General features: G+C 40.3%; 5 protein-coding genes and 2 pseudogenes across 11 annotated transcripts; 2 read left to right on the forward strand and 5 right to left on the reverse strand.

Moving 5' to 3' along the window:
• Positions 1–9,474: 9,474 nt before the first annotated feature.
• Positions 9,475–27,698, reverse strand: LOC102273840 (tripartite motif-containing protein 5). Its single transcript, XM_070366738.1, is given in 8 exon segments — positions 9,475–9,953; positions 10,234–10,330; positions 11,818–11,844; positions 20,881–21,021; positions 21,023–21,112; positions 21,659–21,754; positions 22,493–22,973; positions 27,527–27,698. Coding segments are annotated over 7 exon segments (984 nt in total). The 5' UTR covers positions 22,913–22,973; positions 27,527–27,698; the 3' UTR covers positions 9,475–9,840.
• A 943-nt stretch (positions 27,699–28,641) lies between these two features.
• LOC102273555 (small ubiquitin-related modifier 2-like) lies at positions 28,642–31,243 on the forward strand (annotated as a pseudogene).
• Positions 31,244–32,923: 1,680 nt separating this feature from the next.
• TRIM34 (tripartite motif containing 34) lies at positions 32,924–47,539 on the reverse strand. Of its 5 annotated transcripts, XM_070366740.1 has the most exons (9): positions 47,424–47,448; positions 43,013–43,067; positions 39,579–40,055; positions 38,856–38,951; positions 37,754–37,984; positions 36,625–36,647; positions 35,073–35,173; positions 34,760–34,786; positions 33,196–34,496 (listed from the first exon to the last, which is right to left on the reverse strand). In XM_070366740.1, exons 3-9 carry the CDS (start codon positions 39,993–39,995, stop codon positions 33,925–33,927), a joined length of 1,467 nt encoding a protein of 488 aa, XP_070222841.1. In that variant the 5' UTR covers positions 39,996–40,055; positions 43,013–43,067; positions 47,424–47,448; the 3' UTR covers positions 33,196–33,924. The 5 variants fall into 5 exon arrangements, with proteins under 5 accessions (XP_070222843.1, XP_070222841.1, XP_070222840.1 ...); XM_070366739.1 differs by lacking the exon at positions 43,013–43,067 and having other exon boundaries at positions 47,424–47,539; XM_005906879.3 differs by lacking the exon at positions 43,013–43,067 and having other exon boundaries at positions 47,349–47,462.
• Positions 47,540–52,916: 5,377 nt separating this feature from the next.
• On the reverse strand, positions 52,917–53,879 carry LOC102276959 (olfactory receptor 52B4-like). Its single transcript, XM_005906888.2, has one exon. It carries the CDS (start codon positions 53,877–53,879, stop codon positions 52,917–52,919), a length of 963 nt encoding a protein of 320 aa, XP_005906950.1.
• A 7,280-nt stretch (positions 53,880–61,159) lies between these two features.
• On the reverse strand, positions 61,160–79,939 carry TRIM6 (tripartite motif containing 6). Of its 3 annotated transcripts, none has more exons than XM_070366745.1 (8): positions 79,772–79,906; positions 70,418–70,907; positions 69,833–69,928; positions 68,926–69,156; positions 64,772–64,794; positions 62,569–62,669; positions 62,281–62,307; positions 61,161–62,079 (listed from the first exon to the last, which is right to left on the reverse strand). In XM_070366745.1, the coding sequence occupies exons 2-8, from the start codon at positions 70,838–70,840 to the stop codon at positions 61,517–61,519; spliced, it is 1,464 nt and encodes a 487-aa protein (XP_070222846.1). In that variant the 5' UTR covers positions 70,841–70,907; positions 79,772–79,906; the 3' UTR covers positions 61,161–61,516. The 3 variants fall into 3 exon arrangements, with proteins under 3 accessions (XP_070222847.1, XP_070222846.1, XP_070222845.1); XM_070366744.1 differs by having other exon boundaries at positions 61,162–62,079; positions 79,846–79,939; XM_070366746.1 differs by lacking the exon at positions 62,281–62,307 and having other exon boundaries at positions 61,160–62,079; positions 79,846–79,939.
• Positions 79,940–91,051: 11,112 nt separating this feature from the next.
• On the reverse strand, positions 91,052–92,061 carry OR52B6 (olfactory receptor family 52 subfamily B member 6). Its single transcript, XM_005906876.2, is given in 2 exon segments — positions 91,052–91,266; positions 91,269–92,061. Coding segments are annotated over 2 exon segments (1,008 nt in total).
• An 11,434-nt stretch (positions 92,062–103,495) lies between these two features.
• Positions 103,496–104,416, forward strand: LOC102276689 (olfactory receptor 52H1-like; annotated as a pseudogene).
• Positions 104,417–129,359: the final 24,943 nt, after the last annotated feature.

The raw sequence follows: 129,359 nt of genomic DNA on the forward strand, positions 1-129,359 counted from the left end.
AGTTCTTGATTCATATCGTATCAAATTCCATCCTTATCTGTACAGTGATTCTTGCTATTTAAATTTTACCAAAGGAAAGTTGCCTGGATACTTTTTCTACTAAGATACTTGTATGATGCACCATCCGTCCTGCTTTTTCTTTCCAGTGCCCAGGAAGCATTCTTAATATCAAAAGACTGAAACCACTTAAAGCCATTGGGCTTTTATATCCACTCTTCTCTCAGCACCGGATACTGCCACTGACATCCATATGACTCTGTCTTATAGTTCAGTAAACTGTCTTCTGACAGTCTCTGATCATAAAGACCTGCTCTATCTAAATTATTTACAGTGTAACCATGCCATCATTTGCTATGCACTGACAATGATTTCCCATATCATCATGACCTAATATATGACAATGTGTTTGTATGTATAAGAACAAACCCTTCATCTGATGTGTAAATGGAGACAATGACTTACAAAGATCATGTGTATTCAATACACAGAATGAGGTTGAACTTAATATGTTAGGGGAACTCCTTCAGAGACCTGTCTCCTATCCCACTGAGTGAAATGAAAGAAAAGAAACTTCATGGACCCAGTTAATTGCTCAGAGCAAACAGTGAACTCTGCTAGGTTTTGTCTATATAAATAGTGATTTCACCTTGGCCTAAAAAAATTCATTGAATTAAACAAGTCTGATATTTAAAAGCATATAAACTTAGATGAAATGAATATCAGTCTTGAGAAAAAACATCTCAAAATATTAGTCCAGGTCATTAAACTAATTATCATTGATGAATTATGTGCTGGTAGTAGGGCTAATATCTGTATGAAGTAAGATTAGTGTAAAAGGAGGACTTAAATCCAAGATGACAGAGGAATAGGTGGAGGTGAAGCACATCTCTCTCCATGGATACATCAGGAATACACCTCTAGACACAGAAGATCTTGCAGAACACCAGCTAAGAATGGACAGGAATACCTGACCACCAGAAAAGAATATATAAAACCATGCAAAACTCGATAGTACAAAGCAAGAAGGGTGAAAAAGAGGAGAGTAGGACTGGATTTACCTCTGGAGGGTGGAGGAACTGAAGCAGGGGTCAGATCCACACATTGGGACAACTGTTTTGGGTAGAGGTGAAGCAGTTTGGATTGAGGCTGTTGGAGAGTGAAGCAGCTGATCTGTGGCAGTCTGAATGGAATAATAATCACATAGACAACCCTTGCTGCAGCCATATATACTCCGGACAGGGACACAAGTCCCCAGGAAGTGCAGCAGCTGGGAGCTGGAGCATAGAGATTGGAGAGCAATCCCAGGGCAAGGTTTGCTGTTGACTGCAGGGAGACAGCCCAAGGGGACTGGTGGGAGGAGAAGCCATGGGAAATGTTTGTGAAGGAAAGCCAAGCAAACATGGAGTCAGGGTGATACTGCTGAGTCACACACAGGAGATAGAGCCATGTCCATAGCCGGTCTCTCTCCACACATCATCACTGGACAGTGGGGACCTGTCCAGAGAGAGACAAAAACAGAAAGACCCCAGAGAGAGTGGCCCTTTAAGTGCCTGATGCACCAAGCAGCAGAGAAGGACCCCAGTCAGGGTGGCCCTTTAAGTGCTTGATGTGCTGAGAAACAGAAAAGGCCTCCAAAGTGGGGAGGGTCCTCCAAGTGCCTGAGGTACCAAGAAACAGAGAAGAACCCCAACTGGAGCTGGGGGAGTCCTGTAAATGCCTGAATGGGTCAAGCAAGAGAGAAGGCCTAGCCAAAGAGGCCCTCTAATTGCCAGCTGCCAGAGGCTTCCCTGGTGACTCAGACGGTAGTGTCTGCCTGCAATGTGGGAGATCTGGGTGCGATCCCTGGGTCAGGAAGATCCCCTGGAGAAGGAAATGCCAACCCACTGCAGTACCCTTGCCTGGAAAATCCCATGGATGGAGGAACCTGATAGGCTACGGTCCTTAGAGTCGCAAAGAGCAGGACATGACTGAGCGACTTCTCTAGGAGGCTAGGAGAAGACTCTAATAGGACTGTAGCTCTTGTGGCTGAAGCAGTTGGTGTCCCTGCGCACTTGACAACACCAGAGTTCCCACGATCCAAGTAGCTGTGTCGCCTCCATGCTCAATCCTCACCAGGGCGGAGCTGCCAGAACCAAGTTGTGGGCCTCCTTGGTGGCTCAGACAGTAAAGAATCTGCCTGTATTGCAGGAAACATGGGTTTGATCCCTGGTTCAGGAAGATCCCCTGGAGAAGGGAATGGCAATTCACTCCAGTATTCTTGCCTGAAGAACTCCGTGGAGAGAGGAACCCAGCAAAACCCTAATAGCACCATATCTTCTGTGACACTTGCCACTGGCACCTCTATGTATCCAGCATCGCCATGGGTCCAAGCTCCTGTGCCACCCCCTCGAATGATCCCCACTTGGACAGAGCAGCCAGAGGCTAGGAAAAACCCTAAGGGCCCCTTATTCCCTGTTGTCCTAGCCGCTGGTTCCTCTTAGTACCTGGGACTGCCAGGGGCCCTGCGATCCAAGCAGTTGCACTGCCTCCATACCAAGTCCTCCCTGGGGCAAACCCAAGTCCTCCAGAGCAGCCTCAGGAGCAAAGCCCTATAGACCACTCACATGCAGAGGTGCAGATAAAACCACCGTTGAAATCCAGGGGTAGTGTGGCTAAGGAAGAGAACCCAAAACCTTCCCACCAGTGGTACAAGCTGCAGATTAAATTCACATGGTCAACTAGGCAGACTTTGTGTCTATGGAATATATATAAGGACAGTGAGAGGTCCTGCAAAAGAAAACGCACTAGCACAGGCCGATGCAGACATTAGAGGCAAGAAAATGCAGGAGTAGGGCCAGATTAGAATCAGGTCTAGAGACTAACCCAGTATTGGAGGGCATCCTAGGGAGGTGAGGTGGACTATGACTCATAGCGAGGGAAAAGACACTGACAGGTGATATCCAAGAAAAGCATTTATTATTCTTATATTTTAACTTGTTCTATCATTGTTTCTGAATTTTTTTCTCTTCTCCTTTTTTTCCCTCTGTTGCTATAGTTGTTGATTTTATTAATGCTAATAAATCTATTTACACCTTTTGAGAATTTTTGTTGTTGTTGTTAATCAGACTTCTTATTTCCTTTAAATATGTCTGCCTCTACAATGGCAACCCACTCCAGTACTCTTGCCTAGAAAATCCCATGGATGGAGGAGCTTGGTAGGCTGCAGTCCATGGGGTCACCAAGTGTCGGACGCGACTGAGTGACTTTATTGTCACTTTTCACTTTCATGCATTGGAGAAGGAAATGGCAACCCACTCCAGTATTCTTGCCTGGAGAATCCCAGGGACGGGGGAGCCCGGTGGGCTGCTGTCTATGGGGTCGCACAGAATCGGACACGACTGAAGCGACTTAGCAGCAGCAGCAGCCTCTACATTGGCCTTTTGCTGTTGTGAAGGTTTTTCCTCCCATTTTTTTAATTAAAAAAATGTATTATTATTATTTTTCTACATATATTTTTTGTTTGCTTTTCTTATTTTCCTGTTGTAGTTATTCTTTGTAGTATATTAATCTCCTTTTTGCTAAGTCACCAGTCCTGTTGAACATCAGCCCACCAGGCTCCCCTGTCCCTGGGATTCTCCAGGCAAGAATACTGGAGTGTCTTGCCATTGCCTTCTTCATTAATCTCCTTTACCTACTTCTATTTAAGTTTTAAGTTTTCTTTTCTTTTCTTCTTTCTTTTCTCTCTTTTTCTCACCATGTTTATTAGTCTGTTTTGCTTTCATTGCTTTATTCCCCAGCTGGCATATTGCTTAATTTTGTTTTCCAGATTATGTTTTTGTTTTGTTTTTAACTGGTTGATATCATTTTTTGCTTTCCTTTGCTCACCAGATCCAATCTTTTCTTCTTCTTCTTTTTTTTTTTTTTTTGACTGTTTTGGTTTTTGCTTATGTGTGTATGTAAATAAGTGTACACATATAAAGTTCAAACAGGAAATTTATAGACAGAATTTTCTTCTTTTGTGACTGCAGTAAAACTGTTTCTGCTAAGTACGATAAAACCACAAATTATGGATATTGTATAGAAAGAGTCTTTCTTCTTAAATAGAACTGTAAAGTGAAATTGTGCTTTGTTTATTTCCAAGGTAGTCATCTACTATTATTTAATATAAATTCCTTGCAATGCTAGTAAAATAAAACCTGAAACAGTAAACTAACAAATCGTTTCTAAGACCCTATAGTAACTGGCCTGACAGAGGTGAAGTGTATGAGCTCAGAAGACAAGGGTCTAAAACCGACTATGGCAGAGAGGGAACAAGGAATACATAGCAGAGAGGAGAATCTCCAAAGTCAGCCTTGATGAAGAAAGATTTAGTTAGAAAGGGGAAACTCCTGGTGAGGAAAGAGATTTGACTTGTGTCTGTATTTGAGTCACTGAGTCTGGAAGATCCCTTGAGAAGGGAATGGCAACACACTCTAGTATTCTTGCCTGAAGAATTCCATGGACAGAGGAGCCTGGTGGGCTCCAGTCCATAGAATCACAAAGAACTGGACTTGACTAAGTGACTGACACTTTCCAATTTCACATTCTGTGCCTGAGTACAGTGGGTACAGCTGGACATTCTATAAGGAGGAAGGGAAATAAATGTGGAGGCTGTTCTAACTTATTTCCATTTTGGGTCTAATGATGTGGATATAATAATAGTTCTCTGACATCTTTTTATATCATGAACACCAATCAAGTAAGAAGATTTTAAAAGTGAAAGTTAGATGTCACTGTTACTAGAAGTTAGATGCTTCCAGATGTCACTTTTAGAAATTTTTCCCAGGTGCTCATCTTGCTCCTGATCTCTCAGCTGAGCTGGTTCTGAATGGCAAACCCAGCTCATAGAGAAGCTTGAGCAGGATAGGGATGTAAGGAAGTGCAGTAGTTCCATGTCTGGACCAGTGAATACCACAGAGGAGAGCCTACCAGTTGTCACATCATCAGGCTCCTGAGCATGGACAAGCCTATGGAATGAGAATTTATTGATATGGTCATGCAGAAATACTAACAGTGATACCCTGATAGAGATTAAAATAACAGGACTCAAGACCCCTTGGCCTTTGTTCTTGTTGATAGAAGGGATTTTCTATCTCTTGAAAAATCAGGGATCCTGACTGACCTCAGCAAGGTGCAATTGAAACTTAACAGAATGGGAAGTAGTTGTGGGTAGATTTTAGTCTTGAGAAATAAATAGACCCTCCAAGGAACAAACCAAGCCTTTCTCTTCTTCCAACCCCCCTTCTCCTAAGACTTCCCCTCCCCCAGACTGCTCTTCAGTCAGCACTCTCAGCAGGAAGCCTGCAGGCTAGGCCATTTCCCCTTTTAGAACAGCTTCCAGACATCTAATTAAACTCACTCAAGCAGATTTCATGTTTTTCTTCTGTGTCTCTCAGACTCTGCCCTCTAGAAACCACTCGGCCAGCCTCACATCCCAATGGAGAAGTTGTGATTCCTTGGAGAGGGGTGAAGACAGGCCCTGGGCAGGTGTGTTCAGGATTCACTCACCTCACCAGAGGCCTGACCTCCACTATGATGATCCGAAGTAGAAGATGAGGGGAAATGAAAATTAAATTCCAGGAGGTGGAGTTTGGACAGGAAAGGAGGAGAGAAATTATAGACCAATAAGAGGTGTCCACATAGAGCTTTTGGGAAGTGACAAGGCTTTTGTGCCTGAGTTTGCTGGGTCAGTGAGTGCATTTTATTCCTATCTCAGCTCTTCTCCTGGAAGCTGTTCTCTTGTTTCTTCAAACTAACCCATCCTTTGGAAAACTAGGCTTCCTGAGCAATGTAATTTTACAGACCCACCTTACCTCATTTCCTTACAAATGTGCTATCAAGAGGAGGGAGTAAAGTACCCCCTTTTCCCCAGTGAGGACCCACACTGAGGGCTCCCTTGAGGCAGCAACACTGGCATGCTCTCCCTGGCCTGTGTCCACCAGCTGAAGTAAGTGAATGTGGACAGTCTGTCCTATTAGGTCATGTTAGAGGAAATGGCTCAACAAATCTGAAATCACGGAGGTGGTCAGTCAGAGGGGTGATCACAGAATGGTAGTTCACTGATGCTGACTTTCAGAAGTTGGGTGTGATATGGCCAAAATGACACTTTTCTAATAGACTAAGAAGATGAAAGTATGTGAAGTATCATTTATTGCATAGTCATCTAATACTATATAGATGACATATAGTAGATGACATATAATTCCTAATTAGAAAATTAGTGAGATGGTTAATTTATGTGTCAACTTGACTGGTCACTAGGTGACCAGATTAGGCATTCTTTCTGGGTGTGTCTGTGTGGGTTTTGTCTCCAGATGAGATTAGAATTGGATGTGTTCTTGGTAAAGTAGTTTGTTTTTCCCAATGTGGGTGGACATTATCCAATCTGTTGTGGGCCTGCAAAGAACAAAGATCTTCCCTGTAGCTCAGATGGTAAAGAATCTGCCTACAAAGCAGGACACTTGGGTTTGATCCCTGGGTCAGGAAGATCTTCTGGAGAAGGGAATGGCAATCCACTCCAGTGTTCTTGCCTGGAGAATCCCATAGACAGAGGTGGGCTATAGTTCGTAAGGTCTCAAAGAGCTGAACACTACTGAGCGACTAACACTGCTACTACTACTGCAAAGAACAAAAATTTTGTGTGAGATAATGTTTAATTCTCATTTTCTCACATGTAACTGTCCTATTTTCTCAGCACCAATTACTGAAGAGGTTCTGGGACACCTACTTTGTCCTTTCTCTGAGAAGAGAATATCTGACTGGAAGCTACTTATCAATGTTATATACTTTCAGCAGAGGGCTTTATTTCTGGGGCCAGGAGCCACTACTAGAAAGTGAATGCTCCTCAGGGTGCAGATCTTTTCTTTTTAAATACAAAAATTCAGGTCTCCATTTTCTTTTAACTAATTGCTTCATCCTGAACTGGCTTCCAGTAAATGAAAAGTTATCAAGGACCCTGGAGAGTCATTTGTCAATAATTAAAGAGTACAGATTTTTCCTAGTGTATCAGAGCATCAGTCATTGTAGCAATGGGATGTAAGGAAGGCAAAGGATAAATTTAAAAGACCAGTTTCCCCCTCTTTCCAAGGATGAGTGTTAAGATGTGGATGTGTGCATACACACCAGAGAGACAGAAACTGAAAAAAAAAAATTATCCTTAGACTCCCTTGTGAATTCAAAGATTGCCCAAAGGTAAAGAAGCTGGGAATTTGGGGGAACTAGCAGAGATGAGAGCAGGTACCCTTGATCCACTTTGGCATTTGTTTTTAAACTTTAACTCCATTGGAGGCTGAATTGGGATTAAAAATTCTAAAGACTTGGGGATCCCATCAAACCCTGAATGAACATCCCCTGCAGAAATAATTCACCTCTCATCTCACTAAAGGAAGATAACAGACTTTTCCTCATTCCTGACAACTTCACCAGGGCTCAGAAAACATTTATCTACACCACTGTTAAGAGATCCCATGACTATACTTTAGAGTATTAATGTATCACTGGGAATGTAATCACTGTGAATTTTTTAAAGCTGGACAGACAGACCATGGGTTTCTCTGGTGGCTCAGACAGAAAAGAATCAGCCTACAATGCAGGAGACCTGGGTTCAATCCCTGAGTCAAGAAGATCCCCTGGAGAAGGGAATGGCTACCCACTCCAGTATTCTGGCCTGAAGTATTCCATGGTCAGAGGAGCCTGGCAGGCTATAGTCCATGGGGTCGCAAAGAGTTACACATAACCGAGTGACTTGCACTTTCAAACAGACCACAAAGTAAAATTCAACTTCAATGAAATAGAATTACTACAGAAAATGTTTAAAATGTGAGATAATGTGGCTATCCAAAAACATTTATTTAGCAATTAGGTAAGACTGAGAAAAAATTGCAATTCTTCAATCAATTTATTCTGTTTCTAAAAACAAAGAAATAATGTTGAAAATAAAGTAATATGCATTCTGAAAATGATTTATTTCAATCACAGTGAGAAGGAAACAAAAAGGAATAGACATTTATACTGGCCTTCCCTTTATGGGCTTGAAATTACAGAAGTTATTGCAAATGTTGTATTGTTTAATTTTCACAATATTAATCAGGTGATTTTTTAAATGAGAAACTGAACTCCATAGAGTTTAGTTTACTTGATAAGAGCTATTATGTAGAAACATAAGAATTATAATAAAATTCTGTGATCACACACACACACACACTTTTCTATGGCAGGAAGAGCTAGAGTAGTCTTGACGCAGCACAAAGGAATCTAGGATCTGAAAAATGAGACTTCAGTGAAAAGAACCATAGTATTCCTGAAGGAACAAATCTGTTTAATGAGACACTGATATAGGTTATTTGTTTAGTAATTAATAGATAAAATATTTATTATTGAGACAGTTATATGCTTTACACTGAGTTGCATTTATTTTTTCACAATGATCTTGTGTATGGTACAATTTTATAACAAGATTATTTTAAGAAAATAAACATATCACTTAAATATGCTATTTAAGTTTACACTTCTAAAATGTAGAGACAGGGCTTGAACTTAGACACTCTGAACACAAAACTTTCATTCTTAGTACATATCATGTATGATATTTTTTCCTCAATTTCTTAATGAACATGGGCATCATGGATAAACTGAGACACAGCTCAGCACTCACTCTTTAGTGAAGGACTCCTATACTAGGTCTAATATACAAATGTTTTTGAAAAGCTTTCTTTCATTTTCTCAGTCAGTGGCAGAGTAAATGAGATTGTAAAATTTGGCAAAGGTGTTACATCAATACTGCTCTTTCTTTATGGGGCATCCATCATTTTACCATGGAGTATGGAAAATTAATTAAGATTTTCTAACACATACATGATATTGGGGAAAATATGACACAAGGAAAATTGTTCACCCTCCTAATGAATGAAGGATGTTCAAATGGAAAAAAAAAAAAAAAGAGAGGTAGCAAGGAAAAAAGATAAGAATGTTGCAGGTAAACACAGGTGTGTCAGATGCACCTACAGTAAGAGGCACTATAGACGAGTTAGTGTGAATGTAAGAAGACTCAACAGCTTGGTGAGCACAGAGTCATGGGGACACCACAGTTCATAGGATTGAAATATGGAACTATGTTCTGAGGAAAGGAACATGAAGAGAATTGACAAATGGGAAACCCATGGTTGGTGACATTGAGAAATAAGACAGTGTGAGCCTCATAGTCTAGGAAAACCCCAACACGATGGAGAGAAACACTCAAGGAGAGGGGTAAAATCACAGGATCTGAGAAGGAAGATGCATCAAAGGCATTATATACAGAACCATGCTTTAACCCTATGACCCAATAGCCATTTTTAGGTTGATATCTTGAATAAACATTTTGAGAATTTCCACAATTTCTATTTTTAGGTTGATATACTGAAAAAACATTTGAATAATTTCCATTTCCAAAATTTCCAAATTTTGATGGTTCTATCATGATATTTTTTTTTCACCACATACCCCCAGGATCCAGGCACGTTTTTTTGACACGTCTACCTCCCAGTAATGTCTCCCTGATGTGATAACTGGGGAGCCCAGGACACCAAAATCTTCATAAATTATCATTCCAATACGCATTATAGCATTGGTCATTGGATGCATATCTCACTTGTCTCTGATCCGGAGAAATGACAACATTTTTTGCACTCTTGGGAGAATTCAGGGTCACCTGAACTGTTGAAAAATATAGGCTTGGGTTAGGGTAATGATGTAGTTTTCTTATGACATTTTGAAAGGGATCTTTAGAATGACTTGACTGGAAAAGTAATATGTTTGTGTGTGTTGGGAGGGAAAACATGGGTCTTAAAACATGAGACCTACTAGAAAATGAAAAATTCTAAAAGATGATGAGAACAGGGTGGCTTGATTATACTGTGATGTCTCCTTACCCCAGTAGCGTTGCACATCTGTCAGCTCTGAAATGAGAAAAAAAATCCACAATATTAAATATAAGCAATAGAGTCAGCCCTGAAATCTATTTTCTTCCAGATGAGGGGAATGGCCATGATGAGGTAGTGAACTGGGGAAAGACAGGATGAACCAAGCCCCCGGTCACCCCCCATAAATATGACCACATCATTAGCACATAGTGTCTGGGCTTTGCTGTCTCCATCCACACATAGAAACTGGAGCCCCCTACCCATTTTCCCTCCATCAAAGAGGCCCTCCTACACCCACTTGGGTAGCATTCCTCACCATTAAACACATGCAGTATCTCTCTCAGATCAGGAGCTCGAAACACTCTCCTCTGTTCTTTGGGAAAGATTTTGGTTTCTTCAGAGCCAAGGTTTCACTCCTAGGGAAGACAAATTTGATGCTCACAAATGTGATTTTTTTTTCCCTTTAAACCACTGGTTTGCTATATGTTCACCCTGTTTATGGGCTTGAATTGTCTTTCCTGGAGACCTTGGGAAAGAAGAGAGTGGATGCCTGATCTTGGAGCAAGAAAGAACGTGTTCATGTCTACCTTCCCAGGTACCCTCTGTGTGACCTGGATGGTCTTAAAATGTCAGAAGGGGAGTTTCTTCCTTCTATAATGAAATCATTAACCCACCACACTCCACCTCCTAGGGATCATATGAAATTATATGAAGCAATGGATTTAACAAAACAAAACTTTGGTATCTAAAAAAATAGTTTGTGGAACATTCCTGCACAGATATGTGTTTCCAGGAAGGAGTCAGAAAGTGAGGTTGCAGAATCTGGCTCCTGGGTATTTGAGACATACCAGGTATGAGAACAATCTCTAAAGTCCCAAGATCTTCAAAGAGTGCTGTCCAATAGAGAGGCTCTCAGAATACCCTGAGATTTCATAATCACTAGGAATAATTACAAACCCTTGGAAAAGAAGACATTATGAATAATAAAGTAGTCTGACTTTCATGTGTTTGCAAAGATCTTGATGCTGCCATGTAGGTGTGCAAATGCAGACACAATGATGTTAAACTTTTCTGTTCTGGTTTCTAAAGATGTGACCAAGATTGATCAATAGTTTGGTCCAGGGCCAAAATATCCCTTGAGATTCAAATCTGTTTTTGGAAACCTAAGCCGAAAAACATACAAGGACTTTGTCTCTTCTGGGAGCAGAAATTAAAATATAAAGGAGTTGTCTCTAATTCTAAGTGTTTGGCAGGAAAAGAAGACTTAACCTTCATATGACAAGTCAAGCACCTACTAAATATGGGAACCTGAGTTGCACATTGACACACAGTGTGAATTAATTTTATGAAGTTGTGGGGATCTGATACTGTATTGCCTTATTCTTAATACTGGTACTGACCCAAACTCTGCAACTTCCCACAATCAATATTCTTTAATATAGAATCCAGTCCATTATCAATGTTTATAAAACAATCTAGCCCTGATGTATGAATAGAAATTTAAAATAAGACTATCCTCCATTTTTCTGCCTTGAGCATTGTTTTATCCTAATTGGCTATCAGACAACTGTAAGGGGTTTATTTTATTTTCACAGCATAAATGGACTATCTCTGGTTTCCCACACATACCTTTTTATGATAACATTCACATCCTAGTGAGAAAAGAGAAAACATGCGTCAAAAAGTAATAAGTCTCCCCACTTCCCAAGCTTATTCACATCCCCATCAGCCATCGATTGTGGGAATAAAAATGGTCTCAATGTGAGAGCCAAAAAGTAAAGACAAGAGTGAAGCCAGTCATTCCAGAAGACACACGCGATGTTGTCAGATTTCCCAAAAGGTAAAAGGCTTTGACCCTTGTAGAAGCATGAAGGAGACTTCTAGTGTCTGGAGATGAGACATATTTTTTAGTGATCTCTTCTATTCCCTAAATTCAGCATCCATATATGTGCAGTTGATTTCCAACTCTTTCTTTTTTACTCAACTTTGTCTCTTATATTAATTTATTCAGTAGTAAATAAGCCACAGGAATCAATAATGTAGGATGTCTAATATATAACTTATTATTCACCAACTAAATTGTCTCATCTCTTGTACACCATTTTCATAATGCTACCAATACACACTTACTGTACAAGTACTCGTGCATTTATCTGCACTTTAGTCTCTGCTGAGTCTGTTCAATCCAGTCCTTAACAGTTTTTACCATCTAATTGTATTAATCATCATGTTTACTGTTTTATTTGTTTGAACAGGTATCTGTTACTTTATTTGATCTCTTTTACTAAAGATTTACTTCCATGTCACCAAAAACTAGAACAGCTGAGTTTCAAAAAAAAAAAAAAAAACTCTTTGTATTAGGGCTCTTTTGTGTATATGACAAAGAAATCAAATAAAACTAGAATAAGAAGAGAAAGAATAAGGAATTAGGGTGGCAGTTGCAACTTTAATCATAGTTTAATTCTGAAGCTCGAACATTATTCTCAGAATCTGGCCAGAATCTTTCTTTAATTCTATTTATTCAGCCCCTAATGACTCTTTTTCCAAGTTTATGAAGGAAACATAAACCTCCTGATATAAACTCCAGAAGAAAAGAGAGTTTCTTCTCCCAGTTATAATAATGCTTGTATGCCTACAGGCATTCAGACAACTGAATACAGGTAACTGCATAGGATTAGTTACCCACATTAAAGAGCAAATATTTTTGTGTTGTTGCTGAAGGTAATGAAACAGTTTCTAGTTTTACTGAAACTAGGTTAGTATCAGTCTGAAATAGATTATATAAGGCAGGAAACATATTGTATATATTACACCAACCATTAGGACAAAAACTAAAAAAATACAGTCAGACCTAAAATTTTATACTAGAAATATCTGTTTAACACAAAACAAACTAGCTAAAGAGAAAGAAAAGAATGAAACTTACAATATCCATATAGTAATAGAAAGCAATAGATGGAAACAGTGGAAACAGTGTCAGATTTTATTTTGGGGGGCTCCAAAATCACTGCAGATGGTGATTGCAGCCATGAAATTAAAAGGCACTTACTCCTTGGAAGGAAAGTTATGACCAACCTAGATAGCATATTCAAAAGCAGAGATATTACTTTGCCAATAAAGGTCCATCTAGTCAAGGCTATGGTTTTTCCAGTGGTCATGTATGGATGTGAGAGTTGGACTGTGAAGAAAGCTGAGTGCCAAAGAATTGATGCTTCAATTGATGAAGAATTGATGAACTGTGGTGTTGGAGAAGACTCTTGAGAGTCCCTTGGACTGCAAGGAGATCCAATCAGTCCATTCTAAAGGAGGTCAGTCCTGGGTGTTCATTGGAAGGACTGATGCTGAAGCTGAAACTCCAATACTTTGGCCACCTCATGCAAAGAGTTGACTCATTGGAAAAGACCCTGATGCTGGGAGGGATTGGGGGCAGAAGGAGAAGGACAGAGGATGAGATGGCTGAATGGCATCATCGACTCGATGGACATGAGTTTGAGTGAACTCTGGGAGTTGGTGATGGACAGGGAGGCCTGGCGTGCTGTGATTCATGGGGTCGCAAAGAGTCGGACATGACTGAGTGACTGAACTGAACTGAGCTGAATAGAAAGCAAATGGCAAAAGAGCAAATTTAAATATAAGTGTATTAGTAAATGCTTTAAATTTCATGTATTAATGAAGCAATTGAAATCAGAGATTGTTGACCTGTATAAAAAGCAAAATTCACCTATTGTTATTTGCATGAGACATAGTCAAGGCACAAAAAGGGAAAATGTAAAAAGATAGAAAAATATATATCATGCAAGCAGTAATAAAAAAAAGGTCAAATATTTATGCTAATATTAAAGAAAACATACTTTAAGATATATATTATGAAAAGACATAAGGGCAATTTTATAATTATAAAAGGTTCAGTTCATCAAAAATATACAACAATTATAAATGTGTATGTGCCTAACAGCAGAGCTTCAAAATACTCAAAGCAAAAACAAAAATTTTGCTTTGAAAAAACAATTCAATAATTGTTTATTGAAAAACACACAATTCAATAATAGCAGTTGCAGATGTTAATAACTCTCTCACTAATGAGAGAACAGCTTATATGAAAACATTCAAATTTACAGAAGACATGGACAATGCTACCAACCAACTAGACCTAACTAATGTCTATAGCCCATTTTACCATATAAATGAGAAACATATAATCTTTTAAAATTCATAATAAAAATTTTTCTAGATATACAATATTTTAGGCCATAAAAAGTAACAATAAACATAAAAGTTTAAAATAATAAAGATGTGTGTTCTTTGATTTTGACAAGATTAACTTTGAAATCCTCAAGAGAGTGAAACTTGGAAATCAGTAAGCATTTTCTCATTTACAACACACTTTAAAATACCCTAGATTTAACACAGAATCAAAATTTTAAAAAGAAAATTAAAAAAAGAACTGAAAAGGAAATTTGAGAATAAGTCAAAGTGAATGGAAACAAAAATAAAACAATCAAAATGTGTGAAATACAATTAGTTAATTAAATGTACTTTGCCATTAAATACTGTATCAAAAGAGCTTGTTTCAAATCAGTGGTCTAAATTTTCACTTCAAAAAATTAAGAAAGGAATAGTAAATTAAATCAACAGCTCCCCCTGCACACATGTGCACAAATATATACACACATACAAATAAAGAAAACCATATATGGGCCTAAGAAACTGTTTCTAGGGGATTGGTCTCAAGATGGTGGAGTAGAAGGGTGTGTACTCACCCTATTCTTGAGAGACCACCAAAATCGCAACTACTCAATAGCCACTGACAAAAAAAATGCTGGAACCTACCAAAAAAGATACTGTATATTCAAAGATAAAAGAGAAAACACAGTGAGATGGGAGGAGGCGTGCTATTGCAATGAAATAAAATCTGATACACAACAGGTGGGCAAACCACAAACTGGGGGAAAAAAAAAAACTACAGAAGTTATCCTACAGGAATGAAAATTCTGAGCCCAGGTCAGGCTTCCCAGCCTTGGGGTCCAGCAATGGAGGAGTCACCAGAGAATCTGACTTTGAAAGCCAAAGGAGTCTCATCACAGAAATTTCACAGGACTGAGGAAAACAGAAATTCCACCCTTGGAGTGTATGCACAAAATCTTGTATGCACCAGGACTAAAGGGAGAAAAAGCAGTGACCCCATAAGAGATTGGGTGAGATCTACTTGCTAGGCCTCCTGCAGAAGCACAGGATGGCTTTTCATTGTGGCAAAGACACTGGCACTCATTGGAGTGAGCTCTCCTGGAAGCCACCAGTATCCCTAGCCCTGTCCACAAGAGGGATAAGACTCAGTTCCACCCACCACCAGTCTCTCCCATAAGGAAGCTTGCACAAAGCACTTAGATAACTTCATCCACCAGAAGACAGACAGCAAAAGCAAGAACTACAATCCATCAGCCTATAGAATGGAAACAACAATCAGAGAAAGTTAGAAAAAAAATAAAACAACAGAAGAATATGTCCCAGCTGAAGGAACAAACCCCAGAGAAAGAGCTAAGTGACATGGAGATAGGCAACCTCCAGAAAAAGAATTCGGAATAATGATAGTGAAGATGATCCAGGATCTTGGAAAAAGAATGGAAGCAAGGATCAAGAAGATGGAAGAAATGTTCAACAAAAACCTAGAAGAACTAAAAAACAAATAAGGGTGAAGAATACAATATCTGAAATGAAGTCTGTACTGGAAGGAATCAATAGCAGAATAACTGAGGCAGAAGAATGAATAAGCAACCTGGAAGACAGGGTGAGGGAAATCACTGCTGCAGAACAGAATAAAGAAAAACAGCAACAACAAAAAATTATGAGTGTTTAAGAAACCTTTGGGACAACATTAAATGCACAACTGTTCTCATTTTAAGGGTCCCAGATAGAAAAGAAAGAAAGAAAGGATTTGAGAAAATATTTGAAGAGATAACTGCTGAAAATTTCCCTAACCTGGGAAAGGAAACTGCAACCTAAGTCCAGGAAGCAAAGAGAGTCCCAGGCGGGATAAACACAAGGAGGAACATGCCAAGGCAAATAGTAATCAAAGTGACAAAAATTAAAAGCTAGAAAAAATATTAAAAGCAACAATAGAAAAATGACAAATAGCATATGAGGCAATTCCCATAATGTTATCAGATGATTTTTCAACAGAAACTCTGCAGGCTAGTAGGAAGTAGCACAATATATTTAAAGGACTTGCAACCAAAACACTCTACCCAGCAAGGATCTCATTCAGATTTGCCAGAGATATAAAGAGCTTCACAGAAAAGCAGAAGCTAAGGGAATTTAGCATCCACCAGACCAGCTTTGCGACAAATGCTAAAGGAACTTGTCTAGGCAGGAAAGAGATCAGCAGTCTGAAAAGCCTTGTAAGTATATATACTGCTGTATGAAAACGTCTCAAGAACAGCAAATACCAAAACTATGATAGATACATACACAAAAAAGAAAAAGCAAGCCAAACACAACACTAAAGTGTTCATCAAGCCACAGAAGAGAATAAGAGAGAAAGGGAAGAAAAAAGACCTACAAAAACAAAACCAATTAAGAAAATGACAATGGGAACTAGCATATCAATAATTACCTTAAATGTAAATGGATTGAACTCTCCAAACAAAAGGCATAACCTGGCTGAATGGACACAAAACAAGACCCATATGTATGCTGTCTACAAGAAACTCACTTTAGATCTAGGGACACATACAGACTGAAAGTGAGGGGATGGAAAAAGATTGTTGTTGATATTCAGTTGCTAAATGATGTCTGACTCTTTGGGACCCCATGGACTACAGCACGCCAAGCTCCTCTGTCCTCCACAATTTCCCGGAGTTTGCTTAAATTCTTGTCCACCAAGTCAATGTTGTTACCTAACCAGCTCATCCTCTGCCACTCCCCTTCTCACTTTGCCTTCAATCTTTCCCAGCATCAGGGTCTTTCCCAATGAGTTGGCTGGTTGTATCAGGTGGCCAAAATATTGGAGCTTCAGCTTCAGCATCAGTCCTTCCAATGAATAATCAGGGTTGATTTCCTGTATGACTGACTGGTTTGATCTCCTTGCAATCAGAGGGACTCTCAAGAGTCTTCTCCAGCACCACAATTCAAAAGCATCAATTCCTCAGCACTCAGTCTTCTTTATGGTCCAACTCTCACATCTGTACATGACTACTGGAAAAACCATACCTTTGACCCTATGGACCTTTGTTGGCAAAGTGGTGTCTCTGTTTTTTAATACACTGCCTAAGTTTGTCATAGCTTTTTTCCCAAGGAATAAATGTCTTTTAATTTCATGACTGAAGTCACTGTCCACAATGATTTTGGAGCCTATGAAAATACAATCTGTTACTGCTTCCATTTTTTTTCTGCTTTTATTTGCCATGAAGTGATGATGAGGTGGATGTGATGATCTTAGTTTTTTGAATGTTGAGTTTCAAGCCAACTTTTTCACTCTCCTCTTTCACCTTCATCAAGAGGATCTTTAGTTCCTCTTCACTTTCTGCTTTAGAGTGGTATTATCTGCAAATCTGAGATTGTTGATATTTCTCTCAGCAATCTTGATTTCTAGCTTGTGAGTGATACAGTCCAGCATTTTGCATGATGTACTCTGCATGTAAGTTGAATAAGCAGGATGATAATTACTGCCTTGATGTACTCCGTTCCGATTTTTGAACCAGTCTGTTTTTCCATGCCTGGTCCTAACTACTGCTTCTTGACTTGCATACATGTTTCTCAGGAGGCAGGTAAGGTGGTCTTGTATTCCATATCATTAAAGATTTCTCCAAAATTTGTTGTGATCCACAGAGTCAAAGCCTTTAGCACAGTCAATGAAGCAGAAGTAAATGTTTTTCTAGAATTCTGTAATTTTCTCTATAATCCAATTAATGTTTGCAATTTGATTTCTGGTTTCTCTGGCTTTTCTAAACCCAGCTACTACATCTGGAACTTCTCAGTTTGTGGAAAAAGGTATTCCATGGAAATGGAAATTAAAAAAAAAAGCTGTAGTAGTAATAGTCATGTAAGACAAAATAGATGTTAAAATAAATATTGTTATAAGAGATAAAGGAAGACACTACATAATGATCAAGGGATCAATCCAAAAAGTTGATATTACAATTTTAAAAATATATTGACCCAACATAGGAACACCTCAATATATAAGGCAAATACTAATAGCCAAAAAGGGAGAAACTGACAGTTAATACAATAATAGCAGGGGAATTTAACACCCCTCTTTCACCAATGGACAGATTATTCAGGCAGAAAATCAACAAGGAAACACAGGTTTTAAATCACACATTAGGCCAGATGGACTTATTGATATTATAGAGCATTCCATCCAAAGCAGCAAAATACACATTCTTCTCAAGTGCACATGAAACATTCTTCAGGATTGATCACATACTGTGCCACAAAGTGAGCCTCAGTAAATTCAAGAAAATTAAAATCATATAAAGCATCTTTTCCAACCACAATGCTATGAGATTAGAAATAAACTATAAGAAAAAAAAAAAAAACACAAAAACCAAAAATCTGTGGAGGTTAAGCAATATGCTACTAAACAACCAATGGGACCACTGAAGAAATCAAAGAGGAAATAAAAAAGTACCCAGAGACTAATGAAAATAAAAGGACAATAATATCCAAAACTACAGGATTCAGCAAAAGAAGTTCTAAGAAAGAAGTTTATAGCAATACAATCGTACATCAGGAAACAAGAAAATTCTCAAATGTACAACCTAACCTTATGCTTAAAGGAACTAGAGAAAGAAGAACAAACAAAACCTAAAGTTAGTAGAAGGAAAGAAATCATAAAGGTCAGAGCAGAAATAAATGAAGTAGAGGCAAAGAAAACAATAGCAAAGATCAATAAAACTAAAAGCTGATTCTTTTTGAAAAGATAAACAAAATTGATAAACCTTTAGCCAGACACATCAAGAAAAAAAGGGAAAGGACTCAAATCAATAAAATTAGAAATAAAAAAGGAGAAGTTACAACTGAAAGTGAAAGTGAAGTCACTCAGTCATGTCCGACTCTTTGCAACCCCATGGACTGTAGCCTACCACGCTCCTCTGTCCGTGGGATTTTCCAGGCAAGAGTACTGGAGTGGGTTGTCATTTCCTTCTTCAGAGAATCTTCCCGACCCAGGGATTGAACCTGGGTCTCCCACATTGTAGGCAGATGCTTTACCGTTTGAGCCACCAAGGAAGTTACAACTGATACCATAGAAATACAAAGAATCATGAGATTACTACAAGGAACTGTATGCCAATAGAATGGACCACCTCAAAGAAATGGACGAGTTCTTAGAAAGGTATCTCCCAAGACTTAACCAGAAAGAAATAGAAAAGACAAGCAGACCAGTCACAAGTATTGAAATTGAAGCTGTGACTGAAAAAATCCAACGCACAAAGTCCAGGACCAGATGTGCTGACATGTGAATGGGGAAAAGTTATTGACAATCCTGAAGCTGTTCCAAAAAATTGCAGAGGAAGGGAAACCACCAAACTGGGAAAACTGGAAAACTACATGTAAAAATGAAATTAAAACACTTCTTAACACCACACACAAAAATAAACTCAAAATATATTAAGAATGTATATATGAAGTGAAACACTATAAAACACTTAAAGGAAAACATCAGCAGAACACTCTCTGGCAAAAATCACAGCAATATGTTTTTTGGATCTATCTCCCAGAGTACTGGAAATAAAACAAAAATAAACAAATGGAACCTAATCAAATTCAACAGTTTTAAATAAAATGAAAAGACAAGCCATAGATTGGAAGAAAATATTTGCAAATGATGTGACTTATAAGGGATTTGTCTCCAAATTTACAGAGTTCATGTGGCTTAATATCATCAAAACAAATAACCAAATCAAAAAACAGGCAGAAGACCTAAATAGACATTTCTCCAAAGAAGACATACAGATAGCCAAGAGGTATTTGAAAAGATTTTCAACATCACTAATTATTAGAGAAATGCAAATCAAAATTATTAGAGAAACGCAAATCACCTCACACCAGTTAGAATGGCCAGTATCTAAAAACCCACAAACAATAAATGTTGGAGACTGAGTGGAGAGAAGGGAACCCTTCTACACAGTTGATGGGATTGTAAATAGGTGAGGCCAATAAAGGTTCCTTAAGAAACTGAAAATAGAGCTACCGTATGATCCAAGGCTCCCCACTCCAGTACTCTTGCCTGGAAAATCCCATGGATGGAGGAGCCTGGTAGGCTGCAGTCCATGGGGTCGCTAAGAGTCGGACACAACTGAACGACTTCACTTTCACTTTTCACTTTCATACATTGGAGAAGAAAATGGCAACCCACTCCAGTGTTCTTGCCTGGAGAATCCCAGGGACGGCGGAGCCTGGTGGGCTGCCGTCTATGAGGTCACACAGAGTAGGACACAACTGAAGCAACTTAGCACCAGCAGCAGCATGATCCTGCGAGGCCACTCCTAGGGATATGCCTGGAGAAAAATATGATCTGAAAGGATACATAGCCCAGTGTTCACTGCAGTGCTATTTACAATAGTCAAGACATGGAAACAACTTAAATGTCCATTAACCAAGGAATGAATAAAGATGTGATACATATGTACAATGGAATATTAGCCATTAAAAAGAATGAAACAATGCCATTTGCAGCAACATGGATAGAACTAGAGATGGTCATATGAGTGAAATCAGACATATAATATAGCGTATATTATAGGCTAACATTTACATGCAGAATCTTTTCAAAAAGATACAAATGAACTATTTACACAACAGAAGCAGACTCACAGACTTAGAGAACAAACTTATGGTTACAAGGAGTGAAGGATGCGGGTGAGTGACAGCACCAGAAGGAGCACAGCAACTTGAAAGCGATGGAAACTTTGCCTTCATTTTTCTTGTGTCTTAGATGCTAGGGCTTCTTCCCAACTCTTACCTGCAGCATCTGCATTGTTGACCCCTGCAAACGATGCTCTATATCTGAGATGAGATTTCTCACCAACTGGCTCTGCTGGACCAGCTCGTTCTCAGAGTTTGCCATGGTACACAGAATAGCTGTCTCCTCAGCCTTCAGCTTTTTGTAGTTCCTTCCTCTCCTCACTGTCCAGGATTTCTCTCAGTTTTTTAAACTCTGCCTGGACATTTTGTCTCTCATGTTGTGTTTGATTCTTCAGTAATGAGAGAGAGAGAGGAAGAAAACAATTTTTAGAGAAGCTGACTTTGGTTTGTTTTTTTTTTTCTCTCTATCACATTTCAAAATAATGCCTCCAAGTCTGCATTGTTAAGGACAACCAAGAGCCAAAAGGATTCCAGCCTTCACACATCTACTCAGAATTCTCATGCCTCCCTGCATTGCTTCTGACCCCCACCAACCAACCTCTGCCAAAAAGGCAAACACTGAGGATAGAACCGTTAGCCATTGTCAGATGTCTTTTTCAGAAGAGTCAAAGGCTAATGAATATGTCAAGAATGGAACATGAAATTCCCTAGTCATCCCCACCAGAGAGTTCCTCTAAAAGAATACCTCCTTTCCAATATCTATGTTCATTTGCTTTATGTTCACTTTTCAGCACCCACTCTTATCAGGGAAGCAGTGAAGAAAAGGACTAGTCAAATGACTTAACTGTCTGGGAACAAATAGGAAGGTAGCTCCTTGTGATCAACCTAAGGTCCTGCCCAGATATCTAACTCCTTCAGGAAGTGTCTCCTCCTACCTTCCAGGCAGCAATCTCTTCTCTGAAGTCAGACTCCAACTCCTCAGCTTCCTGCTGCTCCTGCTTCAGCCTCTCCAGAGCTGCCTGGAGTTTCTTCTGTTGAGAAAAGAATCACATCACAGTCAAGCTATGGATTTTCCTAACATCACTGTAGAGGATAAATGGAGGAGAAATGAGCCTGATTTCCAAAGAGAATATGCTTTACAGAAACTGAGAACAGCAATTAGACTCTATTACTTGTTCCTGGGTTGGGAAGATCCCCTGGAGAAGGAAATGGCAACCCACTCCAGTATTGTTGCCTGGAGAATCCCATGGATGGAGGAGCTTGGTGGGCTATAGTCCATGGGTCGCAAAGAGTCAGACACAACTGAGTGACTTCACTTTCACTTGGAAGAAGACCTGAGGTGGGGAATGTGTTCTACAAGACTGAAGAGATAAAAGTCACCATCCTCTCACCTAGAGAAGACTGGTTGTTTAAGAAGAAACCTGATCCTGCAACAAGGAAATAGCTTACATTTCAATCCACCCGGTGTCCTAGTTACCTCTCCTGTTCAAAGAGTTAAGGAAAGCTTCCCTTGGGCACCAATCTCTACGTATTAGCACAAGGTACATGGATGTATACTTCTAGGCTAAGAGTCTGTGTATAGGGTTATTACTTTGTAATTGTAAAAATGTACATTTATGTCCTCAGACATCAGAAGGTGAGCACAGGAAGAAAAAAAAATCACAGGCCCCAGGTTCATGGTGATTAGGTAATTAAAGTCCAATGTAAAGTAGACAGTTCTAATCAACTACAATTTTCTACCCTGTTTTTTCTCCGTTGTGGTCTCTTACCTGGTACTCCTGGGCGACCTCTTCCATGAGAAATGTAGGGTGACCATGGTGCTCCTGGGACCGCTCACAAAGCCAGCAAATGACCTTCCCATCCTCCTCACAGAAGAGCAGGAGTTTCTCTCCATGGTGAGCACAGAGATGTTTCTCTTGCTCCTCCAGGCTCAGTTTGACCTCCCTGACCCTCTGCACTATGTTGGCCAGGTGCCAATTAGGCCGTAGTTTTCCAGATTTATAATTGATTCTGCACACAGGGCACTTTCTCGCCCTTTCTTGGCCAGTCAGGGACTCATTGCTGTTTGCAGTGATGCAGATTTGGCAGAAACTGTGGCCACAGTCAAGGCTCAGGGGTTCTGTTAGAAGTTCCAGGCAAATTGGGCAGGTCACCTCATCCTGTAGGCTCACCAATTTTTCCGAAGCCATAGCACCTGCTCACCTTCTCCTACCTGTCCTGACTTCTGTGGGTTCTCTTGCTCACAGATTGCTACAGGATTGGGAAGGATAAAAGGGAACAGAGTAAGAAAGGTAGAAAAACATGGTACCAATTGCTTATAAATCAAATACAGGCCAAGATCAAATTATTGAAGGACAGAAAACATGGAGAAACAAGGAAAGGATCTTGGCTACCAAGTCAAAAGGACATTTCATAATTTAATGCTTTACTATCAGCTCAGTAAATTTAATGATTCTTATTATATAATGTTACTTAACAAAAGTATAGGAGAAGGCAATGGCACCCCACTCCAGTACTCTTGCCTGGAAAATCCCACGGACGGAGGAGCCTGGTAGGCTGCAGTCCATGGGGTCGCTAAGAGTCAGACATGACTGAGTGACTTCACTTTTTACTTTCATGCATTGGAGAAGGAAATGGCAACCCACTCCAGTGTTCTTGCTTGGAGAATCTCAGGGACAGGGGAGCCTGGTGGGCTGCCGTCTACGGGGTCACACAGAGTCAGACATGACTGAAGCGACTTAGCAGCAGCAGCAGCAACAGAAGTATGACCTGAAGCCTTTTTTACTAAGATACTTGTATGACACACCATCCATCCTGATTTTTCTTTCCCATGCCCAAGTGTCTGCAGTATCAAAAGGCTAAAATCACTTAATGTCTTTGGGATTTTATATCCACTCTTCTCTCAATATGAAACGCTTCCCCTGATATCAGTATGACTCTCTCTTATGCTTTGGTAAACTCTTTCCTGATGTTCTTTCATCACAAAGAACTGCTCTAACTAAACAATTTATGTGTAACCACTGGCAACCCACTCCAGTGTTCTTGCCTGGAGAATCCCAGGGACGGGGGAGCCTGGTGGGCTGCCGTCTATGGGGTCGCATAGAGTCGGACACGACTGAAGCGACTTAGCAGCAGCAGCAGCAGTAGCAACTGCCATTAACTGCTGGACATTTGCAATGATCTCCCATATTATTATGACATAGTATATTATAATGTGTTTATACATGTGATAAGAGCAAATCCTTCATCAGATGAGTAAATACAGCCAGTGACTTACAAAGATCATGCATCTTTAATACACTGAATGGGTTGAACCTAATATATTGATGGCACCCTTTCAGAGGCCTGTCTTCTACCCCACTGAGTTAATCTGAGACAAACAGAAGTTACTTCATGGACCCAATTAATATTCAGAGCAATGTGAAGGGGTGTGTGGAAATGAAGAAATCCAAACCAGCTGGATAGTTCTACAAAGTTTTGAGTGTGTACATATTGATTTCCCTTTGGCCCAGAAATATTCCTAGGAGCATTGATAGGAGTCTAAAAGAAGTATGTGTATGATGGTGAGGAGGGAGTTAGTATAAACAGACTCATAGAATAACAGAAGTTAGATATATAAAAATATATAAACGTAGATGAAATGAATGTCAGTCTTGAGAAGAAAAATCTCAAAATATTAGGTCATATTATTCATCTAATTATTGTTGATGAAGAATTATGTGCTGGCAACTGGATTAATATCCATACACAGTAAGATGAGTTCAAAAAGATGATTTAGACCATTGTAAACTTGATACTCACCTGGAAAGTAGTAGTAAATAAAAATTCAGTCTTATATATGCAAAAGATCAGATATAAAGATACCACTATAGAGACATATATGTTTATCAGAGATCAAATAATAGGGGTAAAAAAAGGGGGGGGGAGTTATCCAAGAATTCCAACTTGAAAACATAAAGGCTGAACTCAAGGAAGATGAAGGAAACATGGAAGTAAAGAGAGTATAAACATTTTAGGTGTAGGAAATGACCTGTTCCTTGAAGACACAACCTCTTATATAGGTTTCAAAAGGCCAGTGTGACAGGAGCACAGAAAAGTGCCAGGCCCTTGATATCACAAGAGGCTGCAGTGACATTAACTATGACACTTCCTAGCATTTGTAACATTTGCAGACCCACCTCCAAGAGTCAGGAGAAGTTATCAATGTTTTCCCGTCAGAGAAGAGTAGGGGCATGACCAGTTGGGACCTTGGGCTGTTAAGTGTTGGATGGACCCAGTGTGGAATTAGGAAGATCAGGTAGGATGCAGCTGCTCAGGAGAGAGATGATGATAGTTTGAGAACAGGGTGATGAGGGGAATGCAGGGCAGCATATGAGAGTGAGAGATAAAAAGGCAGGATTCTGTTTTAGATTAGATATGTAGTAACAACGGTTAACATCAGGTCTGGGCTCTTTCTTCCTATAAAGATAATACTGGCTACAATTCTCCTGAGTCTGTGTGAGTGTGTGTGTGTGTGTTGTTTTCTGGGAAACCTATTGGATTACAACTGAGTAGAAGTTCTGCAGCCTTTCAAGAATACATTATGGATAACACAATTAGTCTGATATAAACTGCATTTGGGACTAGGAAGGCATTATATAGTTCTTAAATAAACACAATTGGTTAGAATATACCTCATTTTTCACAAGGAGATTGTGACTATCATCATCAAATATGTTTCTTTTAGGGACCTGAAAACTGGTGCTCGTGGTCTTTTTACAAGGTAATCAATTCTCTAGGCTTATCTCACCTGTGGTGGGTTCACACACATCCATCTAGTGTGGTTCCTTACACAGCTGAGATGATGGGGATAATGCACCTCCTGTAAGGATCATCTCTGAGAGCTCACCTGAGGCACTTATGCCCAGTGTTGTGTCTCCTGTCCTGACACCTCCAGCTAAGCTTAGTAAATCTGGTGGTGAGAGTATTAATAGCCTTGATAGGGAGGCCAGAGGTCCTCAAGTGGCAGGAGGAAATAAAACTTCAATGGCAGGCTATTTCTCTTCCATCCAACCAGTTTTGAGATGCACCAAAAGCATATAGAGACAGGAGATACAGAGCAAGCATTCAGCCATGAGGCTGCAGAATTTATATTCCTTTCAGGGCTCCAAAGAGCTAATACGTCAAAGTTGATGCAGCACAACTGACATGGAAGGAACTAGTCTCTATACATGAAGGCTGAACCCACCCCTCGACTTCTCCCTAAGCAGTGGCCCAAGGGCTCCAATGCAATCAGAGAGATAGATGTAGGAACATGACAGCATTTGCCTCATAAAACTTTAGGCCACTTGGCTGCCATGGTGTCAGGTGGCTGAATCTTACAGGTTGCTTTTCTCACATCTGAGCACAGAGATAAAATTCCTCAGAGGAAATAACTATAGATAAACAAAAAGGACATAAAAAGAAAATAGTTATGCAAAGTTCCTAGAAGTAAATTTATATATAGAACTTTCTTCTTTTGTGATTCCAGTAAAACTGTTTCTCTAAGGATAAAGCCACGGATTATGGATGTTATATGAAAAGGGGTCACTTTTCCTAAGTAGACTTGGAAAATGGAATTTTGCTTTGTTTTATTTCCCAGGCAGTCATCTATTATTATACACCATAAATTCCTTGTGATGCTAGCAAAATAAAACCTGAAACAGTAAACTAACAAATCAATTCTAAAATTCTGTAGTTTTTGGCCTGACAGGTGAACTGTGTGAGCTCAGGAGACAAGATTCTAAAACTGACTATAGCTGAGAGAGCAACAAGTAATATGTAGTAGAGATGATAATTTCCAAAGTCAACACTGAAGAAATAAGATTTGGTCAGAAGCTGGAAAGTCATGGTGAGAAAAGAGACTTGTCTTGTGTCCCATGTCTGGGAAATGGGGATTAAGATGGAACTTCTGTAAGAAGGAGGAGGGGAGGAACTACAAAGACTTCTCTAACTGACTTTCCTCATGGTCTTATGATACTTCTCAGACATCTTTTTAATATCATTAACACCAATCAAGTGCATTAAATCAACTTTTTAACATTTAAAGTTAGATGTCATTGTTACTAAAAGTTGGATATTTCCTGATGCCACTTCTGGAAATTATTCCCACATGTTCCTCTTGCCCCTGATCTCTCAGCTGAGCTAGTTCTGGGTGGCAGATCCTCCTCAAGGAGAAGGAGGGGCAGGTTAGTGACATAAGGAACTGCAGCAGTTCCCTGTGTCTGGATGAATGAATACATAACAGACTGCAGGGCCAACCAGCTGGCACACCATCAGACGCCTGAGCACAGGCAGACCAAAGTGATGAAGAAATGTTCTACACAGCCATGCCGAAATATTGCATTTTTACAGTTAGAAATTAAAACATCAGAACTGAAAGACCACCTTGGTCTTTGACCTGTTGTTGAAGGAGGTCTTTCTACCTCTGAAAAATCAAAGATTCTGGCTGTTCTCTGCACGTGCGATTCAAACTTACAAAATAGGAAGGTGATATGGGTGGATTCTTTTCCATGGGGATGGTCTTGATCCCTGTCTCCTATACAGTGTCACAAAGAGTCGGCCACGACTGAGCGACTGAACTGAACTGAACTGATGGGTAGATTCAGCCTAGAGAAATACAGTCCCTTTGAGGGACAAACAAAGCCGATTTCTTCTTCCAACCTCCCTTATTGTATGACTCTACCTCCCACAGACTGATCTTTAGCCAGCACTCTAACCAGGAAGCCTGCAGGCTGGGCCATTTCCTCTTTTAGAACGGCTTCTAGACAGCAAATGAAACTCACCCAAGCAGATTTCGTTTTTTCTGTGTCTTTCAAACTCTTCCCTCCACAAACCACTCAGCAATCCTCACATCCTAATGCAGAAATTGTGAAGACAGGCAGATGTGTTCAGGATTCACTCAAAACACCAGCGCCTGACCTCCACTAAGATCTCTAATAGATGACAAGTGAAAATGAAAGCTAAATTCTAGAGGGTGGAGTATGTGCGAGAAAGGAGAGAAGCTATAGACCAGTAAGAGGTGTCTAACTAGGACACTGTGAGGAAACAAGGCTTTTACTCCTGAGCCTGGTGGGTCAGTGAGTACATTTTATTCTTTTCTCAGCTCTTCTCCTAGAAGCTGTTCTTAAGTCTCTTCAAAATAATAAATCCTTTGGAAAATCAGGCTTCATAAGCAATGCAGTTTCAGACACTCACCGTGTCTTGTTGCATATTAAGGAGCTGTCAGGAGGAGGGAGTAAAGTACCCCCTTTTCCCCAGTGAAGACCCACACTGAGAGCTCCCCTGAGGCAATAACACTGGCATGCTCTCCCCTGGCCTGTGTCCACCAGCTTAAGTAAGTGAATATGGACAGTCTGCCTTATTAGGTCATGTTGGAGGAAATGGCTCAACAAATCTGAAATCACTCAGGTTGTCAGTCAGAGGGGTGATCACAGAGTGGTAGTTCATTGACACTGACATTCAGAAGCTGGATGCTATATGGCTAAAATGAGACTTTTCCTAAATAGGTTGAAAAAGAGGAAACTGTAGGAGGGTTATTTGTTGGACAATGTCATCTAATGCTGTTTATCATATAATCCTTAGAGTCTTACAAAATGAAGCAGGAAAATTAGTTTTATGGCTAATTTTGTGTGTTAACACTGACTGGTCATTTGTGTCAGACATGGTTTCTGGGTGTGTCTGTGTCGGTGTCATTTCCAGATGAGAACAGAATTAGATGTGTGGACTCAGCAAGCTACCTTCCCCCATACAAATAGTTTCATTTACATAGATTAGGGGAACTATATCTGAGTATAGCAAACTGGTTTGTCCTGCAGGTTCTGAGCCAAGAAGCAGAACCGACTTGAAGACCGAGTTTGGGGGTAAATGCATAGTACATTAGCATAGCTTAAGACAAACATTTCCATAAGAAAAAGGCATTGGTTATCTCTAGGTTTGAGAATAGTTAACTTCAGGTGAAACCAGGTGTCCTTATGGCAACACAGTATTTGAAGAGAAACCTCCTTTTAAATTTGTATAGAGAAGGAAAAAATATCACTAGTTTGTTTCCTCCTGCCGCTTAAGAGAGATAAAAATGTCTGACACTTGCAGGCTATTTCCTCCATTTGGAGATCCCTGTCCTTCCTGCCTGTTACCCTCTCAGTTGGACTGTGAAGAAAGCTGAGCGCCAAAGAATTGATGCTTTTGAACTGTGGTGTTGGAGAAGACTCTTGAGAGTCCCTTGGACTGCAAGGAGATCCAACCAGTCCATCCTAAAGGAGATCAGTCCTGGTTGTTCATTGGAAGGACTGATGTTGAAGCTGAAACTCCAATACTTTGGCCACCTGATGCCAAGAGCTGACTCATTGGAAAAGACCCTGATGCTGGGAAAGATTGAGGGCAGGAGGAGAAGGGAATGACAGAGGATAAGATGGTTGGATGGCATCACTGACTCAGTGACATGGGTTTGGGTAGACTCTGGGAGTTGGTGATGGACAGGGAGGCCTGGTGTGCTGCAGTTCATGGGATCACAAAGAGTCGGACATGACTTAGTGACTGAACTGAACTGAACCACCATAAAAGAGCCCATGTGATTGACAGCAGAGTATTAAGTAGTAGAATCAAATAGGATGTTTACAGAAAATAAATAACAATATAGAATTGTAAATTCAGAAAACTATCTTTAAAGTAAAAGTATTTAAAGATTTAAGAAAAAGTAAATATACAAAATGATTTGTGATTCCTTAATCAAGTTATTCTTTTTAATGTGAATTTGTGTATCTGACTGCATCAGGTCTTAGCTGTGGCATGTGGGATCTTCCCCGAGGCATGAGGGCTCTTTTGTTGCAGCACGTGGCTTCTCTCTAGTGTGGTGCATGGGCTCCAGAGCACACAGGCTTAATAGTTGCTGTGCCAGGCTTAGTTGCCCCATGGCATGTGGGATCTTAGTTCCCCGACCAGGCATAGAACCCTTGTACCCTGCATTGGAAGGTGGATTCTTAACCACTGGACTACCGGTAAAGTCCCAAATCAAGTTATTCCTTATCAAAGCAAAGTAAAGTTACTAATGTTTAAAGTAGATTATCGTTTCTTCTTCCACTTCTGGTGCTGCTTGTGTGCTCATTGAGTTTGGACCTCGTACCTTTTTTGTGAAGCGGAAGCTGAGGAGACAGCAGTCCTCGACATGGTAGACAAAAAGCCCAAGGAAGATGTCAAGACTGAGAACATCAATCATATTAATTTGTAGGTGGTGGGGCAGGATGGCTCTGTGGTGTGGTTTAAGAAAAGCATACATACACTGAAAGATACACGGCTCAAAAAGACTGAGAACATCAATCATATTAATTTGTAGGTGGTGGGGCAGGATGGCTCTGTGGTGTGGTTTAAGATTAAGAGGCATACATACACTGAAGGAGAGTTACACGGCTCAAAAGACTGAGAACATCAATCATATTAATTTGTAGGTGGTGGGGCAGGATGGCTCTGTGGTGTGGTTTAAGATTAAGAGGCATACATACACTGAAGGAGAGTTACACGGCTCAAAACAGCCAGGAGTTAAAACCCCGCTCTGGGTTCTCCCCACCACTCTTTGCAAAACAAAGAACTCTCTCACCTGAAGAAAACATGGACCTTAAGGTAGATTACGCCCAGCTCCCAGCTAGTCCCTGCCTCTGGCCAATCTCCAGAATACCTTGCCCCAGCCATTTAAGAGATAACTAATCCGAACAACCTTGGAGAAAACAGGCCCCCTTAAGACAGTTGATTTCCACATATATGCCTATATATACTTACTCTTTTCTTGAGTTAGTGCATTAGCTCACTAATCGGACTGCTGCCCCTTCTCGTCTCATTAAAGGTGATCTGTTCCTATAAAGTACCGGTCTCATTCTTTTTCTGAACTTCACCTTCTCTAACTCCCTTACCCTATATACACCGCGTAGTAAACTAATAAAAGCCTATTGTGAATGACAAGATTTATCAATGGGGCAGATCAGATTCCAATTTGATGGGCAGCTAATCAATGAAACAAACACACCTGCATAGTCGGAGATGGAAGATGAAGATACTATTGACATATTCCAGCAGCAGGAAGGAAGTGTCTACTAAAAAGGGAACCTGCTACTTTACTCCAGAATTCTGTTCCTCCAGACCAAGAAGACATTGTCAGTTAGAAAACGACAGTTTTCTCCCACCACATCCTGACTACTACAGTATAGTTTCTCCATTCTTTAGTTTCCCTCGTACCCATTCCTTTATTGTACTTGAAGTAACTGGTGTGTGTGCACAAGCATGTTGCATTTTTTTAAACTGAATGGCCAATGGTATGTTTTGCTCAGCATCAAATGGAGACGGGATAGGGAAAAATACTGATTCTCTGAAAATACCCCCTTTTCTCCGTTAGTGGCAGGCCCATCACCTCTTATCTTTGTATTCCAGTAAGTTATTTTGCTCTCACTGTTTAACAACAACAACAAAAAAGAAGAACATAAAAATTCTTGTATACTTTGTTTCATTGGAGAATTTTAATGTTTTTCATTTATCACTGTAAAACCATGAACAATTTTATAACTTTTTGTACATAGCTGTTACATGTAGAGCGATCTGTCTTTAAGCAGAGATAAATTACTCTAAAAGAAATGAATCCTGGATCGTTTTCTCTACTAGTCAAGCATCTTGTTGTTTAAATAAACGTGTTTAAAAATGAAAAAAAAAAAAAAAAGTAAGCTCCTATTCATTCTTAACATGCATTTCTAGTCACAAAGAAAATTAATTAGTGTTAGTCACTCAGTCGTGCCCGACTCTTTGCGACCCCATGGACTGCAGTCCACCAGGCTCCTCTGTCCATGAGATTTTCCAGGCAAGGATACTGGAGTGGGTTGCCATTACCTTCTCCAGGAGATCTTCCCAACCCAGGGATTGAACCCGGGTCTCCTGCACTGCAGGCAGATTCTTTACCAACTGAGCTACAAGGGAAGCCCACAAAGAAAATTAATTGATATCAGTTTAGATCAGTGCTTATATGCTGGGAGATTAAGTTATTACAAATATTCTATTATTTAATTCCCACAATAGGCCTATAAGGTAAGTCTTAGTACTTTTATTTCTTATGGAAAACTGAATCTATTTAATTTTAATAAGGGCTGGGCTGCTGTCTATGGGGTCACACAGAGTCGGACACAACTGAAGTAACTTAGCAGCAGCAGTATGATAATAAAATTTTGTTATTTCAAAGCCCAAGCTCTTAACTGTCCACAGTGTTCCCCAACTATAATATGTGACCTGTAAGAGGACCCTGCTATGAAATAGCTCAACTTAGTTTTAGCCATTACCATGACCTGCTCTTGCTTCATTAATGGCTCTCCCTCGTACTCCACATCCTAGGGAATCTGACTTCTACCTTTTCTTGGGGAGTATTCTACTGAAAGAGCACCCGTGCTGGAGAAACGCAGTCCTAGGGCTAATCATCCTGTCTTCTGCACTGTTAGCCATGAAATATTGGATGTACCTCATAAGTTTATGTATTCCTTTCATGACCTGATAGGAACTTGTTCTTCATGTGAAATTTTTGAAGATTTACTGGGATAAAGATACTCTATGTATATATGTATATTTATACACATAATTATATGTATGTGTACACATGTACATGTGTGTATGAGTGTGTATATATATACCATTCCCAGTTTATATGCTTTGTCATTCCACCAGGACAAGGTACTACCCTTCTATAATTTGATGTAGACGCTGTATAGTAGTCTGCTCTAATTTATAACATATACTTCTCAGAGAAAAGCTTGCTCCTTTGCTATCCTAGGTCAATTTCTCATCATGAATTTGAAACTAGTTACCAAAAAAAAAGAACAGAAAAGAAAAGTACATGGTATGGCATATACTGTAGAATGTGTGGGTGAGTGTGTGAGTGTGTGTGTGTGTGTGTGTGTGCGCGCGCGTGCGCGCGCACGCATGCATGCTCAGTCTTGTCTGACTCTTTTTGACTCCATGGACTGTAGCCCACCAGGCTCCTCTGTCTGTGTAAATTTTAAAGCAAGAATACTGGATTGAGTTGCCATTTCCTCCTCCAGGGGATCTTCCCAACCCAGAAATCGAACGAGCATTCGATCTTTAGGTGGATCAAAAGGGTGGATTCTTTACCACTGTGCCAACTGGGAAGCCCTGTACTGTGTTTTACCATAACAGAAAGGCCTGAAAATCAAAAGGCTATCCTTAATAAGAACAGCTATCCCTAAACATGGCTTCCTCTGCTAGATAGGTTTCAGAAACTCATACTTTTATACTTTTCTGACCCATTTCCAGTAAAGGAGGTTAAAAATGGTCCCATATAGAGCAGCCTCAGTATAAAAAAGTTCTGTAAAACAAGATGGGAACTGGAGTGGTCTTGCCAGCCAAGTCTGGGAACTTGAAAAATGAGACTTGATAGGTCCATTATTGTTCATCTGAAGGGCACAAATATGTACACAGAACATTGACACAGCTTATACTTTTCCGTAATCATAGAGTAAATCTTTATTAAATTGTGCAGGACACTTAAATAGTTGTTTTACACTGACATTTAGTTTTACACAATGATCTTAAGAGTTAGGCACAGTTTTAAACCCTAGTTTGTACTTAAGGAAAAAGAAGCTCAGAAATTTTTCATCATTACACACCTTGTAAAGTCAAGACAGGATTAGAACTCCAACACTCTGAACATAAAATTATTATTCTGTGTACAGATATTGCTTGTGTTTTCCTTTCCATGACCCTTTGATAAACTGAGTGTGTCCTGGGCAACAGACATTCGCTCAAATACTTAGTTGATGGTAGTGGGTGGGGAGTGATTGTAGATTGTCCTGGATATCATAGATGGAGGCAGACAGGCTTTGCCATGTTTCTTTAGGTTGGTGGTCAAAAAAGAAATTTATGGAGGATTATGAGGGCAAAGACGTTATACCATTACTGTTTTTTTATTTAGAAGGGATTAGAGGTCTCTCTTTGAGAATACAAAAGAGAGTCAATGGGTAATTAAGCATGTCTGCTAACTCAAAGCAGATGCACTCTGCATCCCAAAGATGAGCACAAGTTCTAAAGTAGAGATGGGAGACTGGAAGGAAGAGATGGTGTGAATGGCACAGATCGGCTCAGGTATAGAAGATGAAATCCAAGGCAAGGGTCACTATAAGAAGTGGGAGCGGGAACAAAAGTTTCACGAACTTGGAGGGCACAGTGTCATGGGAGCCGGACAGTCCCAAGGATTGAAATATGGATAGGCATTCCGAGAAAAGTTGCACTTAGAGAACTTATAGATGAGTGACCCATGGTTTGTGACATTGAAAAATGAGACAGTGCCTGCTTCATAGTCTAGAAAAACACCAACATGACGGGGAGGAACAGTCATGGAAAGAGTTAAGACTCTTGAGTCAGGATGAGTGCTGGAAGAGTCCTCAAAGGCTTCATATCTAAATTTATCCTTTAACCCTATAACCCAGTAACCAAATTGAGGTCTGTATATGGAGTAAGCATTTTCATAACTCGTGCTTTGTTGAACAGCAAACTTTATATTACAGGAGCGTATTCGACAGTATACCCCTAGGATCCAGGCATTCTTCTTGGATACATCTATTTCCCAGTAGTGTTTCCCTGAGGAGAAATATTGGCAGCTCAAGATACCATAATTATAATACTTAACAGGCCATATTGGCACAGATAGCACTTGTCTCTGATCTTCTGAAAGGACAAGATTCAAATTTAGGTTGAATGGATTCAATGTGATGTCCACTGCAGAGGAAAAAAAAAAATCAAAACATATAACAAATATAGGGTAAGCTTATCCAGTGACATTGTGAAGAGGGAACTTGGCAATTGACTGTGAAGAACTTGTGTTGATGGACTGGGGAAAGGGGTTCAAACATTAGAGTGACATATTATATGCATGTATCAGGAGGTGAACACATGGGGCTATGACCAAATCTAATTGAAACTGCAAACTTCGGAAATGGGGTCAGAACACAGTAATTTGAAGACCCGATAAATCTTCTTACCCCAGTGGCACTGGACGCGTGTTAGGTCTGAAATGATAAAAGATTCAATGATGTTGATTGATGCAAGTGACTAAGCACTGATACCTACTTCTTTTCTAGGGTGGGGTAAGGGGTAGGACCACTGTGAAGCTATGAAGTGGTGAATGAGAGGATGAACCAGAAACCTAGCCATTCTCCCTTTTATATAACCACATCCTCTTCAGCAATACCCCTTCTCTGAACACCCTCCTTCTTTCAACCCCAACTTGTGCCAAAATTTAGTCCCTGGCACCACAAGAATCCCATATCCACACTCCTGCCCTGGCTTCCACACCTTTAAACGTGTGCAGCATTCCACGCAGATCTGGAACACGGAATACATTCTTCAGTTTCTTGGAAACCGTTTTTGGCTTCTTCAGTGTCCAGATCTCACTCCTGGAGATGACATAAATGTTGACCCTACATCTCTTACATTCCATCCTTTTAATACCACTGCCTTCCTCTCCTTCCATGCACTGATGCACTTAAACCTTCCTCCCTGAGAAACCCAAGGAGGGGAGAAGTGAATGCTCTGACACTGCAGCCAAAAGAAATGTGCTCATGTCTACCTGCCCACTTAGGAAGAACACCTTCACTTAAAAAAGTAAAATAAAAAGCTGTCTCCTTCTAGAAATGGAATATATTAACCCTTCTTTTGATACTTCATGGAATGAATATGAAACTAGGTGAAATACTGTTTAGGAAAGGCTTTTGCTACCTCTGTGTTGTGCTGTGCTGTGCTGTGCTGTGCTTAGTTGCTCAGTCATGTCCGAATCTTTGCGACCCCATTGACTGTAGCCCATCAGGCTCTTCTGTCCATGGGGATTCTCCAGGCAAGAATACTGGAGTGAGTATTCCTCCATGCTTTCCTCCAGAGTCTTCCCAACCCAGGTCTCCTGCATTGCAGATGGATTCTTTTACTGTCTGAATCACCAGGGAAACCCTTTGCTACCTCTAAAATGGTACTAATATGGAAAAGTCATCATACACCATTAATGGGTCTCCCAGATGGACATTCCCAAGCAGATCAGTAGGGAGGCTACAGATCCTGACTGTGGTATGGGTCTATTTTTGGAAAGCTGATAAGCCCGTGCCCTGGTTCAAAGCTTTACTTCCAGGGGTGTGGCCCACAAACAACACTGGAGATTTTTAGGAGTTCTGGGAAAAAGTTAAAAACTTCTGGCAAAGGAGAAGTTACGACTACTGAACTGAAAATGGTTAGAACTTCATGTGTTTGTAAAGAATTTGGTGCTGCTAGATGGATCAGCAAACTTTAGACACAAAGACTACACTTTCCTGTGTAAGTTTTTAAAATGTGTGACTTGGAAAAGATTAATTATTGCCACCAGAGTCAAAACCAATAACCTCAAGGCTCAGGTCTGCTTGTGGAATGATGTAGTCCCACTCTACTTCTATGTAGGCAAAATTTAAAACAAAACAAAACATTTTTTTTTCCTCTTTAAAGCTGACCCGCATAACTATTTTAGGGCTTGACAAGGCCCATGTGCTAACACAAGCACCAGTGAAATAAAGAAACCAAAGAAGAACAGAGGGTGAAATAAATGAGTGAAGTCACAGGAGTCTAACAGTAAAATCCTTTATCCTCTTTACCCTTATAGACCCTAACTCTGTGAATTCCAACTACCGGATTCATTAACATAGAATCTGGATCATTCTCAAAAAATATAGAACACTAAAATCCTCATCTATGACCACAATTTAAAATAATACTACATCAAAATTTCATTGTTTGGGGAGATTTTTCATTCTGATTGACCAGATAACTCTTATGGCTACCAACCTTTCTTCATACCACATGAGCATGACTCCTGATCACCCATACGCACCATTTCATGATTCCACTCATGTCCTAGGAGGAAGAGAGAAAACACAAGTCAAGGAGAAGAAATAAAACAGCAGGATTAAGGAAACAAAGAATAGGAAAACTATAGAGAAAAACAGAGCAGTCAAAGTTATTTGAAATTATTTGAAAAAATCAATAAAATAGATAACTCTTTAGCTAGATATCTCAAGAAAAAAATACATAGAAGGCAAATTACTAAAACAAGAATTAGAGAAGAGACGGTACTACTGAATTAACAGAAATTAAAAGATTATAAAGGCTATGAAAAATTATAGACCAACAAATTAGATAGTGCAAATTAAATGGACAAATTCCTTCAAACACAGAAACTATCCACACTGATTCAGAGAGAAATAGAAAAACTGAATAGACCTAAAACATGTAGAGATTGGACTGGAAACCAAAAACTTCCTGTAAAGGAAAGTCCAGTTCTAGATGGCTTCACTGGTGAATTCTGATAGTTTTAAAGACAAAATAGTACAAATACTTCACAAATTCTTCCAAAAAACAGAAGATAAGGAAACACTTCCCAACTCATTCCATGAGGCCAATACTATTCTGATACTAAAATGAGACAAAGACATTACAAGAAAAGTAAACTACAGGCTAATATCCCTTATGAATATAGACATGAAACTTTTTCAATGAAACACTAGAAAATTTAATCCAGCAAAATATATAATCTTTTATATTTTATATACATCATGCGCCCATGCATACTAAGTCGATTCAGTCATATCTGACTCTTTCCGACTCTATGGACTGTAGCCTCCCAGGCTCCTCTGTCCATGGGATTCTCCAGGCAAGAATATTGGAGTAGGTTGCCATTCCCAAGATCAAACCCAGATCTATTATGTCTCCTGCATTGGCAGGCAGGTTCTTTACCACTAGTGCCACCTGGGAAGCCCATTATACATCATAGTTAACTTGAATTTATCCCAGAAATGCCATGTTGCTTTAACATTAGAAAAGCCATCAATATGAGTGAAAATAAGCTTGATAAATATTTCAAAAGAGCCTCTTAGTGACAACAACAGGATTAGAACTCAAGGACACAGATGAGAAGGTAACTGACACGGGTTCAGAACCGCAGGTTGGATGGCCCTCCTCACCTGCAGCAGCTCCACAGTTGACCATTCACTGCGGCGCTCCAGATCTGAGATGAGTTCCTTCAGCAGCTCGCCCTGCTGAACCAGCTCAGCCTCAGCCACAGCCAAGCTATCCAGGGTCTTCTTCTCCTCTTCCTCCAATTTCTGCAATTCTCTTCGCTCCTCACTGTCTAGGATGCTTCTAAGCTGATTAAACTCTGTTTGTATCCTTTGTCTCTCAGTCTGAATCTGATACTGTAAGGTTAGACAAGGGGGAGAGGGAATGAATTTGTCAGCTGGGGAGTCTACTGTGTAAGGGATTAAGAGCCAGGAAAATATTTTTCAGGGGCTTCTTACCAGGAGGGGAGTTAAAGTAGGCAAGCAATTTTGGGGAAAGCTCAGTTTTTTTTTTTTCTATTATTTTCCCTCAGTACAAATCAAAAAGGTCTCAGACAATCTTATCTGCCAACCCTGGGCCAAAATGTAAAGTCTGAGTGAGGTCTGAGTTCTGGATAGCTGTCCTAGACATTCATGCCTCCCTGTATTACTACAGTCCCTAAGTTTGAACCTTGAGAAAAAGCTCAGTCTTTTGCCATTGTCTTCCATTGAAGGTGTCAGAGGCTTGCAGGTGGAATGGAAGACAGAATTCTCCAGGCTTCTTCACCATAGAGGGCTTCCCTGGTGGCTCAGTGGCAAAGAACATGTGTGCAATGCAGGAGACTTGGGTTCAGTCCCTGAGATAGGAAAATCCCCTGTGAAGGGAATGGCAACCCATTCCAGTATTCTTGCCTGGAGAATCTCATGAACAGAGGAGCCTGGCAGGCTACAGTCCATAGGGTTGCAAAGAGTCAGACACGACTAAAGCAACTGAGCACAACAACACAGACTCACCATAAAGTCAGTCTTCATGTTGAATTCCAAAACTCTGTGTATGTTTGAAACATATCCACTCTCTAGACCCTACTTCCCACAGGGAAAGGACAAAGGAGAGAACAAATAAAATGGCACCTGGACTCATTTAATGCCAGGCGATAAGAGGAAGGGGCTTCCTAATGATTAGGACAGGAGGAGAGACAGTTGTGCTGACTCCTAACTCAGAAATGCATTGGGAAGAGTCTCCTCCCACCTTCCAGGAAGTTCTCTCTTCTCTGATGTCAGCTTCCAACTTCTCAGCCTTCTGCTGCTCCTTCCTCAGCCTCGTCAGAGCTGCCTGGAGCATCTCCTATAAGGGAGGAACTACATCAGCATCAAACTTTGGGCTTTTTCAGGACCTGGACAGAGAATAAACAGGGAAGAAACCATGCTGATCTCAGAAGAGACCAGTTTATGGAAACCAATTTGAATCTCATCATTAAAATTGATGACATGAGACAGAAGAAAATCTGAAATGGTAAATGCATTGTTTATTCCTAAGTGGTGAAAGTCACTATCCTTGCCAATTCTCTCTCTCTCTTTTTTTTTTAGAGTAATTATTGATTCTGCTCTTGCAAGGAATGTCCTTTTTTCTTATTGACACTCTTTCTATATCCAATCCACAATCTTCAACAGCACCCATTCTGCTGAGAGCTAATCTCAGCAACTAGAGCTAATCTGGTGAAGGAATTGCCAATCAATACAACGAAAGAGACAAAAGAAGAAAACCTCTCACTTTCAGCCAAGAGTCTATACTTTTGGCTCCTCCTTTATGTAACTAAAGAAAAACACAGAAATGTCCTTCAGACATTGGAAGTTGAGCATACCATTAAGAGACATACATCAGAGATTATAGAGCTCACTACTATGGTGCCAAACAGAGAAAATGAAAAGGTGAGATTTTCCACCAAGTACTAATTTCCATCCTGGGTCCTACCTGACTTTCCTTGACTGCCTCTTCCATGAGGAATGTGTGGTGACCATGGTGCTCCTGAGATCGTTCACAAAGACGACAAATGACTTTTCTGTCTTCCTTACAGAAGAGTAGGAGTTTCTCTTCATGGTACACACAGAGACCTGTCTTCTGCCCCTCCTCTGGGCTCAGCTTGACCTTTCTGAGTCTCTCCACTATGTTGGCCAGGTGCAGATTAGGCCACAGGTTTCCAAGTGAGTACCGCGTACCACACACAGGACAGCTGCTGTCCCCTCCTAGGCTGATGTCTGTCTCCTTGTTAGTGATGCAAGTCTGGCAGAAGCTGTGACCACAGCCTAGACTTAGGGGTTCTGTTAAAAGCTCCCTGCAGATGGGACAGGATACCTCTTCCTGTAGGTTCATCACAGTATTTAAAGCCATAGCAGCTGCTCCCTGGCTTCCTCCTATCCAAACTTCTGGAGCTCTTCTTGCTTAAGGATTCTGGGATGGATGGGCAGATTGAAAAGAGATATGTAAGACTGGCATAGATAAAAAAGATTTCAATCATGCAGATATTAAAAACTGGTTAAGACTGAAATACAGAAGAACAAGAAAGAACAAATGGAATTAATGGCCTGAGAAATCCACTAATGCCTCAGGGCTTTTGCAGTTTGTTTTTGCATGACTTGATATTTGCATGACTTCCTGTTATGCTTCATCTGACTCCCTCCTTACATGGCCTCTCCTTTGCAGGGCCTTATGTGATTAACTCATCTACAGCACAAGCATCAATACATCACTTGGTATGCACTTACCATCTTTTTCTTATTATCACTGTATAATATATGATACCTTTCTTGAAGTATCCTACTCCAAAAATGCAATCTGTGTAGATTAGGCACTTGTTTTTATTCACTGCTGTATCCCTAATGCCTAGCACAGGGAACATGATGTTTGCTGAATACATAAAGGATCTTCTCACTTCTCCAGAGGAAATTAGACCTTTAAAAAAAAAAAATCAGCATTTCCTCTTTTCTTTCCATTAATTAGCTGTTCTCCTATAGGTGAGCTTTAGGAGCACAGATAGTTTTCCAGTAAAGATTTATCTATGGATCAATCAATCAATTTTCCCATCTGTCTCTCCCAATATACCTTTCCATAAGGAGTCCTCCCACATACTTACACTCACTCCCCAGAGACACACACAGACAGAGTAAACATTATAAAAGGAAAGTAATTTTATGACTAAAAATTGTCTCAGTTCAGTTCAGTTGCTTAGTTGGATCTGACTATTTGTGACTCCAGGGACTGCAGCACACCAGGCCTCCCTGTCCATAACCAACTGCTGGAGTCTACTCAAACTCATGCCCATTGAGTCGGTGATGCCATCCAACCATCTCATCCTCTGTCGTCCCCATTCTTCTTCCACCTTCAATCTTTCCCAGCATCAGAGTCTTTTCCAAGGAGTGAGTTCTTTGCATCAGGTAGCCAAAGTATTGGAGTTTCAACTTCAGCATCAGTCCTTCCAATGAATGTTCGGGACTGATTTCCTTTAGGATGGACAAGTGAGATCTGCTTGCAGTCGAAGGGACTCTCAAGAGTCTTCTCCAACACCACAGTTCAAAAGCATCAATTCTTTGGTGCTCAGCTTTCTTTATAGTCCAACTCTCACATCCATACATGACTACTTGAAAAACCATAGCTTTGACTAGATGGACCTTTGTTGGCAAAGTAATGTCTCTGCTTTTTAATATGCTGTCTAGGCTGGTTATAACTTATCTTCCTAGAAGTAAGTGTCCTTTAATTTCATGGCTGCAGTCACCATCTGCAATGATTTTGGAGCCCCAGAAATAAAGCCTCTCACTGTTTCCATTGTTTCTGCATCTATTGGCCATGAAGTGATGGGACCAGATGCCATGGTCTTAATTCAGTTTTCTGAATGTTGAGCTTTAAGCCAACTTTTTCACTCTCCTCTTTCACTTTCATCAAGAGGCTGTTTAGTTCTTCACTTTCTGCCATAAGAGTGGTGTCATCTGCATATCTGACGTTATTGATATTTCTCCCAGCAATCTTGATTCCAGCTTGTGCTTCATCCAGCCCAGCATTTCTCATGATGTACTTGCATATAAGTAAAATAAGCAGGGTGACAACATACAGCCTTGATATACTCCTTTCCCGATTTGGAACCAGTCTGTTGTTCCATGTCCAGTTCTAACTGTTGCTTCCTGACCTGCATACAGATTTCTCAAGAGGCAGGTCAGGTGGTCTTGTATTAGCATATCTTTAAGAATTTTCCAGAGTTTGTTGTGATCCACACAGTCAAAGGCTTTGGCATAGTCAATAAAACAGAAGTAGATGTTCTTCTGGAACTCTCTTGCTTTTTCCATGATCCAACGGATGTTGCCAATTTGATCTCTGGTTCCTCTGCCTTTTCTAACTCCAACTTGAACATCTGGAAGGTCACGGTTTACATACTGTTGAAGCCTAGCTTGGAGAATTTTGAGCATTATTTTACTAGTATGTGAGATGAGTGCAATTGTGGGGTAGTTTGAGCATTCTTTGGCATTGCCTTTCTTTGGGATTGGAATGAAAATTGACCTTTTCCAGTCCTGTGGCCACTGCTGAGTTTTCCAAATTTGCTGGCATATTGAGTGCAGCATTTTCATAGCATCATCCTTTAGGATTTGGAATAGCTCAATTGGAATTCCATCACCTCCACTAGCTTTGTTCGTAGTGATGCTTTCTAAGGCCCACTTGACTTCACATTCCAGGATGTCTGGCTCTAGGTCACTGATCACACCATCGTGATTATCTGGGTCATGAAGATCTTTTTTGTATAGTTCTTCTGGGTATTCTTGTCACTTCTTCTTAATATCTTCTGCTTCTGTTAAGTCCATACCATTTTTGTCCTTTATTGAGCCCATCTTTGCATGAAATGTTCCTTCGGTATCTCTGATTTTCTTGAAGAGATCTCTAGTCTTTCCCATTCTATTGTTTTCCTCTATTTCTTTGCACTGATCTAGGAGGAAGGCTTTCTTATCTCTCCTTGCTATTCTTTGGAAGTCTGCATTCAAATGGGTATATCTTTCCTTTTCTCCTTTGCCTTTTACTTCTCTTCTTTTCACAGCTATTTGTAACAATTGTCTAGCCAGTTAGAATTTATAAGTCACTTCAACCTATTTATTTTGCATACAAAAATCCTTGTGAAATGAGTATTCCTTTTATTCAGATGCATAAATAGAATCAAGTGACTTACAAAGATCATTGAAATCAATAAGTTGAATTGGGGTGACTTCCCTGGTGGCTCAGACAGTAAAGTGAATACGGGAGACCCAAGTTCAATCCCTGGGGTGGGAAGATCTCCTGGAGAAGGAAATGGCAACCCACTCCAGTATTCTTGCCTGGAGGAGCCTGATGGGGTCCCAAGGAGTCAGACACAACTGAGCGACTTCACTCACTTCACTCATAGTGTCTTCAGGGTCTTCTTTCAGAGGCCTGGTGGGTGTGATAAACCTAGAGGTACATAGTTTTGAGAAATCAAATAATTTTCCAAATAGGAGAATATCGAAGATATTGCTGCTGAATAAGTAAGATTTTAATCGAAAGTTGAATGATGAGAAGGGAATATGAAATGAGAGGAAAAAAATATTTTAGAGAAAAGGAGTCACCTATGTGAATGTCCTGTTAGTGAAAGGCACGGCATCTTTGACCTGCTTTAAAATGTCAGCCTGACTGGTATACAGAGAGCTGCTAGGCTTTCAGAATGGCAAGAACCCAGAAGGGACCAGAAATTTTACAATTCCTACATGATGTGAAGTCTCCTTCCAAAGAGCAGAGGTTCAGTGATGGAAGTTTGTAGGGCAAGTTGATGGAAACAATGGAGAGAAGCAGAAGAGAGTGAGAGATGAGAAAAAATGAGAGGCTTGGGAGTTAGAGATTGTGTACATGGGAATGAAGGATTATCATCAGGCTTAAGTCTTTACTTCCTGTAAGAAGGAAGACATTGGCATTACCTTCTCCTGTTCTTTATTTTTGTTATTTTTAGTAAACAGAGACCTCAGCTTCGTCAAAGAAGTTGTGACTCTTATAGGGTCACCTATAGGATCCTGTAAGCTATGCTTCTGGTTCTTACAAGGTAATCAATCTGCTGGCATAAAACTTACTTAAACTACGTTAGTTTCATACATATCCACCTGATCTTGTTCTCTTGCAAATGACCTGAAGAGAGAGACGATGTACCTACTATATTACAATATGGCCCCTCATGCAGAGCCCACCAGAGGCGGCCATACTGACTTCTGGGTCTCTTCTCCTCTGTGCCCCTGCTAGGCTAAGTGAACCTGGTTGGCTTCTGCCCTGCTAAGATACGTGAGTGGGAATGGCAAACCAACCCTGAAACTAGTGCTAGTGGTCATCAGAGGTCCTGTCACAGAGTGGTAGCATGGCGATGCGAGTGGTAGCATGGCGATGCTGACTCTCAGAACCTGGACTCAGTACAAGGAACTATGAAGCAAAAAATTACAGAAATAAAAATAAAGGAATATCTCAGTAGATATTAATATCTTGGAACTTGCTATGATGGGTTTTTTTGTCTCCTATGCAGATACATTCACTTGCTTGAATGTGAGCTTATTTGAAAACAAGGTCTTTGCAGATGTAATCAAGTTGAGATGAGATTATACTGATACAAAGTGGGCTATAAACACAATGACCAATATCCTTTAAGAAGACGAGAGGGCACACAGACATGCTGGAAAGAAGGCCATGTGGCGATGGTGGCAGAGATTGGAGTAGTGCAGCCACGAGGCAAGAAATGACTAGGATTTCTGAAAGCCACCAGAAACAGGAGGTGAACATGCAATGGATTCCTCCTTGGAGCCTACAGAAAAGAAACAAGTCTACCACCACTTTGATTTTGGACTTCTAGCCTCCTGAACTATGAGAAAATAAATTTCTATTCCTTGAACAACCCAATTTGTGATCCATTTTTCGTTGTGACAGTCCTAGGAAATGAATACAGTTGCAAAGGTTTGATATTGAAACAAAGATCTGAGGGATTCATAAGCTATAAACTTACTCTTTCTCTAAAGAATCGGGGAGAGGGGCATAATGAAAGCTGCATGGAGATAAATTTAGGTCTAGAAATCTGTCCACTTCACCAATCATCCATGAAGTGAACCTGGTGAGAAGTAAAGCTGGTGGGTATAATCTAGCCAATGGTAGAGATACTGAAAATTGTCTAAAGGCCATATGTTGTTAACTCCTGGCTGCAGTGACTATGTGTCAGATCAGGCTCTGATAACTGGCAAGACCAGAGGTTTACATAATATGGCACTGTACAACTGAAGCTATGAGCCAACATTGGCATGATATGTTTTCATTCTATTGAGAATCCACTCAATACTGAGAAACACTAAGAGTCTACAGAGGAGGGAAGAGTAGAACATGCATTCTACTGTGGGGCTTTGGATCTCCTGTTTAGAGTTTGGCTGCAAGGAACTGATGTCAAAGTGGATGCCACCATAAATGGCTGCAAAAGGAGAAAGATGCAGAGGAGCCAGAGCCCCCAAACATGAGCAGTGACCCAACCAAGACCCAAGAATGACCCCAAGAGCCCAGCAGCCATTTTTCAGGGACATGGAGAAGGGAATACAAGAAGTATCTACCTGATAGAATTCCCAGGTCAGAGAGTTGTAATGGTGTCAAATGAATGCCTCCTACACTTGAGTCTTCTCCTAATATCTGGATTCATGATATTGTAAACTCTATGCTTCTCTGCAGATTAGACAGTAAAATGAAAGTGTGTCTAGAAAGTGGAGTGCAGGGAAGGATGGCCCTAGGAGCTTCTGGACAACATCCCAGACACTTCTCTGGGTTTCCTGAGTCAGGAACTGCCAATGAGAAAAGCAGGCCTTTAAGTCTCTCACATTCGTAAGATTGTGCTCAATTTTCTTTTCACAATGAGACCTTTGGGACTTCACTATTGGTCCAGTGGTTGACTCCACCTTCCAATGCAAGAGATGCAAGTTCGATCTCTGGTTGGGGAACCTAGGTCCTACATGCCACAGGGTGTGACCAAAATTTGTAAAAAATAAATCAATGAGGCTTTAAGAGCACTACTTAAAATTGCAAGACCTTTACTGGGTCTTTGCAGATCCCTCAGCCTGAGTCAACATTTAAAAAATGTTCCTCCATAATATTAATCATCTTCTTATATACTACATTTAGTTTGTTTGTTTACAATCTCTTCCCAGCTCTAATGTAAGCTACTATATGTATTTAACATTTATTGTATGTTGAATGGATATTCATTGTACTTTTAAAACCAGCAGCCTACTTTAGTTCCTATGAACTACATCTTAAAAATAAATGAATAATTCTATTTTCCTTCTATTTATTGCACCTTATTTTTGACCCTGAGAAGACAGTTGTTATCTGGGGAGAAGTGGATCCTATTCAAGAGTAAGGCATAGACTCACAGAAAGGCAGTAACAATGACTTCTGAAAAGTAGGCACACAGAACAGAGAGGCCATGTATCAGAATGTAAGTAAGATATCAATCCTTGTGTATATGTAGCACAGCTTCTTTATCCATTCTTCTATAAATGGACATTAAGGTCCCACTCTATGGCACAGGGAACTATACTCAATATCCTATGATAAACCTAATGGAAAAGCATATAAAAAATAATATATATGTATAACTGGATCACTTTTCTGCCTAGCAGAAATTAACACAACATTGTAAATCAACTACACTTCAATAAAATAAATTTTAAAATTAAAAAAATAAGATAGGATAATAACAATAAAGAAAGATATCAATCACTGTGAAATGCGAGCTTAAGATGGGACATCCTTAGTGTAAATCGATAAGAGCAAACTTCTTGGCAAGACCACTGAGTCTTTGGGCTCCTTCTGAGCAATAATCAACTCCTTATTAATTAGTGGTCTATTGTAAATAATAAGTAATTGAGGGAACAATCACTGCAAAGGTGTGCCTAAGCGGAAGAAGAAGGAAGAAAAGCTCCAAGGCAGCAGAGACTACTGAAGAGAGAGTAGCAGGTCTATTCAGGGAAGTGCAAGCAGATTCCTGAGACTGGACCTCAGCGGGACACATGATAAGTGGAAGCCACAGAGGTGGGCAATTGTCATAACATCCAACCTGCCATCCTCAGGCAGGACAGAAGCTGAGGGGATGTCAGGACGGCTACAGACAGCCCCTCAGTGGTGCTAGGAGGAGGGCGAAAGGATCAACTTCAACATTGCCCCTGGCCATGTTCCCAAGGCTCCGTTCTGTCTCATGCTCCATACAAGAAGCTGGGGCTTCACACAGTTGGAAAACAAGGACCTCCTTCACCAGGTTTTCTTCTGAGGAGGTGGAGGTGAGTAGATTTTCTGTTCATCTCTTTATGAGAGAGAGACACACACACACACACAGAAAGATAAACACACAGAGAGACACACAGAGAGAGGATTCTATTTCCTCTCAGGAAGGTAGACAATCAAAGCTATGGTGTAGGAAAGAGATGCGGATGGACTCAGCCTGGAGAAATAAGTGCTCCTCCAGGAAGCAAGCAAGGCCCTCTGCCTCTTTCACACTCACTTCTTTCCAGGCGGTTCCTTCTCTAGACTCAGAGCTGCCATCTGTCTGCACTCAGCAGGAAGCCTGCAAGTTGGCTTTTTTGACCTTCAGTGCAAGCCTGGGCCACAATCTAAACTCATCCAATTAAGCCTAGTACTTTCCTTCCAGAGTCTCCCGCCCTCTGTGCCTCCACAAACCTCCCCACACACCTTCAGCTTCCAGAGAAGACTCTTGGTTTCAGTGGTGAAGAAAAGCAGGGGCAATCAAGGTCAGAATTCACTCACCAAATAGGGCTCAGTCTGCATGAAGCAGTTTCTTATGAGGAGCTGGCAGAGAAACGAAAGTGAAATCTTGGCCTGGCAGGAAGAGGAAGAGGGGAGGAACTCTGGGCCAAGTTGGCAGCTGTCCCTTAGGGCCACTGGGGAGAGAGTAATGCTTTAACCCAGAGGTTCTCAAGAGGGGAGGGGCCTTTGGCCTCTGTGACAAATTTGGTTGTGGGGGATGCTTCTGCCATCTAGTGGACAGAGACCAGGGATACAGCCAACCATTCTATAATGCACAGGATCACTCCCACAACAGTGTTCTGTCCAAAATGCCGAGGTTGAGAAATTCTGTTTAGCCATCTCTGTTTCCTAGACCAGCTAGAAGTGGAGGGTCTCCACCACTTTCATAATTGTGCACAGGCCCTCAATCATTCTACCATTTAAAACAAATATTTATTTGGCTGTGATATATCTTAGTTGTGGCATGTGGGATCTTCAATCTTCATTGTGGTACGCAGTATCTAGTCCCCTGACCAGGGATCGAACCTGGGCCACCTGCTTTGGGAGTACAGAGTCTTAACCACTGGACTACCAGGAAAGTCCCCCAATCAACCAATTTGAATCAACCCTTCCTGTCCAGTGTTCGACTTGCTCCCCAAAAGCATTACACCATCTCCTAGGAGATGGGAGTTGAAACCACACCTGGTGGGAACAACCTTGAGCAGAGAAGTCCCTATCAAAAGTCTCCCACCTTCTTGGGCACAGGATAATCCTAGAACACTATGTCTCCATGAAAATTTTTATTTATTTATCTATTTATTTAGCTTTATTGAGGAAATACAATTAAAGGACTAATTTTTTTTAATCCCTTTTTAAAATTTATTTATTTTATTTTTGGTTACACTGGATCTTTGTGTTGTGTGGGGCTTCTTCTAGTTGCAGTGAGTGGGGGCTACTCTTCATTTTAGTGCACAGGCTTTTGTGGTAGCTCTTCTTGCAGAGCACAGGTTCTAGGTGCATGGGCTTCAGTAGTTACAGTATGCGGACTCAGCAGTTGTGACTCATGGGCTCTAGAGCATGGACTCAATAGTTGTGGCACATGGGCTTAGTTGCTCTGCAGCATGTGGAACCTTACTGGACCGGGGATCGAAACTGTGTCCCCTGCATTGGCAGGCAGATTCTTATCCACTGCACCACAAGAGAAGTCCCTAGGCTAATTTTTTGTGCTGTATTCATTGAGGAAGTCCTGGGTTCTCCTGTACTCTTGGAAAACACATTACATAAGAAAAAATGCGACCTTTGGAAACTGCTTTCCAAGGTGTAATATCCCTTCTGCCCTTTCCCATCTTCTGACTCATACTTAGAGACGAAGGACAAATCCAACGCAGAGAGAGAGTCCCCCAAATTGTTGAAATTTTAACAACTTTCTTGCAAAAATTTCTGTATCCATTATAAGTGGACCTATCCTTTGACTACTTTTAAAAAATTGATTATTCCTTTTTCATTTAGATAACGAAAACTAGAATAAAATCAATAGACAACAAGTTATAGAGTTAGATAAATAGATTAGTAGTTATGACCTCTGTTTCACGCTGACATATGCTGTTTTTTACATCCAAATAACACTTGGAGCAAAAGAAAAAAGTACATAGGTATAAAGTTAGAAAACTATGGATAGGATATGTATGCTGAAAATTAGGAAGTGCTGATAAAAAATAAAAGGAAGCATATAAATGGAGAGGCATAACAGACTTATGAATTTGAAGACTCAAAATAAGGGAGATCAGGTATCAATTTTTACAGAATATATATACATATTTAATAAAATTCTATCAAAATCTCAGCAAGAATTTTTGTAGATATAGATACACATATTCCAAAATTTATAAGGAAAGAAATAAAAAAAATACTTAAAATATTTAAAACAATTAAAGAAAAACTGTCACTGTACTTCATGTTAAAGTTTAATATTTGGCTACATTAACCAAGAAGCAATGAACATCCAAAGGAAAAAAATAAATAAATGAGTCTTGACCCAAATTTAACCCCTTATAAAAAAATTAATTCAAAGTTGGTCAATGACTTAAATATAAAATAAATATTCATAAAACATTTAGAAAAATTTTGTAAGAAAGAAAATCCCTAGAAACTAGAACTAGGTAAAGAGTTTTCAGGTGACACCAAAAGCCGAACTCAGAAAAGCAAAAATTAATAAATTAGACTTATCAACTTAAAAAAATTTAAGAAGTTTTAAAAATTAGAAACATTTACTCTGAAAAAGTCTCTGTTAAGATGAAAAGACAAGCTGCAGGCTGGGAAAATCTATCTGCAAACCACACATGTGACAAATGCCTTTTATTTAAATTATATTAAAAAAAAAAACAAAACACTCCCTAAACTTAACAGTTAAAAAGAAAAAAAGAATCCAGTTAAAAAACAGGCAATGGGACTTCCCTGATGGTCCAGTGGCTAAGACTCCATGCTCCCAAGGCAGGGGGCCCAGGTTTAATCCCTGACCAGGGCAGTAGATCCCATATGCTGCAACTAAGAATTTTCGTGCTGCAACCAAAGATACTACATGCTGCAATGGAGATCGAATATCCCATGTGCCACAGCTAAGACCTGGGAGAGCCCTAAATAAATAAATAAAAATTAAAAAAAAACAACAACAGGCAAAACACATGAACTGACATCTCACTAAAGAGGAGCATTCAGATGACAAACAAGAGCATGAAAAATGTACATCATCAACATTTAGAAATATGCAAATTAAAACTACAATGAAAAACAAACTAACTGAAGTAAAAAATAGTGATGACACCAAATGTTGATGAGGAAACGGAAGATCTGAATCATTCATACACGGCTGGTGGGGATATATTAAAATGGAGCCACTCAGGAAAACAGTCTGGTGTCTTCTTATAAAAATAAACACAAACTTATCCTACAACACAGAATTGTGTGCTTGAGCATTTACTCTAGAAAAATAAAATCTTACATTTAATTATTTATTAATGATAATTAATCTAAAATTACTTCAGAATAAAAACCTTTTTTAAAAAATTGCTGAATGTGAAATAAAGATATCTAAAGACAAACAAAAATATAATAATTATTATTATACATCAAATGCATATAACACTATATGCCTGACACCATTCTAGACACTTTACATATATTAGCCTATTTAATCTTCATATGAACTTCATAATTTTGATTAAATAATCCTAATTTAAGGATGAGGAGGTGAAAGTAGACAGATGTGAATAATACTCAAAGGCTCAAAGCTTTCAAGCTTAAGGAGAATTTCCTGTGAGTAACCAATAAAAAAAAGAAACAAGAGAAAAGGCTTACACACAGCTATTAATATTTAAAAGTTTATAAAAATATTAACAATAAACTAAAAAGAGGCAAATACTCAAAATGTGACAGTGAAAACACAGAGTATTATGTTATTTGTAAAAAATAATAAAGAGCAATAAGGACAACATAGAGTTTTCAAGACTTCAATGGGCAAAAGCAGAAACAATCAGAACCATTTCAGAGATTTGACAAAAGAAGAAGATTTGTTCCTGCCTTTGCCATTTCCCTAGTAGACTTCCATTTCCTCATCTGTAATACTGTTTTAAGGGGTCCAAATGAAGACAATGTGAGGTAATGTCCAACATGCTTAGCATGGAGCTGTAACACAGTCATCAACAAATGGTAGCTATCATTACTTCATAAGATGAAGTATGACTCTCCAACAGAGGTTTAATCTCAATAGCAATTAAAAAGAAATTAAAATTATAGTACAATATCTTTTTTATTCTTTTGTTCTTACTCAGCCTCATTATTAGTGCAGAAAGATACATTATGAATCTTTTCTGGGAGTAATTTTATAGGATTCATTAAAAATCCAATCCACAACAGCATTTCTGAGACTTTATTCCTAAAATAAAAATTGAAAGATCAGAGCAAGCTTAGATATGTTCAGAGAAGTCTTGTATATACAGTTAAAAATGGAAAGCTCTAAATATCCAATAATATTGAAAATGTATGAATTACATATCCATGGAACAAAGAATGTAAGGTGGGATAACATAAAGAAAAGCTATCATTGGTTCTCTCCAGACTAGGAATTTTTAAAAACATTTTTGCTGTTTCCCAACTGTCTTACATTGAGCATTTGCATTTTATATTAAAAGACAATACTTAAAATAATTTAGAACACACCTGGACTGTGTACTTAAATAACAAATTGAATGAGACTTAAATTTGTGAATATATAGTCAAAATACCAGATAAAAGGATTTAAAAAGGGAATGCTTGGTTAAATAAGTTATTGTAAAACCCTGCAATGAAATACTATATAAAGATAGTAATGAATTTATAAATTCATAAACCTTGCAAATTAATAGGACATCAAAGACCACTGTTAACATGAGGATTGAAAACCCCCATACCAGATGTTCACTCAAATGTCATTACAAGCATACTTGGCCAAGCCAATATGTTCACAATAGGAGTGTGGAATGACATTATTTTGGCAAAAAGTCAAGCTTTTTGTTGACTTTTTTTCCCAGTATCAGCAATGTTCTGCCAGAAAAAAAGATAAGTTATAGACCATGTATATAGTATCATACATAATCTATACATCTATACATGTATCATAATATTTCCTTATAGCACAAGGATGGATAAAACTAAAAATAGATTCAGAAGGAAATAAAGTACAGACACAGATTAAGATATAGATTTAGATATAGATGGAGACAGACATAGATATATAAATATATAGATACAGATGTACAACTTTGGAAAAAATTTTAATGATAAAATTGCTTGAGGGCTGTTTAGTTTATGAGTCCATGAGTTTCATTTCATGTTTTTCTTTTTTCTAACATTTTCTACAAAAACTATAGATTTTAGTCAAATATGTATTAAAATAGAACTATGTACAATATGCTATTTTTCTCAGATCATTCTCAATCTCCTCAGTCTCCTCAAGAGTTGTTCTACAAAATATGAAACACACATATCTTTACATCCTCTTATTATAGACATGCATGTCGATAGGATATAAATTATGATATAATAGGAATAACTGTAAAATCCTGGAATCACTGATTCTAAGAATGTTATGAATGAGAGACACTGAGGCACAGAGGTTTGTATGTAAAAGAGGTTTGTTTCAGAGCGGGAGAAACTCAGTTAGGTGTAGCTGAGCAAAATCCCAAGCTAGAGCACTATTCTCCCTTCATCTAATTCTGAAGATTATACTATAGTGTTATTAATTATAGATGACTTCTGAAAATCAATCCGTCCTGTTTCAGGGTCTTTGAAGGAGGTTGCTTACTTAGTCAAACATGGCTTCACTCTGCCAGGTTGTTTTGACAACAGTAAACTAAATTCTGCAATCTCGGGGTGAATTTGTTCTCAGACAGGACTCACTGAGCTATTTCCTAGTGTTTCAGCTGATCCCTCCCACCACTTCCATAGACTTCTTCACAGATAGCTAGAGATTCTGAAAACTCACATCTTGTGCCAAAGTTTTTTCTGCTTTATAAACAACACATGGGCTACCTGCTCCCAGATTTGCTTGGTCTTGATCCCATAAATGATGGGGTTCAGCATAGGTGGAGCAAGCATGCAGACATTAGCCAACAAGATGTGGATATGAGGTGGAATGTGGCGGCCAAACCTCTGAGTAAGGATTGTGAAGATTCCAGGCCCATAAAAGAGAATGATGATGCAGACATGGGAGCCACACGTGTTGAGAGCCTTGTGACGAGCATCTTGGGAAGGGATGTGGAAGACAGCATGGAGAATCAGAATGTAAGAAACAAAAATTAATAGGACATCTAAGACCACTGTTAACATGAGGATAGAAAACCCATACCAGATGTTCACTCGAATGTCATTACAAGCATATTTGGCCAAGCCAATATGTTCACAATAGGTGTGTGGAATGACATTATTTTGGCAAAAAGTCAACCTTTTCAAAAGAAATATTATGGGGAAAATTGTACAATAACTTCTCAGAAAGGCAATCACACCGATTTTCCCAATTAGTGTGTGTGTAAGAATAGTGGTGTATCTCAGAGGGTAGCATATGGCAATGTAGCGGTCAAATGCCATCATTAGCAAGATCCCTGACTCAGAGATGAAGGTGGAATGGATGAAGAAAAGTTGAGTGATGCAGCGATCCAGGGAGATCTCCTTCATATTGAACCAGAAAATGGCCAAGGCCTGAGGGACTGTGCATGTGGAGAGGACAAGGTCTGCTCCAGCCAGCATGCAGAGGAAGAGGTACATGGGTTCATGGAGACTCCGTTCCATGAAGATAATGAAGATGAGCAGGCTGTTCCCAAGCAGGGCGATGACATAGGAAATGAAGAACGGGATGGAGATCCACATGTGCTGGTCCTCAAGGCCAGGGATGCCCAGCAAGTGGAAGACTGTGTGGCTAACACTGCTGTGGTTAGAAGCAGTCATACCTGGAGCAGATGACATGGGACTACACTTCTTATTCACAGAGATCGAGGAAAATATATATTCTTTAATATATTTATTAAGAGGGATCATACAAACACTTTCCAGTATTGTTGCCTGGAGAATTCCATTGACAGAGGAGTCCGGCAGGCTACAGTCCAAGGAGTCGCAAGAGTCAGACACGACTTAGCAACTAAACAACCACCACCATACAAACACACTTTGTGACAAATATACCAGGAGCTTTTGGCCTATCTCACACTCTCCATCTTTTTTGAACATGCAAATCATAGGAAATAGGCAAGGGTGAAAGAATATGGTCTGCACGCCATTGAGTGATAGCCAACTACACTTACCTCCAACTAAATAAAGAGATGCTATTATATGTATTTCTCTTTCAAAGAGAAAATTTAAGTACAAGGAAGAAATCAGTATTTATGTCTGATAAACCCGTGAACATATTGACACTTGAACTTGACCTTGAAATGATGAGCTTATCATAAATTATGAATGAGAAGTGAGACATATGATAGCACAACACAAGGTAAATATACAGATTACTGCAATAAAGGAAGCTCCTGGAACACTTCCAGCACATAGTAACAGGCACTTAAGATTTTCATAGGGGGTTGTACAGGCAGATATCCATGATTGTTAAAGGCCTTGATCACAACTTACACTTAGACTCCATCTTTTACATGGGGAGTAGCCATTAGATGTCTTGAAGCAAGGAGTTTACGATTATACTAGTTTAGAATGATTACCCGTGAAAGTTTATTAGTATTTGACTGAAGAGTCTGGTGCTAAAAGGTTATTCATATTCCAGAAGTAGAATGGATCTAAATATAATAAAGCCACAAAAAGTCACTGATATTTATTAAGCATTGTTTTATACCAGGGATTGTAGTATGCAGGTTAATGTTATGTATTCTTTATGTAGGGAGTAGAAATCCACTCTAGAAGTGGATGTTATCTCTGTTTCACACCTAAGAAAAGTGAGACTCAGAGACTATGAATCACCTGTCAAATTTCACAATCAACAATTGATAGAAATGAATTTAGATCTTCTAACTTCACTATCTACAGTTTGCTTACTTGTGAAGGGAGTCATGAAAGTTTTAAAGGGTTACATAGACAGGGTTTCCATGGCAGAGATGAGGCACCCCTGATGTTCCCACTTTAAAGGGCTAAACTTAGAAATAAATGAAATTGGAAAAAGAAAGAATTTATTGCTGGAGGGCAGGGGGTTGCAGTAGTTGGTACGTGGAATATTCTTCAGTTGATAGAAATGAATATATGATTTCATCAATTACTTCCTACTAAACACTTTTCTTCATCCATGAGCTTAATCATTCAACAAGTACATTTTGAGCAGTGACTATATTTCAGGCATCATACCAGGTGCCTGAGTCCTATTTAGACAGATGATTTGAGAGAATGTGGATATGTAAGTAGATGAATTTTGTAAAATGTTCCAGGTGTAATGGACCCAGATGATACTTCTGAGAAGACAGCCATGGCAATCTACCTTTCACAGAATGAAGAGAAATGGAGCCAAACAATGAATACCCTCTTCTTGGGGTTTCTGAGAATATTTAAGGGATATCTTAAAATATCTGTCTCAGTGGCTAAGGTATATTTTATGCTCATTATTTCTTCGACTCCAGCTCCTCCTCTTAGTGACCCTGATTTATCATTCTGGGGAGGAAAATTGGCTCCTAGTTCTCATATCTTTCAAGATTCCCTGACTGTTTCCTCAAAGCTCCTTAAAATGTCTGGTACAGGGTAGGTGACCACAGTCTCCTGCCATTCTCAGGGCTCCTTTCATAGTTTTCCAAGAGGAGACTATAGTCTAAGTAAATATGTTTTCTGTTTTCTCATCTCTCATCTAATTATTAGGATACTTGTCATTTATTGAATTGTTTCTCATTATTTACCACACTTCAGGATCCTTCATCTAGCCCCTACATGCTCTCAACATCCCTTTCCAGATTCCATTCCCCACATCTGCTATAACCAATCAGATCTGCACCTCTGGTCTTTACCATTCCTTGTCCACATATATCAATAGTCTCCAAGAGTCCTGTCCCTGCTGGCCTGTCTGGGACATGACACTGGCCCAGTCCTTATCTGGGTCTTTCCTGGTGGCTCAAATGGTAAAGAATCTGCTGCAATGCAGGCGACGTGTTTAATCCCCAAGTTGGGAAGATCTCCCAGAGAAGGGAATGGCAACCCTCTCCATTATTCTTGCCTGAAGAATTTCATGGACAGAGGAGCCTAGCGCGAGCTAGTCCATGGGGTCTCAGAGTTGGACACGATAGAGCAAGTAACACACACACACAGTCCTTCCTTGATTCTGGAACAACCCACTCAACAGATATTGAATTCACTCACCAGCTTTCAGCTGAGATTATAGTATCAGACAGACAGGAGATCTGTTATGTGATGGTCAGGAGTAGGGCTGTTTATCTTCCTTTGTGGAGCCCTTGAGGGAAGCACATCAGGACTCCAGGGACAGAGCTGTCTCTACCAGCCTCACCCTCTTCCCACGTGGGCTAAATCACTATGACCATTGCCTATCTGCCACTCTTTCTTCTACTTCTCTTCATTTTTGCTTTTCTCAAGTTTTTCTGATATAAAAGCCTTTTCTACCTAATCTAGCCTTGCTACAGGCTCATTTTAATTAATATGAAATCTATTTTCAACAGGAATATAATAGTTGTAATTTGAAGGCACCAATGATTTTTCAAGTTTTGCTAGTCATGAAAAGGATTACACTGAAGTTATACAATATTCATCCCCTGAGTTTTTATAAGTTTCAAATTTGAGTCATGAATTATGTTTAACTATTACCTGAGGCAATATAAAAATGCATGCTTAACAATTCATAGAAGAGTCGTGAGTCTTTATTAACTTGGACATTTGTATTTCTCTTCCCTGCCTCCTTTAACTGCATTGAGTATTTTCAATTTATGTTAATTTTTGATTGTGATGTATCTAGATGTAGCGTTCCTTGTTTTTTATACCATGAAGTTTTTCAAGAGTTTTGAACATCTAAATTTTTTATTTTTACCTAAGCTGTCAGATTTCAGTCTTTCTCTCTTTTCACTTTGGGATCCCAACTACATGTGATCTTGTGATATGGTTGCATTATTATCAAAGAATCTTTTCATTTTTTCTTTCTTCTTTAGTTGGTTAATTCTATTAATAAATCTTAAGGTTAATTACTAGAAACACAATTACCTTGGTCAAACAATAACTGCATTTGTATACTAGTTTTACTAGATATTGGAAATTCCCTCATAGTGATTGCACCGTTTTTGATTGTTACTAGCAATGTATAGGGGCTTCCCTAATGGCTCAGGGATAAAAGAATCTGCTTGCAATGAGGAAGATGTGGGTTCAATCTGAGTCAGGAAGAGCCCTTGCAGAAGAAAATGGCAACCTACTCCAGTAAGAGTGTCTTTTTTCTCTTAATCTTTCCAGCAGAGTGTATTGTCAGGTTTTTGAACATTATCAACCTGCTACTTAACCAAATGTGGTTGACCATGTACAAAAATGGCTGTCAATCATTGTTCCATCTGCTGTGCACACACGCCACTCCCCTATACATGAGCAGTAGCCTACTCTTCAACCCTCTGAATTAGAGATGGCCTTGTGAGTTGCTTTGATCAACAGAATAAGTTTGAAGTGATGTGTGAATTCCAGGGCATATGGACCTTGCAGCTTTCATTTGCCTTCTTGGAACCCAGTAGCCATTCAGAAAGCTTAGGATAGATGAATAAAAGACCATGTGGACAGAGATCATAATGAGGTCAATCAAGGCACAACAGCACATGTGACTTCAAAAGATATAGAATAGTGAAAGCAAATTTGGAAAAGAATAAAAGATAGAAAACTTAATACTAACTTATTTCAAGATATATTATGAAACCACAATAACCAATACATACAATACTGATATCCAGATAGATAAGTAGATAAATGGGAAAGGACAGAATCCAGAAAAAGATTCACATATATATGACCAACTGAGACATGATGAAGCTACAAAGCAATTTCAATAGAAAAGGATGTCTTTTCCACAAATAGTGCTTGGAATGATTGGATCCATATACAAAGACACGGATTTTGACACATACCTTGCACTATTTCTTTTTTAAATCTCAAAGCAGTTCATGGACTTAGTATAAAATCTAAACTTCTAGAAAACTAAAGAAAAATTCTTTGCGACCTTTTGTTAGGAATGTTCTTAGATAAAACATCAAAATCAAGATCCATAAAAGAAAAACTTGCTAATTTGGACATTATTAAAATTAAGAACTCATCCTCTTTGAAAGACTCTTAATAAATAAATAAATAGAAAAGACAAATATTAGAAGATATATGCAAAGCATATATATAATGAGAAACATATCAAGAATGTATAAAAAACAACTCAAAACTCAGTAATGAGAAAATAAGCAACAATTTAAAAAAAATGATCAAAGACTTGAAAAGACACTTCATCAAAAAAAAAAAAAAAATACACAGTTGACAATAAGAAAGAAAAATAAGATATTCAGCATCCCTAGGCATCAGAGAAATTCAGATTCAAGTCACAATGAGATATTTCACTTGTGCATCTATTAAAACACTTAAACAAAATCAAGTTATAGCAAGGATGTAGAATAACTTCTACAATGATAAAACAGATGTTAAATGGTATAATTACTTTGGAAAATAGTTTGGCAGTTAAAAAAAAAAAATTAACCATTTACTACCTACCATACAACTGAGCCAGACATCCTGGAATGTGAAGTCAAGTGGGCCTTAGAAAGCATCACTACGAACAAAGCTAGTGGAGGTGATAGAATTCCAGTTGAGCTATTCCAAATCCTGAAAGATGATGCTGTCAAAGTGCTGCACTCAATATGCCAGCATATTTGGAAAACTCAGCAGTGGCCACAGGACTGGAAAAGGTCAGTTTTCATTCCAATCCCAAAGAAAGGCAATGCCAAAGAATGCTCAAACTACCACACAATTGCACTCATCTCACATGCTAGTAAAGTAACGTTCAAAATTCTCCAAGCCAGGCTTCAGCAGTATGTGAACCGTGAATTTCCTGATGTTCAAGCTGGTTTTAGAAAAGGCAGAGGAACCAGAGATCAAATTGCCAACATCCGCTGGATCATGGAAAAAGCAAGAGAGTTCCAGAAAAGCATCTATTTCTGTTTTATTGACTATGCCAAAGCCTTTGACTGTGTGGATCACAATAAACTGTGGAAAATTCTGAAAGAGATGGGAATACCAGACCACCTGACCTGCCTCTTGAGAAATCTGTATGCAGGTCAGGAAGCAACAGTTAGAACTGGACATGGAACAACAGACTGGTTCCAAATAGGAAAAGGAGTACGTCAAGGCTGTATACTGTCACCCTGTTTATTTAACCTATATGCAGAGTACATCATGAGAAATGCTGGACTGGAAGAAACACAAGCTGGAATCAAGATTGCCGGGAGAAATATCAATAACCTCAGATATGCAGATGACACCACCTTTATGGCAGAAAGTGAAGAGGAACTAAAAAGCCTCTTGATGAAAGTGAAAAGTGGAGAGTGAAAAAGTTGGCTTAAAGCTCAGCATTCAGAAAACAAAGATCATGGCATCTGGTCCCATCACTTCATGGGAAATAGATGGGGAAACAGTGGAAACAGTGTCAGACTTTATTTTTCTGGGCTCCAAAATCACTGCAGATGGTGACTGCAGCCATGAAATTAAAAGACGTTTACTCCTTGGAAGGAAAGTTATGACCAACCTAGATAGCATATTCAAAAGCAGAGACATTACTTTGCCAACAACGGTCCGTCTAGTCAAGGCTATGGTTTTTCCTGTGGTCATGTATGGATGTGAGAGTTGGACTGTGAAGAAGGCTGAGCGCCGAAGAATTGATGTTTTTGAACTGTGGTGTTGGAGAAGACTCTTGAGAGTCGCTTGGACTGCAAGGAGATCCAACCAGTCCATTCTGAAGATCAGCCCTGGGATTTCTTTGGAAGGAAGATGCTAAAGCTGAAACTCCAGTACTTTGGCCACCTCATGCGAAGAGTTCACTCATTGGAAAAGACTTGGATGCTGGGAGGGATTGGGGGCAAGAGGAGAAGGGGATGACAGAAGATGAGATGGCTGGATGGCATCACTGACTCGATGGACGTTGAGTCTGAGTGAACTCCGGGAGTTGGTGATGGACAGGGAAGCCTGGTGTGCTGCGATTCATGGGGTCGCAAAGAGTTGGACATGACTGAGCGACTGATCTGATCTGATCTGATCCAACTGAACTATTTCACTACTGTGAATGAGTGTGTGGGTATTAAGTCGCTTCAGACATGTCTGACTCTGCGACCCCATGGACGGTATAGCCAGCCAGACTCCTCTGTCCACGGGATTCTCCAGGTAAGAATATTAAGAGTGGCTAGCCATTCCCTTCTCCAGGGAATCTTCCTGACCAAGAGATCAAAGCCAGGTCATCTGCATGGCGGGCAGATTCTTCACCTCTTGAGCCACTTGGGAAGCCCATTATCATTGCTATCTATAATGTGAAAGATACTAAGATATTTAACATTATTTTTTGGAACTGTCTTCAAAATCTTAGTGTACAATTTATATGTATGATACATCTCAATTCAGACAAGTGTTCAAGAGCCACCAGAACCTCTTGGCTACCATAATGGACAGCCAAGCTCTTGATATTCAACTCCTTGATATTTGTTTCCATCCTCACAGCCACCTCATCATAATTTTATAGTTGGCTCAAAAAGCATACATCACCTGTCTACCAAAGGCACTTATTCACAAGCTGTTCATGAACATAAAGAAAAGGAAGTATGGAGAAAGTAGAAGAAATCATTCTCTTCCTAAAAGTGCTTTATATTGATTATTTTCTCTTTACATTTTCCCCACATTCTGGCAGAAAAATCTGTATTGGTTTGGTCATTTTCTTCCTCTCCCCTGTTTTTATTTCAATCCATTTAGAATAATTTTTTTTTCAATTAGTATCTTCGATTTTTAAAATCCACGAAGTTTGTAGTGAAAACTGAAGTTAGAACCTTTCTTTAAATTGAATTTAAAACCACCAAAATTAATGTTTTAGCACTCAATCTTATATACTTACACAAAAAAACACTCAATGGATTTTAGCACTCAGTTCTATATATACTTACACAAGAAACCCAGCAATTTCTATGCTCATATATTGCATTTTATAAAAGCTGACAACAATGTTACAGGAATATAAAGTTACAGGTCAATTTATTTTATAAACAGAGATGAAAACAAAACCTAAACAACGTATGAACAAAAACAAATCCAGTATTGCTTGTGAATAATAATAGTGGTTTATTCCAGAAATTTGTGTTGGTTTTAAAAATGAAAACATATCAATATACTCAGTAACAGAATAAAAATGACATGTAATTATCTCAATAATTATAGACACAATATATGTTGAAAATTTTCCATTCAGTACATAAACTGACATCAGATAGAACTGTTATTTCCTAATACTGCATCAACAAAGAAAAATCTTTACCAAATGGTCAACAGGAAAGAAAGGATAAACTGAGATTCAGGAGAGACTTGGAGTACAGGCTATAAACTCAGAATGTTTAAGAGCTTGGGCGACGCAGAGTCATCGGGAACACACAGTTGCAAGGATTAAAATACGGACAAAGGGTTGTAGGAAAGTAATACTTAGAGAAGGTGTAGATAGGGAAGCCATGGTTGGTGACATTGTAAAAGGAGACTGTGCCAGCATCATAGTCTAAGAACACCCCAACTCGGCGAGGGGGCACTGTCATGGATAAGAGCAGGGAAGTGGATGATTCCTCGTAGGCTCTATATTCATGCTTGTGATGTAATCCAATCACCCAGTACCCACTTTGAGGCTGGTATCGGGAGTAAACATTCCGATTGTTTGCAAACTGGTTGAAAGAGAAAGCAGGTCCCATTGAATCACTGCACACCCCCAGGATCCAGTCAGTCTTCTTGGCTACATCTACCTCCCAGTAATGCTTCCCTGAGGAGAAGTGCTGAGAGCCCAGGACACCACAGCCGTAATGCTCTTCCAGATGAGATCCGGACAGCTGAGCGCCCACAAATCGCACCTGCCTCCGGTTCTTAGACAGGACAAGATTTAAGTTAGCCGTGTGTGGATTCAGGGTCACGTCCACTGTGGGAGAAAAGTACAGCATCAGCAGAGGATGGGTACATGGTCTTATGACTCTGAGAAGAGGAAACACAGATTATGAGTGGGAAGAAATGGAGCTGGGTGGTGGGGGGAATAGCGACACCTCATATCTGAGAGTGTGTGTGGCTATGAGTGGGGAGGATAAGCACACGTCAGCTTAAAGAGGCCACAGTTTCTACTTACCCCAGTAGCTCTGGACATCTGTCAGCTCTGTAACAACAAAGAGTCAATCACACCAGCATTCTCAGGTCTGCTGCCCTCCCTCACCTGGGTGAGGGGAGTGTCAGGGAATTCTCTACGATTGTGAACTGGCCACTTCATTCCCCTTTTAAGTATGAACCGCATCTTCCTCAGCATATTGTGTTGCTCCCTCTGCCACTGTTCCCAAATACCAACCATGCCCTCCATTCTTTTCATTTCCTACTACTACCATGATCCCCCATCCAAACTCTGTTTCCTGAAACTCCTCACCTCTAAACACTCGAAGCATCTTTTTCAGATCTGGAGCTCGAAACATACTCTTCAGCTTCGTGGGGAGAGCCTCTGGCTTCTTCAGGGTCCAGAACTCACTCCTAGAGAGAAAAGACATTATGAAACTCCAACACTGCTAAACTTGGGTGCCTCTAATTCCTGTGTCCCAGGCCCATTGGTGAACTTCAACATTCTTTCCTGAAGAAAATTAGCATCATTCTGCAAAGAGCTCCGGCATAGGAGCCAGAAGACCTGGACTAAAAACTAGCTTCTCACCATATGTGTACATGTTGATAAGATTTTCATGCTTTTTTTAATGACTGTGTAGTACCTATATCTGGGTTTCCCAGGTGCCACTAGTAGTAAAGAATCTGCCTGCCAATGCAGGAGATGCAACAAACACAGGTTTGATTCCTGGGTTGGGAAGATCCCCTGGAGGAGGGCATGGCAACCCGCTCCAGTATTCTTGCTTGGAGAATCCCATGGACAGAGGAGCCTGGCGGGCTACAGTCCATGGGGTTGCACAGAGTTGGACACGACTGAGCATAAAGTCACAAAAATAGTATCTCTATCTGTATCTATATCCATTTATTAATATCTACACCACATCTTTATTCAGTCAACTGTTGAGGAACACTTAGGATGCTTCCACATCTTGGCTATTGTAAACAGTGCTACAATACTGGGGTGCATGTATCTTTTGTACAGACTGGGGAATATGGCCAATATTTTCTAATAACTTTAAATGGAACAATGTATAAAAATATTGACTCACTATGTGGTATACCTTAAACTAATATAGTCTTTTGATTCAACTATAGAACAATTTTTTTTAAAGTTGATAGGATTTATCCCTCAAAGCCTCATTTTGGTTTCTTTGTTTGGTTTGTTGTTTTGTGAAACACAACAATTTTTCCTTCTTTGTCTGCATCCTAGAGACCGAATGCATGCTAAGTCACTAAGTCGTGTCCGACTCTTTGCAACCATGGACTGTAGCCTGCCAGGCTACTCTGTCCGTGGGATTCTCCAGGCAAGAATACTGGAGTGGGTTGCTATTTCTGCCTTAGAGGACCTTCCTGACCCAGGGATTGAATCCACATCTTCTGCACTGGCAGACAGATTCTTTACCTCTTGAGCCACCTGGGAAGCCCAGAGACTGTATAATATTAAATAAAATAATGGCTGGGAAATTTTTTGCTACCTCTAAAAAAGACACAAAATATTTAAAACATCAGTGACTTCTTAGAGAGTCTACAGGTATCTGTGTGGACAGGCAGAACATCAGGACCTGCTATGGGGCTTTCAGAGTTATCAGACAAGGGATTCCCTCTGAAGAGTCTGTGGTTTAGTTCTTAATGTCTTACAGATGCCTAGGGAGAAAGACCTGCAGAACAGTCCCTTAGTCTCTGGGAATGTTATCTCAGTTGGAGAAAGGAAATGTCCTCACCTCCAGACCGAGAGTGAAAACTTCCAAAGGGACAACAGGCTCCACAGGTCACATGTCTGTAGGAGCCTCAAGGTACCAGGTATGTGGGCAACTTTAGGGGTCACCTTGAAGAATGAAATTCTACAGTATGTGATACAGAATATGTTCTTGTTTCAGGGCCAAAGCCACTTTTTTTCAAGACCTCAGTCTATGTTTTTATTGTAACTGAGAAAAATGCTAGTCTGAAGAATACTTGGTAGCAAGGTATGGATTGTTCCAAAGCCAAGAGAGAAAGGGAAACTTAAGCAGAGGTCCCTAGAGCTGATTCCTGAACCCTGAAAAAAAAATGCAAATGGAAAATTTCCCTTTAATAAAGTATATGGGCAAAGAAAATCACTGTGTATTTTTAGAGAGCTATAAAGTACTGGAATCAGGGCTGGAAGCAGGTATACAGAGGTTTGTTCTATCACAAGGTACAAGGTGAGTCAGTGATACTGTAACCCTTGATTAAGGACACCACCATCCTCAATTTGTGACCTACCACAAACCAATTTCTCCTAACATAGAAACCAAGCCATTCCCTTTATTCTGGAGGACCCCAAATTCTCATGCTAAGCAATTCAAGACACCACAGTCCTAAATCTTCCCTGCCTGGTGACTTTTTCCCCTTTCTCATTGACTGTAAGATGACTCTACTACAGGAGCATTCTACCCCTCCTAACAGGGTATAGGAATCTTCTGTCAACCCAAGAGAACCACCTCATGTTCTACACATACCTTTTCGCAACGTCACTCACATCCTAGAAAAGAAAGAGAGAGGTTAAGATAAGGAGTAATAGACCTTGTCCTCTACTACAGCCACATCCATGTCTATCATCCCGCCCTTACCACCCCATGATATGTTGGGGCTAGAGATGATCCAATATGGAGGCCACAAAGCAGAGGTAAGAACTCAAGGCAGACTCTCCCTGAGGCCCTATCCAGGCATATCAGGAAATGATTCAACTCATGCCATGGTGCATTTATTTTTATAAATGTGTGTGTATGTGTGTGATGTTATATATGTGCATCATCTATGAATTGCCAGGCACTGTGCCTGGTCCTAGATGCTCTTACATGACTAAGTCCTAATTTCTGTGATCTAGATGCTTACATTCCGGTTGCTGAGGATACAAGACCTTAAATGCGGCTGGTTCTCAAATCCCACCTCCCCTAACCCTCTAGGTTGCTTTGCTGACTTTGTATTTTTCTTGATTTCAACACACATACCTGTTGATGATGCTCACATTTCTTTTATATACCCCAGTACACAAGCCACAGGCTTCCCTAGTGACTCAGTGGTAAAGAATCTACCTGCCAATGCAGGAGATGCGGGTTCAATCCCCTGGGTCAGGAAGACCCCCTGGGCAAGGAAATGGCAACCCATTCCAGTATTCCTGCCTGGGAAATCCCATGGACAGAGAAGCCTGAAAGGCTATAGTCCATGGGGTCACAAAGAGTCAGATACGACTTAGTGACTAGAACAACATAAGCTACAGGAATCACAATTTCAAGATGTCTGAAAGAAATTTTACTTTTTCTGCAACCATAAAGTCTCCTCTGTTACTTTCCATCTTTTTCAATGACATCAGCATTCAGTCACCAAAGGTAGACAAAGTACTGTCCTAAAAAACTGATATTCACCACAACATCCCATCTTAGACCAAAGTAGTCCATTTCACACCCTTAACTTTTTTTAGCCACTGCTCTTTACTATCATCACCACCACTGCCTGATTCATTTGAGTAGAATTATCTCATGGCCTCTTAATTAATCTTCCTAACTTCTGCTCTATACACTTCAATTCAGTAGAAGAAAAGGCCAATGGTTTGATCTGTGCAATACAAGAATAACTATTTTCATAGTAGTGGAGCTATTTTTGGTTGTATCTTGTAAAAACACAACTCAAACTTGCTTGAATATGTAAAGTGGCAGATGTAGATTCAGGTTTGTAACAATTTTTTTTTTTTGGCCATATCACACTGCATGTGGGATCTTAAGTTCCTTGACCAGGGATTGAACCTGCACCCCCTGCAGTGGAAGCACGGAGTCTTAACCACTGGACTAGTCAGGGGAGTCCCAAGGCTGTATTAATCTTAAGGCATACTTATAATAAGACACTCAAATGATCAAGTCAGGATGCCACTTCATGCCTTTTCCTCTTAGCTTAGCTTTATTCTCAGGGTTCACATTTTGAAAGCCGCAGGTATGTGTCCAGCTGTCAAATCTTCATGGGCAACAATGTTAAACAGATACGAAAAAGAGAAGGAGGAAGTCTGTGATGGGCAAGTTCTGCGAAAATTGACTAAGATAACACTCTCGTTAAAATGACAATTGGCTGTTCTGGGTAGAAGAGTCGAGCAGGGGCCTCAACTATTAAACAAACTGACTATCCATTTGTACTTATGAAGCAATGTTTCCGTTTTGAGGACACTTGTAAAGGGGTTAGAATAAGTGGTGTTAGAAGCAAGCATTAGGGCAACCCAACATCAAAGATGAATAAAAAAGCAAGAAGAATAAGCTAAAAACATGAAATCAGAAGCAGTGAATGAGGAAAAGCTCCAAGAGGTGGAAAATAACTACCCCATGACCCCATGACCTCAATTCGAACTACCCCATGATCCCAATACGAACAGAGGTAGTGGAGGTGATGGAATTCCAGCCGAGTTATTTCAAATCCTAAAAGATGATGCTGTGAAAGTGCTGCACTCAATATGCCAGCAAATTTGGAAAACTCAGCAGTGGCCACAGGACTGTAAAAGGCAGTTTTCATTCTAATCCCAAAGAAACGCAATGCCAAAGAATGCTCAAACTACCACACAACTGTACTCATCTCTCATGCTAGTTAAGTAATACTCAAAATTCTCCAAGCCAGGCTTCAACAGTACATGAACCATGAACTTCCAGATGTTCAAGCTGGATTTAGAATAGGCAGTGGAACCAGAGATCAAATTGCCAACATTCGTTGGATCATAGAAAAAGCAAGAGAGTTCTAGAAGAACATCTACTTCTGCTTTATTGACAATGCCAAAGCCTTTGACTGTGTGGACCACAACAAACTGTGGAAAAATCTGAAAGAGATGGGAATACCAGACCACCTGACCTGCCTCTTGAGAAATCTGTAGGCAGGTCAGGAAGCAACAGTTAGAACTGGACATGGAACAGCAGACTGGTTCCAAATAGGAAAAGGAGTACGTCAAGGCTGTATATTGTCACCCTACTTATTTAACTTACATGCAGAGTACATCATGAGAAATGCTGGGCTGGAAGAAGCACAACCTGGAATCAAGATTGCCAGGAGAAATATCAATAACCTCAGATATGCAGATGACACCGCCATTATGGCAGAAAGTGAAAAAGAACTAAAGAGCCTGTTGATGAAAGTGAAAGAGGAGAGTGAAAAAGTTGGCTTAAAGCTCAACATTCAGAAAACTAAGATCATGGCATCTGGTCCCATCACGTCATGGCAAATAGATAGGGAAACAGTGGAAACAGTGGCTGACTTTATTTTCTTGGGCTCCAAAATCACTGCAGATGGTAACTGCAGTCATGAAATTAAAAGACACTTGCTCCTTGGAAGAAAAGTTATAACCAACCTAGATAGTATATTAAAAAGCAGAGATATTACTTTGCTAACAAAGGTCTGTCTAGTCAGAGCTATGATTTTTCCAGTAGTCATGTATGGATGTGAGCGTTGGACTATAAAGAAAGCTGAGCGCCAAAGAATTGATACTTTTGAACTGTGCTGTTGGAGAAAACCTGAGTCCCTCAGACTGCAAGGAGATTCAACCAGTCCATCCTAAAGGAAATCAGTCCTGAATATTCATTGGAAGGACTGATGCTGAAGCTGAAACTCCAGTACTTTGGCCACCTGACGTGAAGAACTGATTCACTTGAAAAGATCCGGATCCCTGATGCTGGGAAAGATTGAAAGCAGGAAGAGAAGGGGACGACAGAGGATGACATGGTTGGATGGCATCACTGACTCAACGGATGTGAGTTTGAGTAAACTCTGGATGTTGGCGATGGACAGGGAGGCCTGGCGTGCTGGGGTTGCAAAGAGTCAGACACGACTGAGTGACTGTGCTTAACTGAACTGACCCCAGAACTAGGGCCCAAGAATAAGTAAAGAAATGATTACTCTACTAGGAAAGACAGCAATTGGAAAGCAAGAAACCAAACAGAAAATAAGGAATAGCCTGAAGGTTTCAGAATGTCTCAAGGTACATCCTGCTTCAACTTAACAGTCACACTATTCACTCTATGAAGAAATAGCCACTCAGATTTCCACCTCAGTTCAAATCTCTCTATCAGATTTTTGGATTTGACAGCTTGCACCCTCCTAGTCTATATATACACAGAGACCGGAGTTCTTTCTTTGTTCTTCAAAAGCTCTGTTTGAACTTTTATTATAACATTTTCAATGATTCTGTCCTACAGAAGAGAGTCACAGCAAAGAAGAGCTGGTGATTACATAAAAAAATCTCTAAAGTACTTGAGTTTGGTTGTGTATGCCTGTGACTAACCTGGGTGAAAGGAACCTGACCAATCCCAACACAGCATCAGAGGTCAGTAGTACCAAGACTGAGAATTGATGCTATAAAATATCACTCACTATACAAGATCTTTGACATAGTACTGAATTAACTTTTGGACTATCCTTTATACATAGGAAATAAAAATGAGATAATCCCTTAGCATTTGTACTTTTAATTATCCTGTGCTTTATCCATGGATAAATCTTGAACTGTCTAATAGCAAAGAGGCACTGTATGATCAAAGGAAATTTTTTTATTTCCTCCACCAGGATAGGAGTCCCACATCAGAAGGGAAGGAGAGTTATTTTCTCTTGGTCTTGACTCTCAGATCGCAGGCCCCTTTCCTACTCTTACCTGCAGGAGCTCTGTTGCTGACCCCTGACAACGGTGCTCCAGGTCTGAGATGAGCTCTCTCAGGGACTGGCTCTGCTGGACCAGCTCGACCTCAGCTTCTGCTATGATGTTCAACCCTCTCCTTTCCTCCTCCTCCAGCTTCTTCAGCTGTCGCTGTTCCTCTTTGTCCAGGATGCTCCTCAACTGATCAAACTGTTTCTGGATCCTGTGTTTCTCAGGTTCCATCTGATTCTTAAGGAACATGGAAAAGAAAGAGGCTGCTAATCTGCTGAGCTGAGGGTCTCCTGTATAAGGAGCAGAGGGGTGGGGAGGGCAGGCTCCGCACTGGTTTCCTGGAAGGTCTCACTGGGTTGGAGGAACAAATGAGGGAGTAGGCCCTGCAGAACCTGCTCTTTCCTCCTGTTCTCCTTTCAGCTCTTCTCAGACCACTGGCCCCAGGGTGCCTTATCTAGGCTTCTAAGACAGAGACTTTGATTCCTGGGGGTGGTTCAGATTCTAAACATCTTCCCTAGCCGGTCAGGATTAGGCATCAGCCTCCTTTTCCAGTTTTCAACATTGATATAAGAATGACTGGCCTGTGCCTGACCTATTTTTCAAACTTTTGAAACTATAGGACAAGGTCCAGAATCCTTAATTAAGGGCTGCCAATGACTATGGTTATTTTCCCATATGATTGTCTTCAGAAACTTAGATTCCCTTTGATATGTTCATTTCTATTCCCCTTTCTCTCCCCCTTACTCTGCACCAAGAACAATACGCTTGTTTGGAAGGCTTGCAGTGAAGAACTGGGCAAAAGGAAGCTTATCTAGCCAAACTGGGGAACAGATAAAACCAGGTCTCCTTTGCCCTCAGCTCCCATGCCCTGGCTTGATTTCTGCTCCAGGACACCTTAAGAAGAATCTCTTACCTTCCAGGATATCCTCTTCTCTCTGATAACAGCTGCTAATTTCTCGGCTTCCTGCTGCTCTTGCCTCAGCTTCTTCAGAGACTCCTGGAACTTCTCCTGGAAGAAACACATCAAGTCAAGCAGGGTCAAGTGTCAAACTGTTTCAGTGCCAAGACATGGAAAGAATGGGGGAGAGATTATGCTGACCTCAGGAGATGCCAGCCCTAGAATGAAAAACTGAGAAGGTCAAAGTTACCTTTTACAAACAAGGGATGGAAACCAGTGAGAATAGGCACTTTCTGTTTTCTGCGGGGGAACCACCTGACCATGAATCACTTTAAGTTCTTTGCTCTCACTGCCAATATATCCCCTGCACTCAACCTGTGTAGCCCCCAGCTGGCCTTCAGCAGCAGTCTCTACTCATGCAGAGCCGATCGTGGTAAGCAAGACAGAGACGGTCTCTGCTCTTGGTCAGAAGGGCTTTTTCTAGGTTCACCCTCTAGGTAAATGGGAGGACTACAAAGAAATTAGATTAGAGCATAAAGAAAAGTTAAAATCTACCCAGCAGTCTGTTCCTGCCTGTCTTCCCTCCACCTGGGCACCCACCTGGTACTCCTGGGCTATCTCCTCCATGAGGAATGTGTGGTGACCACGGTGCTCCTGAGACCGCTCGCAAAGCCAGCAAATGAGCTTCCCATCCTCCTCACAGAAAAGCTGGAGTTTCTCTCCATGGTGCGCACAAAGAATCACCTTCAGCTGCTTCCCTGAGCCCAACACCACCTCCCTGAGCCTCTCGGCTATGTTGGCCAGGTGCCGATTGGGCCGCAGGTTCCCAAGCCAGTAGCTGGTCTGGCACACAGGACACCTGCTCTGCCCCTCCTGGCCAGGCATGGACTCCTTGTTGTCTGCAGTGATGCAGGCTTGGCAGAAGCTGTGTCCACAGTCTATGCTCAGGGGTTCAGTCAGGAGCTCCAGGCAGATGGGGCAGGTCACTTCATCTTGGATGTCCACCAGGACTGCTGAAGTCATTGTAGCCACTTTCCTGGCCTCTGCCTGCCCAGCCCTGACTTCTAAGGTGCTTCTTGTGTTTGGAATCCTGGGTAGATGGGCAAACAAAAAAGGATTTGGGGTAAGAAATGAGGGAGACAAAGGGAGGCTGACTGTTCTGGATAAAGAGGTCAAGCACTGGGGTAATGGGAACTTCTCATTCTAACTTCAAACATGTTCTTTGCCCCTGCCTCACATTCGACATCAATTTGTACCCTCATTATAGCAATAAAACAATTTCCTTTTACTCACTGGATAAAGGGACAATGAGATCCTGGAGAGAAGTGGCTTTTGGGTGAGTCTGTTTAACCTTTTCTCAGCCCACAAACACACATCCTCAATGTTCCAAGCACCAGAACATGCTGCTCCCTCAGGATGTTTGTACTTGCTGTTCCTACTGCAAGGAAGCCCCTTCACCCTGGTATCCACATGACTCTCTGACTTCCTTCAACTTTCTCCCTACATGTTTCCTTACCAGAAGGGTTTCCTCTGCCAAGCCTAGCTAAGGCACAGCCACCCACACCATCACTTTCCATATACTCAATGACTTTATTTTTCTTTTTATCACCACCTAACACATTTCTTTTGGGGGGCTTCCCTTGTGGCTCAGTGATAAAGAACCTGCCTGCCAATGAAGGAGATTCAAGTTCCTGGGTCAGGAAGATCCCCTGGAGAAGGAAATGGCAACCCCCTTCAGTGTTCTTGCCTGGAAATCCCATGGACAGAGGAGTCTGGTGGGTTATAGTTCATGAGGTCACAAAGAATCAGACATGACTAAGCAACGCTTTAATTGTCTGAATCCTCCCACTGGAATATAAGCTCCATGAGATCAGAGACTGTTTTCTTATTACTGAATGAGTTCAGTGCCTGACACACAGGTCCTCAACTTTCTTTTTTTTTTTGGTCCTCAACTTTCGATGAAGAAAACCAGAACCTCCTCATCTCTCCATAGATGATTAGATCTTTCTCAGTAGCTTCTTCACCTCTCTTTGCCATCATGCTGGCATGGCTCTCCAGGATTTAATCTCCAAATTCAAAGGTTATCATTTATTGGGAAGACACAACCACCTTCTAACAGAGCTTTACATAGAGCCCTTTCATCTCTCACGGTCACTTTCCCAGAAAAACCCAAAGAAATTACAATGACCACAATAAGATGATGTCATATCTTTACAACCAACACTTTTATAACCAGCTGTGATTTCAAAACCATATTCCCCTGCTTTATACCTTATAGGAAAACTATGAATAAATTATTTTTGGCCTTTTGATAAACAGAGAACCTAAGTGACTTTATAAAAATCACACAGCTTATAAAGCACAGAGCCGGCAACACTTCTCATGTCGAGTCCTAGTTCAAAGCTCCATCCTCAATCTTGTAACTTTAACCCCAAAGAAGGTGTGTGTGTGTGTTAGCACTTAGTTATGTCCGACTCTTTGCGACCCCATGGACTGTAGCCTGCCAGGCTCTTTTGTTCATGGACTTCTCCAGGCAAGAATACTGGAGTGGATTGCCATTGCCTTCTCTAGGAAAGATGGTGTTCAGTTCAGTTTAGTCGCTCAGTCGTGTCCAACTCTTTGCGACCCCATGGACTGCAAAGATGGTCTTAAGGGTGCTCATAGTCTGGCATTGACCTGGTGCTTTTGAGAAAAGACTTTACCAGGCCTGTCCAAAACTCTAGCAGGAGGCTTATGGGGCCCATGTGAATGGGAGAGGAAGAGACAGGTGGGCAGTTGAGGTCACACATGGTTTAGGGATAGGATAATTCATTGAGAGCAGACCTAGGCAGAAGCATGCAGGTGGGGTGTTTGGGACAGAAGTCTTATAGCATTTGGGGAAAGTATTTCAGAATCACTAATAGGAGAAAAAGATAAAAATGGAGGAAAAAGAGGAATGAAGAATTGATACCTTTAATAACATGGATGAGCTGTGAAAACATGCTAAGTGAGTAAAACCAAATACAAAAGATCACATATTATAGAACTCTTTTTATAAGCAATGTCTAGGACTTCCTTGGTTGCACAGTAGATGAGAATCCACCTGACAATGCAGGAGACACAGGTTTGATCCCTGGTCCAGGAAGATTATACATGCAGCGGAGCAAAGTCCATGTGCTACAACTGCTGAGCCTGTGCCCTAGAGATCACGTGCCACAACTGAGCTTGTATGCTGCAAGTACCAAAGCCCATGCACCTAAGAGCCTGTGCTCAGCAACAAGAGAAGTCACCACAATGAGAAGCCACAATGAGAGGCACACCAAAATGAAGAGTAACCCTCACTTGCTGCAACTAGAGAAAGCCCATGCAAAAGCAATGAAGACCCAATGCAGCATAAATAAATAAAAGTTAAAAATAATCTGGAGTAGGTAAATGTACAGACACACAAAGTAGATTAGTGGCTGCCAAGAGTTGGTGGGACGGGGACTAGAGAAGGACTACTGATGCATTTGGAATCACTTCGGGGGGGTGATGAAAATATTCTGGAATTAGACAGTGGCGCTAGTGAACACCTTTGTGATTTAAAAAACAACAACAACCTTATTTGTATACCTTGAAAGGGTGAATTTTATGGTATATGAACTATATCTCAATTTAAAAAAATCATATGACAGGAAAAAAAAAGAGGGAGAGGCTATCTTGTGACTTCTGGTTCAGAGCTCTCCCAACTCCACAGCTTTTACACAAGGCAGCCATGGGAAAAGACCTGAGTCAAGCACGGTGCTGTAGCTGATATGGGGAGATAGGGATGACTGAAATAAATCCCGTACAAGGAAGTGTACCACTCAGACTGTGAGCAGGAAACATAACCTCTTTTGAACACATAGCAAAGACAATCATTATTAATGCAAGCAAGTATGTACCCATGAAGGGACAGTGGAAAACAAAAAATAATCACAGAGACCATTTTCTGATTGCTTTTTATGTGAGAGGCAATGGCTGAACTTTTTATAGGCATTATATAATCTAATCCCATAATAACTCAATCAGATAAATGTAGTAACACTTTTTTTTTTTTTTTTTACAAATGTGAAAAGTGAACTTCTTAAAAAGATAGTCAATTACCAAAGGTCTCGGAATGAATAACTGATGAAGCAAAGGTTATAATCTAGTTTTATGCAAATCCAAACCTCAGTTGTTGTCTGGTCCTTAAAAGAAGAGAATGTTTCCTTTATGCACCCCCACCCCCAAGCATTACCTGCCAAGGCACTCAGATCACAAAGCTGCTCAGCTTGTTTCTACCCACTCCTGACTGGTGCTTGTCTCATTTTTCAGCTGTACTGATTCAGCATGATAGCTCCATTCTTCTGATGTCTGAAAGCATCCTACAGCACTTCCTAAGCTATCTGCAGGCTCCTTCTCCAGCCCTGCTCTGCTTCATTCCTCACGGCACATCCCTGGGACTCCATGCTTCCCTTTCCCTGACAGTATGAGATGAGAAGAGAAGGCACTGCCAACTCGGGTAACACAGATGCAGCTCTGAATCCTGAATTTGTCTGTCTCTGGTTCTGGAACACTGGGGTAATTCCTGATCTGAGAGGTGATTTTGTGAATTGCTGATGACAAGTCCTCCCTTATAGCACACTTGTCATAAATTACCTGAGCCTGTGTAGAAGAGTCTCAGTAAAAACTGGCTGTCACTACATTTATACCACCATTGCCTGCCAATCCCTTAGTGGTCTGCCCTATTACCATGATGAAAAGAGCCTCTTTCATATTTTTACCAGGAACAGGGATACAGCAAAATCTGATGAATGGATAGCTCTATATAAAATATATATTTTTTTATATATATATATGTATTATTTTATTTATTTACTTTTTGCTGGGCCTTTTCCCCTCTTACAGTTTTATTGAAATATAATTGGAATAAAGTACTGTGTACATTAAAGACATAATGATTTGAGTGACATTATAAAATGTTTACCACAAGTTGAGTGAACATCCATCATAAAAGAATAGATGAAGGAAAAAATATTTTTTCTTTGTGATTCGTAGGATTCACTTAAGAACTTTCTTATGTAACATATAGCAGTGTTAATCACGTTAATCATGAATGCATCATTTTCTTACCCCTTTCATATCTTCCTCCTACTTTCGGACCTAGGGGGAAAAAATCCACTATCTCAAGTCATTTACAAGATTTAATAAGATGGCATTTAAGGACAAGGTGAGAAAGCTGGACCTGGCCTAGTCTTTTTTCCATGGCTCACATAAGGGTTAGTTAGGGAAGCTAGTAGCTTCTCTGATGAGACAACTCAAGATATTGAAACTGACCCTAACTTTATTTTTTGTCTGTGCTTAATTAATATAGATGTCCTCATTGAAAAATATCTTCTCATTCTTGAAAGTTTTCAGTCATTAAATTATATTAGTGTTGTCTTAAATCACATAATTTTAAAGAAATTTAAAAGTATTTATTTATAGTGTTCCAGCATTGAATCACGGAGAAGGCAATGGCAACCCACTCCAGTACTCTTGCCTGGAAAATCCCATGGATGGAGGGGCCTGGTAGGCTGCAGTCCATGGGGTCGCTAGGAGTCGGATACGACTGAAGCAACTTAGCAGCAGCAGCAGCATTGAATCACTCATTGGAAACCACATGTTCCACTTGCCTATATAGGAATGGGCCTAGGAGTCTAGTTTGGGTCACCAAAGAAGAGCCAGCTGACAAAGACACTGCCTACTTGAAGGTACACTACCTCTGATTCCAGCTGTGACCCTCATGTACAAGGTAGGCCATAGCGTGACTTGAGTGCAGATATAATTCTATGTTTCTTAACTGGCCCCCAGCAAAGGTGGATGTATACTGTGTACAACATGCTCAGTGTGGGCAAAATTTAAGAAAACAAAATCTGTTAGCTAGGCAGCAGCAGGGAACTGATGGAGTTAAACCAAGGTATGCATTGTTTTGCAGAAACCATTGCAAAAAGATGCAAAAAGTTTCAAATACCAGATGTTTCACAAAGGTTACAGTGCATTCCAATCAACAAGATAACCACAGTGTGAGCAAACCACCAAGCACCTGTTTGCTCGCCATTTTTGGCAAGCTAGAGAAACCCATACTACATGGAAGATCAAGCCTGCCATTTCATGAATAGCCATGCACCCCAGACACAAAACTTCCCTGATCCTGCTGTTCAGAAAGACAGTTTTTGAGAGCTTCTCCCTGTCTCCTTACTTGTCGCAAGTAAGAAACACTTCTACTTTAATCAGTAGTTGGTGGTTCATTGGCTATGCACCCCAACTGATGGACCCACTGAATCTGGTGACAGGTCCTGTAATTGACATCAATTTTCCCCTCTTGAGAGTGTAATAAGATTAAAAAAATATCAAGTTGCCTACCAGTAACAAGCCCTTACAGAAGTGCCTGAGAAAGTGCTCCAGACCAAGAAAACAATCTGTGAGATAAGTAAGGTGAGTACAAGGCATTGCTAGAGATCTAGTGAGCTAAAACCATGACCTCAGTGCATATTACTAGACAATAAAATGGGCGTACTGATATATACAACAAAATAAATCTCAAAAGAATTATGCAAAATGAAAGAAACTAGACAGCAAGGATAAGGTGCTGTATGATTTCATTTATATGAAATCCTAAAAACGACAAAAAAGTCTACTATTTGAGAACAGACTAGTGGATACCAGGGCCCGGGGCTGCCAGAAGGGGATAAATTACAAAGGGACACAAAAAAGTATGGAGGATGATGGAAATCCCCTATGTATATCATGACTGTGTTGTTTGGACAACTATATATGGTCAAACCTGATGGAATTGTAGGCTTATTAAAACTGCCAACTTATTAAATGTAAATGACAACTCAGTAGAGCTAACAAAAAATAGAAGAAATGCAATGAGAAAAACTGAGGCTTAATTTTCCGATCTTCTGAACACAAGTTAGAAATGTGTTGTCAAGCACGGTAGCCACATGTGGCTCCTGAGCACTTGAGATGTGGCTAATTGGAAATAAGATGTATAGCCACATCTCAAGTGCTCAGGAGCCACATGTGGCTACCATGCTTGACAATACATTTCTAACTTGTGTTCAGAAGATCGGAAAATTAGGCATCCAGTCCCACCACTTCATGGGAAATAGATGGGGAAACAGTGGGAACAGTGCCAGACTTTATTTTTCTGGGCTCCAAAATCACTGCAGATGGTGACTGCAGCCATGAAATTAAAAGATGCTTACTCCTTGGAAGGAAAGTTATGACCAACCTAGATAGCATATTCAAAAGCAGAGACATTACTTTGCCAACAAAGGTTCGTCTAGTCAAGGCTATGGTTTTTCCTGTGGTCATGTATGGATGTGAGAGTTGGACTGTGAAGAAAGCTGACCGCCGAAGAATTGATGCTTTTTTTTGAATTGATGCTTTTGAACTGTGGTGTTGGAGAAGACTCTTGAGAGTCCCTTGGACTGCAAGGGGATCCAACCAGTCCATTCTGAAGGAGATCAGCTCAGGGATTTCTTTGGAAGGAATGATGCTAAAGCTAAAACTCCAGTACTTTGGCCACCTCATGCGAAGAGTTGACTCATTGGAAAAGACTCGGATGCTGGGAGGGATTGGGGGCAGGAGGAGAAGGAGACGACAGAGGATGAGATGGCTGGATGGCATGACTGACTCGATGGACGTGAGTCTGAGTGAACTCTGGGAGTTGGTGATGGACAGGGAGGCCTGGCGTGCTGCGATTCATGGGGTTGCAAAGAGTCGGACACGACTGAGCATCTGATCTGATCTGATGTGAAGTATAAAATACACACTGAAGATATGGTAAGAAGCAAATAATCTGGTAAGAAAGATTTGGTAAGAAAAATAATCTAAAACATTTCATTAATGGATTTTAAAATATTGATTACATTGTTTAAATATATTTGGGGAGCATGAAGTTAAATATATTAAAATAGTTTCTTCTAATGTTTTAATGAATCCAATAGAAAAATTTAAATTATATATGTGGCCCTATAATTCTATATAACTTTTCCATCTAATGCTCTACTTGAGATATTCAAGGCAGAGTAAGATTCTTGAACAGAAAAGATTATGTAAGAGTTGATGTCTCTTGTTATGAAGTTGAACCTGGGGAATGGAAGAAAACAGACTCAGCTAACATTCAGTTATAAGGGTTTGCGTGAGCCCCGCCCACATCCCATTAGGCGCTTCACCAATGGCTACTGCTCAATGCAGCCCAAATGACACAAGAAAAGCCAACAGAGTCCCATGTCTCAAGAGCTGTGTGGGTGGCAGAAAAATGAGTCCCGCTGTGTGAGAGCAGATACCAGAGCCTAAGGGGAAGAGCTCTGAAGATCAAATTAGCAAATGAAAGTCCTACAGTCCGGTCCAGCTCTTTAGGACCCCATGAACTGTAGCTTGCCAGGCTCCTCTGTCCGTGAGAATTCTCCAGGCAAGAATAATGGAGTGGATTGCCATGCCCTCCACCAGGGGATTTTCCCGACCCAGGGATCGAACCTGCATCTCTTGTGTCTCTCCTGTATTGACAGGGGGTTCTTCACCACTAGCAACACCTGGGAAGCCCAAATTAGCAAATGAAAGAAGCCAAATCCAGGACTGGGTGGAACCAATTACATCAGAAGCAGCCTCCAGAAAATGGTAAAGTGGTCTGCTAACTTGCCTCACTGGAATCCAGAATTTCTGGGCCTCAGAGAGACCAATTCAGTATCTGCGTTTGTATAAGATCTCAGGCGATTCGTATGCACATTAACTCCTCAGAAGCTCTGCTTTCCTCCCAGGTAATTGCAATTTAGGGTGCAAAATAGAAAGGGGTGACGGTGGGTGGGGAATGGCAGAGAATGAACTGATACTTAGATCTGAAACATCTTTTAGAATGAAAGCTCACAACTCGATATTAAAACGGCTTTCAGAGTAAAAGTCAGTAAATCGGTATTCTTTCCAAAATTTTGATTTCATACTTTTCTAAGGTAGGCATTGAGTTTGATTAATATTTTGAGTATTTACGATTTTTTCAGGCGCTCTCCTGTTTAAACTTCTGCCTCACTTAAACCTCACCAAAACTCTAGAATGTAAATATGACGCTGTTCATTACATAGATAGAAGAAGCTGAAGCTGAAGCAACAGGTAGGAGGCACACAGGCTGGGTCTAAGTGTCCAAGACCGACGCTGAGCCCAGGCACGCTGGCCACAGCTGCTATGCTCCTAACCACACATTTTTGTCTTCATCGACAGATTAAACGCTGTCTCTAATCTCGCTGAGCTCATTCACAGTGAGGATGAGAAAGAAAGTATCTGTATCATGAGCCCCACAAGGAAGGGACCCCATTTCTTATACCGCCCTGTCACTTCAAGTGACAGTAAGTGGTCCAGCCACAGAGGGCAGATATCTCCGCGTGAAGGGCACGTAGAGGCTTCAGAGAGTCAAGGCAAACGAAAGGTTTTTAAAATAGTCTCTGAAGAACAGACTACTCTCGAAAAGGTCTTTTTTCCTGAGCTCGGTGGGGCGCCGCCCTGCCCGCTATGGGGAAATTGCACGCAGCCCGCAGGTCAGACTAAGCGCGTCCCGAAGGCTCATCCCCCAGCTCCCTCTGGGAGGAGTCAGGGCCTCAGGGGTGGAGGGGTGGGGGGTGGGGGCAGGATAAACCGTGCTCACTTCCTGGAGCAGTAAAGTTGAAGATGGGGGGATGGGCTGCTGACCTCTGGATCCAAGCCAGTCCCCAGGTCGGCCGTTATTTCCTAACGTCATTCCCTAACAGGACTTTCAGAGGTGACTCCCCGACATCCTTTAGCTTCCAGAATCAGGGTTTCATTATCACCACCTTTACACAGGCGACTCCCAGCTCCAAAGGTGTGTCTTCCTCACTCCCTTCCTGAACTTGAGTCATCTCAAAACTGCAGAGGTCTCCCTCACTCGGCCTCCACCCGCGAACACCCCCAACCAACCTGTAGGACGGGTCAAACTCTGAACACTAGTGGGGACAGCGGCGGCTGGCCAGAAAATGGACTCGCTCACCAACCTGCAATCTGTGACTTGGATCAGAGCCGAGGATTTACAGCTGCCGCCGCCGCCACCGAGGCAGAAAGGCTCAGGGGGAAAGGGGCGGGGGCGGGGCCGGGGGGAGGAGATGCTGCTGATTTGTCCAGCGCCGCGTTGGGTCCTGCGCTCCAAGGCCGCATCCAGCTTCAAGAAGGCGGTTCCGCTTACCGGTTGAACCGCAAATGGTGAGGCCTCGGCCACCCTGAAGGCCAGGGATGGTACTTGTAGATTGTCTTCAGTTTGGCTTTCCGACCTCATGTCAGGGTTAGGATACGCATACCTGTACTCCATATTAAAATATCAATTAAAATGTCTGAATAAAAGTATTTATAAAGTTATACGAATAAGGAAAGGTAACAATTTGGCATTATAATGGCATGCTTTGCAAAAAGATCATTAAAGTTTATCAATTTAAAATTACAAATATAGTTGGAACTTGTATTACAGATATAACTTTGTATCTAATTTTAATTGATATAACTGAGAGACTAAATGTTTCTTAAGTCCTCAGGAATACAAGCAAGCTTTATGAAGCTTCGGGAACTTCAACTGTAGGGGTTTGATAGCACAGCAATTCTGAGAAGAAAAAAAAGGTTAAACTTTCTGCCCCAAGGAAACTGACTTGGTCTGGGAAGGCAGTTAGGGGAAGGAGGGCCTGGACCTATGAGGGTGTCCGGATAAAAGTCAGAGCAGAGGGCTCTGTGATTCAACATAATATTTTCTAGGTTCATCCATGTTGTATCTTGTATGAGTATTTTGTTCCTTTGACGCCTGAGTAATACTCTGTTGGATGGGTTTTTCACATTTTGTTCATCAGTTTTTAGACATTTGGATTGTTTTTACTTTTTGGCTGTTCTGAATAATGTGTCTATGAATTTTCTTGTACAAATTTTTTTTTTTAAAATAAACATAGGCTTTTTATTTCTCTTGGGTATACACCTAAGAATAGAATTGCTGGATCATGTATTTACTTTTGTGAAGAAATTCTGGGCTGTTTCCCAAAGTGATTGTAATATTTTGCATTCCCACCAGCTTTGTAAGAAAGGTTTCAGTTTCTCCACATCTTTGCCTGTACTTGTTATTATGTTTTGTTTTCTCTTATAATAACGTGTGAAGTGCTATCTCATCATTATTTTAATTTGCATTTCCCTAAGGACTAATAGTGTTTATCATCGTTTCATACACTTTACTATCTGTGTACCTTTTTTGAGAAATGTCTATTCATGTCCTTGATCCTTTTTTTAATTGGGTTATTTGTCTTTTTCTGAGATTTTCATATATTCTAAATACAAGTCTTTATGAGTTCTGTGATTTGTAAATATCCTCTACCATTCTAAGGGTAGTCTTTTCATTTTCTTGATTGCATCCTTTGAGGATTAGATTTTTAATTTTGATGAAGTCCATTTTTTTGTCACTTGTACTTTTGATGTCATGTCTATGAAGTTTTTGCCTAACCCAAAGTCATGAAGACTTTCTCCTATATTTTTTTCTAAAGATTTTATAATTTAACTCTTACACTTAGAGCTATGAGCTATTTTAAGTTCATTTTTACTGTGTGAGATAGAGGTTCTGTTTTATTCTTTTGAGTGTGGATAGCCTGTTGTCTCAGGAACATATTCTTTCCTCATTGAATTGTCTTGACATTGTTGGGAAATCATTAAGGAGTTTTGTGTGTGTATGTGTGTGTGAAAGAGAGAGAGATGGTAGGGTGTAGTTGGGAATGAAATATTTTCAGTGTCTAAATGTTATGTAAGAAAAGATCACCTGGCAGCACTGATCAGGTTGAAGAGGTCTGGAGGTGACAGACAATGCCTAAATCCAGGGAAAATAAATGTCTAATTATTGCTTTAATTTGGAGGAAAATTGCTGAACTAGATTCTACTGAGTATAGATAGAAGACAATGAATTTGTTAATAATTGGTTTTCTCTTCCTGAAATTGATGACAAAGTGTAGGTGGAAATTAAGGATAAGTGAATCATGACATATAGCCAGATCTTTTGCTCTGTTAATGACATCTATTCAGAAGAAAAGGTAAAATTAAGAGATAAAAAATACGAGTAAGAAGAGAAATGTGAGCTGATATTCAAAGGAGCCCACTGAAGAAACATATTTCCAGGGAAAGTATCTTGAAGGAACAGAGCAAAAAGCCAAAAAGATAGTTCAAGAGAGCCTTGTTATTAAAGAAGACCAGTATCTAGCAAGGAATAGATTCAAAAGAAGGATGATATCTAGCTCAGGAATTAACTCAAAATTCATTTCATCAAAAGGTTTTTTTAAAACGTGAGGATTAATAAACCAAAGAGTTTATAACATTCCATTAAATACAACTTGCGTTTTCTTTTTCTGAATTGTTTTTCTTTTGAGAATAGCTATTCCAGAATTTCAAGGTAGAAGTTACACTGCTGCTTTTAGAATGTCTATCTTTCAAGTTCTCCTAACAAGTTTTCCTTGATCTTTCTTATTTCCTTCACTCTATTCCACATTTTTGAATCCCTACTTTATTCAAGCCCAATCCACTCACCCCCACCCCTTAAAAAGATATCTTCATGTGACTATAGATTTGATTTTTACACTTGAAATACAATTTATCACAGAGAAGTTAGTGAAAGGTGAAATATCTGCTTTACAAAGAAACTCTGAGACCCCCGATTTACATCGTTTGCCTAAAATTAACTGGCAGATCAGGTAATGAATAGCTGTTGTCCTGTAACGTATCTGCTCATCTATTTCCTATTGGGTGTGTGTGCTAAGTCCCTTCAGTTGTGTCTGACTTTTTGCAGCCCTATGTAGGCACTGTAGCACATGAGGGTTCTCTGTCCATGGGATTTTCCAGGCAAGAATACTGGAGTGGGTTGCCATGCTCTCCTCCAGGGGATCTTCCCAACCCAGGGATCAAACCCGTCTCTTATGTCTCCTGCATTGGCAGGCAGATTCTTTACCACTAGCACCACCTGGGAAGCCCGATTAATCTATTCCATGGGGTTTGATTTTATTCTCTCACAGGCAATGGAAAATTCAGTTATTTGTATTTTGGATAGATCCGAGGGTGGCTGGATAGCTGGGGACTTGGAAATGCCCAATGCTGAAATCAAGGAGATCAATGACTATTGAAACAGTCCAGATGAAACTAAAGCAGTAGAGTGAAAATATGAAGGAACTGATAAAACAAGTTGCTAAGATGGAATGATTAGGCCCACTAACGGCAGCATATTGGAGGAAGGCAGAAGGAGGAATCTGAAACTGATGTTTTCTATTTAAAATTTTTGTTGAAATATAGTTAATTTACAATGCTGTGTTTCAGATGTACAGCAAAGTGATTCAGCTATATATATATATATATATGCTGTGCTGTGCTTAGTCTCTCAATCATGTCCAACTCTTTGCAACCCCATAGACTGTAGCCCACTAGGCTCCCATGTACATGAGGATTCTCCAGGAAAGAATACTGGAGAGGGTTGCCATGCCCTTCTCCAGGGGATCTTCCCAGTCCAGGGATCAAACCCAGGTCTCCTGCATTGCAGGCGGATTCTTTACCGTCTGAGCCACCAGGGAAGCCCATATATATAAATATACAGACAACACATATGTATGTTTTATGTATATATTCTTTTTTTACATTCCCCTCCATTATAGGTTATTACAAGATATTTAGTGTGGTTCCCTGTTGGTCCTTGTTGGTTACCTATTATATATACAGTGCTGCTGCTGCTGCTGCTGCTAAGTCGCTTCAGTCGTGTCCAACTCTGTGCAACCCCATAGACGGCAGCCCACCAGGCTCAGCCGTCCCTGGGATTCTCCAGGCAAGAACACTGGAGTGGGTTGCCATTTCCTTCTCCAATGCATGAAAGTGAAAAGTGAAAGTGAAGTCACTCAGTCGTGTCCAACTCTCAGCGACCCCATGGACTGCAGCCTACCAGGCTCCTCCATCCATGGGATTTTCCAGGCAAGAGTACTGGAGTGGTGTGCCATTGCCTTCTCCATATATACAATAGTGTGTATATTTTAATCCCAAATTTCTTAAGATTGATTTTTACATTAAGCCATTGGATAGACAGTGAAGCTGTTCACAAGGTGAGGAATTACGGAGACAAAGCAATTTTCTGGGGGGAAAAAATGCACATTTGTTGTTGTTGTTTTTTAAACCAAACTAGCATATCTTGAATATCATTCAGATAAGATTAAAAAACTGAGTTCCAAGTAAAATGTAGTCACTAGATTTTACTACAGATTTGTGAGTCAACACACTGTACAAGTGTTCAAGCCACAAAATGCAATTATATCCCTAAGGAGTTATGTATGGAATGATGGGAAACAAGAGGCTGAAGAATAACATATTGAACTCTTCAAGGCCAGGGATCATTTCTGTATTCATATGTGTATATCTACAGTGTAGAATAATGTACTAATTATTCAGAATTGGCTTGTGGAAGGAAGTACATGACTTCCTTTTCAGGGATCAGATCACAGAAAGAAAATAATATAGACTCCTCTTTGTCTCCTACAAGTCTGTCAGACTCTGCAACCTGGAGTTATTATTTTTTTATCTTCTCTTGACCCCTGTTGGTTCACTAGAATTATCTGCCTGGACCCTGATCTTGCTTTTATGACTGTAATACTAAACCTTTCTGAAAGGGGGCAACATTCTGTGATTTCCAGATTGAACCTGTTTTTCTTTTCTCCCACAGGACGGAAACCAGAAAGGAATATATGGATGGGTTTGGGGTGGGAAGTGTCAGCCACTTTGCCTGGTGAACTATATCACAGTTCACAGTGAGCCCTTGTGGGACTCAGGGTAGTGAAGATGCATTACTGAGCAGTTAGCAGATACAGGTCACTGAGCTGAGTATTAAGGATTCATGATCAGTAGGAGTGAGCAAGTATCTATGGTAAGCGAGTTTGGCATGTTCTCAAAGTCAGTGGGGAAGGTGGAGTAAAAAAAGTCTCAGGATTGGTAATTCTTTTTCTAAGTCCTCATATTTTATTACTGAAAACTTGGTTATTGGGCTGCAGGAATTACAGTCTGAGCCGTTAAATTCTGCCTGTTGATTTCATTGTTGGGGTGCTTTGACTCACATGCCTTTCAAATTCTGAACCAGTCTGTGGTGGTGGTTTAGTAGCTAAGTCATGTCTGACTCCTGTGATCCCATGGCCTGTAGCCTGCTAGGCTCCTCTGTCCATGTGATTCTCCAGGCAAGAATACTGAAACGAGTTGCCATTTCCTTCTCCAGGGGATCTTCACGACCCAGGAATCAAACCCAGGTGTCCTGTATTGCAGGCAGATTCTTTGCTAACTGAGCTATGAGGGAAGCCCTATTCTGAGGGAACCATTGTGGGAGTTGTAGTATTATGAGCCAAGCTTTCCATCACTGTTGAAGGAACTCAAGTCTTGCCCTCAGGCCGTATAAGATCCATACCCTAGATCATGGAATTTCTGGAGTTTTTCCATACTTAGTCACTCACTATAAAAGCCTCTCCTGTGGAGTTATTGTCAGGCTAGTGAGATTGTCCTTCTCTGACTTCTTTTAACTCTTCCTCTACTCAGAATGGCAGGGTGATTTGTCCTTTATGAAGCTTTGGCTTTAGCTGAGGAGGCAAAGACTCTATGTTCCTTTGAACTATAGGAAAGACTTGAGACAAATTGAACTCTATAATACTGAGAATTGTACTGCTCTTCAACAAGATGTTCTGCACTTATTATATCCAGAGACTTCAAGAAGTAAAACCAGGACAGATTGATATCTGAGACAATGGTGTGCTAGTGTGGTATATCAGTTATCTCCTGAGTCAGACCTAGGAGACAGTAGGAAAAAAGGTATCTCTTTTTAGGTAGTATATGGTATATAAATTATATTTCAATAAAGTGCTAATTTAAATTAAAGAAAAGAAACTGGACTCCTGCAGCAGAAAGAGAAAGAAATGTGAGCTGCGGGCCTCTCAGTCTCCTCTTACCTCATGACTAAATTCCTTTATTCAAGGAATTAATGCCTTAATCCAAGAAGCTGCCTCTCCTATCCCATTTAGCTTCCTGGGCCAGGGTCTGGTGGGCAATGAATGGCCTTTATTTACACAACCACTTCATGGCCAGAGATCAGCTTTTCTATGCTTTCTCCCAAACTTGGGTTACATTTTAAACCTGCAAAATTCTCTACACATCTTTATCCAACATCAGCCAACTACTGAAGTCTGGTGGAGGAGGCAAAACCCTTTGAAGGGAGGATGAAGGCCTCCTGGCTTCACTCGCCTATACCTGCATGTGCAGAAGAAAACAGAAAATAAGAAAAGCTTCTGGGGCTGGGGAAGTGGCAGGAGGAGCCAGAAAAACCTCCTATAACGTGAATTCAAATACGTTCAGTCATTCCAAGTCTAGAATGCTGCACCATGAATCAGAAAGTGGGAAGAGGAACAAATGTGTGTTCTAAGCAAGAAACAACTGTATCAGGATTTTAAAGAACAGTGCATGCGTGCATGCTAAGTTGCTTCAGTCGTGTCTGACTCTTTGCCATCCTGTGGACTGTAGCCTGCCAGGCTCCTCTGTCCATGGGATTCTCTAGGAAAGAATACTGGAGTGGGTTGCCATGCTGTCCTCTGGGGATCCTCCCCACCCAGGGATCAAACCCACATTTCTTATGTCTCCTGTATTGACAGGCAAGTTCTTTACCACTAGCACTACCTGGTAAGCCCCATTAAGCTATACACTCATCATTTATTATTTGTATGATATTGATCATGTTATTTAACTTTTTAAGTTGAGATTCACAAAACATAAGATTCACCACTTTACAGTGGGCAATTCAGTGGTTTTTAGTGTACGTGGGAAGCCCTTAAAGAGTAGTAGGCTTCAGTAATTCAACAGGCTAATAGATAGTGATACTGAGGGCTCAGCCTCAGTGATCTTTACTTTTCCATCACAATTTAAAGCAAAAACATGCTTACCAATTAAAAATAATTAGAAGAATTGAACTGAAGCATAATTGAGATGTATTTAATAATAAGTTAAGCTTCCCTGGTGGTTCAGTGGTAAAGAATCCACCTGCCAATGCAGGAGCCACAGAAGACATGGGTTCAGTCCCTGGAAGGGAAAGATCCCCTGGAGCAGGAAACGGCAACCCACTTCAGTATTCTTGCTGTGATAATCCCATGGACAGAGGAGCCTGACAGGCTATAGTTCATGGAGTCACAAAGAGTCAGACACAACTGAACACACATGCTTTTACTGTGGAGCATGGGTTCTAGAGCAGGTGGGCTTCAGCAGTTGTGGCACATGGGCTTAGATGCCTATAGCATGTCCGGATCTTCCGGGACCAGGGATTGAACCAGAGCCTGCAGCATTGCAAAGCAGATTGTTAACCACTGAAGCACCAGGGAAGCTCTCAGAGATTTTTTAATGTACTTAATTTTGATATTTCAAAATTATATTTGTTTGTAATCAATTATTGTAAACATTAGGTTAAAACATTAAACTAAAATTTTTTGATTGTTTTCTTTTTTCTCATTAGAAAAATGAAATTGGAGCTTATTGCATGAAATATATAAAATATATATATATAATCAGTTCAGTTCAGTTCAGTCACTCAGTCATGTCTGACTCTTTGCTACCCCATGGACTGCAGCACCCCAGGCTTTCTTGTCCATCAACCAGTTCCTGGAGCTTACTCAAACTCGTGTCCATCATGTCGGTGATGACATCCAACCATCTCATCCTCTGTCCTCCCCTTCTCCTCCTGCCTTCAATCCTTCCCAGCATCAGGGTCTTTTCAAATGAGTCAGTTATTTGCGTCAGGTGGCCAAAGTATTGGAGTTTCAGCTTCCACATCAGTCTTTCCAGTCAGGACTGATTTCCTTTAGGATGGACTGGTTGGATCTCCTTGCAGTCCAAGGGACTCTCAAGAGTCTGCTCCAAAACTACAGTTCAAAAGCATCAATTCTAATCAAGACAACCTTATATTAATTATGAGGTGATGAGCTATTGAGTTGGATGAGCTATTAATTAAAGCAACAATACAAATAAAGCTATTTTGTAAAGCATTTATTATATCCCAAGTACTATTAAATGATATATATGTGAATATATACTATAAAATATATATTTTTCATCAAATCATTAGGAGAAAAGTACTATTAGTATTTTCTTTTAAATATGAGAAAGTTGAGATATAGAGAAGTGAAGTAACTTGCCCAAAGTCAAAAAAATAATGTACAGAAGATTCAGAATTCTAACGAAGATCCAGAACCCAAAACTTCTCCTGTTTTCTCCTCCACATGATAAATGCTAATAATTTCTTTCTATAACTCTCATTATATTGTCTTCAGGATGCAGAAAGCATTGTGGAAAGAAAAATGAACTGAACATTTATTGAATGCTTACTATAATAAATATATTTTCTAATAGTCATGTATGGATGTGAGAGTCGGACCATAAAGAAAGCTGAGTGCAAAGAATTGATGCTTTTGGACTGTGGTGCTGGAGAAGACTCTTGAGAGTCCCTTGGACTGCAAGGTGATCCAACCAGTCAATCCTAAAGGAAATCAGTCCTGGGTGTTCCTTGGAAGGACTGATGCTGAAGCTGAAACTTCAATACTTTGGCCACCTGATGTGAAGAACTCACCCCTTGGAAAAGACCCTGATGCTAGGAAAGATTGAAGGAAGGAGGAGAAGGGGATGATAGAGGATGAAATGGTTCGATAGCATCACCAGCTCGATGGACATGAGTTTGAGCAAGCTCTGGGATTTGGTGATGGACAGGAAAGCCTGGCATGCTGCAGTCCATGGGGTTGCAAAGAGTCAGACATGACTGAACAATTGAACTGAACTGTTTATGTCATCTTCATCTTCTTTGCAGATGAATAGAAAGTGAAGTTCACAGGGACTATGCAACATCTAGAATTCATTGAATAAGCAGTAGATCCTGGCTTTAACTCACTATCCTGGCACCTAGCACAGTTCTTTCTTCTACTTGACACTGAATCCCAGGGCTGAGAGGAGCTCACTCAAAGAAGAATAAATTTTGAGCATAAATGTGGTATTAAAAAATCTTTAAAATACAAATGTTATGCACATACACACATAATACATAATTGCTATGTATAGGTGCTTATGTTTGAAGCAGTAGTGATAGAACCTTTCAAAATAACCTCTTTCCTCAAGGAATGCATTCTAGACAGGGTATAAAGTCACCAACATGAAAAAGGAAGACTCTAATAAACACGAAGGCATATTCTCAGGACCCAACAAAATGGATGAAAAGAGTAAAAAATCTGCCTGCCAAACAAGAGACGCAAAAGATGCCAGTTTGATGCTTGGGTCAGGAAGATCCCCTGGAGGAGGAATGGTAACCCACTCCAGTGTTCTGGCCAGGAAAATCCCATGGACAGAGGAGCCTGTTGAGCTACAGTACATGGGGTTGCAAAGAGTAGGACATCACTGAGAACAAGAAAAATAATGAGTTATTAAAGAATATGTAAGTCTCTATTATATAAGAGTATGTATTTGACTTATTTTAATTGTGAGTATAATTTTCAAATACAAAACATATTCGGATGGAAAAGACTACTCTGTTCCTATACAATTATCTACATTTTGAGGAAAGCTTTGTCTGTAACAGGTAAAAGTGGCCCAGGCTTATTTGATAAAAGTTTTTGAAATGGTATTTTCATATTTGAAGTGAAGTGAAAGTTGCTCAGTCATGTTCAACTCTGTGAGTCTTTTCCAGTGAGTCAATCTTCACATGAGGTGGCCAAAGTATTGGAGTTTCAGCTTCAGCATCAGTCCTTCCAAGGAACACCCAGGACTGATCTCCTTTATGATGGACTGGTTGGATCCCCTTGCAGTCCAAGGGACTCTTAAGAGTCTTCTCCAACACCACAGTTCAAAAGCATCAATTCTTTGGCACTCAGCTTTCTTCACAGTTCAACTCTCACATCCATACATGATCATTGGAAAAACCATAGCCGTGACTAGATGGACCTTTGTTGGCAAAGTAATGTCTCTGGTTTTGAATATGCTATCTAGGTTGGTCATAACTTTCCTTCCAAGGAGTAAGTGTCTTTTAATTTCATGGCTGCAGTCACCATCTGTAGTGATTTTGGAGCCCAGAAAAATAAAGTCTGACACTGTTTCCACTGTTTCCCCATCTATTTCCCATGAAGTGATGGGACCAGATGCCATGATCTTCGTTTTCTGAACGTTGAGTTTTAAGCCAACTTTTTCACTCTCCACTTTCACTTTCATCAAGAGGCTCTTTAGCTCTTTTTCACTTTCTGCCATAAGGGTGATGTCATCTGCATATCTGAGGTTATTGATATTTCTCCCGGCAATCTTGATTCCAGCTTGTGCTTCTTCCAACCCAGCGTTTCTCATGATGTACTCTGCATAGAAGTTAAATAAGCAGGGTGACAATATACAGCCTTGACGTACTCCTTTTCCTATTTGGAACCAGTGTGTTGTTCCATGTCCAGTTCTAACTGTTGCTTCCTGACCTGTCTACAGGTTTCTCAAGAGGCAGGTCACGTGGTCTGGTATTCCCATCTCTTTCAGAATTTTCCACAGTTTATTGTGATCCACAGTCAAAGGCTTTGTCATAGTCAATAAAGCAAAAATAGATGTTTTTTTGGAACTCTCTTCCTTTTTCCATGATCCAGCAGAGCCACATTTAGTTGGTGATAAATGGATGTGTTTATTTCACCTACTATGATGCTGTGTTAGCATCTCTGAACTTGGATATTTAAACGTGTAATTATGGACATGTATAGCTGATAATAAAAAGAAATATCCGAAGGGACTGTGAATTTATAAGCATGACAGTTTTCAGGGGTTCCAATTGTGAGAAAGATGTTGAACTGGAAAATCTAAATGAAAAAATTATATGTGTGATTAATTACCACATCAAGGAGAAAATGAAAGTAGATACAGAGAAAAGTCCTATTTATATGGTAGATTTCAGGTAAGTTAGATCATTTCCCCTAATTAGATTTTCCTTGAATTAGAGGGGAATCAGGAGCTATTTGAATAATAGATGGAAGAAAGGGGGTTGGGTATTACTATAGATTTCCAAGTCAAGTGTGGATTTGAGTAGAACATATATTTACATTATTGGAATATGGATGATAATAACACAGGGATAAATGGAAGATGTAGAGATGAGGAGACATATAGAAAGGAATTAAGTTGAAGTCAAGTCGGGAGCATTTATTTAGATTCTTTGATAAGATATGAAAACAGCTGTTTAGCCCCTTCCAAGATCTGCTTGGTCCTCACTCCATAAATAATGGGATTGAGCATAGGTGGGATGACCACATAGAGATTGGCCAGGAGGATATGAACATAGCGTGGGATGTGTCTCCCCCAAAACCTATAGGCAAAGACAGAAAAGAGTGCAGGGATGTAGAAGAGTAAGATGACGAGATGTGGGAGCCACAAGTGCTCAGGGCTTTGGACCGGGCATCTTGAGAGGAGAGGTGGAAGACAGCTCGGAGGATGTGAATGTAGGAAACAGCAATAAGGATGACGTCCAGGCCAGTGGAGAGCAGAGCAGCTGCCAACCCATACCAGACGTTGATGGAGATATCAGAACAGGACAGACGGGCAATGCCCATGTGCTCACAAAATGTGTGCGCAATGATATTGACCCGGCAGTAGTGCAGGCGCTTGAGGAGAAAGATAGATGGAAACATGATGATGAAGCTGCGGGCCAGTGTGGCAGCCACGATCTTCCCAATGGTTGTGCTGGTGAGGATTGTGGCATATCTCAAAGGGGAGCAGATGGCCACATAACGGTCAAAGGCCATGGCCAGGAGGACTGCAGACTCAGCCACAAAAAGGAAGTGGATGAAGAACATCTGGGTTAGGCAGCCATCAAAGGAAATGTGGGTAGAACTTAGCCAGAAGTTGGCCAGGGCTTTGGGCATGGTGGATGTGGAGAGTAAGACATCAGTACTGGCCAACATGGACAGGAATATGTACATGGGCTCATGCAGGCTTGGCTGGGAGAGGATGACACAAATTAAAATGCTGTTGCCTGCCAGGGCAGCTACATACATGGTGCAGAAGGGGATTGAGAGCCAGATGTGTAGGTCCTCCAGCCCAGGGATGCCAAGAAGGAAGCAGCCCGCCAGGCGAGTATCAGAGTTGTTCACAGCAGCTGTGTTGTTAGCAGACAAAAAGGCCATAATTTTCTGCAGAGATCTCACCTGTGCCATAGGGGAAAAATAGCATCAGACTTTGTATTTATTAGCAGAGTGCACATAAAGGTTTGCAATCAGCCACCAGGTCTGCACACACTCACAGATCCTACAACCATGATGGGTTCTGCACACATGCATATTCTCTATAGAAAATCACACCCAATGTCTGTGCAAAGTACACAGTTCTAGACCCTGTCCACAGACAGTCTCAGTGTCGTCATTCAGACCCTCTACCCCATTTGGCTATAAGATTTTCAGGCATCTTCTGAGTTTGAAAACACTTTGGCTCTGAAGTGTGGTGCTATCACCTAGAATATGAAGGAAGGTGTGGAGCTGTGGAGCAATGCTTCTTAAAGTGCCATCCCCAGGCTAGCATCGTCAGCATCACCAGGGAACTTGTAGGTTCTTGGACCCTGCCACACACCTAATGAATCAGAAACTGGAGCAGCAGTCTCTATTTTAGCAAGATCACAAGGTGATTCTGATTACAGCTAACGTTTATGAACCAATGTTGTAAGAATGTCTTTACTTTCTTCCCTTTCTAGTCTAGATGTCTGTCTCACAGGACTGATAACTTCTCCATCCCAATTAGTTCCTGCTGCATTCTCTGGGAAAATACTTAAACTTCATATAAATCTAACTGGTGCTTCCCTCAACTCACATAGTCAGTTCAGTCACTCAGTCGTGTTTGACTCTTTGCAACCCCATAGACTGCACTACGCCAGGCCTCCCTGTCCAACATCAGCTCCCAGAGCTTACTCAAACTCCTGTCCATTGAGTTGGTGATGCCATCCAACCATCTCATCCTCTGTCATCCCCTTCTCCTCCCACCTTCAATCCTTCCCAGCATCAGAGTCTTTTCAAATGAGTCAGTTCTTCGCATCAGGTAGCCAAAGTATTGGAGTTTCAGCTTCAGCATCAGTCCTTCCAATGAACATTCAGGACTGATTTTCTTTAGGATGGACTGTTTGGATCTCCTTGCTGTCCAAGGGTTTCTCAAGAGTCTTCTCCAGCAACACAGTTCAAGAGCATCAATTCTTCAGCACTCAGCTTTCTTTATAGTCTAAATCTCACATCCATACATGACTACTGGAAAAACCAAAGCTTTAACTAGTCAGGATGTGAAGAAAATGACACAGTCATATCAGTGGTCTTTAACATGTTAGACCACTTGCCCCCTCAGTCCTATTAAATTATTCTCACGACTATAAAGCTTTTAACTGCTGCCCAAATTCCTTCTTCTCAGCTGAATGTCCCTCCTACCTAACTGAAACTTAAAGACTGTCAGGAGCCAACTCCTCATCTTATTATTCCACTCCTGTAAATTTGTCTTATCTCTGTAAGTGTCCGTGTCTCCTTTCCTCCACTGTCAGAGGAAGCAGTGATGATGTCTTTTTTGCATTTCAATATCTCCTCTCTTAGAACTATATTTTACTTTACCTAGGCATGAGAAAGCTCCCTTATCTATGTATTTGTTTATTTAGAGAGTACAAAGACAATATAAATCAATTATATTTTTATACTAGCAGCAAACAACTATAAGACTAAATTGAAAATTTTCTTTTTATATTTAACTCAAATTTTCAAAGCCTCTGCACTAAGAATTGCAAAATATTGCTAGAAGAATTTTTTTTTAATGAAAATAAATGGAGAAGTATAGGGTTTCCCTGGTAGCTCAGCTGGTAAAGAATCTACCTGTAATGCAGGAGACCCTGGTTTGATTCCTGGGTCAGGAAGATCCCCTGGCAAAGGGATAGGCTATCCATTCCAATATTCTTGGGCTTTCCTGGTGGCTCAGACAGTAAAGAACCTGCCTGCAATGTGGGAGACCTGCGGTCAGTCCCTGGATTGGGAAGATCCCCTGCAGGAGGGCATGGCAACCCACTCCAGTATTCTTGCCTGGAGAATCCCCGTGGACAGAGAAGCCTGGCAGACTGCAGCCCATGGGGTCACAAAGAGATGGACATGACTGAGAAGTGTACCATGTACACAGAATGGAAAACCCAATTGATTGTTAAAACATCAATTTTCTCAAAATAAATATATAGCTTTAAAATTTAATTTTCCAGCTTTATTGAGGTATAATCAACAAATAAAAATGGTGTATATTTAAGGTATACAGCATGATAACATATGTATACAATATGAAATGATTGCTACAACCAAGTTAGTTAACATACCCATTACCTCACACAGTTGCCATTTTAATTTTGTGCCTTATCTCAAGTAATTTTTGAAACAAGCTGGATACACATATACACACACCAAAAACCCACAAAACCCCCATAAATATATGCATATGTGGGGCTTCCCTGGTGGCTCAGATGGTAAAGAATCTGCCTTCAAGGCAAGAGACCCAGGTTTGATTCCTGGGTAGGGAAAATCCCCTGGAGGAGGAAATGGCTGCCCAGTCCAGCATTCTTGCTTGGAGAATTCGATGGGCAGAGGAACCTGGCAGACTATAGTCCACGCGGTCACAAGGAGTCAGACATGACTGAAGTGGCAGTGCGTGCATATGCATATGCTCACTTGCATGCATGCTAAGTCACTTCAGTCATGTCTGACTTTTTGCGACTGCATGGACTGTAGCCTACCAGGCTCCTCCATCCATGGGATTTTCCAGGCAAGAGTACTGGAGTGGGTTGCCATTTCCTTCTACAGGAGATCTTCCCAACCCAGGGATCGAACCTGGGTCTCCTGAATTGCAGGCAGACGCTTTACTGTCTGAGCCACCAGAGAAGCTATAAATATCTGTAAAGTATGTATGTGTATTTTCAAGAATAATTTTCCCACCTAATCTCTGAATCAACCTTCTTTCCTACCTTCTCAGGGACTTTGTTCCATCAGTTATCCCTTCTCTTATTTATCAGTAGTTACTCCTAATTTCCTGAATCAGGATTATTTATGAACATTCATATATTTTTAGTCTTAAAAGCAAACAAGAACTTTAGCAGCTACAGTAAAATTTCTTATTCACCTAGTCTGTCTCACTACTTTCTGTTCTCTCTCTCCTTTTCTTCAAAGTCACGCTTTTTGGTAGATGCTTCTTTTGGCTTTGATGTCTTTACCCTCCACTGGTTCTTCTCTTGCCCCTGACCTTTCTTTCTATCCTCATGAAGGGCTCCTCTGTCCCTGAAGGAGGGTTTGGTGTTAGTACTTTCTATGGTTGTCTCTGTGCTTCCCTTACTTTTCAATCTACCTGGCCAATTTTGTCACCTGCCTTAGGTTCATTTACTCTGCTTGTAATAAGACATCCCAAATCTATAACTGCCATTTATATTGCTTTCCAGGCTCCAGATCTAATTATTCGAAGACCTCCCAACTGGTATCCTAGCCTTTAGTCCTTCTAGTCTCTAAACCAGTCTCCATAAATAAATTATATTTCCTAAAGATAATTTTGAGTACTCTGCTTACTTGATCACTGATACTAATTTCCCATTGCCTAACAGAATCATGGTCTATGCTTTCTCCACTGATACTGGTCAAGATCCATGTCTCTGAAGTGTCTCTTCTTTCTTGGTGGTCTTTTATACATTCCACTCCCTCTATCTCCATCCTCTCCTTTAATCTAGCCAATTTAAATATCTCATTCAAGAAGACTTTTCTCATTTCCTAAGACTGTGTTATGTACTTCCTCTGTACTCCTATATTCCCCTGTAGTTATGTATTTCTCTCTCTAGGATTTATCACACTGAAACATTTTTAGCCTCAATATATTATCAGCTTCCTAAGGGTCAGGGCTGTATCTTATTCACCGATGTCTGGGACAGAGTTGACATGTAGCAAATGTTAAAGGAAAACAAGAGAATATGTAAGTTTCCACCCACTCAACCATGGAAGTTCACACGGTGAAGGACACAAGCAAATATTGTAAAAATCACGGATTTATAATCATAGATCTTCTGTGCTCACATTCTTTCCTTGTGTGTGCATTGTGCTCGTTCTTTCTACAGCATCATTCCACATGCTCATCCTCTACTACATGCACCCACCTTTGTCAGTCACATCAGCGCCTGCACAAAATTTTCTTCTGTCATTTCAGTTCCCCTTCTAATAGGCAGACTCTGTTCACATTATCTCTCTATCACTCATTTATGTGATTTCTGCTTCCTTCCAATTCAGGTACCTATTGCTGTTGCCACATCCCCAAACCAAGCAACCAAGCAAACCAGAGCAACTCCAACCACTCTGCTTAAAGTTTCTCTCTAGCAACCTCTGTTTTCAGAACTTTCACTTTTAAAATAGCTGATTTCCATTTCCTTGCCCACTGATTCCTGCTTCTGTCATCTTTGGCAAAATTGCAAGAAAAAGTATCCCTTATATATCAATGAATTTTCCCCACCTGTTTTTGAATCCTTTATCTGACTGCCCTGTCCAGGAAATTTGTCCTTTTTAAGTGATCCCCCAAATGCAGCAAAATAAATTTTTGTTTTTCCTTAATGTCTGAGGATAGAACCTCTATATCATTTATGATTCTTGCATCATCCTCAGGAACCAAAGATCACTTAGTCATCTACCTCTCTATCCTTACCTAGAGAGTGATCTTCCAAACTGCCCTTCTCTCTTCTGACTTCCCAGGAAAACACAATTCACTCCAGCTACTCTAGACTTTTTTTCCCATCAGCCCTCTACTCCTCCTTGAACACTGACACAAAACTTTCCACTTACCTGGTTCCTATTCTGCATCCATTCCTTCATAGTAATAGCCTTCTCTCCATCCTGAAATATCTAATCCAAACTTACCTTCCCAAGGCAACCTTCTCAGACTCACAGTTGCTTCAGTATTTCATGTACAACTTAGGCTTCTTTAATATATAGAATTGAAGCTCACACTTTGCCTCATATGGTGTTTATTCCCTCGTCTCCTTTGGGAGCACAGATTCTCCACCCTCTCTGTCATTCCTTTCCTCAGCTCCAACTTCATCCTGTATACCATTTGGACCAATATGCCTCTGTTCAACATGATCTAAGGCACACAGGAATATGGTATAGAGCTAGATGGAAGACAGCCATTGACAGATAATCTGGGCATCTAAGAGGAGGTGGTCAGCACCAGCTCTGAGGCTCTTAGCCTGAATGTTTCATTGAACTTGTTTTTGTATTACCCATTCCAATACTAGAACTCTTTCACACTTTTAATCCTACCCCTTCTCTCTCTCTCTTTCCATTGTCCTTCCTAAAGCATTTCCTCTTAGGCTTCTTTTATTCATCACCTTTTTTTTTTTTTCAAATCCATGTTTGTACTTCACCTTCGTGCTTTCTCATCACTCCTCCACTGTCTCTAAAAGTCTAGTATATTCATATGTCATCCTAAAAGAAAGAGTATGTAGTGATTGCTCGTTCAAAAATCTGACAAAGGGGAATTTACCTGGCAATCCAGTGGTTGAGATGCTGTGGTTCCCCTTCAGGGGATCAAGTGTGTTTGATCCCTGGTCAGGGAACTAGAATGTGGCCAAACTTAAAAAAATTTTTAAATGAATATTGTGTGATTTTTTAAAAATCTGACAAGGCTTGACCCTTTCTTTGAGTTAGCATTTTAAGTCAAGAGAGGAAGGAATTGTGCCCTCTTACCATGAGAAGCTATCAGTAATTATAATAAAACAGTGGGTATACCATGCTGTGGGAGTCAGAGGCTAAAAGAATAATTCTGCCTGGTGTTTCTAAGAAAGGCTTCACAGAGTGTCAAATTGCAGTTCAAGCTGTAAAGGATGAGTGTGTGTGTACACTTGTGTGTGTGGGAGGGCATGTGTATGAGTTTATTGTGGGTGCTGCTTGAGACAATGAAGGTGAAAAGACTTTCCAAATGAAATAGTACTTTGGTGAATTTGGACAGAATGATAAGAGTGGAATTAGAATACTAGAAATAAAACAGAGATAGCAGAGACTAGAATTCAGGAGATAGGAAATAGTATTAATCTGTCTTAGGATCTTCCACACTTAGAATGACTCCTCTTTTGGAGCCAAGATTTACTTAATTTTATTTGTCAATTGAGATAAAATTCACCTTTTTAAAATATACAATTCAGTGGCTTTTAGTATATTCACAGGTTTGTCGAATCATGGCCCCTATTCCCAGAACATTTCCTATACCCTGCAAATAATTGACATGCCTGAGAGTAGTCACAGCTCAGACCTTATTCCTGTCAGTTCCTGGAAATGCTAATTTGTTTTTGATAGGTTTACCCATTCCAGACATTTTATAGAATAAAGAGTCCTGTAATTTATGATAAAGATATTATTAACATCTTACATTAGTATGACACATTTGTTATAATCAATGAGCCAATATTGATGCATTAGTATTAATTAAGGTAAATATATGGCAAGAGTGAAAGTTGCTCAGCCGTGTCCAACTCTTTGCGGCCCCATGGACTATACAGTCCATGGAATTCTCCAGACCAGAATACTGGAGTCGGTGGCCTTTCCCTTCTCCAGGGGATCTTCTCAACTAAGGGATCGAACCCAGGTCTTCTGCATTACAGATGGATTCTTTACCAGTTAGGCCGCCAGAGAAGCCCTTAAAAATATGTTAACCGAAGTCAATTTCTGATATAATTTGTATCAGAAGTATATATTCTGTTTATAGTGTATTTGCAGTAGAATATTGGTATGTAATTCTTTAAGATTATTTATATAGATACATTTATAGAATATCAATAATAGACTATAGAATTTATGCATTCATATATATCTTTTTTTATATACAACAGCTAACAGTAATTAATATCTTTTGAACATTTAGTATATGTTTTGTAAGTTCAGGAAATAACTCATGTTTTTTCAGAAGAGCTGCATCTTAATATTACTTATTTTGGTATAGCATTCTAGAATGGCATATATCTGCTGCATTTACAACAATCACTTTATAATTAAGAATATGTGTTCCAAAGAATTATAATCTTCTTGGTTTAATAGAGAGGACAGTCAATAGTAAAGATAGTTTCTATTTCTGTGACTCACTGTTTCTTAGGGACATCTTATCAAATAGTCTGTGTCAAGAACTGTAAGTGTCTGAAATTGTACTCTACTTGCAAGACAGCAAGTTAGTCTGTTACAGTTTCATGAGGCTGGTAAAAAACACAAAACTTCTGGGTCAGAGACAGTACATTTTAGCCCATACAGAAATGACAGATTTCTTTAGTTTTTACCTAATGTTCTTTTTTTGTTGTTGTTCCAGAATTTCACCCAGGAAACCTCATTACATTTAATTTCATGTCTCCTCAGACTCTTTTGGATGCAACAGTTTAGTTCATAAATGTTTTCAGTCTTTTAATATTTTAATTTTATTTTAAAAAATAGCTCTTTTGTATATATGTTATATGCTTTTATTTTAAAATGTTATATTTTTTACATTGTTAAAATGGATGAATTTGTTGTTACTGTGAGCTCAGTTTGATTTTTTTGCCATGAAATATCAACTGTGACATATAGAAATGAGAGAAAGACAGTTTCATGTAAGGAACTGAGAGATCTTCATGAACTCACTCACATGGCCAGAGTCAAAAGAATAGGTAATTTTTAGGGAAGCAGAATTTTATTTTATCCTTTTTAAAAAATCTATCTTAATTGATACACCAAGCCAACAAGCATATAGCCACTCTGTTCTGTTTCTCCTTATAATATTCTGGACTTGATATACCTTTGCATTTATAGTAAAATGCAAAGAATAGTTAGCAATACAAAACTACAATGTATTTCAGCCCTTTCTGCAATATGTAAAGTGTGGTCTGCATTATATATCCATTACACTGTTATAAAATACAATTCAAGTATGAAAGGTCTCTGTATGACACTGGGATCTATGATAGTTTTTTTTTTTTTTTGCAAAACATTAACATAATCAATAAAATGAAAGTATGGTAAGTGAGAAAAAAGGATGTCAAGAGTGTTTAGGTTTCTACCATAAGTAGCTGGATGTTAATAATTCATCTCCAGCCATGTGGTAGGCGTATACTAAACAGACAATGACCTAAGGGAGTGGTTTGTGTAATAAAAGTTTACCTCATCTTGCTCAGAAGTCACTGAGTTTTTTCAGTCCAAAAAATATCTCATTACAGTAACACGTAGAGACCAGAAAGTCTCATTCAGTGAAATAGAAGATGATGCAATGATCCAGAAAGACCCTCACTTGATGGAGTAGTTGGGGCTGAGAAACCAAATGAATCAGAATTTGGAGGACTTTGAAAGACTGATAGTCACATCTGTCCTGCAACCATATCTTCTGGAACTAACTAGCATCCCTAACCAATCAACTGTCTTTTCTCCAACAGTTCCTAAAAGCATCTTCTGGGACCTAGAATTTGCAATGTCATCATCATACTGTTCTTCTGATTCAGATGCAGGTGCCTATCTACTTTAATTCATTATTCTTTCAAAAAGTGTTTTTTGATTGTCTATAAATGGCTAGTCTACACAAGCCATACTCTGAAGAATCCTAGCACATTTTGGTTTCTCGCCTCTGTCTAAAACTCAGAGGGGGGACAAATTGAGAGAGTAGTACTGAAACATATGCATTACTATATGTAGTACAGACAGCTAGTGGGAAGTTGCTGTATAACATAGGGAGCTCAACGCAGTGCTCTGTGACAACCTATGGGGTAGCATGAGGGGTAGGTGGGAGAGGGATTCAAGACGGAGGGGATATATGTATACTTATGGCTGATTTGGCTTCCCTCGTAGCTCAGTCGGTAAAGAATCTGCCTGCAGTGGAGGAGACTTGGGTTCGATCTCTGGGTTGGGAAGATTCCCTGGAGAAGGAAATGGCAACCCAGTCCAGTATCCTTGCCTGAAAAATCTCATGGACACAGGAGCCTGGTGGGCTGCAGTTCATGGGGTCACAAAGAGTCAGGCACGACTGAGCAACTAACACTTCACAATTATGGCTGATTCACATTGTTGTACGGCAGAAACCAACATAACATTGTAAAGCAAATATCTTCCAACTAAAAATAAACTGAAAAGAAAACCTAGAATCGTATCCTATGAGTGAATGCTATCATTTATAGACTACGAAAATGATAGACAATTAGATACTAATAGTACTGACTTGGAACTGAAGTCCCGGGAATCCCCCTACTTTTAGAGCACTCATTTTTCAGAGTCCCTGCTATCCATCCCTGAGCAAACCACCATGAGGTAAAAGTCATGCCAACCATATGTGTTTGTCTTTCCTGGCTGGAATTAAATTTGTTTCTCCCCATGCTTCATCTTCTGACCTGGGTACCCTTCTTTTTCTTTTTATATATCTTCCTCAATTGTTCTTTCCTGCATCTTGCTGTTATTACCCTTGGAGTTCTCCATGACAACCTCTCTCCTGACTTTCTAACTCAGCACTAACCTCAAAATCAGAGGCCTGTGAATGTTATCTGAGTGTGGGAATGGTGCTACAAGTCTTGGGGTGGTAGACTGGGAGAGATCCAGATCGTATAAAAGGTCCTGTGGTAGACAGAGTAGTGGCTGGCCCCTCAAAGATATGCACATTCTAACTCTTGGAAACTGTGCATATATTATTTACAAGTTAAAGAAGATTTATGCTTGATAATCAGCTGACTTAAAAATGGAGGGATTATACTGGATTATCTAATGCAATGCAATTGCAATGATTTTTATAAATGGAGAGGGAGATTGAAAAGATTATAATCAGAGAGAAATATGTGACTACAAAGGTCAGAAGTCAGAATAGTGACTTCTGTGTAAAAGACTAAATCCTCTCTGTGTGTATACACACACACCTCTTTTGGTCTAAGGGAAAGGTTTCTTGTAAAAAAATCAGAAAAAAAATAAGTAAACAATGGCAGACTTAAAATATCAATTTTACTACTGAGACTGTATGAATGGTTATTCTATGTGAAACCTTACCTCCTCCCAGTCTGAATAGACACATTCAGACAGAAAATGTGTCCTTAAGAAGAGTTTTCAATCATTAATGAAGGATGGCTACATATCTAGGAAAGATGATCTAGGAAAATAAATAAGAAAATAATGCATAGATTTAACTACCTGATTGTTTGGTAAAATGATTAATAACTGTGATTATATAAGCAGGGAAGTAGACTGTATGGTTCAGCTATACTAGAGAAGGTTTCTTGGAATCATTGGCACTTGTAAGGATCAGGAGCAATAAGTAGACAAGATTGCATTTCTGGAAAGCATAGAAATATATGTGATTAAATGTAGGGATGATGGAAAATTATGGAGGGGCCTATATGAATACCTTTTAAGGAGTAGTGTCTTAAAAATTTCATATTTTCAAAAGAGAAATCTGACAGCATAAGGTGATGAAGGGACTTGCAAGACATTGGAAGAATTATTCTATGTTTCTAATTAGTGATGAAGATGACTTGAGAGGGAGGAAAAGAAATGGAATAGTCAGACCAAACAGGAATTTCAAAAAAGGATCATATGAGCCAGCAAATGAGATATAGAGACTGAAGGAGAATGGAGAGTCAGCAGAGCCAGTCCTCAGATGACTGTGTTCCAGCAGCTGGGGAATGATATGATTTTAAAGTGCAGTAGCTGGTCAGGAATTGGCAGAAAACAATGAGTCTTAGAGAACTGAAGAGTTGACAGGATATTTAGATGAATATTTTCTTCTAGCTATTGAAGTGGTTGGAGTAACTAGAAAGTAAAAGATTGGTTCGTCAAAAACCTAATGATACATTGGCACTACAAATGTAGATTTGCTATTTCACATGTAGTTCCTGTTACTTCTTTGGATTCAAACTTCAGAGAAGATATTACTTAGACTCATGGAGGTAAGACATTTGATATTTACATTCTTGAGATGTCTCAGACTGGTTTACTTTGTGAGAGCAAGCTAATCTTGAAATTTTAGTTAACATCCAAGGGCCAATATGCTCCTATGTCATAGGTCTGTCGGGGCTTTGTTCCACTGCAGCAACAATGCAATTGTGGCAATGTCCATAGATGGGGGATCATTGGTTTAATTGGGATCTCATGGCATTTTGGTAAATGCTGTAGTGGTTGTGACAATAAGTAGGTTACATTTTCCCTAGTGCTTATTAGTAAGTAAAGTAAATAGTAAAAAGTCACTCAGTCGTGTCCGACTCTTTGCGACCCCATGGACTATAGCCTATCAGGCTCCTCCGTCCATGGGATTCTCCAGGTAAGGATACTGGAGTGGGTTGTCATTTCCTTCTCTGGGAGGGAAGTTACTGCTGCTGCTAAGTCACTTCAGTCGTGTCCGACTCTGTGAGACCCCATAGACAGCAGCCCACCAGGCTCCCTCGTCCCTGGGATTCTCCAGGCAAGAACACTGGAGTGGGTTGCCATTTCCTTCTCCAATGCATGAAAGTGAAAAGTTCTTGTTAGATGATAGGAAAGGAGGGATCCTGGTTGTAGAAAAGACTTGAAAGGAATTAATTTCATTGACAGTTGGTCCTAGGAATCAAATGTGATATTTTGTTCTCAGGGAATGACAATCCACATGATGGCCACTTTGAATTTGATCAATTTTAATCCAGACTCCTTCATTTTGATGGGGATCCCAGAACTGGAGCAGTTCCACATCTTGTTTGGGATTCCTTTCTTCTCCGTCTACCTTGTGGCCCTTGTAGGCAATGGCATTCTTTTCTACCTCATCACTATGGACCATAGTCTCCATGAACCCATGTTCTTCTTCTTCTTAATGCTGGCCTCTGGAGACCTCATATTATTTACTGTAAGTGTCCCCAAAACACTTGGCATATTCTGGTTAAAAGCTCAGGAAATCACATTTTCTGGCTTCCTCACTCAGTTGTCCTTTCTTCACCTTAGCTTTTTTCTGAACTCAGCCATCTTGTTGGGCATGGCTTTTGATTGTTACATGGCCATTTGATACCCTTTGAGATACACTAGTGTCTTGATACCCAAGACGATTGTTAAGATCATGGTGGGGACTGCGAGTTGAAGCTTTACTGTTATTTTGCCTGTTGTTTTTCTGGTGATGCGTTTGCCATTCAGCAGGACCCGTATCAACCTTCACATATATTGTGAGCATATAGGGGTGGCCCGACTTGCCTATGCTGACATCTCCATCAGTATCTGGTATGGCTTCGCTGTGCCTATAATGACTATTATCTCAGAAATGATCCTCACTGGCATCTCCTACACTCTCATTCTTCGTGCTGCTTTCTACCTTCCATCCAGAGATGCCCTCCAGAAAGCCCTCTGCACTTGTGGTTCTCATGTCAGCGCCATCCTCATGTTCTACACACCAGCCATGTTCTCTGGCCTCACTCATCGCTTCAGCCACAGCATCTCTCACACATTTCACATCGCATTTGCCAGTCTCTATGTAGCAATTCCACATGCACTCAAACCCATATTCAAAACAAAGCAGATCAGGGACAAGGTCATCCTTCTATTCTAACCTAAAGGGATGCAGTGACCTGGGGATAAGAACACAGAGAGAAAAATTGTGAGAAATCAAATAATCATATTGATTTAAGAGAACTTTCTTTTGTAAATAAATAACTGGAAGCCTTCAATCAATAATGGATCCAATTCCTATGAATTTCACGGCCTCAGTTCTACTGGAAAAAAATTATTGGTAGAATTAGAGGGGGAGAGGGGATTTTTAAAACCCCAAGAAAATGAGAGGCATCAGATGAAACTATTCTAATTTTTTACAATGAAAAACATCAAAACACAAAATCTTGCTCTTGCTCAGGTCCTTTGATCCTGTTTCAATTTGTCTTTATAAAATAACAGAAAAATAGTACTTTACTTGTAGGCTTTTTGTAAGGTTAAATTTGTTTAGCATGAAATAAGCTTATGAATTCAATAACCACCTATATGTTGATAATTCTCAAGTTCAAAGCTTTACTTCAAATTCTTTCTGTCCCATGTAGCCAACTCTCTATCTGATAACTCCTCTTGGCTATTCCACTGAACGTTCAAAATCAAAATGAACCAGAATAATTTCATCTTCTCTTCCTTTCCTCTTATGATCAACATAATTTCCTGAATTTTCTGTCTTATTAAGTGGTATAGAATTCAACCAGTTTCTGATGTCAAAGGCTTTTCTCTTTTCATCATTCACTTAAAAAATTGTTTGAAGTGAAGTGAAAGTCACTCAGTCATGTTCAACTTTTTGTGATCCCCTGGACTATACAGTCCATGGAATTCTCTAGGCCAGAACACTGGAGTGGGTAACTGTTCCCTTCTTCAGGGGATCTTCCCAACCGAGGGATCGAACCCAGGTCTCTTGAATCGCAGGTGGATTCTTTACCAGCTGAGCCACCAGGGAAGTCTAAGAATACTGGAGTAGGGTAAGGGAATTCTTGGAACTCCAAGAATACTGGATAGGGGTAGCCTATCCCTTTTCCAGCAGATCTTCCTGACCCGGGAATCAAATCAGAGTCTCCTACACTGCAGGAGGATTCTTTACCAGCTGAGCTACCAGGGAAAAAATTATTTTAAAAAAAATTTATTATTTATTATGTCTTCTGAATAACCTCAATTTATTCATGTTTCACATTAAAAATAGTCATAATGTTCCCTTTGCCCTGGACTTTTCAGCAGCCTCTTTTAGAAATTTCTAACTTTATTTATTTATTTTTCTCTCCCATTTATGTTTTACTCAGAAACAATATTGGTCTTACTAAACTTCAACTAGATCATGTCAATCCTGTAGTTAATAATCATTTAACAGTTATTCATTTTGATTTACAGAAAACCCAATACCCTAGCATAACTTCAAAGCATTTTATGGCATCATTGGTGCTAACCAGTTATTGCTTGGTGTCTGGTTCTCCCCTTTCCTGTCACTCTTTCTCTCACATGCCCTTTTTGCTACAATCACCCTGTACTTCTTTTGGTTTTTCAGGCTATGTTCTCTTGTCCTTCTGCAACTTCACACATGCTATTCCCTCTGGAATCCAAATCTTAGCTTGAACTTGAGAATGAAGGGAAATGATTTTTCAACTCCTTTTTGTTGTTCTATTTCATGCCCACTAGGATAGCCATACGGAGAAGGCAATGGCACCCCACTCCAGTACTCTTGCCTGGAAAATCCCATGGACAGAGAAGCCTGGTAGGCTGCAGTCCATGGATCACGAAAAGTTGGCCACGACTGAGCGACTTCACTTTCACTTTTCACTTTCATGCACTGGAGAAGGAAATGGCAACCCACTCCAGTGTTCTTGCCTGGAGAATCCCAGGGATGGGGGAGCCTGGTGGGCTGCCGTCTATGGGGTCTCACAGAGTCAGACAGGACTGAAGCGACAGCAGCAGCAGCAGCAGGTGATTGTGGAAAAGTGAAATAGAGAGTGACTGTTTAGTGCATAGGGGGTTTTTTGAGGGGATGAAATGTCCTGGAATTAGATAGTGGTGATATTGCACAGCACTGTAAATGTACTAAAAACTTCTAAGTTGCACACTGTAAAGTGGTGAATCTTATGTTTTGTGAACCTCAACTTCATAAAAAAATTAAATAAGATGTTCAATATCATATAACTAATAAATGATGAGGGTATAGCTTAATGGGGCTTCCCAGGTGGTGCTACTGGTAAACCTGGCTGCCAGTGCAAGAGACGTGGGTTTAACTCCTGGGTAGGGAAGATCCCCTGGAGAAAGGTGTGGAAACCCACTGCAGTATTCTTGCCTGGAGAATCCCATGGACAGGGGAGCCTGGCAGGCTAGGTCCATAGGGTCGCAAAGAGTTGGACACAACTGAAGCAGCTTAGCATGCAGGCACACACACATGTATAGCCTGATACGTCTATCTGATTCCCAGTGTTTATTCTTACTCATTCCCTATCCTACTTCTCAGTGAGACAGGATCTCTCTAGCACAAAGAAATCCTCACATCTTTTCTGAATTAAACCAAAACTACATTTGTCATTCTAATCCCAGTGTGTCAGATCTAATAAGAACTAAAATTAGCTGTGTGCTAGATACTGTTTATACTGGCTTATGGGAATCAAGTGTTACCTTTTCAGGAATTCAGCCAGCATGTCAATATCATATTGGCAGCTTGAAATCAGTCCTAGTAGGAGTATCTGTAACTCCTGAATCATCAAATCTACAGATCAAAATCCCCCAATTCAGGTGTTGAACATTCACCAGGACACCACTGGCTACCATCCTCCTGTGTGTGGCTCAGGCTATGACTTCAGACCTTCCATAGCTGCACTTGACTTTCATCCTCTCTGCTGGGCTCTTTTAGGTAAATGGATTTGTGTGGCTATAGGGAATAGAGGGGGAAGGAGATTCAGGGACAGCAGCTACTGAAGACTTGTATGTTTGAGTATCATGGAAGTAGAAGCCCGTTTGCACTGGAAATTTGTAACCAGCATGTGTTGGGTTTTACATATTTATGTTATTAATGTACACACAAAGTTTTTTGGATCAGAAACAGATTATCATTATTCACTTAAAATACAAATTATAACTCAGTGGTTCCCCACACTTTATTCTTACCCCTAGGGCTATACAATAAAAGTCAGGCCAAGTGACCTGTGCATATGAAGTTGAGGAATGAAGAAATATATATTTTCTCTGATTATAAAAGCCAAAGAGACTATTCCTCCTCCCCTTATATCCCCTCCATCTGAGAACATTTCCTTAGAGATGGGTGGGAAATATAAACTTCTCCAGGGGGAAAATAAGACCATTGACTTAGTGAAGTAAATCAGAAAGAAAACCACCAATACAGTATACAAATGCATATATAAATGCCAAAGAATGCTCAAACTATCGCACAATTGCACTCATCTCACACGCTAGTAAAGTAATGCTCAAAATTCTCCAAGCCAGGCTTCAGCAATATGTGAACCATGAACTTCCTGATGTTCAACTGGTTTTAGAAGAGGCAGAGGAACCAGAGATCAAATTGCCAACACCCGCTGGATCATGGAAAAAGCAAGAGAGTTCCAGAAAAACATCTATCTCTGCTTTATTGACTATGCCAAAGCCTTTGACTGTGTGGATCACAATAAACTGTGGAAAATTCTGAAAGAGATGGGAATACCAGACCACCTGACCTGCCTCTTGAGAAATTTGTATGCAGGAGGTCAGGAAGCAACAGTTAGAACTTTACATGGAACAACAGACTGGTTCCAAATAGGAAAAGGAGTACATCAAGGCTGTATATTGTCACCTTGCTTATTTAACTTCTATGCAGAGTACATCATGAGAAACGCTGGACTGGAAGAAACAAGCTGGAATCAAGATTGCCGGGAGAAATATCAATAACCTCAGATATGCAGATGACACCACCCTTATGGCAGAAAGTGAAGAGGAACTAAAAAGCCTCTTGATGAAAGTGAAAGTGGAGAGTGAAAAAGTTGGCTTAAAGCTCAACATTCAGAAAACGAAGATCATGGCATCTGGTCCCATCACTTCATGGGAAATAGATGGGGAAACAGTGGAAACAGTGTCAGACTTTATTTTTGGGGCTCCAAAATCACTGCAGATGGTGATTGCAGCCATGAAATTAAAAGATGCTTACTCTTTGGAAGGAAAGTTATGACCAACCTAGATAGTATATTGCAAAGCAGAGACATTACTTTGCCAACAAAGGTCCATCTAGTCAAGGCTATGGTTTTTCCTGTGGTCATGTATGGATGTGAGAGTTGGACTGTGAAGAAGGCTGAGCACCGAAGAATTGATGCTTTTGAACTGTGGTGTTGGGAAGACTCTTGAGAGTCCCTTGGACTGCAAGGAGATCCAACCAGTCCGTTCTGAAGGAGATCAGCCCTGGGATTTCTTTGGAAGAAATGATGCTAAAGCTGAAACTCCAGTACTTTGGCCACCTCATGTGAAGAGTTGACTCATTGGAAAAGACTCTGATGCTGGGAGGGATTGGGGGCAGGAGGAGAAGGGGACGACAGAGGATGAGATGGCTGGATGGCATCACTGACTCGATGGACGTGAGTCTGAGTGAACTCTGGGAGTTGGTGATGGACAGGGAGGCCTGGTGTGCTGCGATTCATGGGGTCGCAAAGAGTCGGACAAGACTGAGCGACTGAACTGAACTGAATGCATATGTATGGAATTTAGAAAGATAGTAATGATGACACTATATGCGAGACAGCAAAAGAAACACAGATGTATAGAACAGTCTTTTGGACTCTGTGGGAGAAGACAAGGGTGGGATGATTTGAGAGAATAACATTGAAACATGTTTATTATCATATATGAAACAGATCGCCAGTCCAGGATCGATGAGTGAGACAGGGTGCTCAGGGCTGGTGCACTGAGGGATGGGATGGGGAGGGAGGTGGGAGGGGGGTTCAGGATGGGGAACACATGTACAAAGGAAAAAAACAAACATCTTGTCTATTGGAAAAAATAAAAAATAAAACCCAGCCCTGTCTTCATACTTCTGGAGTTAGGTAAATCTCTAAATTTTAAGTAAATCTCTCTGGGGTTCTCTCACTATCTGTAGTTACTTCACTAACTTCAATTTTACATTCATTTTCCAAGAATTCCTCTTAGCCCAGTATTTCAAGACTTTGGCAAAATTTATTCAGAAAGCCCAACTTAGGAAAAATACAAATATATTTTCTCTATATATACCTCACAATATGCCAGGGATCTGAGCAGACAGATGAAAAGAAGGAAGGAATAATTTCCTTGAAATTTCCATAAGGGTTTCTGAAGGATGGGCTGAACAAGACTGGCCCACACTGCCTGGAATATGGGCAGTAAGGATAGAGCACTGAAATAATGTCTGTAGTCACATCCTGCATCCAAAGTGGATGGTACATGTGCATCTGTTGGGGAAAAGCTGTAGGGAGGGTACTTCACTGCAGCTAGATGGACCCAGATGGGAAAAGAAGGGAAGAGGAAGAGAAGGTTTAGCTATAGACAAAGTACTGGGGTTTTGCTTTGTTTTGTTTTTAGCCTTTGACCAAGAAAGGTGAAACCTCATACCAGGGAACATGACATTAATGACAGTGATGTAACATATTTGCATATAAGTGGCTCAGACAATAAAGCATCTGTCTACAATGCAGGATACCCGGGTTCAATCCCTGGGTTGGGAAGATCTGGAGAAGGAAATGGCAATCCACTCCAGTATTCCTGCCTGGAAAATCCCATAGACGGAGGAGCCTGCTAGGCTACAGTCCATGGGGTCGCAAAGAGTCAACCTGACTGAGCGACTTCACTTTCACTTTACCATTTCTAAAGTGCTTTAGTATCTGCTTTTTCATTGCATCCTCATACAACAATGCTGTATGATAGATGGTAAGAAGCTTGAAAAGAGGGTTGCTTGACTGCAAATTGGGGGGACATCTAGCATCCAAAGCAGTTTATATCTCCAAACACTTTACTTAATAACCTTGTCTTTTTTCTTTTCTCTCCAAAATCATGTACATAAAGGTCATTTCATTTGTGTGGATCATGCTATGAATATTTAGTGTCAGAAGCTATTTTCATTTGTACTACAAGATTGTTAAGATCTTGGGGCTTCCCTGGTGGCTCAGTGGTAGAAAATCTAACTTGCAACCCTGGAGATGTGGGTTCAGTCCCGGATCTGGGAAGATCCCATATGCTGTGGAACAACTAAGCCCATGTGCCACAACTGCTGAGCCTGTGCTCTAGAGCTCCAGAGTCAAAACTGCTGAGCCCACGTGCTGCAACTATTGAAGCCTGCTGGCTGTAGATCCCGTGCTCCACAAGAGAAACCACCACAATGAGAAGCCTGCCCACCCCAGTTAGAGAGTAGCCCCCGCTCGCTGCAACTACAGAAAAGCCCATGAAGCAATGAAGACCCAGCATAGCCAAAAATAGAGAACTAATTTTTTTTTTAAAGAGTTAAGATTTGTGTGTGTGTGTGTGAATAAAGTGAGGTAGAAGAGAGAGTCTCCACCTTTCCCCTATTTGTGTATAATTTTGGTGTTCACTCTTTCTAATTTGTATTCATTATAGCTCTTGGGAGTGTCCCAGATGGCACTCATGGTAAAGAATTCACCTGCTAATGTAGGAGATGCAAGAGAAGGGGTTTGATTCCTGGGTCAGGAAAATCCCCTGGAGGAGGAAATGGCAACCCACTCCAGCATCCTTGCCTGTAAAAATTACATGGACAGAGGAGCCTGGCAGGTTACAGTCCTTGGGGTCCCACAGAGTTGAACATGACTGAACACACGTGATAGTGGTGGTAGTGGTGTAGCTCTTGGGGAAGACATGTACAGACCTAAATTATACCTATGGCTGATTCATGTTGGTACTTGGCAGAAACTAACACAATTCTGTAAAGCTCTTGTCCTTCAATTAAAAAAATAACTTAAAATTAAAAAAAAAAAAAGTAGATGAAGGAAAACTTCCTGGTGGTCCAGAGGTTAAGAATCTACCTGCCAATGCAGGGGACATGGGTTCGATTCCTGGTCTGGCAAGATTCCACATGGCACAGGGCAACCAAGCCCTTGCACCACAACTACTGGGCCAGCTCTCTAGAGCCTGTGAGTCACAACTACTGAGTCTGTGTGCCATACACGACTGCTGAAGCCCATGCACCTAGAGCCCGTGCTGCACAATGAGAAGCCCACGCACCACAACTAGAGAGTACCCCGCACTTGCTGCCACTGCCACCACACAGGTCAGGATGCCGTTTCCTGACAGCTACCAGGTACATCAGGCAGAAGGGAATGGAGATCCATGTGTGTCGCTCCTTCGGGCCAGGGGCACCAATGAGGATAAACATATAAACATATCATAATTGACAGTGGAGTAGTTGGGAGCTGCCATGCCTGAATTACGGTATGGAACTTTCATCACTTATCTAGAAGGAGAAAAAGAGTTAACTTGTCACAACCAACTAACATATATTTAGTAACCCTCAACAAGCTTAAACATCTGCTGTGTAAAATGTCAGTTAATGAGTTCCCACATACTCAGAGTATTAATCATGGATATACAAGTGTGCAGTATTCTGCTTTGAAGAGAAAGATGCTGAAGATTCAAAGTAGGATCACATAATTTTTAAAAGATGCTTTCAAAGGAAATACTGAGACTCATACTATTTTCTTATATATGTGTATGCTTGTGCATGCTAAGTCGCTTAATTCCTGTCTGACTCTTTGCAACCCCATGGACTGTAGCCCACCAGGTTCCTCTATCAATGGGATTCTCCAGGCAAGAATACTGGAGTGGGTTGTCATACCCTGCTCCAGGGGATCTTCCTGACCCAGGGATCGAACACAGGTTTCTGATGTCTCTTGCACTGGCAGGTGGATTTTTTTTTTAATCACTACTGCCACCTGGGAAGCCCCATTTTCTTATATAATTGACATAAATTTAAAATAATGGTCATACAAAATGTCTAAATAATAATCAATTGTATTCTCTATTTTAAGACAGGAAATAAAATTGAATTTTTATAAAGAATAAAATAAATAAAGAGACCTAGTTAATCCCAACTGTGACTCTGTGGACTGTAGCTCACCAGGCTCCCCTGTCCATGGAATTCTCCAGGCAAGAATACTGGAGGGGGTTGCCATGCCCTCCTCCAAGGTATCTTCCTGACCCAGGGATTGGACCTGTGTCTCCTGTGACTCCTGCATTGCAGGAGAATTCTTTACACCAGGGGAGCCCTTATACCCCAACACAAAATAAGAAGTTTAAAATAAAAAAGAATATAATAAATGAATAGAAACAATTTTTTAATTGAACTAAATTAAATTATGTTTTCTGGTACACATATTTACCTAATAAACTTTGCTCTATAGAATACATAAGCATCTATTTATCACCATCAATGTGGAGATGGAAACAGCAACAGACTCTAGTATTTTTGCCTGGGAAATCCTATGGACAGAGGAGCCTGGCAGGCTACATTCCACGGTGTCCCAAGAGTCAAACAGGACTTAGTGACTAAAGCACCACCACAACCATCACCTCCAGTGTATATAGACTTATCAAATGGAAAAAAGAGTCCAAAATCTAAAAGTGAAATTCTGTCCATAGGGTTATAATCCATGTGATTCTTTGTTTACAAGGACTGAATTTGAATAAAACTAGTAAACAAGGAAATGCTGTCCTTTAGGCACGTTCCTCAAATCTCCCCTCTCAGGGATTTTTGTGAACCCTTCAAGATGCTTAATGAGTTTCAACAATGAAAAGGGAATATATAATAAAATATACTATAGTCTTTAGAGATCAAAATAAAAATCCCAACTCTGCAATCATTTCAAATATGCTAAAAATTAATGAATAATCTATATTAAAAATGACATTAATTTTCTTAACACAGAGAATCTTTGTTATTCTGTATCAAGAAAAATTGACTTATACACAAAGGTAGTTTAATTATTTTTATCTTAAAAATGTCATTTAATATTTACCAGCTGTTAAATTAAAAAAAAAAGTGGTTATAAAAATGCTTATGGTATCATTGTTGAACAGTAGCATACTACATGAACATATATTTAGGACATTTGATAGATAAAACATGGAAATACTAACTATCATATCTTGGTAGTGAACTAATAAATGATTTTATTTTATTTTTGGTTTTATCTGTTTTTATCTGATAGCTTCTATGTTTCTATTTTGATATTATTTACTGTTGTTAAGTATATGACTACAATTTGTGGAAGCTGATTTGGGCTTATAATAGAAGTTATTTAATTCATATAATGAGGTTTTAGAAAAGTTTATCCAATATCTCCTCTAATCCAGAGTAATCCAACTTTCTCTTAGACTAGCTCCAGGCTCATTAAGAATCTAGAGTTGTCCTTTGCCTTTTTAAAATAAACTAGGAAGCCTAGTATTGGTTACCATCACTTGAAATATTCATTGGTACCATAAGTTGACATGGGATTTACCAAACAGTTATATTTATCAAAAATAGGAAGAATGTATGGAACAACATATTATTATTCTTTACTTTATATTAAATATCTTCATAATATTGCTTAAAATGAAAAGCCAAGGCATTTTCCTTATTTACAAAGATCAACTTGTTGGGCAAATGACATCTTTGACATGATGTCTCAAACTTCTAAAGTGGAGAAGCTGTGTGTGTGTGAGCCCAGCTTTCACAGAAAAGCAACCAGGAAGCCAAAATCAAGATAGAGACATCCACAAAGGATAACATTTGAGAAGCACTCATAAAATACCTAACTTCCCTACCTAGCAAGAGTCCCCTTTCCCCAGCCACATACCAGGCACATCTACCTTGGATTGAAAGACTAGAGCACTCTCTTGAAATAGACCCTGTTAAGAGCCTATTTCATTCAGGGGCCCTGGTTTCTGGCATTCTCATCTTGCATTCTCCTCTGCGTAGAAAACTGGAATGTGATCATAACAACTGTAAAATATCACTGGGGGAAGCTCAGAGAACAAGGCACTGTGTTGGTCACTGTTTTGGGGAAAGGGCACAAATTCCTCCCTAGAGACAGGGAGAGATTTCTGTAGGGAGAACAGGGGGGAAATGCAGAGTCAGACAATGAAAATACAGGGAAAAGCTGTCAAAAAAGTTCACTCTAAAAATTTACTTTACCTGCTGTCCATGTGGGCAGGCCACAGACACAGAAATGACTTCTTGCAATCTAGGTGGTTACAATCACTGCTCTGTGTCTGTGTTGCCAAGATCCCTGGAAATGTCCCATCTAGCTCACTCAACCCCATCCATTCCCTTGGCCTCAGAAGGGAGACTCCCACTCCACAGAAGGCAGAGTGAGACTGGGATTATTTATTGCTCCTGGAAAGTCTCAAGGGAATGACCTCTGGGCCGTGGTGTCTGCTCTGGCCTTCAGCTAAACAGCAGACAGATAAATGAATAAAGAAAATACATAACTCTTTTCTGCTGAACTGGCAATAATGCTTTGATTGTCCCTATACTGAGTAGGCAAGCCCTGGAAAGGTGCGCTTGGCAAAAAAACTCAAACCAACGCTTAAGACCTTTAGAATGAGCAGCTCCTTAAATTTTGCATTCTAGAGACCTCCTAGCCCTGGAGGGAGCATTATTTAATTCATTCCTGGAATGAATTAATGGATGGGGTTGAGTGAGCTAGATGGGACATTTCCAGGGATCTCAGCAAATATACTGCTACTGCTAAGTCACTTCAGTCGTGTCCGACTCTGTGTGACCCCATAGACGGCAGCAAATATAACTCCTCATCATCTCTGCCTAGACTGCACTGAAATTTCTCAAACTAATTTTGCTGCCTCTACAGCTTCAATCTAAGTGCATCTTACTTGATTCTAGTAGCAAGTCCACACAACAGCAAGAATGAACTTTCTAATATGTTAGTTTCATTTTGTCATACTCCCAAGTTAAACCTCCCATCAGCTCCTTTATCCCTTAGCCTTTATAATAAGATCCAAGTTCCAAAGCACAAAGAGTAGGTTTTTGCTCACCTCCTAAACTCTCATTCTGACCTTCCTGCTTCTTAGCCTCAGCCACATTCAAGATGTGCCCATATCAAGGTTCAGACAGTTCCCCAAATCTCATCATGTTCTCATTTGCTTCTTTGCATTTGAAATAATGTTTTCTCTGCCTAGCATGTTTCTATTCCCATGATTTCCCTTGAAAACTCTTGTTTTTCCTTTAAATCACGGCTGTGATAAAAAAAATTCTTGACTATCCTGCTGCTGCTGCTGCTAAGTTGCTTCAGTCGTGTCCGACTCTGTGCGACCCCAGAGACGGCAGCCCACCAGGCTCCCCCGTCCCTGGGATTCTCCAGGCAAGAACACTGGAGTGGGTTGCCATTTCCTTCTCCAATGCATGAAAGTGAAAAGTGAAAGTAGAGTTTCTCAGTCGTGTCCAACTCTTAGCGACCCCATGGACTGCAGCCCACCAGGCTCCTCCGCCCATGGGATTTTCCAGGCAAGAGTCAGTCAGTTCAGTCGCTCAGTCGTGTCTGACTCTTTACGACCCCATGAATCATAGCACGCCAGGCCTCCCTGTCCATCATCAACTCTGGAGTTCACCCAGACTCACGTCCATTGAGTCAGTGATGCCATCCAGCCATCTCATCCTCTGTCGTCCCCTTCTCCTCCTGCCCCCAGTCCCTCCCAGCATTAGAGTCTGTTCCAATGAGTCAACTCTTTGCATGAGGTGGCCAAAGTACTGGAGTTTCAACTTTAGCATCAGTCCCTCCAAAGAAATCCCAGGGCTGTTCGCCTTCAGAATGGACTGGTTGGATCTCCTTGCAGTCCAAGGGACTCTCAAAAGTCTTCTCCAACACCACCGTTCAAAAGCATCAATGCTTTGGTGCTCAGCCTTCTTCACAGTCCAACTTTCACATCCATACATGACCACAGGAAAAACCATAGCCTTGACTAGATGAACCTTTGTTGGCAAAGTAATGTCTCTGCTTTTCAATATGGTATCTAGGTTGGTCATAACTTTCCTTCCAAAGAATAAGCATCTTTTAATTTCATGGCTGCAGTCACCATCTGCAGTGATTTTGGAGCCCCCAAAAATAAAGTCTGACACTGTTTCCACTGTTTCCCCATCTATTTCCCATGAAGTGATGGGACTGGATGCCATGATCTTTGTTTTCTGAATGTTGAGCTTTAAACCAACTTTTCACTCTCCACTTTCAATTTCATCAAGAGGCTTTTGAGTTCCTCTTCACTTTCTGCCATAAGGGTGGTGTCATCTGCATATCTGAGGTTATTGGTATTTCTCCCGGCAATCTTGATTCCAGCTTGTGTTTCTTCCAGTTCAGCGTTTCTCATGATGTACTCTGCATGGAAGTTAAATAAGCAGGGTGACAATATATAGCCTTGACGTACTCCTTTTCCTATTTGGAACCAGTCTGTTGTTCCATGTCCAGTTCTAACTGTTGCTTCCTGACCTGCATACAGATTTCTCAAGAGGCAGGTCAGGTGGTCTGTTATTCCCATCTCTTTCAGAATTTTCCACAGTTTATTGTGATCCACATAGTCAAAGGCTTTAGCATAGTCAATAAAGCAGAAGTAGATGTTTTTCTGGAACTCTCTTGCTTTTTCCATGATCCAGCAGATGTTGGCAATTTGATCTCTGGTTCCTCTGCCTTTTCTAAAACCAGCTTGAACATCAGGAAGTTCATGGTTCACATATTGCTGAAGCCTGGCTTGGAGAATTTTGAGCATTACTTTACCAGCCTGTGAGATGAGTGCAATTGTCGTGTAGTTTGAGCATTCTTTGGCATTGCCTTTCTTTGGGATTGGAATGAAAACTGACCTTTCCCAGTCCTGTGGCCACTGCTGAGTTTTCCAAATTTTCTGGCATATTGAGTGCAGCATTTTTACAGCATCATCTTTCAGGATTTGGAATAGCTCAATTGGAATTCCATCACCTCCACTAGCTTTGTTCGTAGTGATGCTTTCTAAGGCCCACTTGACTTCACATTCCAGGATGTCTGGCTCTAGGTCACTGATCACACCATCGTGATTATCTGGGTCATGAAGATCTTTTTGTACAGTTCTTCTGTGTATTCTAGCCATCTCTTCTTATTATCTTCTGCTTCTGTTAGGTCCATACCATTTCTGTCCTTTATCGAGCCCATCTTTGCATGAAATGTTCCTTGGTATTTCTAATTTTCATGAAGAGATCTCTAGTCTTTCCCATTCTGTTGTTTTCCTCTATTTCTTTGCATTAATTGCTGAAGAAGGCTTTCTTATCTCTTCTTGCTATTCCTTGGAACTCTGTATTCAGATGCTTATATCTTTCCTTTTCTCCTTTGCTTTTCACTTCTCTTCTTTTCATAGCTATTTGTAAGGCCTCCCCAGACAGCCATTTTGCTTTTTTGCATTTCTTTTCCATGAGCGTGGTCTTGATCCCTGTCTCCTGTACAATGTCACGAACCTCATTCCATAGTTCATCAGGCACTCTGTCTATCAGATCTAGGCCCTTAAATCTATTTCTCACTTCCACTGTATAATCATAAGGGATTTGATTTAGGTCATACCTGAATGGTCTAGTGGTTTTCCCTACTTTCTTCAATTTAAGTCTGAATTTGGTAATAAGGAGTTCATGATGTGAGCCACAGTCAGCTCCTGGTCTTGTTTTTGCTGACTGTATAGAGCTTCTCCATTTTTGGCTGCAAAGAATATAATCAATCTGATTTCAGTGTTGACCATCTGGTGATGTCCATATGTAGAGTCTTCTCTTGTGTTGTTGGAAGAGGGTGTTTGTTATGACCAATGCATTTTCTTAGCAAAACTCTATTAGTCTTTGCCCTGCTTCATTCCGTATTCCAAGGCCAAATTTGCCTGTTACTTCAGGTGTTTCTTGACTTCCTACTTTTGCATTCCAGTCCCCTATAATGAAAAGGACATCTTTTTTGGGTGTTAGTTCTAAAAGGTCTTGTAGGTCTTCATAGAACCGTTCAACTTCAGCTTCTGCAGCATTACTGGTTGGGGCATAGACTTGGATTACTGTGATATTGAATGGTTTGCCTTGGAAACAAACGAGATCATTCTGTCATTTTTTAGATTGCATCCAAGTACTGCATTTCGGACTCTTTTGTTGACCATGATGGCCACTCCATTTCTTCTGAGGGATTCCTGCCCGCAGTAGTAGATATAATGGTCATCTGAGTTAAATTCACCCATTCCAGTCCATTTTAGTTCGCTGATTCCTAGAATGTCAACATTCACTCTTGCCATCTCTTGTTTGACCACTTCCTATTTGCCTTGATTCATGGATCTGACATTCCAGGTTCCCAGGCAAGAGTACTTCTCCCCAAATTGTATCAGCACCCTCCTCTGTGTTCTCACAGCTCCCTGTTTTTTAAGGTCATATTTCTTGTCACTTTGTGTTGGAATTGCCTGCTTCCATGTGTGTTTTCCCTACTAATCTATGACATCCTTGAGGATAGTAAAACATGTCTTAGATATATCTGCATCCACAGCACTTGTTACACAGTAAAGTAAAATCAAGTTTAAAAATCATTGTCAAACATTGTGCAAAGTGCCTTTCAAATATTATCACCATCAATTCTCAAAACTTGTGAGATAGGTAAGAGCTCCATGTACTCACAAGGAAACTGAAGCTTGGATAATTAAAAGAACTTTCCGGTTTCATCCAAAGGGAACTGGTGGAATTGATAAATTGCAGTCATCAGTCAGTGTCCACCTATATGTCTTTTCACCTTAGTCCCACTTCTGTTCATCCTATAGATGCCTCAATGAATCGTGGTTGGATGAATGTAGGAATGAGTGAACTGTAAACTGGGGCAGGGAATATGCTATTAAGTTGAATGTTGTCTTTCAAGATAGTTTCTTGGGAAGGTCAGTTCCTTACCAAAAAAATCTTCTGAGGCTCATAATTTTTTAAGTATATAAAGAGTTTATATCAACATCTTCCTCCTTCTAACCTAAAGGACTTTGCACATACTTTTCTTTGTATCTAGAATATTCTCCAACTTTTCTTTAGCCTGCTGGAGAGAACATGGTATAATGTGAAGTAGAAGCAGGGTTCAGGAGTCAGACTACCTAAGTTAGAAAATTCTCCACTAAACAGCTGAACAATCTGGATCGACTTTCTACATATCATTTGTCTCATCTGTAATGTGGAAACAACAAGGATACCTAACTCAACAGAAGAGAGTAAGAACTAAATCTGATAATGTTTCTTAAGTGTTTGACTCTGTGACACATTGTGAGACCCCAGTAAACACTATTTTATTATCTTTTAGTTAAAATTCTTTCAAATATCTTCCTAAGAAAATCTTTGTCTATCCTTCCCAGGCCTGATCAGATATCTTTATTATACTCTATATTCATAACAATTATCAAAGGTGGTGATTATTTTTACACATATAATTTGTTGGTGATTTGAATAATGTATGCCTTCTTCACTAGAGTGAACAGTCCGTGAGGAGAGGCATTGTGTCTGTTTCCCTTTTCACTGCGTTCTTGATGTCTAGCTTGTTGTCTTGCTGGTACTCAATGTTCAATGTATCTGTATGAAATGATTGATGACCTACATGCATGAATGGAGAAGACCTTTGAGAGGCCTTGGACTGCCAGGAAATCAAACCAGTCAATCCTAAAGGAAATCAACCCTGAATATCCATTGGAAGGGCTGATGCTAAAACTGAAGCTCCAATATTTGGCCACCTGATGCAAAGAGTCGGCTTACTGGAAAAGACCTTGATGCTAGGAAAGATAGAAGGCAAAAGAAGAAGGAGGTGGCAGAGAATGAGATAGCTAGAAAGCATTACTGACTCAAGGAAAATGAATCTGAGCACACTCTGGGAGACAGTGGAGGACAGAGGAGCCTGGCGTGCTGTAGTCCACGGACCCCCAAAAATTCGGACACGGCTTAGTGACTGAGCAACAACAAAATGCGTGAATGAATGACTGGTTGCCTGCCTACCTCAGCAGTTTCATTTCTCAGCACTTCACTAAACATACCTGGGTCTCCTAAATGACAAACATTTCCAGAACACATCATAACCTCTGACACTGCTGAAACTTTGCACATGCTAATCTCTTGGCACCAAATATCTTTTCTGTGTCTTATTCTAATCCTTATTCATCCTCAGGATTTATATTAACTTAACTTATTTCCCAGGATCCTTCTGATCCCTAGCCTGTGGTATTACGCCTGTACTCAATTTCTAAGGACTTCTTTGGATTTCCTATAATACTCTCTGTATATTAAAATTTTATTTTATAATATTGACCTTAGTAGTTTGTGTCTGCAAGTAAATGGACTGATATTTATCTCTGAATAGCCAGGGGTAATGTGATGTGTGGTGATGTGATGAAACTGATGTGATGCCTGAATTTCCCGGACCTGACAGATTATTCCTAGTTTTAGTCAATGGTTTTGGTGGGAAAGAAGTGATTTCAAAATTCTTTTACAGATATTCATGATGATTACTGCATTTCACACATATAGAATAGGTGACCTCTTCTGTTGAAGTTTGATAGAATTACAGTGGAATATCTTTAAGCAGCCCAAGCGGCCAAGAACTATATACTCTGCCTTGACCTTCACTTCCTCATCCTTCTGCTGCTGCTGCTAAGTTGCTTCAGTCGTGTCTGACTCTGTGAGACCCCATAGACAGCAGCCCACCAGGCTCCCCCGTCCCTGGGATTCTCCAGGCAAGAACACTGGAATGGGTTGCCATTTCCTTCTCCAATGCATGAAAGTGAAAAGTGAAAGTGAAGTCGCTCAGTCGTGCCCGACTCTGTGCGACCCCATGGACTGCAGCCCACCTGGCTCCTCCATCCATGGGATTTTCCAGGCAAGAGTACTGGAGTGGGATGCCATTGCCTTCTGCTCATCCTTAGGTGGAGCTATATAATGATAACCTGCATTCCTTTTCATATTAGTCATCTATGCTGTATAACAAATTATGTCAAAAATTAATTTCTGGACCTATAAAATGTCATACAGAATGAAGTAAGTCAGAAAGAGAAAAACAAATATCATATATTAACACATATATGTGGAATCTGGAAAAATGTTATAGATGATCTTATTTGCAAAGCAGAAACATAGACGCATATGTAGAGAACAAACAAATCGATACCAAGGGGGAAAGGAAGGGGTGGGAAGAATCGGGAGATTGGGATTGACATATAAACACTGCTATGTATAAAACAGATAACTAATGAAAACCTATTGAACAGAACAAGGAACTCTACTCGGTCCTCTCTCGTGACCTATATGGGAAAGATATCCAAAAAAAGATATATGTATATGTATGACTGATTCATTTTGCTGCACAGCAGAATCTGACACAGCAATGTAAAGCAGCTATACTCCAATTAAAAAAAAAGTTAACAATTTCAAACAAACAACATTTATGATCACAAACTGTCTGACTGACAAGAATTCAGGAGTGGTCTACCTAGGCATTTCTGTCTTGGGTCTCTTATTAGGTTGCAGTTAAGATGTTATTGGGGTTGTAAGCATCAAAAGGGTTGGCTGGAGCTGAAGCATCTGCTTTCAAGGTGGCCACTTTTGTAGTGCTCTTTGTTAGTAAGAGGCTTCAGTTTCTCCCGACACAAGATGCTTGTCCTCATGGCCTGTAGGTTGGCTCCTTCCAAATTGGACAATTCAAGAGTGACAGCGAGAAAGATGCTTCAGTGTCTTTTGTGGCCTAGTTTCAGAAGATGCACACTGTTTACATGCACGTGTACTATTTGTTAAAGTTGAGTCTCTAAATCCAGATCATATTCAAGGGAAGGGAATTAACTCCACCTGTTGAGATAGGACTATCAAAAAACATGTGAACACTTTTTAAAGCCACCTTACCTAGTTGTTTTCAGTTAAGTTCAGTTCAGTTGCTCAGTCGTGTCCGACTCTTTGCCATCCCATGAATCGCAGCATGCCAGGCCTCCCTGTCCATCACCAACTCTCGGAGCTCACTCAGGCTCACGTCCATCGAGTCGGTGATGCCATCCTGCCATCTCATCCTCTGTCGTCCCCTTCTCCTCCTGCCCCCAATCCCTCCCAGCATCAGAGTCTTTTCCAATGAGTCAACTCTTCACATGAGGTGGCCAAAGTACTGGAGTTTCAGCTTTAGCATCATTCCTTCCAAAGAACACCCAGGGCTGATCTTCTGTAGAATGGACTGGTTGGATCTCCTTGCAGTCCAAGGGACTCTCAGGAGTCTTCTCCAACACCACAGTTCAAAAGCATCAATTCTTTGGTGCTCAGCTTTCTACCTAATTTTATATATATATATATATAAATATTATCTGAATTCTCATCTTTCTGATGTTTTGTCATTGACCTTATCAACATGCATACTGCTCCAGTATTTTTCTCTGGAAACTTCCATGGACAGAGGAGCCTGATGGGCTACAGTCCATGGGTTGCAAAGAGTAGGATGTGACTAAGTGACTGAGCACATAGCAGGCATACATACATGCTAGGCTATCAGCATTACAATGCCCTGAAATCTATATATGAACCACAGAGCTCATATTATCTTTGTCACCATTGATTCTTAACAGAATAACAATTGTTTCCCCCAACATTCTATCTGAATAAATAATTTACAGAAAACATGGATAAACCCCTCCCTAAAGAAAAAGGTAAGGGAAGGCACCAAGATGGCGGAGGAGTAGGACGGGGAAAACACTTTCTCCCCACAAATTCATCAAAAGAGCATTTAAACGTCGAGTAAATTCCATTAAAACAACTTCTGAATGCCGCAGAGGACACCAGGCACCCAGAAAAGCAACCCAACTCCTCGAAAGGAGGTAGGAAAAAATATTAAAGACAATAAAAGAGACAAAAGAGGGAGGGACGGAGTTCCGTCCCGGGAAGGGAGTCTTAAAAAAGAGAGAAGTTTCCAAACACCAGGAAACCTTCTCACTGCCAATCCGTGCCGAGCTTTGGAAGCACAGAGGACAACATAACAGGAAGAAAAATAAATAAACAATTAAAACTCGCAGATTGCAGAGCCCTACGGTAACTCCTCCAGCGGAGAAGCAGCGCAGACGCCTGCATCCGCCATTAGCAAGCGGGGGCTGGGCAGGGGGAGGCGCGCGGGCTGCATCGCTGAGAGTAAGAATCTGGCCTGAATACCCTGAGCGCTATCTGAGCGAAATAATTTGGGCTAGCAAACCAGACTGTGGGATATCTACCATGCGAAAAGCCAGCCCTAACCTAAGACACCGCCAGCCCGTGCACGGAACAAAGGACTAAACAGAGGTAGCCGGCTGCAAACCTTCCCCCTCCGGTGACAGGCAGCCAGAGCCGGAAGGGGGCAATTGCAGCCCCAGAGAGACATTATCTATAAAACTGGCTTCTTTGCTAACTAAAACTTATTGGGGGTCTGGACGGTCAACATCTGCCCGAGAAGGTGCGCGGTTTTACACTCAGATAACCAAGTGGCGGGAGGCGATAAGTCGCAGCATTGGCGCTCGCCAAACACCTCATCACCTGAGCTGCTCGGACCTGGGAAGAGCACAAAACGCAGCCCCAACTGAGTCTGCGCCTCTGAGGACCTGAGTGCCTGAACCTGAGCGGCTTGGACCTGGGAGGTGCATGCAACCCAGGGCCAGCCTCGGATTGTTCCCGGCGGAACAACCTAGAGCCTGAACAGTGTGGGCAGGGAGGTTACACGCGCCGTGAGCGGGGGCAGACCCAGTGTGGCTGAGGCACTGCGAGCGCACGCCAGTGTCATTTGTTTGCAGCATCCCTCCCTCCTCCTCCCCACAGCGCGACTGAACAAAGAGAAGAAATACAGCTCCATCCACCAGAACACCGACACAAGCTTCCCTAACCAGGAAACCTTGACAAGCCACCTCTACATACCCACACACAGTGAGGAAACGCCACAATAAAGAGAACTCCACAAACTGCCAGAATACAGAAAGGACTCCCAAACTCAGCAATTTAAACAAGATGAAGAGACAGAGGAATACCCAGCAGATAAAGGAACAGGATAAATGCCCACCAAACCAAACAAAAGAGGAAGAGATAGGGAATCTACCTGATAAAGAATTCCAAATAATGATAGTGAAATTGATCCAAAATCTTGAAATCAAAATGGAATCACAGATAAATAGCCTGGAGACAAGGATTGAGAAGATGCAAGAAAGGTTTAACAAGGACCTAGAAGAAATAAAAAAGAGTCAATATATAATGAATAATGCAATAAATGAAATTAAAAACACTCTGGTGCCAACAAATAGTAGAATAACAGAGGCAGAAGATAGGATTAGTGAATTAGAAGATAGAATGGTAGAAATAAATGAATCAGAGAGGATAAAAGAAAAACGAATTAAAAGAAATGAGGACAATCTCAGAGACCTCCAGGACAATATTAAACGCTACAACATTGAATCATAGGGGTTCCAGAAGAAGAAGACAAAAAGAAAGACCATGAGAAAATACTTGAGGAGATAATAGTTGAAAACTTCCTAAAATGGGGAAGGAAATAATTACCCAAGTCCAAGAAACCCAGAGAGTCCCAAACAGGATAAACCCAAGGAGAAACACCCCAAGACACATATTAATCAAATTAACAAAGATCAAACACAAAGAACAAATATTAAAAGCAGCAAGGGAAAAACAACAAATAACACACAAGGGAATTCCCATAAGGATAACAGCTGATCTTTCAATAGAAACTCTTCAAGCCAGGAGGGAATGGCAAGACATACTTAAAATGATGAAAGAAAATAACCTACAGCCCAGATTATTGTACCCAGCAAGGATCTCATTCAAGTATGAAGGAGAAATCAAAAGCTTTTCAGACAAGCAAAAGCTGAGAGAATTCTGCACCACCAAACCAGCTCTCCAACAAATACTAAAGGATATTCTCTAGACAGGAAACACAAAAATGGTGTATAAACTCGAACCCAAAACAATAAAGTAAATGGCAACGGGATCATACTTATTAAAAAAATAAAAAATAAAAAATAAAGGTCACTCACACACACACACAAAAAAATCCTTAAAGGAGTTAAGGAAGAATCATTTTATTCAGAGGAAAAATAATTAGGAGATAATGATTTTCTCACGAGAAACTTTGGAAACCAGATAATAATTAAATGCCGTTTTTAAAATGTTGAAAGAATTGAAAGGTAAACAAAATAAAGCTTGAATCTAGATTTCAATATATAGTGAAAATAATATCCTCACAAAGTCAAAATAAAGGTGTTCTCAGACAAACAAAAATGGAAAGAATTAGAGCTGGCTATCCCACACTATAAGAAATGCTAAAGAAAAGTACTTCAGGCTGAATAAAATGTTTCCAGGGAAGAGAATCTATGTGCAAAAGGAATAAACCACCAGAAAGGGTGTAGATATACATGATAATATAAATTACAATGTATTAATGGTAACTTCCACTCTTCTATTTTTTCTTTGTGGAACTCATTCTTTTGATGTTTACCTGACAAGATTCTTTAATGTTATTCTCCTGTTTTTTCTTTTGTCTTTTTCTTCCCATACTTCTTGCCTTCAGTTCTACTTTCTCAGAGAGTTCCTCAACTTTATTCTCTGATTTTCCAAATTTTCTATTTATTTAATGTCTGTTATTTCATTGATAATTTTCATTATCTCTTTTTTTGTGAATTTTTTTTTCTTTTGTTGAGTATAGAATTCTATTCTTGTGAAATAAATACAATATATTGTCTTATATCTCTAAAAAAAAAAAAAAAAAAGCTGAAACTCCAGCAAAAAAAAAAAAAAAAAAAGAAAAAGGTAAATTGAGGACAGGTGTTAGGGTCCTCAATTCTTTGTTTTCTTCTTTACTAATCATGCTTGTCATGGAATATGAATTTTTTCTAAAAATTAGGGTTAAAGGTAGAGTTTGAACTGAGAGAAGACTACAAAAATGTTACAATAAAAATGAGGTTTTAATCTAAGATACACTTTGGTCAAATTATCCTTGTTGGATCTGAGTTTTTGATATCATAAGCTAATAAAGTATTTCTTAAGATTTAGGATTAAGAATCCCCATGGACAGAGGAGCCTGGCAGGCTACAGTCTATGGGGTCACGAAGAGTTGTACATAGCTGAGCAACTAAACACAGCACAGCACAGCACATTATGCTCTAACTTCAGAAAGTTTTAAGTATTTTTATAACAAATAATATAAAATTATTTTCTAATTGGACTTTTATTAGTAAATTCAACATACAAAATATTGTTTAAACGAATATGATAAAAACAGGTGATGCTCTTTCTACTACTAGTAATAGTTGAGAACACAAATTGAATGCATAGTTTGTGAACAACAATGGAAAGCCAGTGATGAGCATAAAGAGTGAAGCCTTTCATCAGGGAATTTGTGTTTTGAAAGGAGAGACAGAGAACTACACAGATAATTGCAACATGGCGTGATTAGTGCTACGGTGGGAGTAACACAGGGATGAGTGAGGGATGACTTTCCAAATGAAGGGATGCTAGAGTTTGAGCTGAGTCAGAAAAGAGTAGGAAAGATAGTCTCAAAAGTAATTAGCCTCCAATTAAAATAAATAAATGTAAGTTTAAAAAATAATTAATTAAAAAAAGAGAAACAACATTTGCAGAAGGAAGATTCTTGCAAAATTTTGTGTATGTGAAACTACAAAGAGAGCAGTTGGAATTTAGGGCATTTTGGAGATAAGTAGAAGAAGATGAAACTAAATAGGATTAACTTCCTCTTGGGCCTGAAATTGCTAGATTTCCTAAGCTATTTACTTTATCCTAAATATTTTCTGCAGAAATAACAATCACTTTTCTATTTTAGAAAGATTATTATGGCCTCTTGGTCTTCCTAGGTGGTGCTAGTGGTAAAGAACCCACTGATGCAGGAGAAATAATTGATGTGTGTTCTATCCCTGGGTCAGGAAGATTCCCTGGAGGAGAGCATGGCAACCCACACCAGTATTCTTGCCTGGAGAATCCCATGGACAGAGGAGCCTGATGGGCTACAGTCCACAGGGTCGCACAGAGTCGGAAATGACTGAATTGGCTTAGCACAGCATGTCATGGCTTCAGAGGAGAGGATGGATTGGTGGGGTGGAATTGAATTTTAGATCAATAAGGGCCCAATAACAGAAGCAACGAGAGACAGAAGAGTGGTTATTGAAGGAGGAACGTGATTCTAAAGATATTTTGAAGTAGATTTCAAAATCAGCAAGTGTATGTGTAAGGAGTTTTATATGAAAGCTCAAGTGTTTGATCAAGATGAATGATTTGTGATAAGTCAGCCATTTTCTTTTTAGGTATCAGAAAGAAGAATCCATGTATATACTTTAAATCTATTTACATTTTATGAAAACAACCTTTGAAAATTTATAGCATAAACAAAATATCACTTAAAGACATGCAAGTTCTCTGAAACACACAGAAAACACACGCACTCACACACAAGAAATACAGAGAGTATCTCGATGGCTTTCCCAGCCATTTTGAAAGCCCCAGGAGATTCTGCTCCCTGAGACACTGCTTGTCCAGGAAGATCTGAGCCTGCAGGGACTGAGTCCACCCCAACCATTGGGACCTCAAAACCTCATGATCTAGACCATCTGGGAAGAGCTTCACTGTGCCTCCCACAAGTCAACAATTGGATTATGTACCTCAGGGGCCCACCAGCCTGAATGGCCCCTCTGAAATCCCAGGAAGAGAAAGAAGATTGGCCCCTTACGGGTGCTGTTTCTGTCCATTCTTATGAAGGAGCTGGGGATTGGTGAGTGTTGGTTTGGAGACAGGTCAGATATGATTGGAAAGCCACAGTTATGACTCAGGCCAGATCCTGGGCAGGCTGACTGAAGGACACACAGAGGACCTGAGAGGAGGAGCGAGAAAAGATAAGGGGGCTCAGTCCAGCTTTCCCCATGAGATAGTCCACAGGCTAGGGAGCCAGATTATAAAGTCTAAGGATTGAAATGAGGATGGAGAAATAAAGGAAGCAAGCAGGACTGGAGCTGTCATGCGCACAATTCAATTGCTGAAACAAAATTGTCTAAGAACTTGGATCCAGAACACTGGACCAGCACTCCGTATTTTTTGTGATTTGACACTTTCTGCTATATCTGTGCATTTGCCTCTATTTGTTGTCAAAATGGTGTTACATACTAGTTGCTATTTATTGAGAGCCTACTATTTTCCAGTCATTGAGGTGATGACATTTCTCCTGTCGAAAATCTCTTCAGAAAAATGCTATGAGGAAACAGGCATTTTAAAGAAATCAAATAACGTGTTAAGTATAGTGAAAAAAGAGGCACAGGTTAAGTGCAAATTCAGAACACTTGACTCTAAAATCAGAGTCCTTACGCAGTGTCTGTACTGTGACTTTGTATAGACTTTCCCTATGTTCCATGTGCTTCTAGGTAGATGTGCAAAAATATGTTGTGTGTTTGTTAATTAATTAACCCATTATTTTAGCCATTTATTCATTAACCTGAACTTTAATGAGTACAGGGTGACTAGAATAAAGGTAGGATGGAGAATGATGTGGCTGCACATGCACAAAAGACCCACGTCAAACAAGAGCTTGTGTGTGTGCAGTAAGTTAAACATTACTCATTTATCCAGTAAAACTTAAGTGTTTAATAAAAATTAAGCTAGAATAAGGAGATAAAGCTATGAATATGACAATCTTTACTCTCAAGAAAGATAGATGATAGGCAAGTGAATGCAATGAATGGTGATGCATCCTTCCAAAAGGCTTATGTACATGGTTCTCTGTGGGTGAATAAAAGGACTGTCTTTTTTTTTCCCTCTTAATTTTTAAAATTTATTTATTTAGGGCTGTGCTGTGTCTTCCTTGCTGCATGGACTTTCCACTATACTTGATTTTCAGTTATCAGTTTAGTTCAGTCGCTCAGTCATGTCCGACTCTTCACAACCCCATGGACTGCAGCACACCAGGCTTCCCTGTCCATAACCAACTCCCGGAGCTTACTCAAACTCATGTCCATAGAGTCAGTGATGCCATCCAATCATCTCATCCTCTGTTTTC

The sequence above is a fragment of the Bos mutus genome, unplaced genomic scaffold, assembly GCF_027580195.1.
Source record: "Bos mutus isolate GX-2022 unplaced genomic scaffold, NWIPB_WYAK_1.1 CTG200, whole genome shotgun sequence".
Classification (NCBI taxonomy): domain Eukaryota; kingdom Metazoa; phylum Chordata; class Mammalia; order Artiodactyla; family Bovidae; genus Bos; species Bos mutus.

Bases quoted from the DNA above. Each gene is read 5' to 3' on its own strand.
- LOC102276959 (XM_005906888.2), bottom strand. From the start codon at position 53,879: ATGACTGCTTCTAACCACAGCAGTGTTAGCCACACAGTCTTCCACTTG.
- TRIM6 (XM_070366745.1), bottom strand. From the start codon at position 70,840: ATGACTTCAGCAGTCCTGGTGGACATCCAAGATGAAGTGACCTGCCCC. The intron at 69,929-70,417 runs GTGGGTGCCCAG...TGTTTCTTCCAG, and splicing joins AGATAGCCCAGGAGTACCAG to GAGAAGTTCCAGGAGTCTCT. The intron at 64,795-68,925 runs GTAAGAGTAGGA...TTTCTTTTCTAG, and splicing joins CAGCAACAGAGCTCCTGCAG to GATGTGAGTGACGTTGCGAA.
- TRIM34 (XM_070366739.1), bottom strand. From the start codon at position 39,995: ATGGCTTTAAATACTGTGATGAACCTACAGGAAGAGGTATCCTGTCCC. The intron at 36,648-37,753 runs GTGAGGAGGGCC...TCTTCCTCCTAG, and splicing joins CAACTGTGGAGCTGCTGCAG to GACATGAGTGGAATCATGAA. The intron at 35,174-36,624 runs GTGCGTATGGGT...TGTCATCTCCAG, and splicing joins ATGAGTGGAATCATGAAATG to GAGTGAGATCTGGACACTGA.